This window comes from Trachemys scripta, chromosome 23 (assembly GCF_013100865.1).
Source record: "Trachemys scripta elegans isolate TJP31775 chromosome 23, CAS_Tse_1.0, whole genome shotgun sequence".
Taxonomy (NCBI): Eukaryota; Metazoa; Chordata; order Testudines; family Emydidae; genus Trachemys; species Trachemys scripta.
The window spans coordinates 12,666,987-12,810,301 of record NC_048320.1 but is presented as its reverse complement, the minus strand read 5'-3'; the positions used below and the strand labels follow the sequence as shown (position 1 = coordinate 12,810,301).

General features: G+C 49.0%; 2 protein-coding genes across 6 annotated transcripts; one reads left to right on the top strand and one right to left on the bottom strand.

Moving 5' to 3' along the window:
- Positions 1–43,864: 43,864 nt before the first annotated feature.
- Positions 43,865–114,904, bottom strand: CDK12 (cyclin dependent kinase 12). Of its 4 annotated transcripts, XR_004643784.1 has the most exons (15): positions 113,283–114,904; positions 106,056–106,943; positions 100,354–100,530; positions 97,819–97,958; positions 95,883–96,053; positions 94,210–94,399; positions 92,844–92,900; positions 92,177–92,278; positions 89,869–89,946; positions 89,264–89,380; positions 88,419–88,550; positions 85,698–85,912; positions 83,748–84,197; positions 63,688–63,823; positions 43,865–44,775 (listed from the first exon to the last, which is right to left on the bottom strand). XR_004643784.1 is itself a non-coding variant. In XM_034755741.1 (14 exons), the coding sequence occupies exons 1-14, from the start codon at positions 114,344–114,346 to the stop codon at positions 80,422–80,424; spliced, it is 4,458 nt and encodes a 1,485-aa protein (XP_034611632.1). In that variant the 5' UTR covers positions 114,347–114,904; the 3' UTR covers positions 79,619–80,421. The 4 variants fall into 4 exon arrangements, 3 of the variants coding, with proteins under 3 accessions (XP_034611632.1, XP_034611633.1, XP_034611634.1); XM_034755741.1 differs by lacking the exons at positions 43,865–44,775; positions 63,688–63,823 and adding an exon at positions 79,619–81,098; XM_034755742.1 differs by lacking the exons at positions 43,865–44,775; positions 63,688–63,823 and adding an exon at positions 79,619–81,071.
- Positions 114,905–119,970: 5,066 nt separating this feature from the next.
- On the top strand, positions 119,971–142,663 carry MED1 (mediator complex subunit 1). Of its 2 annotated transcripts, XM_034755758.1 has the most exons (18): positions 119,971–120,188; positions 123,324–123,430; positions 124,419–124,497; positions 125,042–125,096; positions 125,222–125,354; positions 126,141–126,169; positions 126,623–126,694; positions 128,415–128,489; positions 129,157–129,230; positions 129,660–129,749; positions 131,062–131,173; positions 131,649–131,773; positions 131,965–132,083; positions 133,667–133,868; positions 134,106–134,201; positions 134,339–134,444; positions 136,165–136,305; positions 139,879–142,663. In XM_034755758.1, the coding sequence occupies exons 1-18, from the start codon at positions 120,161–120,163 to the stop codon at positions 139,952–139,954; spliced, it is 1,719 nt and encodes a 572-aa protein (XP_034611649.1). In that variant the 5' UTR covers positions 119,971–120,160; the 3' UTR covers positions 139,955–142,663. The 2 variants fall into 2 exon arrangements, with proteins under 2 accessions (XP_034611649.1, XP_034611648.1); XM_034755757.1 differs by having other exon boundaries at positions 136,165–142,663.
- Positions 142,664–143,315: the final 652 nt, after the last annotated feature.

The following is a 143,315-nucleotide window of genomic DNA, read 5'->3' as shown; positions in this document are numbered from 1 at the left end:
GGTTCTTTTACAGCCAGAAAACTCCTTCCTCCAGGAAACCACCAATAACAATAACGTGTTTCAACGATCTGAGTTTCAAATGCCCACCTTGGCTGGAAACGACCGCTGAAGGAGGAAAGACTTTTCTAGTCCCCCCATGAGGGAAAGTGGGGAAACCTCCCCCGCCTCACTAAAGAGCTCCACTATTGCACTCTTCAGTTCATCTCACAGCCCCGGTCAGAAGCTCTGATGCCCACCCGCCCCAAGGACAGCAGGAAACTGAATCCATTTGCCGCCCCTCTGACTTTTGAATCCGTCAAAATAGCCCCGCTAGAAACAGACACACCGCGACCCTCCGCGACCAGCGCTGAAAATTGGATTCGCGGCCACCCGGGCTCAGGCTGCGCCGGTTGGGTTGGGTTGGAAATGCCCTTAGAGCAGACAGAAAAGCTGCAGGAGCCGGCGCGGAAGTTTGGAAGGTCACTAAAAATGGGGCTAATTTTAGGGACTTTGGAAGAGGGGGTCGGATGAAATCTGGGGGTGATCATTTCACCTGGAAGGCACCTCACCCCCCGCGTCCCTTTGCAAAATACAGTTTGCCTGTTTTGCGCAGTTCATTTCTTAACACCTCTTTCCAGACCCGCCTTCCGTACGGAATCTAAACACGACCCACACACCCCCGTTAGCGGTTTGAGCAAAGGCACCCCAGCGAGGGCATTCCGCTGGATTTCATTTCCCTCTCTGGGCTTCCAGCCTTGCCGTTTTCCAAAGGGACAATTCGGGGGTTGAATTCGGGACACTTTCCCCCCTAAAATTCATTCCTTTCCCCCGCCCAGTAAAGCGACTCGTGCAGACGGGTCACGGCTGAAATAAGTCATCCCAGCCTAAGGCGAAACTACATCAACTCCTTCTTTTTGGTTCTGGGAAGCAGATCAGAGCCAGGGTCCGCTGTGTGTCCCCCCCATACCATCGCCTCTCCCGAATAACTGGAATGTGTAGCTAGATTTGAATGTCAGCGGGTAGAATTATTTCCAGAGCGATTATTCAAACTTCCCCGTCTGTTCTACATTGTCAGTATCTACAGCGGCGGGGTGAAAGAACCTTCCCCCCAAAGCAATTATACATAGAAACAATGTCTCGGTTGGTTTTATACAGTAACCAGAATTACAGGCAGCAAAAATTCGCCCAAGCAACAGCTTCTGGAGACGAAGCAAAACAAAACAAAAAAAGTTTTGCTCACTTTCCAACCTTTCTGGGGAAAGGGCAGGCTGTATTTTCAAAATCACATTTTCAAACATGAAAAATGCGCCCGTTCCTAACCAGGGCTCTATAACTATCTAGCTCGGGATCTTCCCCCTTGGGCTGAATTTAAAAAAAAAACAAACGTGCTAACCTTTTCCGATTCCTACTGTCTGTAAAGCTAGCTTAGCGGTAACATTTCTAGTCCGCACGCAGCCTTTCCCTGGTTCCGCAGTGGTAAAACCGAGGATTTCTTTTGGGAGTCTAATGCCAGGCGGTACTTCGTGCCAACTGCCAGCCAAGGGGCACTGCGGGGAAGAGGTTAGCCAGCTATCCTGATTCTAGGACATCTGTTCATTATATAGCAGTTTTAAAGGGAAAGGCCCCTGGTATGCGAGGCACACCCCAGCATACGTCCATTGCACTTAAACTGCCGGCTACAGCTGAGCAAAATCAAAGCACATTCCGACCTGAGGAATGTACCGTGGAAGAGGGACCATGGCAAGAGGGGTATTTACAGAATTGGGGTGGGAAGGTGCGATGGGAAATGGGATTCATTTGCAAATGTTTGAAGGCTTCTATTTTGGTTAAGTCGCTTCCCTCCCACCCCTCATTTTTCTTTTTCTTCTGCCAAATTCCCAGACTTACAAATTCAACATTTTCTCCTTTTTCACCAGACTTTGACATTATAAAATAAAACTCCCCGGGTTGTCCCCCTTTCTCCTTCAGAGCAGCTCCTCTTTGCACCGATCCAGACTAGTTCCATATGGATCAGCTGAGAAAATATTTTTTAAAAAATACGAAAATACAAACAATATTAGGTGGCCGACGGAAAGATAGGGATTGTTGATGTCACCTTGGTCTTATTGAAAAGAGGGCAAAAATTTCGTGGTGATGGTGGCATCAAAATAACTCGAAAGGATAGGGGAGATTAAGCTAAAACTCATCAAAGCTTAGATACAAGGGCTTCACATAGGACTCTAAAATTAGATAGATAGATAGATAGATAGATAGATAGATAGATAGATAGATAGTGGGGTGTGTATGGGGATAGATAGATAGATAGATAGATAGATAGATAGATAGATAGATAGTGGGGTGTGTATGGGGGTAGATAGATAGATAGATAGATAGATAGATAGATAGATAGATAGATAGATAGATATTGGGGTGTGTATGGAGATAGATAGATAGATAGATAGATAGATAGATAGATAGATAGGATTATACCTTATTTTCTGTATGTAGGTCACTTTATTCTACCTATATACAATATGTACATCCACAAAGATATATGTATATATAGATGAAGAAGGAATTTATATATAAAAATTAGAAATGGGGGGGGAGCTGTGTTTATTATGTGTGTGAAGGAAGATTTCTTTCTAGTCAAGTGTATGTCCATATGATATCTAGATAAATAGAAGTATAGATACATAAATACAGTGAGGGGGTGTCACTTTATTTCTACTTATTTAGAGACAATATGTATGTACTCATAACATCTAGCTATATATATGAGTGACATCAATTATATAATACACCCTCGCATACGTTCTCTGTGGGTTATAATGTGCTGTGTATTCACACATCCAGAAATCACAGACCCTGCATTCTTTTTAACTGTGGGTAGATAGTCTTGGACTTCATCACTTCCCCAGATCTATACGCTGCATGTCTAGAAATGTTACAGTCCATGGGTTACAGACAATCCCAGAAATGCAGGGCTGGAAGGCACCTGAGAGGTCATGAAGTCCAGCCCCCTGCACTGACGTAGGATAAAATAAACCCAGACTCCCCCCCACACACCTCACGATCTTTATGTGTGTAGCACAAACACGCGGATTTCATCCTAGCTTTACTGCTCTCTAGCATGTATGACGCGGCTATACAACCCGCACCCGGTGTGTCCCAGGTAGTTGTATCGGCGTGTTCACACCCCTGTCTAGTGCCACTGATCACACAGGACACCTCCATCAGCCCCCCTTGATCGGCGCACCTGGGTGTGTAGCTCGAGACACACGGCACATCTAGAGATGTGCACACAGGGAAAATATACAAAGAAATCACACCCACGTCTGTACACAGGTGTATCCACCCCCCCACCAGTACTCACACCGGGGGGGGGGGGGGAGAGACGATGGATCTACACTATGGGACCAAAACCTCAGCATCGCTCCGCTCGGTTAGCGGAGTTACCCCGTCTACACCAGCTGGCGATCTCTCGGCGGAGGGAAACAGACACAATTTATTACACAACCACCACACAAGCCCAGTCCCTCTTTACCAGGGGCTCTCTCGAATTGCACACACACAACACGCCCAGTGCACACGCGGGGCGTCCAGAAGGGAGGCCACCTTCCCGTGTGTGGGTGCGTTTATTTTGAACACACTTCCATATAATCCACACCCAACCCGCCTCTCCCCAACCCTCCCGCCCTCCATCAGTTGTCCCCCCCCGTCTCCCCCGACTCTGCTTCTCTCTAAATCCACATTTGGATGTGAGACTGGCCTGGCTTGTATTTTCCCAGCCAAAAAAGCAGGCCGGGTTTCGCCGAAAAAAATGCTCTTTCCTGCAGGGGGGGTCTACCGCCACTCAGTACCCAGTGCCAGCTGGGGGGGGGGGGCTCTAAGGAGGAGTCTAGCTCGCATCTAAAATTCCAAGACATCTGTTCACTATATAAGTCACATCCCGCTCCGGTTCAAGGCACTACAATTCTTGCCTAAGCCTTCAGCCCTTGTCAATATCTCCGGGAGAGGTGTGTGCCAGCCCAAAGATCGGGGTGTCTTTGTGTATGGGGGGGGGAACCCCATTCCAGAAGGACTTCCCCCTTTCTATACTGGCCGAGAGCTGTTGACAGGGATTGATCTGAATCGTGGGCGGTGGGGCTGGGGGTGGAGGGCCTCCACTCACAATTGTGCTAGATGTGAAGTCGAGCGATCTCGTTAAGGATGCGAGTCTCTTTCCCAAGCTGGCAAGGGTTTTTTGGCAAGGTTGCCACGAAAGGTTAGAGGACGAAGCTTTCAGTAGCAGCCAGAATCAATTAGTCGGTGGCCCTGTTATTACCAGTTTAATTTGGATAAAGGCTTAAACACACAAGAAACTACTGACTGTTGCATCTACAAAGGGCCGATGCTAGAGAGGAGGAGGCAGGCAAACATTGTGGATCAGAACTGGCTGGGAGGGCAGGGGGGCAAAGGAACCGATTCCCCTCTCCCAGGGCGTGGGGAGGATGGATTTTGGGAAGGGGGTAGCTAAGGCAAACCGCGGAGATCAACTTCAGCGTTGGCGTTCAGTGCTCTGGGATTGACTGAAAAAACCCACTGAACCAGAAAGGAACAAAGCAATTAGACACTCGCTCGTCTAGTGGGTTCCCTTTTAATGTTATTATTTAACGCCGGGAGGTTTCAGACCTACCCCAGGATGGGAGGACAGGGGCAGACCAGAGCTCCGGGGGACATTTTAGGTCTCTATCCTGTTGCTTGTCAAAACTGCCCCGGATTAAGTAAATTCCGTGGCAGCTCGGGCAGCCTGTAATTGACCAGGGGGTGAATTTCAAAGCAGTTTGGCTATTCTGCAACTGACAAGCAGTTGAGGGGACGACTCCAGATGGCATTTCTGGGCCCGGCTAAGATTCGGGTGAAACAGGGCTGTTGTTTTTTCACAACCGCCCGTGGGAAATTCCTGATTTTCCTCGTTTTGAGATGACTTTTATCCCCTGATCGGATCCGTCCCACTCAACACAGCTCAGATCTCTCCAGCCAGGCGAGATATTTACCTTCAGATCCGACGGCTTTTAGGGCCGGGGCTGGGAATGGATTTGTTTTTTTTTAATGACCTCTAGTCATTTTTGAATCGCACAAATCTCGTCCCTGCTGCCTGGCAAATGCTCGGGCAGAGCTCGTGGAAGGATTTGGAGGTTAAGTTTCGTTTCAACCAGGCAGATTTCAGACAAAGTGCCGGCGAATATCAAACCCCCATTTCCCCCGCACCTCCACTCAGCCAAACAATTTAGAGCCAAGAAGTGATGAAGTTTTATGAGCCCCACAAGCCCCAGGCCCTGCGAGTATTTCAGGGTCAGCTAATGCAATGGCTGGCCCCGATCCCGCAGGTGCGTAATTTCCGCGCTGTGCGGTCCCGTCGGGGGAAATCCTGTCTAGATTTCAGAGTTGAGCCCCATGGCGCTCACGGGGCGCACAGCTAAGCAGGTGGCCAAGCGCTCTCCGCCCAGTTTTCAGGTAAGGGCCGGGGGACAAGGAAACGGAGCTGGTTCCAGAGCCTCCCCCTCAGCACGTCCACACTGAGCTCCGGGCGCTCTGCAATCGGGGTGACAAAGGAAGGTGCCGAATATTTAGCGCAGGCTCCAGTTCTTGGCACTTGGCTCGATCTGGGCTGCAGCGGCCAGGAGCAGGTGCTCCTCACCTGATCAGCTGTCCCAAGGCAGCAGCGCAAAGGCTGGTAAGTGGGTTCCTGGGGTTGCCGCCTGCCTGGTTTTTTTAAAGCCACAGGAGCAAATGGACCCCCCCCACACACCGGGCAGGGGAGCGGGGTCTTTTCCCCTGGGAGGGGGTGGATCATTGGGAGAGCAAATCAGCTCCCCCCTCTCTGAGAGGCTGCAGCCCAAACCTTTGCCTTCACAGGCCCATTCTGTCACTGCCCTAGCTGCATCATACCACCATGGCTGGCTGGCACTTCGGCCCCTGATCCAAACCAGGGACCTGGGTCCGAGTCACCCCATTCCTGGGCTGGTGGAAGGAGGGTCTCAGCTGCCTTTAAACCCTCTTCGCAATCCTCTACACTGTGTCATAAACCCAGGTCCGTGGGACCAGGCCCCTTGACCCGACGGTTCCAAGTCAGCGCTTCAGCCTCCACCCTGCCTTGCACACCTGGGTTCACCAAGGCTCGGCCCGGGTCTCACAGCCGCGTCCGTGCTGCACCTGACTCGGGTCTGTGGCTTGACCTGCATCCACACTGCAAAATGACAGGGCTTGGACTCGAGTCACCCCGGGACGTGGACTCTGAGCCACACCCCCAACAGAGCCCTAGGACCCGGGTCCTGAATGCTCCCTGACCCAAGTCAGATCGATTTGTGTGTGGACACCAGGGGCGCTTGGGCTCAAACCTGAGTCAGAACCCGGGTTTAGTGCAAGTGTAGACAGACCTGCAGGGCCTGACGGAAAGCCCATAGGCCTCAGGGCTGTTCTCACTTCTGCTCTACATCCCATGCTCCATCCCCATGGCCTGTGGGAAGCAGAGAACAGCTGCAGTGCTGGGAACTCTGCTCATGTCCCCTACACCCCTGCTCAGGGGGAGGTTTCCACAAGCACGCAGCATAAAGGGGCCTTAATACAACTGAATGAGGCCTTGGGGCAGATGGTTCACACGTGTTGACCCACAGCCAAAGATAAACCAAATCTACACTGGCATATTGGGGCATCTCCTCTCCCATCTACCCTCTGCTGAGCCCCGCTCTGGATTTTAGCCCCAGCCCAGGGCTGAGGAGATGGGCAAAGCGCTGTGATCCCCAGGGGCATTGTCAGCCCTGGGTTTTTGTGTGCGTGTGTAGTGTGTGTGACAGAGGGAGGCCTGGACAAATTGGAGAGAGTCCAGAGAAGAGCAACAAAAATAATTAAAGGTCTAGAAAACATGACCTAAGAGGGAAGATTGAAAAAAATTGGGTTTGTTTAGTCTGGAGAAGAGAAGACTGAGAGGGGACACGGTAACAGTTTTCAAGTACCTAAAAGATTGTTACAAGGAGGAGGGAGAAAAATTGTTGCTCTTAACCTCTGAGGACAGGACAAGAAGCAATGGACTTACATTGCAGCAAGGGAGGTCTAGGTTGGACATTAGGAAAAACTTCCGAACTGTCAGGGTGGTTAAGCACTGGAATAAATTGCCTAGGGAGGTTGTGGAATCTCCATCATTGGGGATTTTTAAGAGCAGGTTAGACAAACACCTGTCAGGGACGGTCTAGATAATACTTAGTCCTTCAATGAGTGCAGGGGACTGGACTAGATGATCTCTCGAGGTGCCTTCCAGTGCTATGATTCTATGATTCGACCAGTTCCTGGGGGGGGGGGGGGGTTGTTGCAAATTGCATATGGGAAATGTCCATTTTGTTGCTACTTAAAAGATGATTTACAGCCCCATGTCACCAGCCTTGGTTTGGCCTGAATCCCTCCCCTAACAGGCCCATTTCTCTTGGCAGCTTGGGGATGGCCAGGCTGGGGGGGAGGCCTGTATTCCATCAAAGTAGCTCTCCTCCCCCTCCCCCTTCTCTCTCTCTCTCTCTCACTTACTCTCCCTCCCAAGTGACTTTAAGCAGCCTGTTCTTCATGCTGGTGCTCACAGCTGTAACCCATCTGCTTTGATTGAACATTGACAGTGATGAGACAGGAGCGCTGCTGGATGCGTCCTGCATGCCTTGTGCTGACTGCGGCAGGAGGGAGGGGCCTTTATTATTATTATTAATTATTATTATTTGTACTGGGCTTGCATCTTTTGGGGGGTAGGTGGGGACCAGGCTAGTAAAATCAGGGTGCCCCCAGTGGGGGGAAAATTAAAGGGATCTTAACTTTCTCCCAGCCTCTTAGCTTCCTCTCTCTGGCAGGGACCTAACACACACACACACACACAAAAATGTCTAGCACCTTGAAAAAAAAGATAGGTGGGCTTGACCCAGGTGGGTGGGTTTGTAGGTGGGGGAGCCTTGATAGAGGAGAGGAACGCAGAAGGTTTAGAGTAGAGTGACCAGATAGCAAGTGTGAAAAATTGGGACAGAGGGTGGGGGGTAATAGGCGCCTATATCAGAAAAAGCCCCGAATATCGGGACTGTCCCTATAAAATCAGGACATCTGGTCACTCTAGTTTAGAGGGACTGGAACCAGCTGCTTCTCAGATGGACCCACGCTGCCCGCCCCTGTGGCGTTCCCCCCAATGGCTCTGATGAACAAGATCAAGGCTCTGAGCCTCGCGTGGGATGCGGGTGTCTGGATCGGGCCCCGCAGAGGCTGGTGACATTTGGAAAGTGAGGAGGCGAAACTGACGCACCAGAGATCAGGCAGTGCACAACTCCTCACCTATCCCAGCCTTGCGGTCCTGAACGGGGGACGGGGCCTTCTCCCTCCTGTGCTGGGGTATTCTAGATCTGGCAGAGATGACTGCAAATGTGTTCACACAAGGGGTGTCAATGGGGCTGCTCACAGGCATGTCTGCTGGATCAGGGCCTGGTTTCTTAAAGGGGCGGGGAATCAGGTTATGCGGAGATACCTCCCCTAAAGGAAGGGACGCTTTCCCTACAAAGAGAGTGCGTGGGTTCTGGGGACCTCAGGGAACCCATCAGAAAAGGATGAGGGGGATTTAATCTCTACTGTGGATTCCTGACTGGGGCCAGGCAGAGGGTCAGAGAGAGAATACAGTATCCGCACATGGAAAGTGTTTGGTTTTGATTCCACGAGGCTGCCTTTTTAACTCCTATGACATTCCAAAGGTGCGAGCTCTGCCAAGTCCTGGCACACGCCCTGAGAGATACAAACAGAAAGACTCCTGCTGGAAGGCTACAGCATTAGCACCGCTTGATTTCTTAGAATTCCGAGCAATAATGCACAAGAATGCCAAGTCAGAGAGAGACAAATCAGGCTGCTCCCTAAAACAGAGGCACAACTCAGCCCATCTTATTCTAGGCTGGCTGGCTGACCGCTGACTGATTGCTTCCCTACAGTGCCCTCTAGCCTGCAGATAGGACCAAGAAATCCCTGAGGGATGATAGCTCTACAATTGTAGAGCTAGTTTTCAACATACCACATCCCCTTTCCTCGTGGAGAGGACGGGAGGGTTGCTCCTCGTTTTTATCTGTACGGCAATAACACCAGGTGGACCCAGGCAGGAGCAGGGCCCCATGAAGAGATGTACCAGAGACAACAACCCCACAAACAGCTTACAATGTAACATGATGATCCCGCAGTTACACCCATGCAGGTGGCCCTGGTCTCATTGACCCCCCCCCGGGAGCCAGGCTACCCCCTGTGGATCTAATCCCAGGGTGGGTACCCCAATCAGTCTCTATTATCTGGGGGCTGGGAGAGGCTAACTGAGAACTGATGACATGGCAGAGAAGGGAGAAGAGGGAGGAAGAAGGTGAAAGGGAGGCGGTGTTGCCTAGTGGTTAGCACACTGGCATGGGTTTTATTCCTGGCACTGCCACTGGCCTGCTGGGGGACCTTGGGCAAGTCACGTCTCTGCTCCGTGCCTCAGTTTCCCCATCTGTAAAATGGGGGCTAAAGATACTGACGTCCTTCAGGACATGTTTTGAGATCTATGGATGAAAAGGGCTAGATAAGAGTTAGGCCTTTTATTCCCTTGGCCTCTCCCTCTCCTCATGGGCAGCGTCGAAAACGTAGATACAGCCTTAGGTTAGCAAGTTCTCTGCTGCCATTACAGGTGTGTGTATGAGGGGAGGGGGGGGGTGTTCTGGGTTCAGCCCAAGGGACTCTGGCGTCTCATCTGTGAAACAAGTTGGGGAGGTCTCAGTCCAGTTCCCAGTGGACAGAGCCAAACCCACCCTCATGACTGGCGCTCACTGGCCCCCTTGTTGGACAGTCTCAGTAGAGAGACCAAGGCCCACGTGGGCACTGAGAGTGAACTGTGCCTTTGGCCTCAAGGCCGGAGATGGTGCCTCTGACTTGGGGGTGTGTGTGGGGGGCAGTGTGGGGAGTTTATTTTGCCAGTGCCCCTGCAGTACCCACGCTGGGAATAAGCAGAGCCCTCCCGTCAAGCCAGAACTAGACCTCACCTGAAGGCTTGCACTGTTTAAGGAGAGTGGCGGACCTAGGTTTGGTGCCCAGCTGGAGTACAAGTGCCACAATGGGCCCATCCCTGTCTTCAGACCACTCCACTCTATGGCAGGCTTCAAGCAAGGCCCCCGAGAGCAGGGGAGGGGCTGTAAATGAGGATTAAGATGCCTCGGCAGAGGTTCGGGGTGGAGCTGCTACATGCAGGGCTTGCAGATTCCCAGGACTTGTGTCTCGTTCGGATCATCTGGTCTGACCTCCTGCTAAACAGGCCAGAGTCTCACCCCCCAGCCCCGCGACTTGGCGCTATGCCGGAGTGTGTCCTTTACAAACACACCCAGACTTGATTTGAAGACTCCAAGTGTGAACTTGCCCTACCCCAGGGGAAGCTGCTCTAATGTCCCTCACTCTTAAACATGCCTCGTTTCCAGGTTGAATTTTTTTTGGCTTCAAATTCAGGCTCTTCGATCTCAGTCCCTCTGTCTGCTCCTTTAAAGAGCATTTTCCTATCCAGTCTCTGCTCCTCATAGCCCACGCTAGAGTCACCTCGGAACCTTTTCTCCAAGAAGCTACATCGACTGATCTTCTTCCATGCGTCCGGGAGCTCTTCTCTGCAGCCCTCTCCAGTTTTCCAAGCTGATCCCTGACAGCTGTAATCAAAAGCAAACCCCCAGCCTAGGTGAGGCCCAAACTAGTCAAATGTAGCTGGCTCTTTGTCCCCATTGACTGGGTTGAGATTGGGAGAAACGGGGATTGTGCTGGTCACGTCATTTGGCTGGAGAGAAAGTCCCAGTCTCCTTTTTACGCTCTCGTTCCAATTTGAGCCCCGTTGTACTCAGCGGGTGATGGGAATTGGACCTAGGGCCAGACCCTCAGCTGGTGCAAATCGGTGACACCAATAGAGCTCAGCTGACTGACACCAACCAAAGCTCTGGCCCCCGTCAGACCTTTTCAGAGGCAAGTCGGGAGGAACTCAGCAGCTGGGGAGGAGCGGGGGAAATCAGACCCTTCAGTGCGGGTGCTGTGTTTTTGACCTGCAATGCCCGCACGGTTGTGCTCCTTCTAAAACAAACAACAATAAACGCCACTTGGTAAAATAAAGAGGCAGCCTCCCTCCTGGCTTGTTACGGCGAATGCAGCGATGTAATAAGTAACACGAAACAATCACAGTCCAAATGGTTTGTTCAACTATTATTAATGCTCAACCCACTCCACACACACCCGCACACTTCACCGGCTCCTTCCCCTGCACTCGACTTCGGCTGCCGCTTCGCCGTGGCCCAGTAATGTATTGCTCCCAGCAGCGGCTTGGGCCTTGCAGCTCTGGGAGTATAACGCCGGTGTCAGCAGCTGGAAGAACAGTCTGGAATTGCCGGTCGAACGCAGGAAGCCGGGCAGAATGGTGCCACTCAATCGGCCCTGCGTTAGTAACAAACCGCCGGGTGCCGCCGAGGGGGCATTTGCTGGACGCTCTCCTTACGATTTCAATTTTGCAGGGATCTCCGCTGGATACGGTGTTTCTTTCCTGCAACGGGATTTGTACAGGGCAACCTGGCCTCCGCACACAGCGTCTGAGGAGGCGCGAGGGCAGAAGAGGGAAGCTAGCAACACTTAGGTTCTAATCCTCCGAGATGGATCACACGTGCCATGAGTTAGCCGGCCTCAGCCTGTGCCATAACGGGCAACCCGTCTCTCCATAGGTAATCCACCTCCCCGAGGGGCTGTCTACCGGGGGGACTTAGGTCGGCTTAACCATGTTGCCCAGGGGTGTGGATTTTTCACACCTCTGAGCGATGTAGTTATCCCGACCCATTTCCTAGTGTAGACCAGGCTGTAGCCTGGTGTGACATCACTCACTCCGGGATGCCAGGGCCAGGTGATTGCACACACAAGCCTCTTAGCCTGTAATGCTGGCTCCTGTACAACTCTGCCGGCCTCCCTTACTGCTCACAAAATCATCTCTGCCTCAGTTTCCCCATCTACAAAATGGGAGTAACGACCATTACTCCACCACCTTGCAGGGGTGTGAACCAGCCAGTTGCTTGGGAGTTGGTAAATGACATATGGTTCGGTTGAAGGCAGCGAAGGGCTATGGCGACCCCATCCCCGGTCATAGCCCGTGACGGAGAACAGGCCCCCGGCCCCCTTAGAGCATCTCCTCGCCCAGGCAGGATTCTAACCATGCCGGCCAACCTGTCACTCCAGCTAGAGCGTTGACCGGGCATCTGTCACCATAGCAACTCAGGGGCTTAGGCCTAGATTTTCAAAAGGGACTAGAGATTTTGGGTGCCCAACTTGAGATAACTCAACAGGGGGCCTGATTTGGGGGGGTGGGGGGGGGCTCTGCCATTCCTGAAAATCAGGCCTCTTCAAGGTGCCTCATGGTTGGACGCCCTCCAAAAAAAAAAAAAGCCTCCCTCCCCTCCTTTCCTAGCCCCCTTTTCAAACCTCGGCCATAGACGCTAGTCCCCGCCCAGGGGAGTGGAGACAGAGGAAGGGGGTTACGCCGGGAGCTGCCCCATTGTACTGAGCTCGATAGGGTGGGCTCGAAGGTCAGATCCTGGCCAGGATGGAGACCTCAGGCGAAGAAGCAGGGCGGGGGAGCGGTGTACGTCTGGGGGGCGGGGGCACCGTCTGCCCCAAGGACAGCTCTCTGCACCTTGCGGCTTTAGGCCTTGGCCCTCCCCCGTCCCCAGCCTCGTGTCCCCCCCAGCGGGCCAGACGCAGCCCCCGTCTGCTCTGCTCTGGCGCCTGCAAGGCCAGGAGGGGGCGAAACCGCCTGCGTGCTCCGAGCAGCCTGCGCGACGCTGCATCACTGGGAGTAGCACGGCCGTGTGAACAGCTGTTCCTTCCGTTCTAACCCTGCTAATATGGCAGCAATATTGCCAGCCCGGAGAGCACAGGAGGCGCTTTTGTGGCTGCGGGAGAGACAGAGAACAGTAGGCTCCAGACCAGATTCCTGCTCCACAATCTTTATAGCAGGCAGAGATTTTTCTAAGACCCCCTCCCGCCCCCATCCATTGACAAACCTCCCTCCACCCGCCATCCTCTGCTTTTTTTCCCCAGGCGATCTTTGCAGTGAGACAGGGAAGAATGAAATCGGGCAGGGGGAACGCGACCCGCCCAGATCTCCAGCAGGACAAGGATGTGACTCCCATCCAGACAAGATCAAATAAGCCAGGACTGGCTGACAAATGTACAGGCATCCCCGTCTCGCTAATGAGCGGAGCTTGGGCACAGGGCCCTCGCCGTGTGAGAGGGGGAAGAAAAGAGAGCGAGGCGGGCTCAAAGAGGGGGTCTGCGGAGCTGGCTGAGGGGTGGCCCTTAGCGTCTGGCCACAGGAAAAGAGCCGACACCTGACACAGGGGTGGCCCGTTCCAAAGCCAGAAGGGGATCTGTCAGAGATGAGGATTGGCGGGATGATCTGTGGTGCCCAGCAGGGGGAGTGAACCCAAAGGAGGGAAGAGAAGCTTCCCACTTCAGTGCCAACCCTTGAGGTAGCTCCCACCACCCTCCCCACTATCAGGCAGGGGACACAAATGCACAGGACACATCAAAGCCAGATGCTGAGCCCTGCATGGACCGTGTGCGGGCGGGATCTGCACCTAGGCCGCACGCAGGTGCAGGGGTTAGCGGAGAGGGACTCAACGCCGACCCCGGTGGGAAAGCAGAGCTGAGCTGCCGAGGGAGATGTAACCGTTCATCATCACCACATTCCAGGGGCTCAGCTCTGCAACCCCACCTGAGCTTGGATTCAGTGGGACACGGGGCGGATGGTTCCTTATTTCCTAGGCCACAAGGGAACTCATTTCATGGAGACCTGGTGAGCGATTTCCCTGGGATTGCTGTCCATGAATACAGGACACTGGCGGGCTGGTTTAATTGATTTCCGACTTGATTTCATGGGGCACAGGCAGGTGATTTCAGAGCGGATTTTGGTGGGATACCAGAGGGACAGATTTCAGTGTTTTCAGGGAGCACAATGGTCTTGATTTCATCGCCCATGGGACTGATTTCCTGGGGCACCGGAGAGAGATTTCAAAGGGGAACGGCCTCCCGCAGGCTGCAGATTTCTTGCTCTTCTGTCAGTGTTGAAAACTTTAGCAGGCAAAGCAGCGGTGATAAAAGGCCGATGCCTGATCCCCATTAGACCCGCTGCAGGGGGGCTGGACCTGGGAAGGGTCAGGGCCAGGCTGCAGGGGGAAAGGATGGCTCTTGGGCAAGAACTAAAGGCAGTTACAGGTTTCAGAGTAGCAGCCGTGTTAGCCTGTATCCGTAAAAAGAACAGGAGGACTTGTGGCACCTTAGAGTAACAAATTTATTTGAGCATAAGTTCTCTTATATGTTCCATTCTATGCAGCCGATGAAGCGGGCTGTAGCCCACGAAAGCTTATGCTCAAATAAATTTGTTAGTCTCTGAGGTGCCACAAGTCCTCCTGTTCTTTTTAAAGGCAGTAAATGACTCCTAGACTTCAAAGGCAGCAGGGACCAGCACGATCACATCTGACCTACTGCAAATCTCAGGCCCCAGCCCCTCGCCCACCCCCTCATGTCTCATCTGCATGGAAAGCAGCCGGGCAGATACATAAGGTGGGTATTTAACGCAATGCAGTTAAACCAGTGCAAACGGCTTTGCGAATGCTCTTCATTTTCATAGCTACGTGGAGTTTAAAGGCAGGCGGGCCCTTTAGACCAGCAGGCCTGACCTCCTGTATATCACAGCCATTACATTCCCCCCCTGCCCTTACCTCTGTCTTGAGCCCAATGACTGGTTTGGCTCAAGCATATTGAGGTCTGGGGGGCAGATGAAGTCAATTCAGCGTCTGTACTGGCGTCACTCGGAGGATGAGTGCTCCAGTTAAACCTGAGCAATGCCTAGCGTGGGGGGCCGTTATCCTGGCATCAAGGGGTCTTCGAGCAGTGTCGCTGCTTCGCGAGCCCATCGAAAGGAGACAAGCACCTTCCCTCTCTCCAGCACTTTCTGCCCGGCCGAGTCATGGGGAGATGACAGACCCACAGTGGCTGGTGCTAAGAACCTCCAGCAAAGGCCTTGCCTCCCTCGGACTTCCCTGGGCCCTAAGGGCTGGAGAAGGAGGGGAGGTGATGGGGGGGAAAGAGGGCTGATCTCCGACTGAGCTCTGCAACCAGCAGGAGTGGGTTTCAAACTGGCTCCAGAGACAGACAAGGAATGAGCAGGGGTTGAAGGAGACGGATTCCTCCAGCCCGAAGCCAGGGTCAGTCCAGAGCAGGTCAAAGAATCTCTCCGGGCCATCCAGCCGCTGCATCTTCCTACCTGCCGTGGAGAGCACGGCCGAAGAGCGAGAAGCACCGGGACCGTCAGACAGCAGGCGCTGGCGAGTTCCCTCCATCCCAACACCAGCCCCCTGGCACTGGCACTAGTCCAGGCGAGAGGCCTGGGATGAGGCAATCTGGGGGAACCTGAGAGTCTGTGAGTGCAGAGAGGAGGGAATGTGGGATTTCATTCTTCCCTGGACTTCAAAAATCCTTCATGAAACGGAATGTGAATCCTCCACCCAGCTCTGCTCCCAGCCTATTAGATTATTCTCTATACTGCAGGAGCACCCAGGGACCCGAGTCATGGACCCACTGCGCCAGGCGCTGTCCAGGCAGAACAGAGACGGTCCCTGCCCCAAGGAACGTACAATCTAAGTACAAAGCACGAGCCACCAGCTGGGTGCAGGCAGACGGCATGGAACCGAGAAGGCCGCACGAGTCAGCAGGATCGGATGTGGTCTCAGCAGACCAGCGACCTCACCGCTGTCAAGTTCTCTGCAGGCACCAGGGCACAGGGATACGAAGGAGGGCTTTGTGGGGGGGTTATGGAAAGGTCAGCCTGGGTTTGAAAAGGTAACAAGTGGGTGATGGCTCGGCTCTCACTCTGTGTTTGTGCTCCACCGAGCGCAACGGGCCCCTGATCTTGGTGAAGGCCTCTGGGTGTGACTGCAATAATCACAATGGGCTTTTCTCTCCCAAATTCCTCGACTCAGAGAGCTCACAGGGACTGCTCAGGGGTCCTCTGCCATGCAGTGAAACAGAGCCAGGCACCCAAATCTGGGCCCGAGAATTCTCTACCACACCCCGCCAGCCTGTTGCCGGGTGCCGGGGATTCCCGCGGACCAGCCCTTTTGCACACGCCTAATTGAATTTCACTTGACTATAAATCTTTCCGTTAAATGTAATTGAAAAACACACCTTTGGAATCATCAAATTAACCCACCATCCTCTTTATTAGAGTAATTAAGCCTTCTAAAGTCAGAGCCGGTAGCATAGGCTGGAATGCTGCATAATCCCGGCAAAGCAAACAAACTCGGAGCAAAACTAATTACATTTGGAACAGCTGTGATAATAATCCTAATTCAACCCATTTGGTGCCTAAATTCCGGAGATTCAGGCTGCGAAGGGAGGGGTGGGGGAGACACGCAGGATGCGTGGTTCGCGTCAGCCTCTCCGGGGTCGAGAGTCAGCCGGCTTTGAATCTCTGTGCCCTGGAGTTCTCCCAAAGGGATGTGGGGTCACTCACTGCACACCAGTGGGGCAAAGGGGTCAGAAGACAGCGAATCCAGCCAGCTGACAATGCCCCTCCCCCCCCGAGCTGGGTTAGCGGTCTCTACAGCTGCTCATTTACCAGTCCCTGGGGGCGGGACGGGGGGACAGCTGGGAGAAAGCAGGCATGGTCAGAGTGCAACTGCACCCTGGCATTCCTCAGCAGGGGTATGGTCCCTGCCAACAGCATTTAGGGAAGGCCTGAGGCTGCTCTAAACTACACTGGGACAAGGCTGGCATAGAACTGGGCCCAGGGTCAGGAAGGTGCAAATGGCTCCTTTGCAACCCCACCCACGCACATACAGCAGCAGAGTCCGGAGGACAGCACGTGCGGCTGACAAGTTGGTCCGATACCAGATATTCCCTCACCCGCCTCGTCTCTCTAATATCCTGGAACCGGCCTGGCTGCTAGAGCCCTGCCTTCAGTGGGTCCCAGGAGTGCCGGGAGCATCGTACCAAGCAAGGGAAAACGATGCGCTTGGGAACAAGCGCCATGGAGACGGAAAGAGACGAAGGGCTGAACTTTGGGACCGTGGCCTGAAGGGCGAGCCGAGCTCGGGCAATCGTGGAGACAGCAGGCCCATCCACTCCATTCAACGGACTACAACACCCGCTCTCACCCCCTCACCGAGGGCAGCACGCGCCAGCGGGACGGGAGGAGATGCAAACCCCAGGGCGCGGCGCAGAGGCAGCCCAAGGCCTGGGCGTTACTTCAGCGCTCGGGGGTTGCGTGCAAAGGGCTCCCGGGGTATTACCGCCCCCTCTCCCCCGTGCCGAGCAGCCGCCTGCAAGGACGCTGGCTGGCTCTGGTCCCTTCTGACCCCCACAGGGTCCTGCTCAGAGGTCAGTGTGATCCAAAGGGTGGGTCTTGTTATGGGAGTGAGCTCAGAGTCCCATGAAATCCAATCAGATTCCTCTCTCTCCAAGGGGCGGGGAGCAGCTCCAATGCCAGGAGCTCCTATCTGCATAGTTACATATGCAAATAAGGCACCTGCCAGTCCTATATTCCTGAGGTGGCTTGCCAGGGAATGGATTGCTGAGCGGTGCTCGGAAGCCACCCAGAGGGCAACGGGGACCGCCCCAGGGCATAAAGCGTGACTCAAAGGGAGAACGGCCTCAGCCCTGGACTGGCTCAGCTGCGTGAACTTGGCCAAGCCCTGCCCACTCATCTGTGCCTCGGTTTCCCTACCTGCCAAATGAGGGCTCTCCCGGAGCCTGTGCAGTGGATCCCCACACCTGATGCTTCAGTTTGGCAGAATTCCGGTTTTATAACTTGGGCGGAGAACATCAATGGTTATTTTCAGCATTGCTTAGGATTTTGACCCAGTTAAATGTTCACAGTGGCACAAAATGATGGGTTTTAAGCATTTCCCCCCATTTTTATCAATTTAAATGTTCACAGTTGTGTGAAATCATGGGGGGCAGGGTCAGACAATTATATAATGAGAGTAGATGTGGAGATTCAAAAAGTTAAAGCTTGACAAACCTCTCAAGCACAACTTGTCAAATCCCACGTCAAAACACACATATCCTGAAATCAACAACTCAGACCTGTTTTCACTACCCCTTCCCCGGCCATGTTTCAAACGCCTAATTTAGAAGCAGCGTTGCTCTTGCTTTGCTAGCTGTAAATGTTGATCATCATTAAGGGAAATTTTTTTCATTGGTTCATGTGCGTACGGTGAAATCAACACACAAATCTAGTCCTTTCCCACCTACTGATCATTGTCTGAAGAGCACAGCTGAGATCAGGGGGCACCCACTGCACTGTGCAGACCCACAGGAAGAGACAGTCACTGCTCTGAAAAGCTTCCAATCGCAACAGAAACGACAGATGAGGGGGAACTGAGGCACAGAGAGAAGAAACATGCCTAAGGTCACCAGCCAGTCAGTGTCAGAACCAAGAATAGAACCCTGATTGCTGATTGCTCAACTGGGCGGCGTTCCAGGATTCCAAGGAAGGTATTAATGGCGCTGGACATGTCACCTTGGCACCCTGCGCCATGGCCTGGGAGAGCTCCCAGGGGGAAGGGGTGGCACCGACCTCACCCCCCTCCAAGAACACACAGGGAGCGGGAGAGACAACGGTTGCACTAGCCTGTTACAATGTGCCACAAATGAGTCCGCTCCCCTGGTGGGGTGCTTTGCCGTGACAACGGGGCATTCGGCTCCAGGTACAGACAGCTGGCTGGGTAGCCTAACGCCGGACCGGGGGGGCTCCTGGTGCCCCAGGGGAGGGGAAGCCAGTGATTTAATCTAGAGCATCCTGCCGTTCTGACCAGCTGTGAGGAGCGATGCCCAGTGGCACAGCCGCGGGCCGTAGGCACCTGGGAGATCAGCCTTGAACATTCTGGGGGGCTTTCCTTGCAAGGCCCCCCCACCCCCAGCTATTCACTCACAGGCTCCCTACACCCAGCTCTGCCGCTGCCCCTCCCCTTGCAATTCCAGTCCTGCACCTGCCCCTCAATCCTGACCCACAGCTCCCCCTTTGCTCAGTCCTGCCAGTGCACCCTAGCCCAGACCTTCCATTTCCCCGTTATCCCAGTCCTGGATGCACCCCCCCAGCCGCACCCCCCCGCCACCCCTCCACACTCCCGGCCACACACATTGCTTTGCTCAGGCCTGCCTTGCAGCCCCTTTATATTCCAGTTTTAGTCCTAGGCCTGCATGGCCGCTGCTGACTATGGCCCGTCATGCGGTGACGTGGCTGAGTGGAGACCACCCAACTCATCCCACGTGTGACTTCAAATCCCTCCTTAGGCCCGAAGCCCCCGGGGAGATAAATCTAGCCCAGGGGCCCGTTGTCCCCTCCGCTCTCCTCTCTGGGCTTCAGTCTCAGGCAGCAATCGCCCTTGCAAAACTATTGCAGACGACTCCCCGTTCGGTAGCCCAGGGTGCTGTGATTCGGCCCACAGACTCATCAGCAGCAAACCACTCGCAGGCCGGGGGGAATTGTCAGATGGGCCCGGGAGGTGCAAAGCTGGTGGTGCCGCTTGAGGTCTGAATTCTCATCTCGGGGAGCTCCGCTGATGGAGTGGCTGAGAATCCCCACCCTCCTTCGGGTTCATTTGCAGGGCCACGTCTTTATATCCAGGCCAGTTTAAACAAACCAACCCCCCCACCAGCCTCTCTTAGCACAGCCACTGTCACAGCTAAATAACCTTGCATGTAGGATTGGGTTTTATTGTTCTGTAGAATAGCGTGTGTGTGTTTGTGTGGGCACGTGCCAGCTACGGGGCAATTCATTTGCAAAAGCGGCTGCAAAGATTGTTAGAAAAAAAGGGGGGGGGGCGATGGGAGGCGGTGGGAAATAAAAAGGTTATTTGCATCTTTGGAAAATACCTTGGGGAGCGTTTGCTAGCAACGTAGAGTGGAGCTTTTTATTAAAGTTGCCAAAAATTTGTGTTAGCTAATGGCTTCTTAATTCTGTCTAAAATGAGAGAAGGAAAATTATGCTATTCATCTTGTATTGGTTCGAAATCACATCTGACAACTAATCGATCATACTGTGGAACATTAACTCTTTGGATCGGGGCCCAACCTGCTCTCTCTCTCTCTCTCAATCTCGCTCGCTCGCTCTTGGCGTTAATTTAACTACTTTACTGCTGGTATTTGGCAATAGTTGTCAGGGCTTTTGTGTGTGTGGGGGGGGGGGGGGGCTGTGTTGAGTTATTTGCCTTTCTCCCATTTATAGCTGGCTTGTTTCATTTCGTTGTGATTGGTTTTCCCCCCCCGCACCCCTGTCTTCTAAACCTCTGGCTATGCCGCCCCTCGCTTGGCTTGCCAATGATTTGATGGATGACCTTCACCTGACCTTGCTTCCTCTCACCCCTGCTAGAAAAGGCAGGTGGGGTTTGGTCCTCTGCTGCCCTACTCCTTCGGCCCAATGCTCTGCAACCCTGCGGTTGGGCCTTCACTCACCATTATCCTGCATCTTACGGTGTCATTTAGAGCAGTGCAAAGGTGGAATCCCAATGAAAACATTTCACGGCCCCCTGGGGGTGACCAGAGACGTCCCAATAGTAGGGACTGAGATGCACCAGAAAAGAAAGCATCTGCATGGGGTGGTGGAGTCAGTGCCTTGTTAATTCAAGTATTTGTCTCTTCGATTCCTGCTGCAATTTCTTAGAAGCTGGGGGTGGGGGGAATAAATTGGGGACATTTTTCTCCCCAATTTGAAATTTCAGCCTAAATTTCAATGAATCCCAATTTTGAAAATTAACTAGGAAAAAAGTCCCAAATCGATCAGTTTTCCCTGCTGGGGTGTGTGTGTGTGTGTGTGTGTGTGTGTGTGTGTGTGTGTGTGTGTGNTGTGTGTGTGTGTGTGTGTGTGTGTGTGTGTGTGTGTGTGTGTGTGTGTGTGTGTGTGTAATTTGGAAAAATACCTTGCGTGTGCGTTGCAGCTTTCCCAGTGAATGAACACTGCTCTTGTTAACACCTCTCTGCAAGGAGGCCGAGGAGTTTGGCCGGGAGACTTCTGGAAAAGTGTGTTTCTATTAAAGAAGGGTTTGGAGGGAAATTTTGGGGAGTGGGGTGGGGGGCAAGGGCTGGGGCAGGCCCAGGGCTGCAGGGCAGAACTCAAAGAGACAGAGAGGGAACAAAATCCTCAGCAGATGTAAATCAAGGCGTCTCCCCCACAGCAGAGACCTACAGTGATTTACACCGGCTGAGATCTGGCCTCACGGCAGCGAGGACAATTGCATTCAAGCAGCATAATTTCCTCCTTCTGTTTGGACTGGCAGATGGGACCCAAGAGGTGACAAGAGGCAGGGTCCTGTCAGGTCCTGCACAGATCGAAAGGGTCTGTGTGGATCCAGAGCTGCAGCTGGATAATGCGGCCTGGTGCAGGAGCCCCCCCGCAAGCCGGCCGAGGGGGCAGAGGCAGGCAGAACAAGCACCCGAGATCCTTCGCTTCCTCCCCCCAGCTCCCACATCCTTGCAAAACTGTTTGTCGCAAAAATCAGTGGCCGTATGTTGCCTTCAGAGCTGACCTCCTGGAAGCCCGGAGGCAAAAGTTAATGCAAGAGCAGTTTGAAAAGTAACTGACTGGAGAGGGCAGATGAAACCATATGTCGGATCAAAACAAAATATCTAGAGCACACGTTTGGGTAGCTCACAGGGAACCAGCCATGGTACGTCTCGTGGGCCCCCCCACCGGAGCGGCTGAACGCCCCGCTCTGTAGCGGATCCTTCCAACCCCTCGGATGTCAGTGAGAGCTAGGGCCCTGAATGTGGGGCTTTGGCAGAGCTGGGTACGGGCACAGGGCTTCAGCAGCAAGGGGGCTGAGGGCCTGGCAAGAGAAATGTGGGGCCCTGATGCATCACAGACGCTGGGGTCCCATCCCCTCCCATTTCACCCCGCTTATACAGATGTTAGGTGGGCCCCCATACTCGGGATCTGATACAATTGCCCCCTTTTCTCACCCCCTTGGCAGCCCTGGCTGTGGGTGATGCTGGAGGGGCATCAGCAGAGCAGAGAGGAGGGGGCCCAGGGCAGGACTAGCAGGGTTGCTGCCCAGCGGGGTTGATTGGCAGAGTGCCTCGCAGAAGCTCAGCACCTGTCTGCGGCTCGAATCTCTCTGCCGTTATTAATCTCTGGCTTTCACGGCAGCCAAGTTGACAGAAGAACTTACAGCTAAAGATCCCGGCGACGTTAGCCCTGGCTACCTCCGCCAGGACACAGAGACCCTGAGCCCCAGCTCCTAAGAACGTCTCAGCTGGTTGGCTACTGAGAGCCCCCTACTCCTCCTGCAAAACAGGTACAACGCCTCCCCCCACACTTCACCCCGACTCAGGTGTGTGTGTGTGTGGGGGGAATTTGCCAGTCACTGCTCGAGTAGGTGGCATCAAGGACATTTCTGTGATGTGTCTTCACAGCTCACGTGACCCTCCCAGCACCTGACAGATGAAAAGCAAAGTCCCTCCCGGCTCCCCCCCCACCCCGTGTTTCTGATCTCCCCCCATCCTGGTTCAGGAGGCAGAGATCAGACCTGCAGCGTCCCACTGCCACCTTCCACCTCCAAAGGGGGCCTCTATTGTTCAGCCAGCCCAGGGGGGAGCGCTTGCCCACAGTGGGGCACACTCACCACTAGGTGGCTTCGCAGAAACAAAAAGACTCAGGGGCCGGCGTCTGGCTGCGGATAGAGCCCGGGGAGGCCTGTTGGCTCCTTGGCACTGGTTCGTGGCCAGCTGCTGATGGTTTGCAAAATCCTTCCTGATCTAGGCCTGGCCTCTCACCCTGGGTCCCGCCCCGGACCCGGCTTCCATCCTCGGGCCTGTCCTTGGGATGGACGTAAAGGGCGATTAGTTACTGAGGCTGCTGGACCCAGGCAGACTCCGTCATCCCCCCTGCTCCCGGCCTGGAGCGGAGCGGGTCGGACCGGCTCTCCGTGCTAGGTGTGGCAGGGACACTAAACTGCTTCAGTGGAGAAGGCCGGGATCCCCCTTTCGGCTTGGGGCGGGGCGGGAATTCAGGTCTCCCTGCGCCCGCCGAGGCTTGTGCAGAGATCGGGGCGGAGTCCGGCCTGGACACAGCCTGTTATTGTTCCTGGATGGGATCTGGCCGCTGTCCTTCTGACCTTTTCCTTCCCCATCCTCCTCTCTCGTCTGGGTGGCTCCGTTCCCCTAGCTGCATTTCGTTCCTGGCAGCAATTCCCACCCCCCGGCGTCTCTCCCACACGCCCATCCGCACCGGCTGCTAAAATGAGCAGCAATGGATGGGAGCGTTTACTCACTGCGGGTGTGCACTGTTCTGCTGCCTGGGCATGGCACAGCGGCCTCTTCTCCTCTGCTGACAGCTGCTCCAGCCCTGCCGCCGGGTGCCGCTCCTGTGATCCAGTCTTCCAGCCAGGGGGAAACCGAGTCCACACGCCAATCGTGCCAGAATTTCGGCCCAACCTCAAGCTTTGTGGGCCCTCCACCGGGCTCTTCAGGCCACCGTCCTGCGTGGGCCGGTGCGGGGACCTAGGCCAGCCCTCTGCTCTGGGTTCCTTCCAGACCAGGGTCCCTGGACAAAGCAGACTTGGCCTGTTTGTTCAGACCCTCTGCCCTATCCTCTGCACTGTTTCCTGCCACGGTGCCCAGCTTGGCCTTTCTCAGTCTCTTCCCAGGCTGACTCTTCTGGAGAGCTCCCAAAAGAGGAACCAAACTACTTAAAGGGAACAAAAGGTCCCACTCCAGGCCCACCTGCTCCCAGGCGGGTCAAATATTGAAGAGTCTCTAATTTGGCTTGCCAGGCCTTCCTTCCAGGACCAGCTAAAAAGATCCACTCCCTCATCCAATCAGCTACTGCTGACCTGGTCCCTTCCTCTTTAGCTCTTCCCTCCAGGCTTGACACCTGGCCCAGGTGTAACAGGGTGGGGCTGATTGGGGCCCCAGGCTTTCATTAACCCCTTTCTGGTCAGGGTGGGGTGGGGCCTGTATATCCCATCACACAATGTCACAGTCAATGTCAAAGTTCAAGCAGCATTTCAACTGCAATGCCAGCGAGATAAATTGAGGGTCAAGGGGGTCACACCTGCCTGAGTCATTGGTCCGGGCTGTCTGCAGACTCAGGAAGGCAACGCTGCAGGGGGTTTGCCCTTGGAAGGTTTCCTTCACAAGCCCAAGGGCTAGAAACATGCAGGAAGCAGAGATTTTTCACAACCAGTTGCGTGGGCCACAGTAATCCATCCGGCAGCCCAAATGCAACGAACAGGAAGTACATATGGGCCTCCCCCTTTGATCAGAATCAGGCCCATTTAGTTATAGGACCAGAAAGGTACTTATATCCCCTCTCCACTGTATTGAGCCTCGTAGCACCCCGGGAGGCAGGACAGGGTCAGGATATTAATGTCATTGTACAGAGCAGGCCCAGAGACTGGGGTCACACAAGAAGCCTGTAGCAGTGCATTGAATCAGACTCCAGACTCCTTGGGACTAGGCTAGTGCTCTAACCGCTAGCCCATCCTTCCTCTGCGCCCCCCCCCCCCTTTGGAGGGGCTCAGCCCCCCAACTTTTTGGTTAACGACCAAACGCCTGCACCAATTGCAGCGCGGGAACGGCCGACTCTCCATAGATGCCTGCCAGGCCTCTGGTCCTTCTGGCCTCCCATTTTTCCCGGCTCTGCTTCCTTGGAGCCTGCGTCTCTGGTACAGTCTGGTTGGGTTCCCCTGCTGCAGGGCCCAGTTTGGCTTAGTCTCTGCTCAGCCTCTTGGATCCCACGCTGGAGATGGGCTCTGTGTACAGGAAATGAGAGTTAAGTAGCATGTGGCCAAAAGGCCCCTGTTTCTTTCTCGGCTATTACTTGCCAGCCAGCTAGTGGTGCTCAGGGGCGTTGGAGGAAGAATTGACGCTGTACAAACCACTCCAGCGTGGGCTGAAGGGGATCTGCGGTGAGCTGACAGCGGTGCAATCGTAACACCGACGGAGCCCGGTCGTCGGCGGGCGGGATCGAACCTGGGACCCCTGGAGCTTAGCGCATGAGCCTCTACCGCATGAGCTAAACGCCAACCGGCTCTTAGCTGAGGCTGTAAAGCAGCCTCATTAACGCTCTCGAAGTGGTCTCAGTGCCCCTAGCTAGGACAGAACCCCACCCCCAGGAGGCGTGTGGGTTACACAATCACACCCCTTTCAGCAGAGGGGAGCAGTCATACGTGTGCACAGCCTTTCCCGCTCTGCACCTCCGCTCCTTCCCTGACTCATTTTCCCGTGTCCCCCCCAACCATAGACCTCCATTCCCCGAGCCAGCAAGAGAACCCAGGAGTCCTGACTCCTTGTTCTCCCAGGCCAACTGCTTGACCACATTCTCATCCCAGAGCCAGGAATCCTGACAACTACTCCTCACCTGTGTTAACCTCTGGACCCCGGTTCCCCTCCCAGAGCCAGAAGTAGACCCCCGGCGTCCCGACGCCTTGGTCTCCCTGCTCTAACCACTAGTCAGAAGCCACCGCCTGACTCCAAAAGCCGCTGCCCGGCCATCCAGCTCCCCGCATAGCTGTAACCAGCACCCGAAAGCCTGCAGAGCCCTGGCTGTTCACACACATCTTTATAGACTCGGAGAGAAGCTTTAATTACTCCGCTTGGCAAGGAGCTAACCCTTGCGCTGGATAGTCACAGCTCCCTGAGCCGCGCGGGGACTGGAGCCCCAGCCGCCTGCTCCAGCTGCAGAGCCGGGCTGCGACATAATGTCGAAGCGTTTTCAAACGTCTGTGTCAGGAGGAAATTGACCTGCCTTCCCCTGCCAGCGCGCCGGGGCTGCTGCTGTCACAGGCGGGTTGGAGGGGTGAGCCAGGCCGGGGCTGACTCGTGCCCGGCCCAGGTGAAAGGCGCTGGCTGCACTGGGCTGGGCGACACGTGACTGGACCAAGCTTTGCTGAAGCCACTGGAGTGCTGCTGGTTGACCGAGCTGGGGATCTGGCCAGGTCGGTTTAATTCTTGTCGGGCTCAGATGGGATGGAGGTGATGCCTTGGGGTTCGTGCTGGCTTCTCTGCGTGGGCTGATGTCACTTGTACAGGGGAATGTTACGCCCGTGTACCAGGCCCATGGAGTTGGCCAGTGCTTTGGAGCTGATGTGGTCCAACAGTTCAGGTACTAACCACAGGCTTGTGGTTCAATTCCTGGCTCTGCCAGATGCTCTGTGGGATCTTGGCCAAGTCACTTCAGCCCATTGATTTCATCCCCATACACATCATCCATCCATTGCCATACACACTCCTCTCTCCATCCATCCCCATGCACATCATCCACCCATCCCCATACACACCCCTCTATCCATCGCCATACACACTCCTCTCTCCATCCATCCCCATACACACCCCTCTATCCATCGCCATACACACTCCTCTCTCCATCCATTGCCACACACACTCCTTTATCCATCTATCCATCCATCCTCATACACATCATCCATCCATTGCCATACACACTCCTCTATCCATCGCCATACACACTCCTCTCTCCATCCATTGCCACACACACTCCTTTATCCATCTATCCATCCATCCCCATACACATCATCCATCCCCATACACACTCCTCTATCCATCCATCCATCCCCATACACACCCCTCTATCCATCGCCATACACATCATCCATCCATCACCATACACACTCCTCTATCCATCCATCCACCCATCCGCATACACACTCCTGTCCATCCATCGCCACACACTCCTTTATCCATCCATCCATCCCCATACACACTCCTTTATCCATTTATCCATCTATCCATCCATCCATCCATCCCCATACACATCATCTAATCTATCTGTTGCACCTCTCACTATGGTATTCCGGTGCCACGGGCACTGATAAAAACCAATCTGGAGAAGCTCTCCACTGCCTCCCCATTGCAGATGCTGTCCAGAATGGGCCCACTGGACTGTCAGGTCCCGGCCATTCGCAGCTGTTACAGGCCTGTGCAAAGAGCTGGGCTCTCACTTTGTGCCCATAACCAGCAAAGCCTCAGCGCCATTCTGACCTGCTGCATTAGGAAGCCTCACTGGGGACCAGCCAAGACTGGGAGAGGCTCATGAGCCGAGCATCGGTAAATCCCACCGCAAGGGCCTTTCTCCAATGTCACTGCCTCCTGCTCTCCACTCACAACGCCTGCTTCACGGAGCAGAGAAAACACCTCCTTCTCCCTCACTTCTTCGGGGCGCAGCTCACTAGGCTCCCTCTGAAACTGGATCCCTGGTTCCCCCCGCCCCCAGGTTGAGAGGGCACCCCGACAACACCACGCCACGCTCTGGAGCCGAGCGCCGGCGCAGGGCTGTGCCGCTTTCCCAGATGCAGCCCACTCCCTGTTTTCCTCCGGAGCCGGGCCCCCACTGTGTGCTAGCAGCGAAAGGAATCAATCACCGTAATGAAGCTGCAGCCTGCCATGCATGCCGGCTCACCGCAGGGGCACTGAGGAGAGGGAAACGGTGCCAAGTCCTCCAGACGGTTCAGAGATTCGGGGCCCGGTGCTTGCGTGAGCTGGGCCGTGCCGGAGCAGGAGGGATCTGACGGGCTGGGTTTGTCCCAAAGCAACTGCACCTTGGCAACGGTCACGTTCATGTGGCATCAGAATTGGGGGGGGGGCAGGTACAGTCTCTCTCCTCCCTGGTCCCCCCACACTTCTTTTCATAAAGCTCCAAGATGGCAGACAGGGCCGGAGTTTGGCCGCCACACAGGAATGGGCCCATGAGGTGGCAGAGACCTTCCTGTTCCCTGGCTGACGGAGTGCCAGGCTGGGTGCTGACAGGGGACTCAGTGGATCTGCTGTTGGCAGCGCTCCCTCCCCTCCCCCAGAATTCACCCGGAACGTTACAGCCCAGCTGGTCAGTGGGGATGGCTCCCACGCCCATTGCACTGCAGGGCATTTACATGGAGAGTGGGCTGGGTCAGGGCGGGAGTCACCCTGTCACAGCTCAGCAACCCCGCCCAGCATTCAACACCACCACCACCGCCCTCCCCCAGAACAACCAACGGTACCTCCACCAGCACAGCATCATACCAACACCTCCACCATCACCACCACCCAATACCGCCACCATCTCCATCATCACCATCACATTAATACCATCACCTCCATTATCACAACACCACCACCGTCACCACCACCCAATACCTCCACCATCTCCATCATCACCCAATACCTCCACCATCTCCATCAACACCATCACCCGGCACCTCCATCCATCACCATCACAATGATACCATCACCTCCACTATCACAACACTTCCACCATCACCATCACTCAACACCTCCACCATCTCCATCACCACCCAATACTTCCACCATCTCCATCAACACCATCACCTCCATCCATCACCATCACATTGATACCATCACCTCCACTTTCACAACACCTCCAACACCTTTAACATCACCCCAATTACTCCACTATCACACCTGCACCATCGCCATCACACCAGTGCCTCCACCATCCTCACCCCCCAACACCTCCACCATCACACTGACACCACCACCATCACCACATCTCCACTATCAGAAACACACAGACACTTTTAACATCACCCCAACACCTCCAACATCACCCCAACACCACCACTGTCTCACTGACACCACCACCACCAGGCACCTCCAGCATCACACCGGCACTGACACCTCTACCCTCACACTGAATCTAACAGCTCCACCATTATGTCATCACCCATCCACACCTCCGCTTTCACTTTGCCACTATCAGCTCCCCCTGTGCTGTCACCCTCAGCTTCACCCCCATCGACACCCACATTCCCTTCCAGTGTCACACAAGGTAGTGGGACTGGTTTGGAAATGAGCTAGGGCTCCTCTCTCCACGGTGCCATGTGTGCCGGCTCTGTGGCAGGGCGAGCCACCGATCTTCTGGAACCAGCTTCCCTGCGGCCTGGGCTCAGACCCTGTTTATTGGAGTTATGTGCTGCCTGCTCCTTCAGACCCGAACCAGCTCTCCCTGCATCAGCACCGAAGCAAGGGACCGGAGCTGTTCCATCGGGACTCTGTATCCCAAACAGCAGCAGAAGAAAGATCGGCAACCCACGGAGTCCAGCCCACTTCCAGGACATTTCAGATGAAGTGATCTTCTCCCCGGAGATCTCTCCTCCCCGTGGTGTTTGCCTATTGATGGCCAAGCACCATAGCCTCTGCTCAGCTCCTCCCCACAACGCCCATCTGTGGATCATCTCACCTCCTACTGCCATTGAGAATGACAATGCCCCACTGGTCTAGAACCACCAGCTCTCTTAGGGGAGCAAAAAAAGGACATAGTCCCTGGTTGAACTAGCAGGAGCCGTCCTGAGCTGGTCCCAGCTGGGACTCACCTCCCCGGGCTGGGCTGGTAGGAGGGGGTCTGAGCGAACAGTCACTCTCCAGAGATCTTACAGATGCCTCATCACATGGACGGATGCCCTCATTTCCTTTGGCGTGACTTGATCCAGAGTCCAGAGTGTAGGACTGACAGCCAGTAGCTGTGGCGTTCCAGCCCCTGACACCCACTCTCTCTGAAGCTGTGAGCAAGGTACTTAACTCCTCGGCCTCAGTTTCCCCATCTGTGCAGTGGGGATGGGATATTTCCTCCCCCCTGGGGAGCTAAGGGGATTAGGTAACCTCCATGCAAGGGGTTTGTATTCCCACGGGTGATGGAGTGCGCCCTGATGTGGGGTGTGCAGGCTCTGAACTAGCCAGAAAATACAAAGCCCGTTTTGTGAAAAGTGTCAAGGTTCCAACCATTTTTTCCCCACCCCGACGTGGAATGAGACTGAGACTGGTCAATATTTTTCATGAAAAACTAAAAGGAAAGAGAGATGCCCACGCCCAGTTGGCCAACAGCCCAGTTGGGATACAGCAACCACAGGGTCAGACTCTCAGTCCAAAACATAGAACGGAGGGATTTGAACCCAGAACTCCAACAACCCTGGAAAGTGTCCTAACCAATGGGCTCTTAGCAAGGTTACTATTGGCTGCGTGCTGGCTCTCGCGCTCCCTAGTTCTGACCACAAATTCCACCCGGGCCCTCAGAACCTTCCCGACGAAACTTTAATTTAAATCGATACGTTTCCGTGAAAAGTTTTCGTTTTGATGCAAAAACGCAGGTCGAAAAGCTCCGGCCCAGCTCTCCCCTGACCTCGTGCGCAAGGCGACGTCTTTAACCCATGCAGGCAATATTCTGAACTTCAGGTATATTACTTACATTTAGATGTCCCACCCGACACCAGGCAGCCCGTCACGCTAGGTGCTGCATAAACACATAAGCGCCCGTTGCCCTGAAGAGCTTACAAATCTAAACAGGGAACGCAGGCGGGTCTAGAAGCAAAATCTGCCGAGTCTCCAGGCCTGTGCTGCACTCACAAGCGCTCTCCGTTGAGATCACCCCGGGCTGTGATTGGAACAAAGCCTCTTGCCCTGCGATGATGAAAGCAGTGTGTTGGCGGTTTCAATGTCATGGGCTGGAGAAATGGCACCCACAAAGCAGAGGGATCGTTTGTAAAAGGCCTGAATGCAATTGAAAATCCCAGGCTTGGCTTGCCCAGGGCTCTGAGCCTGCCAGCACTGTGCGCAGGGGAGTTCCCTGGCTCCTGTGAGTCAAGCTACGGGCTTCTGTGTTTGCAGGATCAGCCCCCCCCTCGGGTTCTGGGCGTGATCTGTTCCCATGGAGGTCAATGAGTTGGTCAGGTTTGGGCTCTATTGGGTATGTCTACACAGCAATTAACCAGCTGCCGCTGGCCCGGGTCAGCTGATTCAGACAGTGGGGCTGAAAAATTGCCGGGTAGACGTTCAGGCTCGGGCTGCAGCCAGGTTCTGGGACCCTATGAGGAAGGAGGGAGGGACCAGCCCGAGTCCCCACGTCTACACCACCATTGGTAGCCCCACAGGCCACACCTGAGTCAGCTGACCTGGGCCAGCTGCGGCCATGTCGTGGGTCTTTTATTCCAGCGTAGACTCCAGCTGCAAGCCCATCCCTCACGCATGTGCGCTGACTGCCCCCCTCCCGGCTGTGCCCCCCTCCCATGCAGGCCTGAGCCGGCGCTGTTCACATAGGGGGAGTTTGGTCACCAATTGCAGTGCATGCAGGATTGGAGCTTCTATAAACAGCTCCTAGCCTTTCCATTGCCCCACCTCCCTCTGGTAAACAGTGGTCCTCTAGCACCAAAATCCCGGGATGGGAAGGCCAGGCCAGGCCCATTACAGTCATCGAGCACGTCCTGCTGCATACCCAGACTAGAGCATCTCCACCCCAAAATAAGGCAGCTATTCAAGGGCCAGCCAGATTTGAACCAGGGACTATTTGATCAGCATTCAAACGTTCTACCACTGAGTATAACCCACCGCTAAAAAAGCATCTGTAACCCTGCTACATATTACGTCTATGAGACCTGCTCCGCCGGAAGCACTTAAAAACTCACCTGCAAAATCTTATCGAAAAGGGTAAAAGTGTCTTCTCTCTCCTATTTCTTTGGAACCTATGAAATTATCATCTCAACCCTCATGCTCCAGGGCACAAACCAACTTCTAACCTAGTGGGTCAGGAAGAAACTTCTTTTATTGACTAGTTATTCAATTTAACTGTCCACTTCCGAGACCCAGCTCTCCAATCAGGGAAGGCTGGCCAGAGAACAGAATGATCTAGGGTCGACCCTCCGTTCCCCTTAACTCTGACCTCACTGACATTGACCAACTTCAAGAGCCTCCCACGTATGTGTGTGTGTGTGTGGGCACTCTCTGGCATCAGATCCCTTCCCTGGCATGGAGCATTCACCAATGCCAGGCAACTTCTGCCTGCCCCCACCCCCCGCACACGCACACACACATCATCCAAAAGAAAACAAGAAGCCCAGCAGCGTATTCCTTCCACATCCATCCATGCCCATCAAATTGCCGAAGAGGGGAGGGTGCGTTTGCGGTGGTGATGGGGGGTGCGATATTGTTAGCTTTTGACTGGGTCCCTTCTGTGCATTCGCTCTCATTTAAAATTCCGATTTAAACCAAAGAGCCTCTTTAAATTTCCGCATTAGCATGCCGTTTGTATGTTAGGCCAAGATGCTGGGGACGCGTTTGGCAGGAGCCATCCTCCGACAGCTTTTGCCAGCAATAAAACAACACATGAATAAAAGAAAGTCAGTCGCTTTGGCACATGATCGCAAGGTAGCTTTGTACTCGGGGAGGATCGACGAGCAGGGCCGGGGGGGTGGGGCGCATTGGGAGCTCAGTTCTGGGGGGTTCGGGCCCCCTTTGGCACTGTGCAGTGGAATGCAGGGGTTCTGCTGAGGACCGAGAGCAGAGCACGATGCATTTGCAAGGGGCAGTTTGAGCACTTTTATTATCAAAGGGAAGGTCTCTCGCTCGCTCGCTCCCCCTTAGCCCAGCCCCCACTCCCCTCCCTTTTCCCCCTTGGGTGATATCTTCCTTCTTGGAGGGGACAGATGTCTCCTTTGATGAGGACATGAGGATTTGGCTGGGATCCTGTTCAGCCCAACTTCATTAATGGGCTTCCACTGAGCTGGGGAACAGGTGGGGTCAGAGCGTGATCAATTCTCCAAAGAGCGTCTTCGCGCATAAAATACGACGTGTGGGATGGTTCTGACAGACCGAAGGACGGGGAGAAAAGCCGGCTAGTTACTCACAGGCGAGGGGCAGCTCTCTCTCTCTCTCGCGTGCGCACAAACACACAGACACGGCTGGGTTTGTACAAGATGGATCGATTTAGGCCTCTGTTCATTACAGGGCTGGGGCAATAGGGCAGGATCTTTGAATCATAGAATATTAGGGTTGGAAGGGACCTCAGGAGGTCATCTAGTCCAACCCCCCTGCTCAAAGCAGGACCAATCCCCAGGCAGATTTTTACCCCGGTTCCATAAATGGCTCCCTCAAGGATTGAACTCACAACCCTGGGCTTAGCAGGCCAATGCTCAAACCACTGCGCTATCCCTTAGTTCTGCCCAGGCCAGCCAGGGCACAGTCCCCCTGCCAGAAGGGGAGCCTGGTACATCTTCCACCGTAACAAGTGAATGGGGCTCAGGGGTTGGAACAGCATCATATGTTCTTGCATGAGCCCCACTGATACTGACAAGGATCTTTGTTTATCTGTTCAGTAGCGTCCCGCCACGATACCTTGGCATGACACCCTCTTGCCTACTGTCCAGCCAGTCCAGCTGGCCCTGATCCCTAGGTCTCCTCCCAGCAAATGGGCACTAAGCTATTTGTCCCCAAAACGATTCCAAATCTTCCACGCTCCCAGGTTATTAACACCTGCTTTTCCTTCCTAAAGCATCTTACCTGGCAGAAGCCTAGAGCCCTTTAGATCCATTCAGTCACCGTGCCTCCCGGCGCTGTTATCAAATAGCTGGCTTTATTCCAGATGAGTAAACTGAGGCACGGAAGTTAAGTGACATGCCCAAGGTTATCAGTAAGGGGTAGATGTGAGACTAGAACCCAGGAGGCCGGAGTCCCGCCCCTCTCCTCTAACTAGGAGGCCTGCTGAACCGATCCTGTTGAGGATGAGCTGCCAGGGGTGGGTTGGTCAGAGGCAGCAGCTCTATCTGAGATGCTGTTAAGTTCAGTGCTGCGGTTTCCTTGTGGAAGGCTGCAGATGCCCCCTGCCCCCGAGCCGGCTGGGATCAGACAGGGGCCGGGGCAGGTTTGGAAGCACCGGTGGAGGGGCCGGGGAAGCGCCACGATCTCAAAACAAGGAGTTTGCTCTAGACTGTCAGCAGCTGCTCGTGGTTGGATCTGAAGAGGCCTGGTCCAGCTCCTTCTGCTGAGAGATCCCAGGCCAAGAGGGGGATGGGCGCGGGGGCAGCCCCTTCCCTCAAGCAGGGAGGGGACATGAGCAGCCTCCAACATGCAAGATTCACACCCTCCCGCTGCCAAACCCATAAAGCTGGCGTCATGGGCTCTCCCATAGCGCCCTCCACCCCACTCCCCGGGCAGATCCTTTCGGCAGTAAATTCCCCCATCGGGAGCCTCCCGGGTTGAAATACCATTCCAAGACCCCTGAGCCAAGGCCTGCCCCAGATGCAGGGCCTCTGTGTGCAGCCAACAGGCACCTGATTCGGGTTTTAACGGCCAGGATACAGAGGGGCTGGGGAAGCAGGCCCAGAGCAGGGCCCACTTACTGTGCCAGTCTTGGGCTCCCGCCTACACACACAGCTCCACTGATATCCTGGGGCCCCGGGCTTGAGCCCTGCAGGAGACATCAGGGCTCAGGACTTCAGGCCCGACTGGCCAGCTCCAGCTTATTTTAAGCTCTGCTGATACCCCTCAGTCCCACCCCACTATCCCAGCCCTGGGCTCTGCATCCAACCACACCTCCACTAACACCCCTCGATCCTGACGCTCGTCCAGTCCTCCTCCCTCTCTGCCAAAGCTCCGTTGCCCTGGCAGGCTTCCCCGGCCCTGCTCTTGCAGCCCCCGCTTCTGGCCATGGGTTCACTTGGCTCCTATCACCACAGGATCCGAGCTGTCACAATCTCTTCCAGTCTTTCTCCTCCCATTGCACAGCAGGGGACCTGGGGCCCAGGGAGGCGAAGGGAGGCACCCACAGTCACGCCGAAAGTCCAGCAGAGCAAGGAATTAAACGCACGTCTTCCAAGTCGCAGGCTAGTTCTCTAACCCCTGCACCCTCCTTCCTCTGCTGCTCCAGCTCCCTGCTTCTCCTGCACAAAGACGGACCACGGGATTGGACGGGATCATTGGCCTTTGAGCCAAGCCAGCATTGGACACCGAGGCTCCTGCGAGGAAAGTCCTGAGCTCCCCGTCGCCAGGCCAGGCTTCCCGGCCCGCTGCCCCCAGGCCCCGCTCAGTGCACTCACGCAGCCTTTCCGTTCTCAGTCTGGTGGGGTTTTCGGTTTCCAGCTTCGTTTCCCGGAGTTGAGTGAAGGTTTCTTCAAAAACAAATGAAAAAGCCCCCAAAATAACAGTCATCGACCCCCAGGCCCAAAGGCCCCAGTGCCAGGGACTGATTCAGAAAAACGAAGCGGGTGTTGCTAAGCAACAGGTCTCTGCAGAGGACTATCGGAAATGGCAGCAGGACGCCCTCCTGCTGGGAGGCACTTTTGGACCAGTTGCCCAGGATCAAGGCGGGCGCTGGGTTCACTGATCTGAATCCGGGGTGAAAGGGACAATGGGCTTGAAGCAGCAGCGGGGCTGGGCTGACGTTTCTCATGGTTTTTTCCCCCAACAGGGTTCAACATAACGACAAGAATTTGCTCTTCTCTATCCCCGTACAGCTGTGTCACCATGCACTTTGCAACCAGGGGTGCAGCCCCATAAACCCACATCATGGCAGGGAGGTTTGACTCAACCTCCATTTTACACATGGGGAAACTGAGGCAAAGTGACTGGCTCCAAAGTTACACCGTCAACCTGGGTTACAAACTCCAGACTCCTGACTCCCAGTCCTCCTTCCTGGCTAACCTGTCTCAGAAAAGATCTAGCAGAAATAGAGGGGGGTTGGTGATAGGTGACGAAAATGGCTAGAAGTCTGGAGAGATTTTTGCACGAAGAGGGGCTGGAATGATTGGAGCGGTTTAGACAGGAGACTTACTAGAGATCTACAAAACAACGACTGCCATTGAGAGGTAAAAAACAACATCTTTCAGTTTTCAAAACCACACAATGAAAATCCTGCTTTCTCCATATTTTCATTTCATCCCACTCTGTCAGTGGCAAAGGGGGGGGGGGGGGAACGAAGTAAAAAAACAACAACAACAAAAAAGAGAAAATCCAGAAAATGACAAACTTTTTCACAGGAAAGTTTGAGAAAATGAAATTTTTAAAGGAAACGCATGAAAGCGGCTCACTAATTACATGACACATTTGCCACACCTTTGATAATTAGCCTGTATAACTCATTGTCACTAGACATCTTTGAGTTTAGGATGACTCTGGACACTTCTATGGAGAATGAGATCACCCACACTTGCATTAGAGAGGATGAAAAGCATTTTTTTTTTTTTTTAGAAGATATAAACTCTTGTATCAGCTCAACTGGTAACCGACAAGAGTTGAGGGAAAACTTTCCCTACAGGTAGGTTATTCCATAATTGACCACTGGGGGGTGTTTCTTGCACCTTCACCTGAAGCAACTGGTGCCGGACACAGCTGGGGATGAAATACTAGATGGAGCAGAGTTCCTCGTGAGAACAGTGGCTGCACACTGGCCCCGCTGGCCTTCTCAGGGAGGCAGATAATTGGCCCACAAGGAATGATAACAAATGGGAGACGATGGCTCTTCCAGATGGAAATTCTGCTTCTCAGATCAGATGTAATATTGTGATGGGCACATTATAGGTAGCTGTTGCCCCTTCTTCTGACTCCAGTATCCCACTTCTGCCACCATCCTCACCCCTTTGCCCAGGCATAGCAGGTGTCCCACGCCTTGCAAGTCAGCTTCCTCACAGAGGAGAAATGCGTGTCACGGAGTTGGGGTTTGCTCTGTTTTCACACCCCCACCAGTCCTGCAGTGATGACACAGCACACAGGCAATCCCTGCTCCCAGGGATCTCAGCCCAGGGTCAATGCTCCGTTCCCGAGAAGCAGTTGAATTTGCTCCAGTCAGAGCTCGAGGCACAGTGCAAACTCCTGCTGCTTGTACGGCTCCCAAAACCGCCTCTGCACAAAACCTTGCACAGCCCCAAACTTACAATACCCCCCAGCATGGTCTTCCCAAGAGTCAAGAACTGTGTGCAGCAGCACCACGAACACCGGGCAGTGTGGGGACTATGACACAGTTGATTCGTGCTGATCTCACCCCATGGGGGAGCAGCGGCGTGCACACCAGCCCTTCCTCTTTTCTCTCCCGGGTGGCGTCAAAGGAATGGAACACGAAGGCCCTTTGGAAGCGGCTCGTGGGGGGCTCCCAGGGGCTCAGAGCCTGCATCTATGGCCTCCGCCACTGGAAGATTGGCTGGTGTCATCCGTGGTGCGAGACTGGTTTACACCAGCCGAGGATTTGGCTCAGATCTCTAAGAGCCCCGGTGTTGAGACACAGCTAAAGAAGTGGGGGGGGGGGAGGCTGCTTGGCAAGCAGGCTAGCCCCCTGGCATGGCGCTGGGCGCCCGTGTCCAGCTCTACTGATCGTGCGGGGTGGGGAATACCAACCCACTTGGGGTGCAGGGAAGGAGGGAGACTGGCGCCTCCTGCTGGCTCTTTAAAGACAGCTTCGGTCTCAGTCACCTAGGACCCCCCCCCTTGCCCTTCCCCCATCCCTTCCAGCCAGATTGGTGAATGCTGCCGGGCAGGGGGAGGGGGAGGGGGCGCTCACTGGAGGGGAAGGAGAGGAGATAGGCTGTAAAGGAGATTGGCGAACATCTGGCCCGATCTGGAGTGACTCTTGGTTCAGAGCCAGGAGGAGGAACCATTCTCAGACGCTTTGGCGGGGCCTGGGGGTGAAGAGGAACCACACGGCCTGTACAAACCAGACTGCGTAGGAGAGTCCGTGGGGAGATGCCCGGCGGGGTGGGAAAGGGAGGTGGGGGGGGTTAATGGGGGAGGGGAACAGAGGCAGCTTCCTAGCATGAGACAAGTCACCTGAATTTTTGAAGGGACGAAAGTGGGGCTCTTTGACCTCAGCGGGAAGCTGCCTCCCCCCCCCCCCGCCCCCCGAGTGCCAACCCCCCAGGAGCTTCTGTGGCATGTGAACGTGGCAGGAACTGGCCATCCTAGGTCAGGGCAGCGGGAAGAGATTAATGAGGCGGGGGGGCAGAGGATGGGAAGGGAACTCCCCCTCCCGCCGCCCCAGCTGTCAGCACCGCCAAGCTGGAAGAGGGCAAAGGGTCAGGGCAGGACGAGCTGGAGCCGCTCACGGTGCTGTCTCTTACGGCGCGGCAGGGGATACCCGGACGCCTGGGTTCCAATCCGGCCCCTCGTCGACTCAGTGGAATGACACCAGGGCTTTGTGTGGAGAGCTGGGCTGACAACGGCTGCCCCCTTTCTGAGCCGTGGGGGGGGGCTGGGCACAAAGACTGGCTTCAAATGTCCAGAGCCTCCCCACGGGTCCAACACAGAGCTCCTCCCCGCAGCCACCAAGTGCCCATCACCTGGGTATCCAGGCCCGGCCGCTCTCTCCGCGCAGCCAGTCGAGAGGAATAACTCGAGACAGCAGGTTCTCATTTGGCTGCCGAGGAGTTTTGCCCCCGTGCGCCGCGCCAGACGCTGTCCAAACCTGGCCAATTAACTGGCCTAAGGGAGAGGAGGTTCAAAGTTCCTCCAAACCAACCCCCATCCCCCGCCAGCTGCCCCCCCCTTTTCATTTAACCCTTTAACTTTCCGAACCAACACGCCGGCCCGGGGGTTAAACTGGGGGCGAGGCAGGATAGAGGCATAGATGCCACTGCCAGAAGGAACCATTGTGATCATCTAGTCTGACCTCTCCTATGCCACAGGGCAGAGGCCTTCCCGACATCTGCGTGCAGTAGGCTGCAGAATCCAAGCCAGACGCACAGGGCTGGGTTTTCTCTCACGCCTTGGAGGCTGGGGGTTCAGAAGGAGGGCGCGAATCACCCCCTTATTGCCCCCCTCCCCGCTGCCCAGCACGCAAAGGCCAAAACCCCAAAAGCCTGCCCGCCTCAAGACGGGCGAATTAAGATATAGAATATTAACGTATGTCAGGAATAAATGACTGCCACAGAGGCGCCTAATCTGTTTTTCTAATATGACCACAAGCAGAGAGTTAGTGGAATTAGGACGACAGCTGCTGTGGGTTTTTTTTTTTTCCCTCCCCTCCCTCTGTCTCTCTCTCTCCTCCTCCTCCTCCTCAGCGCTCCACACACCGATAGAAACGGTGCCCTTCACTCTATTTCTCTTCATCTTCCTCCATTCTGCGCCTTTTCCGCAGGCTGTTCTGCCAGAACTGGCTGTCGCTGGCGTCACACCTTACTGCTTTTAAAGATTGCTCCGCAGAGAGCTGGGGAAAATGGCAATTTTGTGTTGATGCAGGCTGGCAGCAGTTGGGAGCAGGGGAAAGTGAAGAAAAGTTGGAACCTGTGCCAAGTTTTCCCTCGGGAGAGATGCGGGGGGGGGGGGGGGGGGGGGGGAGGAGGGGGGGGGGGGGGGGGGGGTGGGGGGAGGGCCANGGATGGGGGTTAGCAGTGGGGTGGGGGGCCAGGGCGGGGGGGGGGCAGGAGGGGGGGGGGGGGAAGCAGGGGGCGCGGACGGCGGGGGGGGGGGGGGGGGGGGGGGGGGGGGGGGGGGGAGGAGGAGAAGAAGAGAGAGACACACACACACTGAGAGGACACACACACACATACGCACAAGACACAGATGATGGCTTATGTATGTTAGAAGCCCATGAATTTAGAAGCCCTTTTGAAATCTACCACCACGACTCTAAGCATGTGCCAACGCAAGACATGGAGCTGTATGTTGCAGTGTGTGTGTGTGTGTGTGTGTGTGTGTGTATGTTCCTTTTTTTTTTTTGGATAGCAGTAGAATGCAGTATGCAAATGAGATGGTTATTACCGCAATGTTCGTCAAGCTGAGCTGAGAAGACATTAATAGCCTGATGAATATGCATGTGAATTTGTTAATTAAGTTAATTATTCTGCTGAAAATGCATTCGTCTTCCAAGGACATTTTCCCAATGATTTTTACATGCTTCAGTCATTAGTCATGCTATATTTTATCAGGGAAATGAGTTTGCTTAAGTTGTAAAGAAAAAGAAAAGAAGGTAAAAAAAAAAGGGGAGGGGAAATGAAAAGACAAAAAGAAAGAATAAAAGTTGAGAAATGCAGAATTTATTACCAGAAAAAAAAAGTTTGGAGAAGTCTTTGCGATTTGGAAACAAACCCAGAATTTCTTGCGGGGGGTGGCTTAGGGTAAATTCTACTTTGCCATTTTCCTCTCTCTCTTTTCTTTTTTCTTTTTTTTTTTTTTTTTTGATGACAAACTTTTTTTTTTCCGGTGCCAAATTTCCAACACATTAATTAATTGTTGTAGCCAATTAACTGTAGTTGTGCAAATGAGTTTAGCACTAATTACCATGCAGCGCTTGTAATCACATAAAAAACTTGCTGAGAGAGAGCGAGAGAGAAGGGGAAAGACAGAAAGAAAAAGAAAGAAAGGAAGAAGAGAAGTGATGCATTTAAAGGCCCAGTGCCTCGATTCCACCCCACGCCCCTCCACAGGGGCAGAGCTGAGGGGAGTGGAGTCGTAGGGGGAGAGTCCTGGATGGATGAGTAACAGCGGAGAACGCGCACGAGCTGCCTTTTGTCTCCTAAACGCTGGTGGGATTTTAAGACTACGACTCCAACTCCAGCCGCGATGATTAAATCAAGTCATCTCCGCTTTACATAATATTTCTGCCGTTCCTTTAATTCCACCGCTCGGCAAGGAATTAAAGCAAGTAGCCCCCGATGGAAACGGCGATAAGCAGCCTGGTTGCAGACCTCTTTTTCATAGAATTGAGGAGATTTGTATCCTTCCCTTTGCTCCCCCACTCCCGCCCCGGCCAACAGAGGCTGGGCGAGGTAGTTTTGCTAGTTTCGAAGTGAATTTAGCACCTGGGAAAGTTGACAACGCCAGGGGATTATGGGATGACCTGGGCGGTGGCTGTGCAGGCTTCCAGCTCATACGCACACTCCGAGCCTCGGCTCAAATTCAGAGCCACCATTGCCATGGGAATTTGGTCTCCAAGGCCTGTTAAAACCCTTCAGCTGAAACTCACCTGCCTTGCTCTTACGTGTATTACAGTAGCACCTAGAGGTCCCCAGCTAAGATCAGGTCTCATTGTGCTGGATGTGGCACGGAGGAGACGGCCGTCCCTGCCCCAGAGAGCTTCCCATCGAAATAGGCAAAGGAAAGAGGATTCTACCCAATTGGCAGATGGGGAAACTGAGGCTTGAAGAGATGGAGTTTGTGCCGGAGACAGGAATTCTGCCCCAGAAACCCAGTTTCCTACAGGCCAGGCCAGCACCTTACCCACAAGCCCATACAGCCGGGTCACCAAACAGGCATGGGACCATAGCCACGTTGGGTTGCTGTTGACCTGAGTCATAACCAAGAGATGAGAGACTCCGTACCCCACTCCTCCTAGCCTGCCCATCTTTTCTTTCTTTGCCCTATAAACAATAGCAATGCTGAAGCTCCATCTCCTCCCATCTATTGGCAGAGCATGACATAGTCCGAGCTCCTAAGAGCTTACAGGGTAAAGGCCCAACCCAACTCCCAGCCAGACAGCGGGCCCCAAGGTGGGCAAGACACAAATGCCAGAGCGGTTATCACAGACAACCCTTTGAGTCAGCGAGGGTGTGGGGCCCGGTGGGTCAGAGCAGGAAGACAGAGCTGTAGGGGGCTCGTGGTCGAAGGCTGGGAGAGGGAGGCCAAAGGAGCAGCAAGGCAAAGAACAGAAGAGCGAAGGGAGTGAGAGCCAGTGATTTTGATATTCCGGTTACAGTTGTGCCCCCGCCTCAGGCTGGTGGTAACATGATGGCACCACGTGCTGTTTGCAGCGGGTACAACCTATCGGCATCAGCTGCACCCAGGAGAGGGTTTCTCAGGCAGAGTGACTCAGGGAGGGATCAAGCTTGACCAGCCATAGGCTCATTGTCTAAGAACTGCACCACAACTGGCAATAAGCATTTTGCCAAGATCTAACTCCTTTACATTCAGATAAACACAACACCGGACTCATGGCCAAGCAAAGCATCCGGCCATTTGGAGCCCACAACTCACAGAGAGGCCACACCTTCCTCTTCAGCGATGGAATCGGCTCACCATCACCACAACTTCCATTCTAGGAGCAGAGGAGGAAACTCAAGGCCTAATCCTCCCACTCGATAAATCTAGGGGCTCCTTGTCACTTGGGGGACCCTTGAAAAAAAAAAAATCACAAGCCAGCAGAGGCAACCAGGAAGTGCAGAAGGGCACGGACATTTAAGAGACCACTTACGAAACACCTCCCCACCACACACCTGAATGCACACCCAAAACATTCGCCAAAACTTTTTTGAACCTCCCACATGGTCCAGGCTGGGACTGAGGTCCCAGGCTGGTTATTGGCTCTAAATCAGTTGTACTGCTGTCCACAATTCCTATTTCCTATCAGGAAAACCCAATGGTCTTTGATTTCTGCTGGCACAGGGTGGCATGAGGGGCAGTTACAACCGTCACGAGCTTGGTCTCAGCCTCTGTGCCAGGGAGCTATTTCTGTCTCAAGCACTTGCTAGTCTCCAAACGCTGATGCTTCCTCTAGCAGTAGATTCTAGAAGCCTCGTTGACCCAAGCACAAACTCACCTCTCCACCCGGTGGAGCTGTTTCATGTCCTGCTTTGTTGGGATTGTCTGGGGGTAAACTCAACCGCGATCCACTTTGCAGAAGTCCCCACAACTGGAGTGAGCGCCAAACCCATGGGGGGAGCAGAACCAAACAGTCACGTGACCTGCATCAATAGGGGTGTGAGGGCAGATTTGCTCAAGATGTGCATTAAGGGATACAAAGCCAAACAGCTCAGATACACACTGTGTGTGTGTGTGTGTCTGTGTGTGAAAAATGCTGCAGCTGCACCCATCCCATCAGAAAGAGCTTTGGTTTTAGCTCCTCTCCTTATTACCCTAATGCTTTTCATGCACCCAAGCAACTGAGTTGCCTCTGGCAGGTGGGGGACTGGGAGAGGAGAGACAATGCGTGGACTGTGAGACTTCCTGGGCAAGTCACTTAATTGCCCCGTGCCTCAGTTTCCCCAGCTGTAAAATGGGGGTGAGGATCCGTTCATGCTAGCAAAGGAGAGCTTAGCATTCACATCCGGGCTGCTTTCCACAGGTGCTGAGCGCAGGCAGCTCCTCTCACAGGAATGCTCTAGACACGCGGAACGTCTGAACACACATGAGTAGCTGGCTATCAGACGAGGTGCCAGGGGTTGGCGCTCAACAGTACTTAGCATCATTCCTGGGGTTTGTCTAGCTAAGAACCGATTGTGAGACGCAAACGGCTTTCCACGGAGCTCTTCCCAGCGCCCGTTGACATGAGCCATGCCCACTGACCCCAGCCAGCCACGGGCAGGGCCGTCTGGATTCCAGCTCCCTCATCCCCCCAAAGATCTGGCCCCATCAGACCAACCAGGGCAGGAGCACAAGTGTGTAGGTCACAGGCCAGTAGAGTGCAGCGCTGCACACAAGCCATTGCACAGAGCAGCGATGGAATCGGCCTCACAAGTGAAATCAGTTGGTTGGTCTGCGCTTAGTCCAAAGTCTGCACCACGGAAGAACCACCAGAGGACTGGAAGTGGCCTCAAGAGACGGTCCAGAAAAAGGGGACGCTACAGGCCTAGAGGCAATGGCAAATCTGTACGGGGGGGGGGGAGCCCCAGATTGTATCCGAAGGGGGGGGCTGTAGGTCAGGAATGAAGAGTCCTGGCAGAGCTGTGAGGCCCCAGAACTGGAAGAGCAATGGGGCTGCATGCTAGGACATTTCAACCCGCTCTTCAGCCAACGTTTTCCTGAGTGCAATTTTGCCCTGTCCTGGGGGAGAATCTCCAGCCCCACACGCCTGCCTGCTCTGGGCTGGATTTCTCAGATCGATATAAACAGCAGGTCGCCTGTTATTACCGGTATCCTGGCATTACAGAGAGGAGCCGGCCGAGGTCAGGGCCCCATGGTGCCAGGCACGGCACAGACAACTGACAATCTGCATAGAGAAGGAAAGGACCATTGGCTCCCTTTTACAGATGAGGAACCAGGGATAGAAAGATTAAGAGAGTTGCTCAGGGTCACGCAAGGAGCCTGTGGCAGAACAGGGATGAGAACCAGGATCTGCCAAGTCGCCACCCGGTGCCTTTAACCACACAGCAGCTCCTTCTGAGTGTATCATTTTATTTCAACAAGCCATCTTTAAACCTTTCCCAGCCTCCCCCACCCTCCTCAGACACAGGCTCCAATCTGACCCAGTTGGCAGGCAACGTCATAGCCGGTGTGAATGAGTTCGTTGGGACTCAGCCCAGTTTCTCACAGATGGGAGTTGATGTCACAAGAAACCAGGATCGCAACTGGCACCTCTTGGTTTCAGCAGAGGACTCAAGGACCGAACAGACCATGGAGATGGAGCTCGCCTTCCACAGCTTGCCCCACGTGGCAGTGCCACCAGGCTGGCGCCCCTAGGCATCACGGGACAGGGGCACTCGACTGATATTGCCATGCAGAATTCACAGCAGGCCCCATCCCCCTTTCCAATCTGCGCCCAGCTGGGAAAACCAGGGGGAAAACACCCTCCTGGCCCAAACGCAGGGGTAGCAGCCAGTTCTCTGCACACAGTTGTTGCTGGGATACCCATATGTCTAGAGAAGATACCCTGGTGGGGGGCAGGGTGTCCAGCCTGGCCTATTTCATGTAGTCTCTTTCCAGAAAGATGCACTTCAAAGGTGACCTGCAAAGAGGAAATGAATTGGCTTCCGCTCTTTTTCTATGTGGTTCGGAGAGGTGAAGAAAAAAAGCCTGACAAGTGTTTTTTCCTCCGCTCCTTCCTCCCTAGAAATCTCAGGGATGTCACCGCTGATCTTCCCTGGTTTTGCAGGAGAGCTGCTTGGAGGACACCAGGATCGGGGCCTGGAGCTTTTTCAACCCTTCGTCGAAGGGGTGCGGAATCCTTCCTGAAGAGCTCTTTCTCCCAAGGGTTCCCCCCAAAAGTCTGAATAAACATCACTTCCCTTCTCACACTGGCTTTGCTTCCTTGGTATTCACAACACCGTCTCTCTACAGGTTCTCCTGTCGTCCACGGAGTCTCCCAGGGGAACGAGATCAGAGGCGCTGCTGTGAAAAGCAAACAGAATAAAAACACTTAATTATATTATATATTACGCACACACAGGGTGCTGCCCAACACCCCCGCTCCCACACACACACACACACACACACACGAGCTAGATTTTTATGATGTCATCAATGACTGTGGTCTCTGAGCCGTTGTAGTCACATACAGACACACTTGACTATGTAAGCTTTTATAAGGTCACCCATCACCGTGGTATCTGCTGCATTAGCGAATCAGTATAAAGAACCTGTATAGGAGCTTGGGGGTAAACTTTCTCTTAGCCAATCAGAAGTCACTAGCTTCTCATTCCAAGTGTGCATTATCCATTTGTGAGTTGCTCCTTCAGACCAATCAGATCAAGGGAAAAGCACATTGCCTCCTGCAGCCATGCCCCAAACTTTCTAGCCAACTGATTTGAGCCTGCTACTGACATACTTTGGTCCCCGGCTACTGGAGTGGCGGGCGGCGGGCGTGCAACCGGAAGTGCGCCCATTGGCGGCCAATCAATCCAGCTTTTGCAAATTGCAAGCAATGGAAAGCAGTGGCCTGATGGACTCAAGAGAGGATGTACCATTTTGAAGATTTAAAAAAACCCCAACGAAACGGAACCATCTGGCATTAAATATACAGTGACGTCTTGTAAGGTTTGCCGAAATCTGAACGGTCACAATGTTTTCCAGCACATTCCCAGTAGGGCTGGAATAATAAATGATCATAATACTCTGAATGCTTTGGCCTCTTTGACTGGAGAATCTTAAGGGACACACATTAATTATTCAAGGTAGAACAGTGTTATCCCCCCATTGTATAGATGGGGAAACTGAGTCACGGGGGGCGAGAACCAGGAATCAGTCCCAACAACCTCAGTTAGAACAGGAAACGGAGAGCCGAGACTCTTGCATTCTATTCCCAGTTCTGGGAGGGGAGTGTCACCTACTGGACAGAGTACGGTGGGGCTGGGAGCTGTTAAACTACACTTTCCTACCAGGCGCGGAAACAGAACCCAGAAGTTTTGGCTCCTAGATAACTCCTCTAACCACTAGACCACCTGTCTCATTACATAGCTATACATTAGCAAGCCACCCACATACATGCACGTGTAGGGCCCGATCCTGCAGTCATTACTTCAAAGGGAGGTTTATTTTGCACCAAGACTCTGAGCACCTCGTGCTGGATAAACACAGAGAGAGTCCGGAGGAATTCAGAATCCATCCTACCTATTGAGTAAAGACGAGCAGGTCTGGTGGGCGATAGAGCGATATGTACATCAACCATGAACGAGTGGGCTTCATGCAGGAACTGGGGGAGAGTCTCTGGCCTGTGGTAGGCAGGAGGTCAGACTAGATGTTCAGAATGGCCTAGGAATCCACACACACACACACACACACACACACACACACCAGTGCAGTCGCCTCTCAGCCTGGCTCTGCTAGCAGTATCTGCAATCCCTCTATAGAGCCCAATCAATTGCATTCAGATGAGGGGCTCCCAACCACTGTTAACCAGACAGCCTCAGAGCTGGGTTCTCTCTCCTGCCAAGGTTCATTCACGCCATCAAGTTTTCACCTTGTGGGCCGGTTGCCTCAGTTTCTCTTAACTCCACCGGGATTCCTCGCTTTCCCGCCAGCCGTCCGGATGGGAGAGGGTTAAAGGGACAGGATGGGTAAGCTATAAATTTCGCATCAGAGAGTGGGGAGAGCGGCGCTGTGGGGGGAAGCTGGGAAAAAGCCAGTGGGCTGTCTCTAGGTAACAATAAACACGGCGAGCAAGGAGCAGCTGTTACAGTGACTCTCTCTGCATCACAATGCTGAAATAACGCTAATAAACCACACGCGCGCACATGCACACACGCGCCAGTTCATGGGGGGCGGGGAAAGAGGGTCGCACCCGGGGCCCGGGTGGCCTAGACCACAGGCCTGGGGACAGTGAGTTGAGTTTTGCTATCCAGAGAGGGGGCTGGTGATTAGCATGAGCTGTGCCCCAGCTCTGGAGGGGGGGAAGGGGAATGGAGAACAAGTCATAGCGAAAAATACTGCCAAGAGAGGATGGAGGCCCCGATCCGGTATGCTACAGAGCCGGAAGTCAGCGATGTCTCGGGGAGTTGGGGGGGGGGGTCTGTTTATCTGGTACCTGCCCACTTGGTTCTACTCACAAGACCAAGACGCTAAGTTTAGACGTAACAGCCCCCAGTTAGTCCCATGCTTGGATGTATAGGTGCTTATAGGTACACGCTTAGATGTATAGGTAGCTATTGGTCCATGCTTAGATGTATGGATGCCTATAGATACACGCTTAGATGCCTAGGGGCTTATAGGTACATCATGAGATTTAAATCTAGGAGCAGCCGTTGGCATTGCCGAGTTCACTGCAACTGCTCCTGTGTGTGCCGCGTTACCAACTCACCATTTTTTCAAGTCTTACAACATTTGGTGTTTCTCGAGGTCCCTTCCAGCCCAAATCCCGTTGCTAAATGGGACAGGAGCTAAAAGAAACAAAGGCCACGTCTTTTGCAAATGTAACTAGCGCTTTGTGGGCTGCATCCTGAGACACCTTTAAATGGGGCTAGTTTCCAAAGGGCGGGTACTCAGCACTTTCTGAACGCCAGGCCCTATGGAGGTGCTTCTGGTACCCCCAAATCACCAGCCTAAGATCCACGGGGTGGGTTTCATGGGGGTGCGAGGGGACGAGTTGATGTTTTAAAGGAAGAAAATGGGGTGGGGGGAGGGAAATGTGGTGAACCTAAAAGGACAATATTGGGGTCATGGACCTGGGGCAGATCCCACCATCCTCCAGCACTAAAGCTTTGGGGAGACTGCGCACTACCCCATAGAACCCAGCCCAGGTTTTCCAGCCTGGGAGTTTATCTAGGGCTGGATGGATTCTTAGACAATGCAGACAGGATCAGAAAGCTCCTGGTCTGTGCTCCTCACTGTGGAGACTTGGGGCTCTGATTGAAGGATCACCGTGGTAACGTAAGAGTTGGCACCCACAATTCTGTGATTGCAAAGCACCCACACTATGGCTTAATCGTGGACTCAGAAATGGCCGATGGAGCCCACTTCCATGCTTGACTCAAGGGTGGTGACGACCCTGTGACCACACTTTGGTGGCCTCTGGGTGTGGCTGACACTAGCCCTGTGGGCACAGAACAAAACAACAGCTGCACTTGACCGTAAGAACGGCCATACTGCATCAGACCAAAGGTCCAGCTAGCCCAGTGTCCTGTCTTCTGACAGTGGCCAATGCCAGGTGCCCCAGAGGGGATGAACAGAACAGGGAATCCCCAAGTGATCCATCCCCTGTCGCCCATTCCTAGCTTCTGGCCACCAGAGGCTAAGGACGCTTCAGAGCATTGTTTTGCATGCCTGCCCATCCTGGCTAATAGCCATTGATGGACCTATCCTCCAGGAACATATCTAGTTCTTTGTTATAATCTTGGCCTTCACAACATCCTCTGGCAAGGAGTTCCACAATTGACTGTGCATTGTGTGAAGAAATACTTCCTTTTGTTTTAAACCTGATGCCTATTAATTTCATTTGGTGACCCCTAGTTCCTGTGTTATGAGAAGGAGTAAATAACACTTCCTTATCTACTTTCTCCACACCAGTCATGATTTTATAGACCTCAATCTTATCCCTCCTCAGTCGTCTCTTTTCCAAGCTGAAAAGTCCCAGTCTTATTAATCTCTCCTCAGACGGAAGCTGTTCCATACGCCTAATCATTTTGTTGCCCTTTTCTGAACCTTTTCCAATTCCAATCTATATTTTTTGAGATGGGGCGACCAGATCTGCACGCAGTATTCGAGGTGTGGGCGTACCACGGATTTATATAGAGGCAACATGATATTTTCTGTCTTATTATCTCTCTTTCTTAATGATTCCCAACATTCTGTTCGCTTTTTTGACAGCCGCTGCACATTGAGCGGATGTTTTCAGAGAACTCTCCACAATGACTCCAAGATCTCTTTCTTGAGTGGTAACATAACATGATGGGGTCTAAATTCGCTATGTATAGTTGGGATTATGTTTTCCAGCGTGCGTTACCTTGCATTTACCAGCATTGAATTTCATCTGCCATTTTGTTGCCCAGTTTTAAAGCCACCTTTAGAGGCCAGGCAAAGACAATGACTGACCTTCTCAGGCCTAGGTGGTGGCAGCTCAGGGTTAAGGTTAGGTACGTTCTAAGAGGCCGTGCCCACACGTGGCTTACAGCATTGCTTTCTCTGCTCGGTGGCTTTGCTTTGTAGGGCTGACAATCTTGCACCCTGGCTACCAATGGCGAAAGGGAAATGCAAGCGGCTTTGCTTTGCTGTCAGAAGCCAGGCAGGCACATTCTTGGGAGTAAGAGCGTGGGGAGGCTCTTTGAGCCCCAAATATAACAATGCAGCTGCTCTACCTAATTAACAGGCCCTGGAGTGTCTAATTCCAGTAGCTTGTGGGACACGGATCTGGCAAGAAAAATATTCCCTGAAGATCTGGGATACAGGAGGAAAAATCCAAGCCACATTGGAATTTCAGAGGCAATACTGCCCGTATCCACTGGGCCCGATATCTTCACTGGTCTGATGTGACTCTGTCCCTGTCGTAAAAAAAACAAAAAACAACCACCAACAACCTGCCTGGCAAACTGGACGCCTGGAAGGCAAATAACAAACCCAGACCTGCACCCCCTGGCCCCAGGGCCCAGTTCCTTGGCTCCCGGGAATCTGGAACGCAGCCAAGAGGCCTCCGCGTGCACCCTGTGTTACAGCAAATGGGGAGGGGAGTCTGTGAGCTCGATCCTGCCTTTGCAGGCTGGGCCGGTCTCGGAAGCTGGCTTGGGCATGCCCGCTGCTTTCTTGGCACTGTCTGCTGGCGAGGGAGGTATTTAGCTAGAGACGGCAGTGGTGCTTTTTGATGCCGGCATGCCCAGCCCGGAAGGGGAGCCGCGGATGCTGCCCCCAGGATCTTAGCCACAGAGATAGTGGCTCTATCGGTCTAGTCCAACGTCGCCCCCTTTCCATTCAGATCAGGAAGCAACTGATGCCAGTCAAGTCTATTGCAATGCGATTCCATCTCCCCGCCTGTCCCTTTATTTCCTCTGTCCCTGTTCTCTTCTGTCATTCTCACAAGAGCAATGCTGCCAAGACGCAAGGGGGGTATACAGAGACTGTATCCAGGCATGATGCAAAGACACATCCACACCCCAACCCTTCAGGGAGCTAGGAAGCCATGTAAACAAGCACGTGGGAGAGCACACGGGCCCCGTGTACATGGAGAGGCACTGTCTGGCACGAGGTCTGGGTTTTCAATTCCCATCATGCCACCGAACGAGGGGGAATTCTGAGTAACATCCGGCCTAGGGAGCTTCTGAGCTGAGAGCAGCATCGAACATGCAAGCAGCAAGGGAACGTCCCGGGTGGAAGATTCCTGTTGTTCCAGCAAAGGATGGAAAGTAAAGATTCCGGAGATGATCAGGGCCGTTTGCTCTCATAGATGGACTTTCGTCCATAGACTGGCAAGGGTTTTGTCCCGCCCTGCCAGCTGAATGCATTTGATTGGTGGGTCAACTCATGGCGCCCACAGGAAAGGAGACGTGGCCATGGATGCCCAGTTAGTCCCAGGAACCGAGAGTGACCAGGGAAATTAGACTAAACATAGAACTTTACCAATTTGGAGGAGATGCGCCAAGCAATGGAGGCCAGGTAAGAAGGGATGGATGGATGGGTGTGCATAGGGCTGGGTAGATAGATCGACAGCTTCACGCCACACTTCCTCTAGCAACTCAGGCGTTGCCAGAGTGGACCAGAGCCGAGGGCCATCCAGTCCAAGGTCCCGTCTCTGACAGCGCCAGCACCAGTTGCTTCAGAAGGTGCAAGGAACCCATGAGTGGCCAGCTATGGGATAGCCTGCCTGGGGGGTGGGTCTCTGTCTTAGTCCCCACGCGTTAGAGCTTGGCTTAGCCCGCACTCCCAGGCTCTTGCTAGGAAGAGCTGTGTGTGTCCAGCTGGCGGGGAGAAGATCAGCAGGGCCTGGCCTGGGAAGCAGGGGCCCTGGGTTCTAGCACTGACGTGCCGGTGCCCTCGGGCAAGTCATTTTGTGCCACTGTTGCCCTTCCCTCCCGTCTTCTGGGGCAGGACGCATCTCTCACTCCGAGCCTGTGCGGCACCCGGCCCAGCAGCGCCTCTCCATGCTCCCGCCAGGCAATCCTGGGCGTGGGGGGCGCTTTGCCTCCCGCTCTGGGCTTGGCAGCACGTGCCAGCCCACCTGGCGCTGCCATGCCACCGACAACTGCGCGGGGCGCCGGCCCGGGAGAGAAGAGCGAGATCCTACCGGTAGTGAAGCCGGGCCTGGCGCGGGGCCTCCCAGGCGCCTGGGAGGCAGACGCTAACCCCCCTTCGGCAGGCAGCGCGCTCATGCCGGCGGCTGCACTTTGCATTCCAGCGCAGACGGCGGCCGTGCAGCAAACCCGGAAAAAAAAAATCCCCCAAATGACACTAAATATTAATGGCTGCCCTACATTAGGCAGCCTGCACCTGACTCGAGCGAGCCGGGAGAGCCGAATGCCTTCCCCACCCCTTCCACTCTGCAGGGCAGCTGCCCTCACGCATGGCCCAGGAGACAGCCTTCCCTTCCCTGCCAGCAGGACGCCCCCCACCCCACCCCCGACTGGGACACGCCAGAAGGTTGGGGGGGGGGGGAGCTGGTGCAGCCGACCAGGAAGCTTGTGCACCAGCTGTGCTCCCCTTTCCAGAGGTTTCCAGCCCCCCCCACACACACACACTCCTCCCAGGCATCGGTGTGCATGGGAACCAGGGAGGGGACGAAATAAACAAAGCAAAGGAGGGGGGCTGGGTGTAAATGGGGGCAGGGAGGGAGTATTTCTGGGTGCCGGGGGAGCGGTGGGCTTTGGGGTAGCAGCACTGACCTGGGGGTCTCAGCAGAAGGTTGGGGAGCAGAGCTGATGAGAATCCAGCTGAGTGAAGGGAGGCATTGGATGGGATCCAGGCCACAGAGGGAACCCGCCCAATGGAGGAGCCATCGGCCTCCCAGCCGGGAAAGGCAACAGCTCCTGGGCCGGGGAGTCGCATGGGAAAAGACCTACCAGCCGCTGAGTCCAGCCCAGCCAGTCCCAGGCCCAGCCAACCTGGGCAACCGACGCTCGCAGAGTGCCAGGGCCAGCTCGGGGGCGCAAGGCTCCCGGCCACGGGCATTGTTGCAATGCTTAGTGTAGACTCTTAGCACAGGAAGGGCCCGTGGTTCCTCATCCTCCAGGTCTCGCTGCGAGGAGGAAGCGGTCACGGGAAATTCCCGTTTGTCGCCCTGGCTTGAAAAGCGTCTCGTTCCCTGTCACCCGCTGGGCAGTGCCTTCCTGCCCCGCAGTGGGATCATCCATCCCCACCTCGTTCTGGGAACTTACCCCCCGCTCGGGGCCCTGAGTGCAGGCTCAGCTGGGGGGGGTCGAGCACCACAACAGCGCTCTTGGGTTTGCCACGCCGGACCCAGGCCAGCTCCGCCCTGCACCCACTGGTGCCCACAGATCATCCAGGGACAGCCCGTGGAAATGGGGGCAGTTCACGATCAGCTGCTAAAAGTGATCCAAAAGCCCCTGCTCCCAGCAGCAGGGCTGGGCTTTTTGGGACACCCAGAATGCACTGGGGCAGCACAAGGCCCTGCTGTATGTGCCCACGAGCTGATGGCTTCCAATCCCACCAGTGCTGCTGGATGGATGCTCCAAGCTGCCCTAAGCCAGTGGGTTTCACGGGCCACGTGAGATGGAGTCCAGACACGCTGAGCTCCTGCCCCCGTGACCCAAGGCTGGGTCCTCGCTTCTGTGCTGCTCTTTCCTCAGGCTGTCCCCGTAGCTCCCCGACAGATCCTGGCCCCAGAAAGCCACGGCTGCTCTGGACCTCTGGGGGCAGAGGGAGCTTCTGTGACAGCCTCTGGGCAATGAGGGGTTACCTCCCTGCTGCAGCTTGCTTCCCTGTCGCGTTGGATTTTCTTGCCCTCGCTCCCCAGCAGGGCTACACCCCCAGGAGAAACCCCTTTAAACCTCTTCTGAGCATCCTCCCTCTTGGGTCAAGTTGTTGGCACCACGTGGCGTCTTGCTGCTTGCTCCAGAGCGGCTGTAGGACACCCCTGTCCTGGAGGCACCGAGCCGTGGGTCGCCCACCCCAGCTCTAGAGGAGGCGCTGAGGATCTCCAAAGGCCTGTTGGTTGGTACCGCCAGCGGGCTCCACTTAGGGGTGGGGAAAGTGGACTGGAGGTGGCGTCGCAGCCCAGGCCCGCCCGTCTGTCTGTCCATGCGGAGAGAGAACCATCATGGCTTAAGGGGAAGCAGAAGGCGCTTGGTCTCAGGAAGGCCGGCTCCCGCCTCCGGAATGCCCCAGCGCTGTCCTTGCATTGCGCAGTCAGAGCATCGGCTGCGGGGTGAAGGGAGGAGACGCAGCAGTGAATCCTGAGGTGGTTAGGGGAGACCGGCTCTGGGTCATCCCGCACCTGGCACAGCCATGTCCGCCTGACTGTCCCACAACGCCATACGCAGCCGCTCAAGTGACCCAGAAGTCCCTTCTTTCGGCAACAGGCCTGGCTCTCCACGACTCCCAGAATGCACCGGGGCAGCAAGGGACCCTGGCGTGAACAAGCAGAATGGTTCTAGTCAACACCAGAGGCTCCAACCCCCCATGCAGTGGGAGGGAGGGCAGCGGGCGTCCCACGTGGGCCGTGTGGGTGGGGGGAAGGACAACAGCAAGAGGGCGACAATTAGTAGAAGTTTGCTTAAAAAGAGGCAAACCCGAGAAGAGCCCCAGCTGCCATTGCTGTCTGCACGAGGTACCGTCTCCCACCCGTTCTGTGCCCGCGCTGCGCGAGGGAACAGCGTCTGCCCAAGCCGCTCTCCCCAGCCAAACCACGCAGCCGCCCTTGGAAGGAAACCTGAGGGGTTGGAAGGGACCTGAGGAGGTCATCTAGTCCAAACCCCTGCTCAAAGCAGGACCAACCCCAACTAAATCATCCCAGCCAGGGCTTTGTAAAGCCTGACCTTAAAAACCTCTAAGGAAGGAGATTTCACCACCTCCCTAGGTAACACTAGCAGAACCAAGTACTGATTTTGCCCCAGATCTCTAAGTGGCCCCCTCAAGGATTGAACTCACAACCCTGGGTCAGTTATTCTGACACACAATCTCCGTGGACATCAGGCTGTGGAGCAACCAGGCAGGGCTGCAATGATTTCACCCAGGGGGGTTCAAATCACATCTTCTGGTCAATCCACGTGACTGGGTGTGTAGACCGGGCCGCAGGCAGCGGGCTCTCAACTCGCCGGCAGCTGGCAAATGGGAGCGCAAGGGGCACTGGGGTGGTTTAAATGTCTAGACCTGGAGGAGAGGGACAAGGAGCAGCCCCCTTTGGCTTTCTCAGCCCCAGGGCCAAAGCTGAGGGACTGACCCGTCATCCCAGCCTGCGGAACCAAGCCCCACCCCAGCTGCCTTGGGGGAAGGCACAGCGGAAAGACCACTGAACTAGCGGAGCAAGCACCAGATGGGGACTCAGGGGATCTGGGCTCTTATCCCAGCTCGGCCACTGGGTGGCTAGGTGACCGTGCCTCAGTTTCCTCACCTGGAAAATGGGGATAACGATCCTGCTCTCCTCTGGAAAGCACTCGGAGATCGACTGACAGAAATAAGGTGAACCAGGGAGGATGATTATTGGGTTATTATCTCTTGGGAGTGGCTCCGATACCTCAGTGAGGGGACCCCTTCTCAACAGGGCCAGCCACTGAGACTTTGCAGCACGTGGTTCTCATCTGTGCTGAAGGGTTCTCCTCTTCATAACCCTCTTAGGGCGAACCTGCCCCCTCCCCCAAGCTGGCTAAATGGCAGAGGCTGGAATATTCACTTTCATTTCCCTCTCCCCCCCCCCCCCCCCCCCCCCCGCTACCCCCTTTCCCTCCGCGCTGATCCCCAGCCAAGAGTCCAGAGCTGAAAGTAGCGCGTGATTGATGGCGGTGTTTTCGCGGTAAGCGCACCCTGTAGTCCAATCCTTGTACCTTTCCCAATTCCTCCCTTGTCCCTATTCAGAGATCATGTTGTCTCATGTTGGTCCCAGAGGCATCATTAATTAAAAATACATCCAATTAAATGGCAGGTGAAAATGTGCAATTCCTGGCCCATTCCACCCCTGGTCCCCCTTCCGCCTTGGCGCAGCTGCGCTTTGATTTGAGCGAGAGGAATAGGGGAGGGTTCTCTGAACCTCAGCCAGCAGCGCCCATGCCTGTCTGTTCGGGCGGGTGCGTGTGTGTGTGCGCACACTGATCTCCATGGCTGGTGGATCATCAGCTGTGCTCTGCTGCTCTTCAAGTCGCACGGCTCCTCTTGGCCACTTGGGGTCCCAGGGCCGAAGCTGGGAAGGCTGGGGTGGGCCTCGGGGAGCAGAGCTGGCGGGAGCTACAAGCCAGCGCAAAGTCCTCTGCGGTGCAGAACACCCCAGCCCAAATACTCACTGCGCCCTCCCCCCGAACGGATGGGACAGACAGACAGCGGATAACAGGCCTGGGGAGGAGAGCGTGGTAATGATGTGACAGCTGGGATACGAATGGCTGAATCCGGCAAGACGCTCATTACTGATTGTGCCCACGGACGTGGGGTGGACTCCGTGCCAACTCCCCCCTGCCCTTACCGCTGGGAGAAATGAATCCTAATGGGCGAGCGGAGCCAGGGTGCCCGGCGGGCATTCCCTCTCCAGGCTGGGGAGGGCGGGGGAGACGGGAAACGCCAGAAGGCCAGGCAGGGTGGAGGGGAAGCCAAACAGCAGGGGCAGAGAGGAGGGACACATGGGCTGATAGCAGAGGCCTGACTAGAAGCTGGAAGACAGAGACGGAGGGGGCACAGACACCTACCCAGAGAAGCGGCATGGCCGGTGGAGACACAGGAGACCTGCGCTCTAGCTCCAGCTCTGGCACTGATTTGCTGTGGGACCTTGGGCCAGTCATTCCCTGCTTCCGTGCCTCAGTTTCCCTTCCTCTTTGTCTGCCTTGCTATTTAGACCGTCGGCTCGTTGCGGGCAGGGACACTCTCTTACTCTGTTTGTACAGCGCCTAGCGCCCACGGGCCTAGTCCCAGTTTCAGTTGCTGGGCACTCCGCGGTTACAGAAAACAGCAGCTGGCAAAAGTGGCCAGGTGGCTAAATGACCAGGTGCTTCCTGGCTCGCAGGCTGCTTGTCACTGTGACATCCAAGTGCCCTGCAACCCCTCTGCAGACACGTTAGCCAAGGAAATGACAGGCAGGTAAACGGCCAGCACCAGAAGCCACAGACATGGAGACAGTTGCCAGTGGCCGGGACGCTCTGGTGGCTCGAGCCCTGCGTTAGCCACCAAGCAGGTAGGGGTGGGGGGCAAAGAAGGGACCTGGCCGCTGGACACACCCCACCAGCAGCCAGGACCCATGTACAGCGCCTGGCACCACGCTCGAGGCACAGTAACTGTGAAAGCAGACAGGAGGGGGCCAGTCGATTGGGGCGGGGGGAGGGAAGAAGGCCCCTGCTCCATTTAGCTCCGGGCCAGGAGCAGGCAGAGTAAATGCAAGAGACAGGCCTGGGTGGGAAGGGACGGGAGACAAAGGAGTGATCCGAAAGGGGGCTGAGGTCCTGGGCCAGGAGGCGGTTCAAGGGGGCCGGAGCATTTGGGGCTCGGGAACCCGCTGAGCTTCGCCGGCTTCACTTTAACGCTAATTGGAGATTTTAATCTTCAGTGACTTTCTGCTCGGGGTGCCGGCAGGCGCGCCAGCTGTGCTGCAATTCCACCCGCGCCGGCTTTTTAATCAAGCCGCCTTCGCCGCGAAGGGCTGGGGGAAGGGAGGACGCGGAGCAGGGTCGCTGAGGCCAAGCGGCCCGCTGGCCCCAGCAAGGGAAGCCAGCGCGCCTGCTGCCCCCACCGCACTGGGGGGGCAAACGCCCAAGATCTGAGCTCGGAGATGCCAGGCCAGGGCCAAGCCTGGGAGCTCAAAGGGGGCTGGGCTGGGCAGGTCTCATTCCAGCATCCGGCCTGCACTACGCTCCACCCCACTGCAGCAAACCGCACAAGGACTGAAGGGACCATGGAGCCAGGCTGCCGCCTAACTCCGAGAGGCTGGGTCCCTACAGCTCCGGCCTGGGCTCCAGCAGCAGGGAGATGGGGGAATCTGACATTGCAAATTCAATAAGCAAAGCTCCCTTGGCAGATTCCTAGAGTCTGATCTCCCGCGTAGCATGGGCCAGCGACCCTCCCCCAGGGGTCCCTGCCTCCAGCCCAGATCTCACAGCTGAGCCAGAGCGGAGCTTCTAGAGAGACATCCAGTCCTGCGTGGAAGACTTCAAGTGATGGACAATCCACCACGGTCCTATTGGTTAATTCCCCTCCCTTCAAATTCTGCACCTTATTTCTAGCCTGAATCTCTCTCCGCTCCCGCTGCCAGCCATTGGCTCCTGCTCTGCCAGATTGGAGCCTCCTGCTAGCGGGAATCTTCTCCCTGTCTAGCTAGTTACAGATCAAATCGCCTCTTAATCTCCCGCTAAGCTAAACCGATCAAGCTTCGTAAGTGCAAATCACGCAAAAGGCGGCGAGGGAATAGGACAATCCGGTGGAGGTGGCAATTCGGCCTGGCTCGTACGTGGGTTTTCTACAGCACCTGCTGGCAGAGTCTCGCAAGATGGTGAGATTTAGGCTGAAATTGACGCCGCCGCCGATGGGATTTGCCACCCAGTTCTCCTCTCCGTCTCCCTCGCTCTACCCCACGTCCCTCCCATTCTGGCTCAGGGACGTGACACTTTTCAGCTTGTGGAAGGGTGATGGTCAACCGCAGGGATCGGTACTGGACAGAGGTTTGCAGGCAGCTGTCCCCAAGGCCACCTGGATCTTTCAGGAAGGATGGCCCCGTGGCTAGGTGCTAACCTGGGACTTAGGAAACCCAGGTTCAATTCTCTGCTCTGCCACAAACATACTGTATCATCTTAGGCAAGTCACTTAGTTGCTCAGTGCCTCAGTTTCCCCACCTGTATAGTGGGGATAATAGCAATGCCCTGCCTCCAAGGGGTGCTGCGAGGATAGATACCTTAAGAGAGTGTGTGATGCCCAGCCATTACGGTGATGGGGCCACATAAGGAGCCCAGAGAGACGAGCGGTTTCTTTTTCTCTGAGTGGAAACGGAGGATCAAGCACCACATCTGAGCTGTTCAAATCGTTCTTTGCGATTAACCCTGGATTGGCCCTGCCGGACGGGCACTCAATTGCCAAGCTCCGCTTGGTCCTGCTGAAGCTCCTCACGCAGGCTCCTCCAGCACCGACTCCCCTCTGGGCGGCATCCACATTTAGCTCCCTCGCCGACTTCGATGACCAAAGCAGGAATCAGGAGAGCTCTCCGGGGCCTTTCACACCACAGCCCAGGGCAGCAGGCTCCCAACCCTGCGTGGTGTTGAACCAAGCCCCGGCCATGGGAACCTGCATCGGGTTCCTGTTTTAACGTCCGGGTTGAACAGACAGAACCAGAGCGGGTCAGAAAATAAGGGCAGAAAATTGAATTAATTTTTTTTCAAAAACTTGGCTCTTAGAAATTCCAAAATGTTGAGGCATTTCTAGGAGCCCCTGAGCAACCACTGAAACAGAAGCACGTTTCATTGACATTTTCCGCACGTGGTGGAGGGAAATTTGGGCTCTGTGACCTCTCACCCAGTAGTTCTCAACCTTTCCAGACTACCGTACCCCGTCGAGAGGTGCATTTGTCTTGCGTACCCCAAGTTTCATCTCACTTGCTTACAGAATCAGACATAAAAACACAAAAGGGTCTCAGCCCACTAGTACTGAAAATTGCTGACCTTCTCCTTTCGATCACGGAATTACAAAATAAACTGCAACTCCCCAGGTTGAGAAACACGGATCTAGTATATAGAGCAGTATAAACAAGTCACGGTGTGGATGAAGTTTTAGTTGGCACTGGCTTCGCTAGTGCTTTTCATGTAGCCGGTTGTAAAACTAGGCAAATACCTAGATGAGCCAATGGACCCCCAGAGAACCTCTGCGTACCCCTGGTTGAGAACCACTGCTCTGGCCCGAACACCCTGAACTGGTCATTAAATGAGCAGGCCTGGTGGCTTTTTATCTGTCATTCTTAAGCACTTTTAGGACCCCCCCCCCTGCAGTACCCAGTATCTGAGCATCTCCACAATCTTGTATTTATCCTCACAACACCCCTGGGAGGCAGAGCAGGGCTGTCATCCCCATTGCACAGATGGAGAAACTGAGGCACAGGAAAGCTAAGTGACTTTCCCACAGTCACGGGAGGGCTGTGGCAGAGCCGGAAATTAAACCCAGTTCTCGAGCCCTAGGCTAGTGTCCTAACCACTGCGCCAGCTGTCTCTGAGGATGGCTGTTTTCTCAGCAAGCTAGTTGAGTGAAGTAGGATGAGGTTGCTCTGGACCTAACGCGTGTTCTATGGATCAACGACTGCCAGGAGCAACACGGGAAGAGGGTCTTGACAGTTGAGTGGGAATCCTGCAGGATTTGCACACACAAGGTCTGGGAGTGTGTGTTGGCAGGTGGCAGGTACAATTCAAGATGCCCGAAGCGTTCAGCGCTGATGCGTTTCCGTTTGTCACTCGAAATCACCCAGCCAAGGTTTCACGCAAACAAGTTCCCATTGTTGCTGTCTCCACCTCGTTTCCGGTGCGATGGGTCGGCCACTCTGTACCCCGAGTGGAGGGGTAAGGAAGGGGGGGAAGCTGTGATCAAGTCAGAGAGACGCTGTGGGGAAGCAGGCCAGTTCGCAGGCCCTGGGAGAAGCAGGGATCCTGGGTCCCTCTTGTGAGCAAAAGGGAGGCAGGAGGAGGCAGATGAGTTCAGCCCTGTTGAGGAAGATGTCCGTGCGACACATTGTCCTGTGCATGCTCCACATCTCCCTCTAGTGGCTGGGCCGCTCACGCGTCTGCTACAGCTCCCACCTAGGAGATTTCGGTAACGGTCCATGCTGAAGGTTGCGAGTTCAAATCCTGCCACTCGGCTGCACGAGCACAAAGCCAGTTAACTCCTGCAAAGAGGAGCACGGATAACACATATCTTCTCCGCGCGGAATGGTCCCATGAGCAGAGAGAGCCCAGAAGACCACCAGACTACAGCCATTCACTGCCTATCTTCGGGGCTCATCTGGGCCCCAGCACTGTAGTATCCCAGAGGTGCTAAGTGACACGCTCATGGTTACACAGGGAGTCTGTGGCAGAGCATGAAATTAAACTCAGCTCTCCGGAGTCCTGATCCAGGGCCTTAAGCACAAGGCCAGCTCTCGTTCCTCCTGGCTCGTCCCTACGCTAAGGCCAAGTGCCTTCCCGATCGCCACTGGCAGCCTGGCTCATGCAGGCAACAAGAGCTTTTCTGCCATGCGCTAGATCCTGCACAGAAGCCTCTTTGAGCACTCCCTTCTCCTCCCCGTTCACCAGCCACATTCCCCAGGCGGCCACCACCTTAGCGGCCTCCCTAGTCCCACATGGCTCACGAGAGCCATGGGGCCAAAATTCATCGTGCGCAAGCCAAGCCCATCTCGCCCGGAGGCTGAGCGTGGAACGCCAGGACAAGCGGGGAACGGAAACCCAGGTCCCAAACGGATGGAAGCTTTGACAGCAGGTCGCTCTACCCAAGGCACAGCACGTGGGAGAGGGCTGGGAAAGGGGGTCTCTTGTTAGGATGCACAGCTGCCTAAGAGATTCCAACCCAACCGGCATGTGTGTGGGAAGGGGGTTGGGGGGTTTACTGGTTTGCAGTGCCCTCGTGTGGCCAGAAAAGAGACTGGATCCTCCACAGAGGAACACAGCAGGACAGACATATGCACCAGAGTCCTGAACGTCGTTGGAGGAACAGTATCTTCCATTCTTGAGTTCTGGTCCAAGTAGAAAATAACTTGCAAACTGCTGGAAGCTAGCAGGGCTGGAGAGGGTGACGGGTGACCCATAGAGAGCTAGAGGGGTTGCAAACTAGCGTCTGGGCAAAGGTATTTGAAATCACAAGCCCTGCGCCGTTAAAGCAGCATTCAAAAAGCATGAGTCAGGCCCCAAACTAGCACCAGACCGACTTAAAAAATCGGGAGGTTTTTTTTTTTTTTTTAAAATCACACATTTGGGATTTTTTCTTGGCCTTCTGGTGTCTGAGCCAAGAATTCACGTTTTTGAGATTTCTCTGAACCACGAAGACTAGAAACTTGCTTTGTATTTGAAAGCCGAGATTCGCACCTAAACCAGGGACTCTGGGGCGTTGAGAAAAATTGCAAAGATCACAAGAAGAGCACGAGCATTGGCAACAGTGTTTAAGACCAATTTTCTCCCCCCCCCCAACCCCGTTTGATTCACACACACACACACACACACACACACACACACACACACACTTCTAGCTGATGGGCTCTGTCTCAGAGATAGGTCATGTAGTATACACAGAACACACCCCACAGGATACGGAGGGCGCGTATTGTACATTAAATAGGTTGATATAGATCCTGCGCTCTTGGATTATTCCCTTTCCTGCTCCATTTTTCAACCTGCTCTCCTGAGCCAAACAACTCAACCTACTCACGTCAGCATCTGAGCAGCACTTTGAAACCAGCTGCATCCCGGTGGCTTTGAAATCCTCTGGGTGTTCACCCAGGCCCTGCCGCTGCAGGATCTCACCAGCCGGCACACAGGAAAGCTTTATTTTTGCAAATCCCCCTCCCCTCCCGCCCCCATCGTGAGGCAGGGAACTGTCATTCTCCCCATTTTGCAGGTGGGGGAAACTGAGGCACAAAGGGATGGCGTGACTTGCCCAGTGTCCCACAAGGGAGCATGACAGAGCTGGGGTTTGAATGTTGAGGTCTAGAATCCCAGTCCAGTGACTTATTCACAAGATCAGCTCTAGTCCAGTGTCACCCAAACGATTCTTTATTTTTCCCTGTTTGTTTTTTTTAAGACTCTGCCTGCCACATGATATCAGTTTTAATAAACAGGTTCCAGGCCTAGAACATGCCACCAAGCATTGCAGCCCACTGGATAGAGCACTGGACTGGGAGTCAGGACGCCTGGGTTTTATTTATAGCTCTGCCGCTGACTTCCCGTGCGACCTTGGGCAAGTCACTACCCTACCCGTGCCTCAGTTTCCCCCTCTGTAAAATGGAGGGATAACAACACTGATCTTCTGTGGCAAAAAATTTGAAGAGCTGGGGATGAAAAACACTAGCCAGGAGTTATGTCTTATTATTAATGGAGAATTCCATGGCTTTTTGCATCGAATGCAGCAGCAATCATCCATTTGAGAGGACAATTCTTTTTCAAACACTTAAGCAAAGGCAGTAGCGGATTTGGAAGGAAACAGGTCATTCCAGTGGAAACCTGTACCGCAGATATAAATAGTATCTGGATGGAGAAACGTAGCTGCGAAAATTTAAAGTGACAGACTAACTTTCATTAACTTTAAACGCGCTCGTTAGGAAATCCTGACCACAGTGCTACACTGTCACTGTGCTGAGAGCGACATCTTGTGGCTATTTCATGCTTCCACATATGGCAGGCATTACTGGGTAATTCCAAGCCCTTCCAACACCTCCATTCCCACTGCATTGTAGGGGCCCGGGGACATGGTGTTTCCATGCCCATGGCTCGAGCATCTACCCTGCATTGTAAAGCCTGGGTTTATAATTGCAGGACCCAGATCTCGCAGCTGTCCCACGTCCGACTGACGTGTGTGTGGACAGAAGGGGGCTTGGGCTTGGGCTCAAACCCGAGTCAAAGCCCGGGCTTAGCGTGAGTGTAGACGTACCTTCAGTGTCTGGAAATGGATCAATAAATTAAGCGAGGATGGATCCACAAAGGACAGGTGCAGCCTTCATGGCTGACCACCTGCAGCCATGAACTTGGATCCTGGATGTTTTGTCCATGTTTGGTTTGCAGCCAATACCCCAGCCCACTCTTCAGAATTAAGCAACACCTGCTGTCGGGAGCGGATTAGGGAGTAGCTGCAAACAGCTTCCTATGGCCACAGACTGCCCAACGGCTTTCTGTTATGGTGAGCCCTGAGCCACCGCGTCCTGATCTGGATCCAGACTCTGTAGCCAGTCCCCATCTAGTACAAGAGTCTGACCTGCGAGTAGCAGCCCTGCAGCCTACCGTGTGCAAGAGGAACAGGACATGGTGTCAGAAGTAAAGGCACCCAGAGGAGAGCAGAAACAGAAGGAAAGCAGCAACAAAGGCTGCAGGATCACTCTCATGAACATGCCACTTTCGGTGCCCCAGAGACCTTCAGCTTTGCCACGCCTCCAGATAGGGACTGGCTACAGAGCTTCTATCCCAGAGAAAGAGACTAGAAATGTGTCTTCAGTTCTCCACTAGCTCTTGCTATTAGCAGCTCAGGTATGTTGCACATGGTACCTTCTCCTGGCTGAAAAGGACAATACCATTTAGCGTGCCATTCCATCTCCCGCTCTAAGTTTTACATTCCGACCGTTTACAAAACATGCTCTCTCATGCTGTCTTTAGAGCTTAGTACGTATCGGTCTCTGGATGGCGCTGGTTTTCTAATTACACTACTAGCAGCCCCACAACCTACAATGGGAGCCACAACTAGTGCTCCCCGGTGCTGCCACAAAACAAACAACAACATTAGCTGGTAGCAGTAGAAGGCTGTTATCCACTGGGAGCCAGCTACCAGCGGGAGGACACTTTATAAGCATGCTAGACTTTATCCAGTGCAGGTTGGCTTAGTGGCATATCATTTCCTTTCTGCCTTTATAGACCGTTCTAAACCATTCCTCGCCTGCCTTGAGCTTTCCCTCTTCCTAGCACAACCCCCGCCCCCAGTTAGCAGATACACAAAACCCCATCACAACAGGACAGTTTGCAGCCAGCCCTTGCAGCTGGGGTTGGTGCAGCTCCTCGACCATTGGTTACTTACGAAGGAAGAAGGCTTAAAGATGCCAAGGTGCCATGGGCCATCACCCTCCACAATGAGCAGGGACTCTCAGACGGGCGTTGGCTAAACGCAGACTCCAGTCAGGCATCAGCTGCTAAGAGACGTGCCAGCACTCGACCTAAAACAAAGAAGAAGACTATACATGAGGGTGTATTGAAGGAAGGGGCTGCAGAGTGAGCCTAGCCATCCCCAAAGGGAGGTTATTCAAGCCTCTGTTAAAAGACAGAGGGCGTTGAATCTGTTCCTAGCACAAGAGTCCTGGCGCAGCAGTGAGGCTCCCTGGAGCTACTACAGTAAAACGTAGTAAACAACAGTCATTTAGCACAGACTACCTTTCTCCAGCGCGTTTGCCGGTTATGATATTTGTTCGCATGTACTGAACATCAAACAAAAAGGGGAGTGCTTTAGACAGTCTGTGGAAAAACCCCTTTCCTTCTGCTCTGAGAGGCACTGCACAAGTTAGTGCAACACAGCAGGGTGCAGAGAAAGTCCCAAGGAACAGCCCCTGGGGGCTACCATTGCTTCTACTGTAGCCCAAGCCAAGAAAAACCCTAGCAGAGATTTAAACAGCCCAGCTGCCTTGTCGACATTTTATAACAAGAAGTGTGGTCTCTCCAAGTTAAGGCAGCAGAGAAGAGGGAGAGGCGTAATGAGCATTAGCCCTTCTCTAGCAGCTTTCACAGAGGATCTCAAAGAACTTTACAAAAGGCGGGTCAGTCTCATGAAACATTTCACAGGTAGGGAAACTGAGGCACAGGGACTCACTCAAAGTCACGGAGTGAGTCACTAGCAGAGCCGGGAACAGAACCTAGGAATCCTGCTGCCCATGTTCCTGCTCTAGCCACTAACCCCTACTCCTCCTTCTTTCCCATCAGTACATAAAGCAGCATCACTCAGAGTCATGGCACTTAGTGAAAGAACAACAGGTGTTTAAAAATAACCTGGCTGGAAACCGCAAGACCAATGAGGCAGCTCGCCCTGATTTCCAGCCACCACTTGGGTATTATTATTTGTATTACAGCAGCATCCAACAGCCACTTTTCAGAAGCAAGGCCCTGTTGGGCTGCGCGCCGTACACAACAGGCAAGAGACGCAGGCCCTGTCCGCTTTGATATCAATGTTATGCTCCGTTTCCTTTTCCCCCACTTGCTTTTTCTTCTCAAGCAACGATTCACGTGCATGGGTGAGGGGATTTATTTTCGTATAGACCACGTCTGACATTTAATAATAACAACCCCTCACTCTTATATAGCATTTGTCATCAGTAGATCTCAAAGCACTCTACAAAGGGGAGCCGTTTCATTATCCCCATTTTACAGATGAAGAAACTGAGGCAAGGATTGGGGAAGTGACTTGCCCAAGAGGTCACCCAGCAGGCCAACAGCTGAGCCAGGAATAGAACCCACGTCTCCTGAGTCCCAGCCCAGCACTCGATCCACTGTACCACACCGCTACATCCACTGAGGCTTTCAAAAGCTGACTTTTTAGAACCACACATTAGCACATCTCTAGCTCCTCATTCAGGAAATGTTCAACTCCGCCATAGCTACAACAGCCCAAAGGCACCCACTTGCTTAACTGCAACGTCCACGGAGCTGCCCAAGGGTCCAAGTTGAGCACATGCATATGCGGTTTGCAGAATCGGGGCCTGTGTGCCAGAAATACTGCAAAGAGCTGCAAAGGATGTGCCATTGACTCCTTCAAAGCCTCACAACTAGAAATCTGAGATGAGACCCCCATTAACCAGCTCTTCCTCCCCTGCTAAACAGACCCCATGACTATCAGCAAGCTAGGGACCCGGTTTCATCACTGTTAACATGAGAACAGCCAGACCGGGTCAGACCAATGGTCCATCTAGCCCAGTGCCTCTGTCTTCCAACAGTGGCCAATGCCAGGTGCCCCAGAGGGAATGAACAGAACAGGTAAACATCAAGTGATCCATCCCGTTGCCCATTCCCAGCTTCCAGCAGTCAGAGGTTTAGGGACACCCAGACCATGGGATCGTGTCCCTGAGCATCTTGGCCAATGGCTACTGATGAATCTATCCTCCATGAACTTAGCCAATTCATTTTTGTACCCAGTTATACTTTTGGCCTTTGCAACATCCCCTGGCAGGGAGTTCCACCGGTTGACTGTGCGTTGTGTGAAGTAGTACTTCCCTTTGACGGTTGTAACCCTGCTTCCTATTAATTTCATTGGGTGACCCTGGCTCTTGTGTTATGCGAAGAGATAAACAACACTTCCCTATTCACTTTCTCCACCCCATTCCTGATTTTATAAACCCCCATTACATCCCTCCCCACACCCCTTGGTCGGCTCTCTTCTAAGCTGACCAGTCCCATCTTTTTCCCTTGTATGAAAACTATTCCATACCCCTCCCCATTCTTGTTCCACATGTGCAACGTGGATGGGACCTAGCTGTGTCCACTTAGGCTCCACCCACCTCCAACCGCCACGTGAAAATCGGCAAGATTTTCAAAAGTGGCTAGTGATTTCAGGGGCCCCACTCGAGACTTCTTTAAAGGGGCCTGATTCTCACCAGGTGCTCAGCACCCCACCCCCCCTGGAAAATCAGACAGTTTCGAAGAGGTCTCAAGTCAGGCCTCCCCGACACCTTTGAAAAGCGTGGCCACCACAGCTATATGTGGATATAATCATGTTAGAAATGCATGTTCTAACCCAGGGATCTTACAACATGGGGTTACCATGTGGCCCACACATTTTCCCCCACCCAGACACGGTAAAAGAAACATGCCACAACCACATGGTGGTTTTTGGAGTAGAATTCCTCCTCTGTCCAAGGCTTCTCAGCCTGGTGTCGAGACAGTGGTGACGTGATGTCCACGCTACAGCTTTTAACTTTATTGTACCTGGGGTAGAATCACAATGTAGACAATGGGTCAGACTTAGAAGCCTAAATCCCATTGGCGCTTAAGTCTCATTGAAAGCCTCAGTCACTTCGCAATTGATACTTAAGTGCTTTTGAAAATGTTACCAAGTACTGTAGAGGTGACCTGAAGAGGAGGTGGGATGAAAAGTAAGCCAGTGCCTTCTTTTTTTCCCCCTCTTTAGGCTAGGAAGAGAAGCATTGAAGGGTTCTTTATCTATCTTTTTACTGTTAAGGGTTTTCTCCCTGCTTTCCCCCCCGCCCCCAGTAGAAATTCAAGGCTTGTCTGAACTGGGTGTCTCTCTCCAGACTCAAGTATCAGAGGGGTAGCCGTGTTAGTCTGAATCTGTAAAAAGCAACAGAGGACCCTCTGTTGCTCTCTCCGGACTGAAGACTTAGCGCCATGATGACATCATGAGAACCAAGCCAGTGAAAGCTGAGCCATTGGCCGGGGAAGACATTTGCAGTCTGACTATTGGGTGGGGGGGGGGGTTGGTTGGTTTGTATTTGTCAATAGCGATTGATTCATATGGCCTGTTAACATTTTGGAGAAAAGAAGCCTTCACTAAAGAACATCCATTATTCTATTAAAGTCAACAAAACCTCCTCAGGGACCCTCTCGTGAGTTCGCCAATGAAGTCAGGAGACCAGAGGTGACATTTCTAATAGTTTTAAGGTTAAAAAAAAATTATGTATTTTAAACAGTTTCAGGCTGTCAAGTTTACACCTTTAAGCAGCAAAATAAAGGGCACAAACCCAGTTAAAACCGAATCCTTTGCAGGGCTCTAATTTGGCTACTAAAATGCCCAGCTAACCGGCTGCAATGGCACCTCAAAGTACATTGGGCAAAAGAACACTTGAGGTGCAAACCCATCAAACATGCTAGCAGTGAACAAGTACCCACTTTCTGCAGAAACATCTGTTTTTCATCAAAAACCATTTCCCCCCAAACGGAAGTATTTCTATTTGGATATGCCGCTGCTGGGCCTCATGGGAGTTATAGAGCAGTTGCCCAAAGGTCCCCCATTCTCCTATCTGGGGTAGGGTTCCCAAGTGGACATCTCCCATAATGCACCATGGCCAGGGATTTCCATGACGCACTGCTTCTGCCTCGCCAAGGAGAGAGCTCATGGGAGATGTAGTCCAACCAGGCAGCCTGGCCTCTAGAGGAAAATGGGAGCATGGGGCATTTGAACTACAACTCCCATGAGGCACCCGAGAACCAGATCCAAATCAAAATATTTAGTGTCAACTGAAATTTTTTGGTTTCCAAATTTTTGCTGAACAAAAAAGACCATTTTCCAGGAGGGGAAAAAAAAAATTCAACCAGCTCTATTGAAGACTAGGCCATGGACTGCAAGATTGGGATCACAGAGCGTGCATAAGAAAGCAGTGATCAGACAGCTGTAATTACGGAGAATGGCAGGGACTAGTGAGGACAGAGGCAGGAATAGACTTCCTCAGCCAACAGGCTATAAATGTATTGAACCTTAAGTTGTCTCCTAACCAGAGAGCCATCCTGGGCCAGTGGTCACCATGGCTTGGCCCAGGGGCTCAGTTCCACTACCAATGTCCCACCCTGTAACATGAGCTAATCAAAATGGGCCAGACCTTTTTGCTATAAATAATTGGATCATCAACCAGTCTCTGAGAAGCAGGGCACCTGCAGTAGATGCACCCTGAAAGGTGCCATTGGTTACTAATCTATGGCCTGCATGATGCTGCAAAGCCGGATGGAGGATCATAACAGTGCCTTCTTGATTTCATGTCCGGGAATCTAAAGTTTCACTGCACCGCACTGAACCTGATCTGTAGCCAAGTCTTAAAAATACATAAAAGATGGGATTTCTGAATTTGATTCATGAAAATATTAGGACCGCAAATTGTACATGTACACACACACCATTAGTCTGCAACAATCACCTATGGCTGAACCACTTGAATTCTGGACCTTCAACTTACGTATCAGATCTGATTCAGAGTAGAAGCGACCATTCGCTCCTTCTATGTACACACAGTGCCAAGAACACAGAGTGCAATCATCAGATAGAAGAGGAATGATCTAGCCAGAAGCAGGACAGCACTGTTACCAAAACGTAGGCAAGAGGCTCTTCTTGGAGCAGAGCTAAAGCATTTAATGCCATTACCTTCTGCTTTGGATCTTACACCAGCAGCATTGCACAGTACGGTTTTAACCAAACGGAAACGTGATCTTAACTAGACAAGGAGGAAAAATAGGAGCCTGCCGACACGTACAATAACCAGATTCCAGCTGTGTGTTTGCACCATACTAGTCAGACCAAGAGAGCGGGATCTGTCCGCTCACTCTGCCTCATCTTGGGAGCAGCGAGGGCATAGCTAGCCTGTGGAACTCATTGCCCCATGATGTCATTGCAGCCAAGAGTTTAGCAGAATTCCAGAAGGGATCAGCCATCTTTCTGGAGAACAAGAGTAGCCAGAGCAAAGATTTTAAAAGTAACCAAGAGTTTTGGAATGTCCCTGTATTAGGGCAGAGCCAATCTCTAAGGGCCTGAAATTAGGAAGAAATCTCTCCAACCAGCAGATTAATCCATAACCGCCTACTGCAAGATTTCTTGCACCTTCTGGGATGGCGCACAAGACACTGGGCTGGAGGGGCCATTGAGTTGAGCTGGTATGGGAATTCTAAGATGTCCATGAGTAACATTCAACCCAGCTTTGGCATCTCTACTGCCAATGGGTTTGGGAAGAACGAGCAGGAGGCTATGGGGATCTCAGCTGGGAGGGGAAAGGTACCAATAGGCCCACCGGTGAAAGGGGAGCAGTGGACATAGGTGGTGGGGAATGGGGGAATTAAGGTCAGCGTTGGGGTTTTCACTCTGGCATTAAAAGCACAGTCCCACAGATACTACGCAAGCAGCCGGCTTTAAAAGCCACTTTGACGCCGCACTGGGGAGATACACGAAGCAGCGCTGTGCACTATTGATACTGGCAGTGTGACGAGACTGATGGGAAATGAAGCCCGGGGTTGCCAAGGACAGAGAGAAGAGCCTTTTGGCTTGCAGCAAATCACAACGTCCTCACAGCTGTAATGGGCCGCTAAAGGCTCCCGCAGGCCTTGCTCAGATCTGCTTAAGGCGAGGAAGGAGAAGTTTTAAAGGGGAAGAACGGAGCATGAAGACAATTACCATTGTTATAGGAATCTGCTAATGGGATCCTCCAGGAAGGTGACCCAAAGCATTGAAGATTTAACCTCCTGCCCCCTCCTTAAACCCAATCTAATTAATAAGAAGTTGGAGATGCTTTATTGCTTGGGGAACGGGAGGAGAATAAATCAAACTAGGGCATCTACGACACAGCAGAAGGGTTTGCCGTTGGATCGGCCCTTAGGAAAAAGCAGAAAGGGTAGGAAACACGGGACCTTTAAATTTTTGGGGCCAATAAAATACATAGGACTCTAATCAATTTGACTGTAAGCTCTGTGGGGCAGAGAATGTCTCTCTCTGCTGTCTGTACAGCACCCAGTGCAACTGGGATCTCTAGGTGCTACCATAATATAAATAAATGAGATGTTCAAGGCATCCAGAACTTTTGCATTATAACATATTGCACCAGCAAGAGGCAGAAAACACCCTTGACTGCAAACTAGAGAGGTAATGGGATATTTAAAATAAGCCTTCAGTGATGGGTCTTACTTTCCAGGGGGGTTTACTTCTTTTTGTTACAAAGACCCCAGATTTTACCTTCCACACTCTTTTAGAACCATTATGTCAAATTTGGGCCCCGCAGTTCATTGGTCCCATACAAAAACTGCAAAAGCAGCCCCAGTTATGAACCTACAGTCTCAAGATAAAGGGACAGTCAGCCATACGTCTGTCTGGATTTTTTTTTTTTTTAAACCTATTGTTACTTGTAACCCTCCTCCTCCCTTCCATTCCTGTAACAAAGGGCCATGAAAAATGACATTTACTTTTCCAGTTTATTTACTTTGCACACTTGACAGTGCTTTGAGTCTAGTCAGTTTCCCGGGCTCCCATGTAGTCAGTTTCCCAAGGTGTTTGCATGGGTCTTTCATAGAAGTGATGAAAAAACCAGCTAGGAAAATGTGATTGTAAAGCCATAATTGTCAGGGAGACTTGGGGCAAATACAGCAACTGCCACTTCCCCTGGCCCCTTTTAGATGGACTACCTCGCTAGTTAATTGCATCTCTTGAAGTCCTGGTGAAACCTGTCTGAATGAGAGCAGGAGTATTTGACAAGGGACAAACCATGGCTCTCAGCCTGTGACCTACATTTAGGCTAAGTGCTGAGGAAGGCATCTGTATAGGGGTGAATGAACAGAGTATTGTCTACACTAGGGAGAAAATCAGACTCCAGGTCTCCCCAGTGCAATCTACAGCGGGAAGAGTCAGCCAAGAGAGCAGTCGGGGGATTTAGCAGGCTTACATGAGATGGTAGGCAATCCATCTGAGCCTTGGCTATACTACAAGTTCTATCATTGCTATTTCCAGGGGAGAGTTACGGATCTGATGTTTCCCCAACATGAGACAACCTGCGGGAAGTGGGACCGCTGCTGTGTGGGATGGGAGGGGAGGACAGGGAAGGGCAACAGAAGTGGCCAAATAAAGTACCTTAAAAAGCATTTCAAATGTATTCCATTAGGCCAGGACTGGCAGAGCAGTGGGCAGATCTTTGGTTGGCTAACGGCTCCGTTTTGGTGAACACTGGCTTAGTCCAAACCCGTGGGAGGAAATCTCTTTGGTAAGCACGCCTCACCCCCACCGGTAAGGGTTAAGATGACTCCTGAAACATGAGTCATCCTAAAAGTCCTCCAGCAAAAGGGATGATGATACGATTTGACAGTCCTAAGGTAGTGGATAAGGTACTAGGTTGGGACTAAGGGGGACCAGGGTTGTATTTCAGAAGCAATACAAGTGCTAGGTAGTAGATTGACTTCTGACGGGTTAACAAACAAGCCAAGGCCTGCAGTCTTCCTCACACATCATAAAGCAGCAAATAAGTGTACAGGCCCTTTAAACATAATCATTCCCAAGTCACCTTTAATTGTTCAAATCTACTGAGAGTTCTTAAGCAGGGGAGCAGTCTTGAGGTGAACGAAGCTTAGACCCCAAATACAGAGTACTTTCTCCTGGGGGTATTGGTAAATGGTTCCAGAGCCTTCCCCCCAGGGCACTAGCGCAGAATTGGCCTAGGTAAATGAGGATTAAGTCCCAATTTGCTGCGGTTTAGGGCCCACCCCTTTGTGAAACCGGGTTCTCCAACCATATGCATGGGCAGCAGTGTCCACAACATGCCAGGCACTTCCCAAAGAAGAGGCCATTCCTGCTCCATCAAGCCCATGATTTAAAGAAGGTCCACACGCCCCAACCGGGACGAACCAGCAGCTCTGGGCCTTTCCATTGGCCAAGTAGGCTAGGATTGACGGAGCCCAGGAAACAACTCCCCTAACCTTAGAGGAGAGCCAGGTCAGTAGTAGGCACAACGGTGGGATAGCTTGCACTGTGGCTGCCTGTTCTGCAACCAGGAGCTCTCAATCCAGCAGTTTACACTAGTACAAAACACACAATGAAGAAAGCTTCTTTTGTTGGTAAATGCAAAACATTGCGGTGGAGGGGAGGACAACTAAAACAGGACAAAGTAGCTCAGTGCTCAAATTTCATCTACCTTAGAGCTTCCCTTCTGATGGAACCATCAACCCGTCCTTTCCCATAAACGCTCCCTAGAAATTATGATCTAGGATGTGTCTCAATCTTACCCTCCCAAGAAGTACCACAATCTTTGATGTCCCACCATGCGGAACAGATGAAGCCTCTCCATGAATTATCTGAAAGACCCAGACCAAACACACCGCACAGAACTCTTTCTGGCCGGAGTGGACCTTGTCTGGATTGGAACCTGCAATCAGGGTGTTAACAGGCATTTCAAACCTTCCGGTTCCCTGCCCCATTCCAGTGACTAAGCCATCTTCCTCTGTAGTACAAACATCAGATTCTCAAAGCAATGTGGCACTGGGAAAAATCAGCCTCGGATCTCTCTACTTCACCCATCAGGACCATCGTCAACTACGAAGAACCCAATTCTCAGCCACGGATCCCGCCATTTTTCCCTCACACAAGTTTTGTACTGAACATTGGTGGGAATTCTGCTTGAGTGAGGAGTACAGCCTCAGGCCGTGTGTTGGTCATTTTACTCTTGATGTGCAAGGCAGAATAGCTGGGCCACAGGTAGGATTAGGGTTTCGGTTACATACAAAAACCTTTTCAACTTCCAACCGCAAACAAAGCAAGGCTGAACTGAAGATGCCCAAGTGCATCTTCCCGATCCCAACCTTTAAAACATGGTATCAAAACGCCTTTTAACTCTTCGCAATTTAGCACCTCTCTGCCAGACTCATTCAGCAGGGACATAAATCAAGCCTGAGGCAGTCACATCGGGGATGATGGATGGCCATGCAGATCCTTTCCGTGATGTCCCATGGCCAGGTAACAAGCAATTTGTGCTAAGTGAAGGCACGCTGCTGGGAACCTGCCAAGGCTGTCCAACAATATACGTCTTGCAGCTAGAACTTCCCTCGCACAGGCTTATAATTCAGCTGGCTTTTACAGCTACCAAGAGTTTCGCAGACACAGGGAAGCAAAGGAGTCCTCAATCAGGCAATGAGAGACACCAGTCTCTAAGGGTCTAGGCTGACCGATCTGCTGGCTAACCTTCACACTGCATCCCAGTAAACTAGATTTTTAAGGCTCCCTGGTGGAAGCACTTAAATCCCGATTATCCTTAATGAGGGCTCCTGCTTTATTACTCCCTCCGTTTATATCTGAGCAGGTGTAGGGGAATGGGAAACAGCTAGAGAGTTAACTCTTAGCCCACTGCTCTCTGCGCCCAGGCTGGCAAGGGCATCCAGCCAAAGATAACATGGCAATTGGCATAGGGTTCTGGGCAAAACCATTCAATGTATTCATGTCTGCAGACTGTCGCTTCGATTTGAAGATAAAAATGTGCTAAATCCAGTTTGATCTAGTTCATCACCTTTTCCCTTCCCCTGGGCCCATTCACGGTCATGGCAGCTGCTGTAACAATTAGATTCACAACACATGCAGAGTAATCCTCGTACAGGGCTCTACCAACTCCCCCTTTCTCTAGAAGAAGGAAGCTAGCATCACAATGGGTAGATGAGACCCATTGAGATCATCTCATGTGACCCAGGCCCAAGGGAGGGGAGCCAGGGTATCAAACTGGTATCACATCATCTCAGCCTACAGGCCAGGCAAGAGAGAATCAAAGCTAAGTTTGTCCTGGAGACCTTAACTCACCCTGCTGGACCCATCTCTGCCTACACACTTTCCAACAGCGGAGACACACCAAGCCGTGCTGTGAGACCCACGCTTCTCTTGGGGGCAGGGATGTTAAATAAGATTATTTTGTTTCTTACCCTCCCCGCTCAAATCTTTATATTTAATCTGGTTTCCGTGGAGAACCTGCTCTGCCTGCCCTGAAGGTGCAGTGATTAAACTCAGGAGCTCAGGCAGAACTAATCCTTCCATTCCCTATGCTCGTCTGCAAACCAAGCTGGCAGTGCTTGCGCTCAAATCCAACGGCGCCACCTAAACCCGAGGGAGGGATCTTCTAAGGGGCACAGTGGTGGAAGACCAGCCTACTTGGTGAGGAGGGGCCCCCTCTCCATGATGGGCAAAGGGCCCCTTTTTAATCTGTAAAGTCTCCCAACTGCCACGATTTGGCAACACCCTGCAGACACGGCCTCCGCATGGCCCTGGGGATGGCTCAGAAGGGCAGAGGAGTCAACGCCGCAGGCCAGCTGCCCTGCTAGTAAGTCACCACAACGGGCAGATCCCTACGCTTTGCCACTGCTTCCAAGTGGATAGCAAAGCATGAATCCCTACTGCTGCCTCTTTCCCCTGCATCCACCCGCTGCAGACTGATCTCGCAGGGGCATCTGCCAGGAGAAAACAGGCCGGATCTAGGATTAGGGACTTGAGTCCAGCGAGAACTAGATTATCTGCACGCTCCCGACGGAAATGCCCTGATGATCTGTCACCCTGCCAGCAGGACAGAGAACGCCTGAGAGATGCCAGTCTAGCAAGATGGGTGAGCAGACCTCTAGCTCAGGAAGGCGCTCAGACGTCAGTGGGATGGGGACCATCTAAGCCCCTGGATAGACAGGAACTGGACACAGGCAGATCTTAGCACACAGCAACCCAGCTTCCCCTCTCGGATTCTACCCCACCTCTGCCAGGGCAGGATTTAACCCTACAGTACATGCTAATAGGGCAATCACCTGGCCCAGTTGAGAGAATCTCAGGCTAGACACACCTATCAAGGACAAAGGTCGCTCAGGAAGGATGGGTTTAATTCACCCTGGAGGAATGAGCCAAGTGTTCAAATTTTGACACGGTTCTGGTGGCTTTCCTCAGCTTTAGAGTATGGGGTTGACTACCCAGCCAGCTTTAGAGGCCAGGCTTGTACAGCTGTGCCTTGGTTTTCCATAGGGGTGGAGCATGCAAATCGCAGAGGGCTAAGGGAATCCTCTGGTTTTAGCAGCTGCTTGGAGCAGGGCGGGAGATGGATATGCTATGGCTTGATTTGCATGAGTCAATACCCAGAATGCTTTGGTTCACAGTTCTGGTGTTGGGTGCAGAGCAAAAGCTGCCTTCCGAAGCATGCCCTGTGGAAAGGACAATTTTGAACATAAGAAGGGATGGGACAGGTGGAGAGCAGTAAGGATGGCACCCCCACGCACACACTAGCAACAAATGGTACAAGTCTTCTACTAGGCGAGGGCCACGCTCACCCCTAGGAGCTTGGCACTATGCTGTTGCCAGGAAAATCAGCCCTTTAGTCAAGGGCTGAGATGGCAGCTGAGATCTTTGGGAAATCTGACTAAGGCTGCATCTTCAATGCAAAAAGTGTGTTCTTAACTCAGGTTACAATAGCAGTGAGGACATAATTTGGCTCGTCACTCAGGTTAGCAGCTCAAGTTAAAGCCGATAGCTGCTCACCCGCGTTAAAAGCTGAGTTGCCATGTCCTCCCTGTTATTTTAACCCGAGTTAGCTAACCTGTGTTAAGAACACATGCAGTGTAGACACACACTGAGAGTCTGGCACTCCCAGGGAGGTGAGAGGGTTGCCCAGGCCACGCCCACAGAAGGGGAGGGTTAGGAGCTAGGTTTGTCTCCTCTCCCTCCATCCCCTTTCCATGTCCTTTCTCCCCTTGTTGCGGTAACTCCCACCCCTTCCACGTGTTGCTGATTCTCAGCAACTCTTTGCCAGGCTCTAAGTTTCAGACCTCTGCGTTTCCTTCCACCCTCTGCTCCCTGTTCTTCCTCTTTCAGCCCTCCCACCAGCCAGCTAGCCCACCTTCATCTCTCCTTCCTCGTTCTCCCTTTTTAGGCCCTTGTCAATTCTTGTTGCTACTTTCTCATTTAGGTCTCCAGACCATGATCCCTGCACCGAAATATTAGCCCATGCTCTTGTTCTCTCCTCCCTCCAGCTTGCTGATGCCACCATCCTTTCTTCATGGCCCAACCATGTCTCCACACCTTCTGAAATTCTTGCACTGGCTTCAGCTCCTCTTTACGTATCACCTCCTGCCTAGTCACACCCAACCTGGCTTCTGGCAGCTTCCTGGGTTGTCTCCTTCACTGTGTCTTCATGCCCACCCACCCACCCCTTTTTTTTTTTTTAAAACCTTGGAAAAGGTTTTTCCCAGCCACATGCCACAAATCCCATCCCCTCCCCCTCAGATGCTTCAGGAGGCAGACCTGTTCTGGAAGAACTCAGACCGCACACCTGTCTGCTCTCCTGCAGCTCTTTCAGAAGGGACTTTTCCCTTTGTTCCTAAACCCCTTGGCCCAGGAAGTCCGCCCTGATTTGGCATGTTCACTAGCTGGGTGTGCACAATACACACCCAGTGGTATTAAAATAATTTTCTCTCAATACACCCAATGGTCTTTCCTCCTCCATCTCAGACCTAGCTTGGCCTCTATTTCACCACTGCTTCCCCCCTCCTTCCAGTCACTCTGTTTTCCTGATTTGTCCTCCCCTTATTTTTCCCTTCACCTGCACAAACCTACGATTTAAGGGTTGCCCAAATAAGCGAAAAACCCCAGGGTCCAGAGCCTGTCCTCCACAGACCTAACCAGAGTGAGCATTAGAAGAGCACAGGTAACTTAAACACTTCAAAGCCACAGTTCTGAGTGATAGACAAGGAGATTCAGGGAAGGACGGAGACTGACAGACTCCTGGGGCTCTGGTCTTGACTCAATTGAAAAGGATTCTCTACACAACCTGGGACTTCTGAATGGACTATGGTATTTCAACAATGCGTATAAGAGACTGGGACTATGTGTTGGTGCATTATGGCAAATCCCATTCACCCACACCAACCAGCATTAAGATAAGACCCACTTACCGGTATATCTGGCCATTCGGCATCAAGCTACAGTTGGGAATGGGGGAAGTAGGAAAAGAGAATCCTTTAAAGGCAAAAGTTACCATATGTGCTTTAAAGACTACAATGAGGAGCGTAATAACTCAATGCACTGGAGCAAAAGATAATACAGTAACAGGAAATATTTAATTTTCCAATCTCCACTTTCCATTTTTATAAACTGAAAAGAAAAAAAATTAATATATTACAAAATATCTGTACAGAGACAAAGGTACAACCAAAAAAAGGCGCGCTCAGTCTCAAAACGAAACTCAGGAGAGGTACAATAAGGTGTTGGTATCAGACACTTCTCTGCTGGGGAACACGGTGGCTACAGCTTTTAGACATTGGTGTTAAACCCAAAGATGATCTAACATTAAGAAAGAAAAAAAAGGAGGGGTGAATAATCTAATGAGTTGCCTGTAACCTGTACCACCAGCTTATAAATCACATACAATTTGTTTTTTCTTTGTAAATCCTTTAGTCTTCTACGTACAGAGCCCCTCAGGATAAATTCAGCTATGGCTAACGAAAGGGAGAAAATAAACAGCTTCCACCACCTTCCTTCCCCAGGATCATAAATACAAAGTAGAGGCTTGTGCCCCTTCCACCTACATGCTCCCTTCTTCGGAAACGGAGCCACTTTCTCTCATCTGTTCTAGTCACCTGTGCAATGGAATTAATGTCTTTGTGGTGCAATTAAGTAAATACATTTTGGATGGAGCTCAGTGACTTTCCCCCACACTCATTCTAACTATGAGAGATTTAATTCTGCTCAACTTTGCTCAATGTGTTTAAAAGGATAACAGATGAACAGTAAATACCATTTCCCCTACCACCAAGATCCCCTGGTATTCAAAGGCATGACCCAAAGCTCACTGAAATAGATGGGTGCTGGACCAGGTTGAATATCAGGTGCATATGGGGGGCGGGAGGGTGTTTAAACTTAAAAACAAAAAAAATGCTGATTTTTGTCTAGTTTTTAGATTCAGACTTGAAAGGGGAATGAAAATCCACTTTCACATTACCACTGCCTTTGGGATCCCCAGCATGTTTTTAGGACATCCAGTATAATTTATTATTGACTGATGCAATCAAAGAAACAAAATTGATGTAATAGCATTTGATAGTATGTAACACAAATACGTGTATAGAAACAGCGTGAATGGCTGTTCTCTTTATTCGCACTTATGGGGAAGCTGGCAGGACAAGTTGGGGTTCACAGCATTGCTTCTTTTCAGAGCCTCTGGAGCCAAGTTTCATTACAAAAGCCAAGACAGATAATGTCCTCGTATCTTGAGAGTTGCCCCCCCCCAGACAGACCGGGGAGCTCAAATAAAGTTAATACAGGTCTGGTCACACACAGCAGCTCACAAGACCGAGGTTCTGGACTAGAACTCCTGGAATTCAGTTCTGTTAGAAAGCGAATAGCACATAGATGGGGCCACGTTAGAGGAATTCAAGTCGATTCCTCCCCCCCCAAAGAACACTAGTTTCTGGTGAGGCGGACAAATCCGTAGATGAAAATTGGTAACAAAAGTGGAAAGGAAATAAAAAAGAAAAGGCTGCATCTGCTTCCTGCACAGACTCGGGACTGTAACACAATTCTCCTTCCAAAATTCAAACAGGCTTGGGAGGAAGAGCCAGGACAACTAAAAATGTGCCAGAATGTCTGGCAGCTGCATGTGGAAAAGAAAAAAATATATAGATAGATTTAAATAAAATGTCTGGAGAGGCTGTTCTGTTTTATTTAGTGCACTCTGCATTTTTACAGTACTATTTTTGCACATTAGGCATGAACTGGCAATTTAAAAAAAAAAATCCACAAATTTACACTTGGAATTTTGCAAACTGTGTTACTAGTCTTTGCTGAATCGACAATATAAGGATTTGCTTTTTTAGTCATATGAATGGACTCGTATATATTACAGGATAATATATATTCTCTCTCCTCCTTCCACCTGCCTCTTGAAAGCTTTTCCCTACAGTCATTTGTCTGTGTTTATACGGCAGATTTTCGCCCTGCAGGTCACGATGCACCACCTGCTGGGGGGAGGGTGTGGTTTTTATTTTTAAAAACAAGAAAAGAAATCCTTTTGCAATGATCAGAAGGTCTCACGGCCATACAGATTCTGATCCATTTTACACATCAACACTGTCATTTTAAAAATTAAAAGACTAGATGTATGTTTTCCTTTGGAAAAGTCCACTTGGAAGAAAAAGCCCCAAAATGTGTATTCTTGTTTTATTCATTTGTTTTGTTGTTGTTTTGTTTTGAAGCCTTACTGAAATGGACAACATTGCAATGTTCTGCAGGAGAAGAAAATCCATTGTAAATACTTTCTTGACCACACCAAAAATATATATGTATATAGAAATGATACATTAACCCTCGAAGTACTCAAACGCTGCCAGCCCGGTTTAAAAACAGCAGACATGCACACCACCAGCCCTGAGAGCATGACTGACATTTACAAAAGACACTCCCAGCTGGCAAAGTTTCCCCACCAGAAAATTTCTGCTTTAAATCTTAAAATGTTTTAGAATTTAAGTATTACAAAGGTTTTTTCTTGCTGTTGTTTTAAAGTTAGGAGTTCTCTTAGGCTCTTGAGCTTCTAAAAAGACCATTTCCACTGCAAATTTATGGAGGAATAATAATAATAATTAAAAAAAAACCCCAAAGAGCCCTTTCAAAAGCCAGTGCACTAAGGCTGCCATCAAAACACACAATCTAGGATCTGGGAGGGAGGGAGACTGAGCTTGTGATCCCCAAGTGTAAAACTTTGAGAGACGATCTGACCTGAAAAGAAAGAGGGGAGTGACGGGGTGTCCAGCAACTTAGTGGAAAGAAGGGATGCTAAATAAAAATTTGTAATACAAACCAGTGCCATATCCTGGTTCTCCAAGTTCAGTCTAGGTGATCTAGGCACCATTCCATGAATACTTTAACTAAAAAGACTGAAAAAAAAAGATTTGCCTTGGGAAACGGACCCTCTCTGAGTCCTACCTGAACACCGAGGTGGTTCTCTTTCTGAGAAGCCCGAGTGCCAGGCAAGTAAAACATTTTTATTTCCTTTTTCCATTTTTTCCTCCTTTTTTAAACGATTCCCCACCATCTGCAACCTAAGGCAGAAAACTCACCGTTATTGTCACTAACCAAGTGAGAAGTTTGGCTAGCAAAATGCCCAGTCAGGACTCTTACAGTATTTTGGAGGGCACCAGCTAGCGGCCTAGCGAGCAAGGAATACAACATTGAGCTTTGCAGTAGCCGAAACGCAGACAATACCTCGCTCTGGCAAAAAAATAAAATTAAAAAAAAAATCATTTCACTAAAGGTTGAGAGGCAAGGGAGGGAAGGAGATCATCACAAAACTCAAGTCTCTTAATAAGGAACCCCTCTCCCCCTTCCCCCTCTTGGAGGCACTCTAGTAGGCCCACGATAGGCCTTTCCATAAACGCCCCAGTTGTGACCCGTTCCTGTCCCACTGGAGCCAGCAGTCCCTGGCCCCAGCTCGCTGTAGTTTTGAATTTTGGCCTCTGGGTGTACCAGTGTGTTGTTGCTCCCCTCAGCTTTTACAAAGGACTGCCCAATAACCGAATGTAACGCTAAGGGGACTCTGGTGAAACGGAGGTCCTGGTCCCCTGGAAACTGAACAGATCCTGTGCCCTGGTAATTGCTCGCCTCCCCATGGTGGCTCACGGAGCCCAAAAAGGTCCTGCTTTTCCCCAGAGTCTGGGCAGAGGGTTCTGTTAAAGTTTGGCCAGCACTCCGCTCGTCAGCAGTGAATCCCCCCTCCGACCCCTCCGTGCCGTAAGTCCTGGACGGCTGCGATCTGACGTAATCCGCAGATCTCAAGGCTTGGTGATCGGACGTCGAGTGGCTTAGCGGCTCCGCCTCTTGCTGAGAAAAAAGCTGCAGCAGGGCGGCCGTCACGGCTGGGTTCAAGTCCTGTGCTGCACTGGAGAGATCTCCTTCAGACAGAGGAGGTGGCGGTGGTGGTGGTGGTCCAGGGGGCTCAGGGGGTCTCTTCTCTGGTGGGAGAATGCGAGGAGGACATGCTGTGGAAGGGTTACTTCTTTTAAACAACATCTTAAATCACATGTTAACAGATATCAACACATTTACAGAAAACAAACAGCCCACCACGGGAGACAGCCTGCTCTCTGGGATGGACAGAGAAAGAGGCGGAGTTTTTATAGCTGGTAATCCTTGAAAGGTAAGTGTACACGTTCATTAACATTTTCCCCCGCTCTTACTCCCCCACCTGCCCACATTCTTGGCTCATCAAGAACAGCTGCCCTAACACATGGGTACCTGTGAACACAATTCCTACTTTTAGATCAAAGGCTAACGCAGAGAGGGAGAGAAAGACAGATGCGAAATCACATGACAGAGCGTGTGCCTTGAAAGCAGTACCTCCTGCTGCTGCAAAAGGACATAAGACCTCAATGCTCTATTAATACACTTACTGGCAGCTGTATCTCGGGGCTAACTGTATGCAATTTTACTGATGAAGCGTGGACCCACTGTAAAAAACAGGAACAAGTTTTGACCAAGATCCGAGCCTTAGAGTAAAACGGAATTTCCCTTCTTCACTACTTAGGAAGCTTGTGACAAGAATTATATTTTTTTACTTGGTTTGTTTTATAGCAGCTTAAGAAATAAATTTGCACAAGGACAGTCTTTTAAAAAATATATATATAAAACACTCAGAACTATAAAAGTGTTTTCACATGATTCACAAATTGCCCGTTACAAAAGGACAATCAGTTTATTTCGTGCTCTGTTTTGCCCAGATTTGAACTAATGAGGATGTTTGTTTCAAAAGGATCTCCCCTTATGAGAACAAAATATTTTTTGCACATTGTCATGGTCACAACTCTATCACTGGTGCCTATTTACTGCTGCTACTGAGTCAGTGGTAAGAACAAAGCGTTCTGCTTTCTTACATCACAACAGTGAAGGGTTCCATCCCATTCCCAGTTAAACTGCAGTCACAGTCAGAAAAGTGACTGCATTTGAAAAAAAAAACCCCAAAAAAACACAGAGAGAGAAGGCCATTTCCTATTGGACAGATCTGCTTCCCTGGGTGTCTGGGTGTCAGTGTGATGGCTTTACTGAAAAAAACAGGTCTCACTCTTGTTAGGCTGGCAGAGCCAACGCAGCCCAGCCGTGAGAGTGTGATTCAACGTGAACTCATTGTCAACAACACGATCAGCTGAATAGTGATTCTTGTCATTACCGGTGACGCTGTAAGAGGCACCACGGACATAGCCTGAGAGTCAGAGCCTTGGTGGAGTTTGCAACAATGGTAATTAAGAAAATCATCTTTAGACTTAAAGCAGATCAGATTTGGTCAGAACACAAAGCACACACTTCCCTGTAATATTTTTAAGTTAACTTTTCTGACTATTAATTGCACTTTAAAACTAGGCTGTGTTAGAATCCAGAGGACAAGTAAAAGTATTTTGGGCCAGTGCCCATTTTTCAAACAGTTAATAATAATAATGCAAGATGTTGCACTGGACTTGACCCTGTTTTACAATAACCTAATGATAGTTCAGTACTGGGGCAAAAGTATGATCATGACTAAATTCTGATGGGTGTGTGCATTTGGATGGAGTGATTGCTATTACTGAAAAGCAAGATCTTCAACTGTATTGCAGAGAGGAGCTGTGAATAAGGTTGAAAGAGGTTCTCCGGAGAAATAAGTTGTAATTCATTTGCAGCAGGAGCGTCTATAATCTGCTGCTCCTATCATCCTGTGGTGCTCTGTTGGCAGTAATGGAAAATACGGACACACATTTAAACTCACGTCTGGGAAGGAAATCCAAAATTCCACTGGCACACGCCAAATCTTTTATGAACAAACCTCTCTCTCACTATCTTAGGAATGGGCACTCAGCTCAATTTGTTCAAGTCTGTCAAATTTTAGGACTCATAAAATTGAGAGAGACCATTAGATCTAAAACCAGGCCGAGTGAAGCCAGGCGTGCCGGCTTTTTCCTTCCAGAACTGCGGCTGCATTCCCTGCCAATCCCGTGCAACACACTCCAGGCTTTTCTAGACATATTTTTGCATGTGTGAGAAAGACCACTAGGACTCTAAGAGGGATTAGTCACTGTGCGGCTCTGATGTCCCATGCAAAACCTGCATGTGTGTAAATACAACATGAATTTATTAGCACAGTATCACTGGCCAATGTTAATCAGTCACTGGGCATCGGATCATACCAAAAAAGAACTCATCGGGTTTGTCTTTTACAAGAGGAATCTTTTCCAATTTCACTGCCCATTCACCACCCTGTTGAAAGATTTTAAGTGCTCTGGAGAAGTGAGGTTGCCTGACCGATTTTTGAAATATCTGCAGTGTGCTTGGCTACTCAGGAAGTTTTAACTAGCTGCCCTAGCTGCTCAAGCCTATTTATGAGATTCTGCTGCACCCAGTCTCTCAGATAAAGCGACTTGAGTGAGTGGCCAGTCACCTCCCTCAGAAAATCCTGAAGTTTGACACCCCCCCAAAGCTGCTGTGAGCTTGGCACCAGGCTTCTTTCCACCCCTTTGTAAAGCACCCTCTTTACAATGCGCACGAGGCCTGGCTCCCCACGGTCACAGTTATGAACTAGATGCACTTTTATGGAATGCTTAAGATTCCTCAGAAGGGTGAATGGCACCCAAGGTCCACAAGCAACAGTCACGATTATTTACCTGTGCTTTCCTCCTGCTGCGTGGTAGGGGTTTTCCTTGGCCCACGTTGCTCACTGCTCTTCTCCCCGTTGCTTTCCTCCAGGTTTACAGCAGGTTCCTGGGTCTTCATCAGCTGACTCAGCAGAACAGCCAGCATGTTCTGCATATCTCCCTGAGTGCTAGCTGCTTCTGGGGTTGTCTGCTCCTCTGGCGGCTGGACCTCTGTGGGTGGCTCTTCTTCGATGGCTTCCTCCAGGGCCACTTTCTGAGAGTCCTGCTGCTGAGTTGTGACTTCTGTCAGAGCGCTGATGGACTGGTTGAGCGCTTCCAGCTGCTGCTGCATCTCTGGGTTAGAGTGTACGTTCAACAGCTGGGCCATCTGTGGGACACTGAGATCCGTCTGGCTCTGCAGCAAGTTCAGTAAAACAGCCAGTTCGCTTTGATTCAGCTGCTGCGTGATGTCTCCGAGGCCTGCAGAGAATACAAGAAGCGTCACAGAAAGCGGCTCGGGAGAGGCATAGCACATAAGTTCATAACCGTTACTTTGGAAAAGCAGAGCAGGAAAACCACCTCCCAACCTTTCAAAAAGCAAGGAGGGAGTTTTAGGAAAGAAATTCCATGTCAAAGTTTGCTCAAATACCTCCTGATGATCTCGGTTTGGGCACTCAGCGTTTGGCTGTTTTGGCTTATTTTCATTCCCCTTTGTGTTGTTAATATTTTACATTCACCTAGCACTTTCTAACCAGAAGAATTCCCCAGAGTGCTCTGCAGATCAGAAGTGCTTCTTCCAGCACTGAAAAGCAGGTCCTTCTGGGTTGGAATGCAGCAGCTGTTTAACAGCACACATGACAATTTTGGGCAGAAAGTGCACCAGAGTAGGGATCCAATCAAAACGGGAGGGGAAATCGTGTTGGGCAAAATGTAATTTCTCATGCTGGAATCTGGTCAGCGAGCATGTGGGACTGGGTCCTGATAAGCATGTGTCAAAGTCTCATCTGCAATATGACACCGCCAGTGGCACAACCTCCCTTTGCATCAAGCTGGAGCACAGCACCCGTTGCTGACTCAGAAAAGAGCGCCATTTGTTGCTGAATCACCAGTATCAAACTACAGGTAAGAAATTCGTGTGGGTATTTTATTTTATACTCCGTTCTTTTTTGCAAAACTGTCAGAAGCTTGAAAACAAGCTTCCGGTACTTGTTAGCAAGCTGTGGCTTCTGATTTTCCACTCCACTCTGCATGTTTTATTGTTCCCTCATTCACCCAACCCCATGCCCCTTCTTTTAGCCACATGTTGCATCCCAACTCACAATCTCACTGGGGCACGACGGGGTCCTGACCCAACTGGGGTTCCTCAGTGCTTCCATAATACACAGACAACAGATTTGTTTAGAAAATGTTGGATGCGTCTATTTCGAGGGGTCAATATGGCTCCCTGGCATTTACTTAATATTTAGGCACCAGCATGAATAGACAGTGCAAGGTCCTGATCCTGCACACATTGACTACCAGGCATAATCCTTACTACAATCATTAATGGGCAAAAATCCATTGATCCCAGCAGAGAATTTGGACTTTGCCTACAAGATATTCCCACCTCCTCCTATTCTGAGGGTTAGTCATTATAATGCAACACACAATTAGGTCAAAAACAATTACAGAGCAGAATTCCTAGGTCATCCAGTCCATCTGCCTGCACGACTGTTTCCCTCAGTATATTCTCAGATACTTTGCTGGTCTTAATTGTCTCAAGATTCTATTTAGTCTTTGTTGTCATACAGGAATTCATGCAAAGGAGCAGAGGGTGTATAATGGTATGTACTAGGAGCTCATTTCCTCTCCATGTAATGTATACTCCAGCTGACTATAAATTTGACCAGGAGCCTTCAGAGACCAGCTGGAAACATTTGCAATTGACAAAGTTCCCACTGGAATGGAGGCAGGAAACCGCTGTGACAACATCAAACTGACCTATTGCATCTCCAGCACCAGGCTCTATCTTGAGCTGGGCAGGTGGTGGGTGTGCCGGGCTGCTGCTGTTCTTCACAGCGTCGGTGCTCGTTACGGAGGTAGTTTCTTTCCGAGAAACTTTAGATGATGGAGGTTCCTCCACGGTGATCCCACTTTGCCGTTGTCGTCGGCGTTTCTTGCTCCATAGCTCGTGGCAATCCTGCCAGTGAGGGAGGCTGGAAGAGGACAAGATTTGGTGAGAGGAGAAACATAGGGAAAGCGACAAGAACTCCTTCTGGGAAGTCCTGAGTTACACTCGCGTGGCTGGGGAAGTTCTCAGTAACCCAAAAGGATCACTGAAACATTGCTCTGATGGCAGCAACATTGCTAAACAAGGAGGGGGTTGCGCCCTACCGTGAGGAAGACATTCGGGCACTCTAACCGCTTAAACTGTACAGGGATCTTAATTAAGTCAGGACTAGATTAGCTTTGATGCATGTAGCTCCTAGTCAGGGCTCAATAAAAGGGTAACTGGTGAAATTCTATAGCCTGGGACAGACAGAAGACACAGATTAGATGATCTAGTGCAGGGGTTCTCAAACTTTATTGCACCAGGACCCCTTTCTGACAACAAAAATTACTACATGACCCCAGGAAGGGGGACCGAAGCCTGCGCCCACCCAAGCCCCACTGCCCCAAGTGTGTGTGTGTCTGTGTGGCGAGGGGAGGGGGAGGGGGACAAGCCAAAGCCTGGGCGGTGGAGCTTCAGCTTCAGCCCTGGGCAATAGGGGTCAGACTTTGGCCCTGGGCCCAAGCAAGTCTAACGCCAGCCCTGGCAACCCCATTAAAAAGGGGTTCGCGACCCAGAGTTTGAGAACCGCTGATCTAATGGTCCTGGAAGGATAAGGCCTTTTCCTGTAGCCATATTGTAAGGCCTGAGGTCTTTGTCTGCAGCCATATTAAGAGCAGCAGCCATGAACTAAGAAGCAGGAAGTCACATCCTCACATTCCATCTAAATGACATTAAAACAATGTCATATCAGGCTGTTCGGAAGGAGACCCCGTCCTAACGGCCCCCACTATCACCAGATACAGAAACAGATCTTAAGTTGTTAAAGAAAACTTAGTTTGACAGCATCCTGTCGGTCAAGAAAACACTTATCAATAGTTGTGGTTGTGAAATCCTCATTTCTTTATTGTTTTGTCATTATGGTCCCCACTTCCCTATTGTTTGTCTGTATGGTCTGTCTGGTTCTTTGATTGTTTCTGTCTGTTACATAATTAATTTTACTAGGTGTAAATTAATTAAGGTGGTGGGATGATTAGGTTAGAGAATTTTGTTACAATGTTAGATTTGGTTAGTAATATTTTAGTAAAATGATTGGCTGAGGCACAGCTAAGCAGAACTCAAATTTCACTATATAAACTGGGGTCAAAAAGGAAGTTCTTTGGGAACCAACTCCAGGACACAGCCCCAAAGATCAGAGCTGCTAGACCTCAACACTCTGCCAACCACACTGTGCAGAAACTGGAGTCCCCAGATGACCTGATCCTGACTGGCCATCAAGAAAAGTTCATGTGTCTTATTGGGAGTGTGAGCACTGTATGTGTGGCGTGTGCAGTCTGTTTTGGTGATTGTTAATAATCAGAGGTTAAGTAGGATATTACTGTGTAAGGCTCTTTCACTGGTAAAAGACCCTGTAAACCCACAAAAGATTAAGCCCTGAGCCCATAGGGAATGGGTGTTTGCTCTGAGCCCATAGGGAATGGGTGTTTGCTCTGAGCCCGGAGGAGTAGAGCCCGGAGCCCACGGAGGGGTTAAGTTAGGTGCCTTTTGTCTGGAGCCCTAGGAACTGGGAAAGGGTGGAGGTGCCTAAGTTAACCGGGTTATGCCTTGAGCCCTAGGAACGAGGTAGGAGGTGGGTTCCCTAGAGTGTGCAAGTGACAGATAATTTTGTGTGGGTAACAGTCCCTTTTGGCCTTAAAAAAAAGAACCTCTGAATCTAGTTCACAGGCCCAGGGAAAACCCAGACACCCATTTCACTGCCTTGCATATGTCTGGATTCCTCATTTGGAGTGCTACGAGAGTTCAATGGCAATACTCAGTGCCTCGCTGAGACCTCTCGAACAATCCAAGCGTGTTTACAGTTCTGGGTTTTGCTTGGGAACAGCCAGCTGCTCCAGCAGTTTTCAAAACTCAAACCCATCAGGGCCTGTGACGTGCTAAACTGCGAGACAAAATGACGGTCTCATGACAGGGGCTGCCCTTGGCAGCTCTAAAGAGGTCACAGGTATTTCCACACCAGTCATCCCTGCGTGCAGCGACACAAAGGAAGCAGAGCAGGGTTTCACAATCAGTGTGCTCTTTGGGATGGAGCTGTGACACGCCGCTCAACAGCAATCCTTCTAGCCAATTAATAAGCAGTATTAATGAACTCAAAAGGCCCAGCCAATCCTCTTTGGCAAAGAGGATGAGTTTTTTAATTATACTTTACGCTTCTATATCATCCTCCATCAGAGGATCTCAGAGCACTTCACAAGCATTAATAAACTGAGCTTCAGCCGCTGTGAGAGATAAGTGGAATCCCCATTTTACAGAGGGGAGAGGCAAAAGAGACACCAAGGTAAAGTGACTTGCCCACAGCCACACGGCTGTGGCAGAGCAGAGCAAAGAGCCTAGGAATCCTCGCTCAGGCCACTACTTTTGGCAAACAGCAGTGGGTGACGCCGATTGACACTTACTCTGGAGGAGCCATCTTGCCGAGGTCCACATCCTTAAGGAAATCACTCTGCAAGGCCTGTTCTGCTGTGCAACGTTTGCCAGGGTCCAGCGTCAGCATGTGGTCCAGCAGATCGAGAGCAGCTGAAGGAATGCTGGGTAAAGATTATGGGGACAAGGCTAGAATTAAGAGGCTGTTCTAAAAGGAGAGGGCGGGTGGAAACTGTGCCACAGGCTCAGAAAATGGCTTGACCACTCCCCTTGAGACATGGGGAAGACCCACCCAGGCCACATTAATATTGGAGTCCTACCAGCTCAAGCAAGGGACACGCTCCAAAGTATCTGTGGCACGAAAAACAGACACTGGATTCATAATATTTTCAGTATCACGTTAGCCATTAGTGACTTTGAAGCCACAAGGCAAATCACAGGATGAAGGTCTTCCAGAGACCGTGCACACCACTGTCCTTGGAGGCAGACAATTGCAGCTTTCCCTTGGGCCTGGTTCTCATGAAGGGAGTCTTGACAGGCTAAGGCTGTGCTGGAAGTTTCCTAGCCAGTGGATGTAAAGTGAGTGCTGCAAAGAGCTGTGGGCGGGGTTAGAAGGCAGCTCATTCTTGAGCAACAATCACGGGGTAGAAATTCAAAGAGGTGTCGATGGGCCACCTCCAGCTTTCCTGGGATGGGAAAGAGTCCCCCAGGAGGACACAGGGAAATGGGAAAACTGTCCCTTCATCCCACCACCACCTGCCCGGCCACCTAAAGGAAGGTGAAGGCAGCCAGCCAACGTTCTAGTGACATCACTAGCAAGTGGTTATAGAAGGTCACGAAGCCACAAACACAGTCACTCCTCTCCTCTCAAACTCACAAAGAGAACTCCTCCCGCAGGCGCCTTCGGTATTGCTTCTTCGGTTTCATAGTGTTGAAGTAGGGCAGCTTGATGACGTCCGGCCACACAGCTGGGCAGGGGCTCCCGCAGAGCCGGCTACAAGAGAACCGGAGAGCAAGAACGCAATCAACACGCGCAGCACAGCCAGCAGGAGAAGCAGAAGAGCTGCCCAAGTGAAACAATTTCCTCTCTGAATCAGCTTAGCAAACCGACAGCCCAGGCCTGAGGACACACTGAGGAGGGTTAGACAGAAGCTCAGGTAAAAGCAGGATCAGGAAGAGAGAGGCTTACCTTGGTTTTAAAACCATTTGACAGAGTTTTCAGTGCTGATCTCTATTTTGGCAGGAGTGGTTTTTACACTCAAATACCTACACCCTCACTTCGCTACTGGTGTGAATATTAATCGTCAGGCATCGCAAGCACAAACACCTAGAGGCCTAACCGCTTGTATTTGTAGTTACTGTCATGGCTGGTCTCACTTTGCCAACTGATTAGGGTTCGAGAACTGCTGTGATACTGAGACTAAGTGCCCGAGCAGTTTCCCCCGCACTACTTCTCACAGACACGCGTGCACAATGCTTTACCTGATTAATTCAAGCTGAGCCAGTTCCAGATTGGCTTGAAAAATAGGCTTCTTTGTAAACAGTTCCCCGAGGATACAACTGGAAGAGGAAAACCGACAGGTCACGACAGCAGACACGGGGGACGATCATTGGACTAGTGTTGCATTTCTGGCTATAAGCAGCTTTGCCTGAGGGTTCATTTGCATCAGAGCTCAAAACTGGGAACTGAGCAACTAACCTGCGTGCGAAGAGTCAGCCATCACATGCATTTAGGGGGGGACACTTGCCAATGGCCCTGTTAAGATGGCAAGCCTGCGACATACTAACTCTTCTCGGGCAAAGGGAAATGAAGGCTTAGCTGGGCCAGTCTATAAGAAATGGCCAGCAGTATATCACTTGCCTTGAAAAAGATAAATTGAGTCTATTATACCTCCAGCTAGGGGGAAAAAATAGGGGAGGGAAGAGTTCAGTCTCCATTATCCATTCAATCCCTGGCGTCTATGGTGAGCTTCCGCCAGGAGTACAAATTAGTGCCAAATACAGCCGTGGTCTGAGGTGGGCACTTAGGCTAACATCAACTTTCTACATTGGACACTGAACAACTTGACGTCAGAGTTTTCAGAAGGGATTGGCACTCTCAAACTGGGGCCAAATTGACAAGAGAGCTGAGTTTCCATTAAAAGGCCAATATAAGTAAAATTTACAAAAAAGAGCTCGGCCTGCCATGCGCTGAGCTCAGCTGAAAATTCGGCCGAAAGCGTCACAATGAAAGCTGCTGGGTGCTGAGCCCTTTGGAAAATCCAGCCCCAATTGTGGATCCTGCATTCTTGAAATTCTTTAAAAACCTGGCTCTACGTTGCTAAATTCACAGGCATCAAATTGCTCCGGTGGCTATATAAGGCCACTGGAAGGCCCTGAGTTCTCCAATTTATGATCTTTTATGGATATTGCTCTCTTCTGAGAAATCTAAGCTTCCTTTAGCTTCTCTGTCTAAATAAAGTTTCCAGCCCCGTGATTGTGAAGAACCTCCATCATGTCATCAATTCATTGATGCACTGAGTCACCAAGCTGCACAAAATGAACAAAGAGCACCTGAGAAATGAACTTCCCCTGTGCACCTTAACGGGGCATTAACTTCAAGGCTTACTTGTTAACATTTAAATGGTAATGACAGCTAAGCAAGTGGTTTAGAACTAAACACGGCCTCAGTCACTATAAAAAGCTAACTAGGTAAATTTTATGCTATTGTTCTTCAATATTAATGCACACTGGCCTTCCTACAGGTGTTCAAATACTCCACACTGGTTCTTAAGAGTAAACGTTTCAGTTGCTTGGGTGGTAAGGCACCCTTACTTTGGATCCAGAGTTTTAAAATATTTTAAACTCTGCCTCAACTTTTTTCATCAAAATATTTACAAAGCGAATACAAAAATAATACCCATGCTTTCACCGGTTAACTTCAACTGTTCTAGCTAGACAGAAAACTCTGCTAACGAGGCCTTTTCTCTATTCTTGTCTCCACTACCACTAAGTCAGCGGATTCACAGACACAACATGGTCACAGTTTGTAGCACAGATAGGACTTAACTATGTTCTGTAACCACGCTAAAGCCTTGGACAGGATCATCACCAAACCTGTCATCTAGGTTTTGATTGCAGCATCTTTATTACCGGGTGTAATGTAAGAATGAAATCCCACCTAGATCTCTTTGACCCCATGGAGATTTTGCCAGTTTACAAGTCAGAAGATTTTTTTTTTTTTTTTAAACTGAGCTAGTTTGATGTATATTCTCTCTCATTGACTTTTACAAGTTCTACGAAGTCCTTTTTTGCAGAATATTAACTGCATTGGATTTGGAATTTAGCCAAAGTTTGCTAACTAAGCATGGCTGAAACTATACCAGGAATGAAGGAAGTGAAAAGAAAGCGGTATTACTTTAGTAGGTGGGCTACGTATAGTAATGGTGGTGGTCTTCTATATGTTAAAAATAGAACGTCATTATAACCAGGAATTAAGCCCTTCACAGGGAAAGATACAGTTATTAATTTTTAGCAGACCATCCCCAAGTTTCCATTGAGATGAACCCTTGTGTTAAAGTTTATTTAAGGATAGTTCTGGTAAAGACACAAGGGTTACATCATCAAAACAGTTTTGGAACTTCTCAAATGTTGCAGAGATGAGATCAAGTGGAATCTACTTGTATGGTTGCTACTACATTACCAACAGATACAGCACATTACACGAGACTATTCTGTCAGAACCATATTTGGACTCTTTCGGATTCTCACAGCTCAAACAAAACGCTACCAAATAAAACGAGGCGCTTACCCACAGCTCCACACGTCTATGGCTGGTGTGTAACGCTCCTCGCCTAGCAGCAATTCTGGAGGTCGATACCATAATGTAATGACTTTATTTGTGTATGGACGGCTGGAAGGTAAGATGACAGACTTACATTGGTACAGTTCTTATGTCAGTGGATCCCAAAATGCTTTAAGAACCATGGCCTTCGATTTCAAACACAGGGGCCTAGAATCGGGCATCTAAACAAAAGCAGCCTGGTTTTCAGAAGTGCGGGGGGGCACACAGTTCCTCTGTAAGTCAACGAGAGCTGTAGGTGTAGCTCAGGCCACTTCTTTGTGTGGACAGCTTCAGAAATCCTCGCCGATACACCCACATACACAAATCACCTAACCCAGCACTGAAGTGCAGCTAACTCTAAACTGGAGGGCAGCTGAGGTTTAACAGCAACCCTGCTGAACAGTTAAGGTAGGAAGTGAAAAATAATGCTACAATAATTTGAAGAGCAGACTCATGGTAGTCAAGGAAGGGAAACTTCTGCACAGTCAGCTGGGTTTGTCTAAGGAAAGGCTATCAGACAGCTGGCGTAGTATTACACACGTACTCTACAAGGGGCTGCCGGCTAGCTTCCCAGGCTGCCGGAGTATTGGGGCATCAGGACTCAGTGGGCCAATTCCCCCTCGGAGTGACTTACCTCTCTTCAGAGCTGTACAGTCGGGCAAGTCCAAAATCTGCAAGTTTGATCTGCCCACTGAAAAACAAAAGCACAACCACTGGCGTGAGTTACAGATGGGATCACTTACTGAAACAGTAAGGAAGGACCAAGGACAACCAGTGTTTGGCAACTGATCATGTTGGATATGCCAGTCTGTTTTTTAACAGATCCTTTGCTCTATGGAAGGATAAAGACGTACAAGCATTCAGTTTCACGACCATCACAAGTGGGCATGTGGCTGCAGTGACTTGCAGTGTTACTATCAGATTCTATCAGTTTTAATTTTCCCTCACTGGCGTTCAGATGGCGACCTGAAGACTCCTAGCAAACTGTCTCCAATTTGTAACCTAGCCCACAACGAACTATGCTGCATCCAGCAACTCTAGCAGAAGACTACATGGGAAGTCATTCTGAGACTTCTATACCACTCCTAAAACTGGTTTCCAGGTGGTCAATAGTGAGGGTCATCGGAGCCCACACCCAATACATGCCACCACCACAATCCCAGCCTCTAAACAACTAAGAAATTAAACTGTGACAGTTCAGAGCATGGGTGGTGTCTGCATGTGATGGCAAGTGGGGGAGGGAACAGTCAGAAAAACCCAGAGACATTGAGAGAGAGGATGATTCTTTTCCCACATTAATTTATGCCAACAAAGGACTCAGTGGAGATGGTGCTGGAATAAACCCATTACATTCCCCCCCAGGGACTTTGAGACATGAACCTAGCAGCAATAGCTGCAGGAATACGCCTTTGGGCTCAATCACTGAACAAACCCCTTATTTAGTATAACTCAGCCTCCCCACAATGTTTTGTTGCAGATGGTTTTCAGTAGCAAGGTTTAACCTTGTGACACACCTGAATGAGCCATTCCAGGATGCCATTTCCTATTCAAAAGGCATATATGTTTGCTTTAACATAACCAACCCAGTCCCCTAAATACTACTGTTAAATAAGCAACCTTTTTATTGCAATGCTGTAGAATCAGAAACTGCACCAGACACGGTTTGCCATCCTTAAGAGACCGGGATAAGCAGCAGTACATTTTGCCAGCAAAAGGTCTCTTCTGGAGAGGTTGCCACCAACAGGAAGTTAAGCAGAAGGTTATTGGGCTCATTCACCTTTGGTTGAAGACAACTCCTATTACAGATGCAGCACCCAGGGGACCTGTTGCTTAATTAGACTTTCACTTCGGATGGAAACACGCAGAAGATAGGGTCACTACAGCAGATAAGATCCTTGTATTCTTTCCCATAATCTAAATGAATCAGCGGCTTAACATCTCACAGCTCAAATTAGCCGGTTTGATGAAACCATCTTCGACCCAACCCAGTGCCAAGTTACCTGTTGTTTAATAAGATGTTGGAACACTTAATGTCTCGATGAAGGAAGTTCTTTTTGTGACAATAATCCAGCCCCTCCATCAACTGTTTCATGAAAGACTTGATATGGTCCTCTGAGAAATGCACCAAGCCGGATTCTAGCAGCCCCATGAGGTCATGGTCCATGTATTCAAACACAAGGTAAAAGGCACCTGCCACAGAAACAGACAAAGTTTAAGACAGGTGGTGCAAAGCAGAGTCAAAAGGTTCAACATTTTTGGTTATGTAGTGGAATTGCTTCAAGATAAAGGCCAAGATTTAGAAAAAAGTGACTTGTGATTTTATGGGCTCAACTGGCTACTTCTGAGGCGGGGAGCGAGGAGGGGAGGGGGATCTGATCTCCAGAGGGCGGGTGCACAGCACTTTTCATAGCAAACGACAAAAGGACAGAGTGGAAGCATTAGCATAAGCTACTATGGCATCATGGACTTGAATCTGCTGGAAGAAGGGACTCTCCAAGTGCAACCTAAAAGAGCTGTATTTTTAAAAGCACCGTCAAACTTAGAAGTCAGAGAGGATGGAAACCTTCCATACCATTCACTGGTTCTTGAGACAGCCAACATTATCCAGCATAATAAAGGGACTGCCCAGTGCTGGGGAAAAAACGCCACAGCTAAACCAGCAAAGGCTTACTCAGTTGTAAAGACTGATCACTCACATACCTCCAGGGATAGAAACAAGTATACGTTACCCTTGGGACGCACTAAGTGTGCATCTGCTCTGTAAAGTGACAAGACTCTAAGATTGGTACTGTGGCATTCCACATTCATTGCCTCTCAATCACATTCATATCAAGCATACTTAGTTTACAAGAACAAATATATTTCTTCTAACAGCCAGTTCTGCAAAGTTGACCTGGACCCTTGTGCATCACCACCATTATTAAAGGATCTGCCGCCCATTTTTACACCTATGAAAATCCACAGTCTTCAGTAGGAACAGGGTTGCTCAAATGTAACTGATTAAGATTTAAGCAACAATTCAGTTGTTGATGCATAAGGGACAGACTTCAGCTCACCCTCTCTTGGCGGTGTGATAACAATAAGAAGCGGGAACCAACTTCCCAGGCCCAACATTTTAGACTGTCTGATACCCTGCAGAGCCAATGCAGCCAAGGGAGAAGAAGCTGGAGTCTTCTCTTTAGTGCATCCAAGGAGTTGATTAAGTTGATACCGTTTTCCAAATGGTGTAATTATTGATCTCAGCCTCTAGCAGCTCATGAGATGCTGCTGCTATAAGACTGCTGCAAAGCTGGGTACTTGGACAAGATTGAATGCTTGGCGTCTCACGAACACTTCCAAGCAATGATTCTATACCAGTGACCAGAAAGACCGTGTCTGTTGCAGGCAACCCACAAAAAGGATAATATCTGGTGCCGATTAACACTGAAAGCAAAATCAGCAGCAGGCTGTGCAGATTTTGTTGCTGTGATCTGCAGTCATAAAATACATGTAGATTATTTTTTCATCCAGATGCAGACATGTAGCAACAGACAATTCTAGAGTTTTCTCTAGCACAAAACCCTATAATAAATAGAACTGTATCAGATTGCTAGACCCACCCTTACACCAGGATAGTAAACGAGGTGCTGGAGACATTTCTGTTAGTTAAACCACACTATGCAGCTGGCAATACCTTTGTCCTTCTTGAAGTCCAGTGCATCTTGTTTGTCTGTAACAATTTCCTTCATGTTAACAACGCTGCGATGGATCAACTGCCGAAGGATTTTAATCTCGCGAATGGCCGTTATGGGGAAGCCTTCCTTCTCATTGTCCAATCGCACTTTCTTTAAAGCCACCAGTTCACCTGCCAAAACAAGTCAGTGTCAAAGTGATACTCCAAATAATCCAAATGATACACTCTTGATGCTGTCCTGCCTCTGCCCTGCCCAGGCCTTTGAGTTTGGTCTTTTTATGATTAGTTTTCATTAAGAAAACTGCTCATTTAGTCTTTAATTATGTTCTTGGCAAAGACTTTTCTAGGCTAAAGTTACATTGGTAACAGAAGAACATTGCCATTTAAAGACAGACAGGGATGGGCAACTTTAAGGTAGACGACGGCCACAAAAGCCACTAAAACCCTTTGGGCTGGGGCGTGTGTATGTTTGGTCCTGCCCCCACAGGGTGTGACGTGGCTTGTTTGTGTCGGATCCTGGCCTCCAGGGTGGGAGTTGGAGAGTGAGCCCACCTGACCGTGACGGCTATTGTCCCAGAAGGCTACGCCCAGTTCCCTGATCCGTCCCACTGGTTCTCACCACGTGATGTGTATATGTTCTTGCCTGCCCTCTGCGATGCCTTGCCCCACCCTGTTCCTGGCCCACATGCTGCTAGATGCCTGCCCTGAGCTGGGCTGTGGCGGGCCAAATAAGATGATCTGATGGACCGGATGCAGCGCTGGGCGGCTGCTGCCCATCCCTGCACTAAGACATTTTCCAAAAAGGTTACATTGCTCAATCTGAACTCCAAGTTTGTTTTGCTTGGGAATACTATTTCACTAGTTCAACATAAGAGCTACTCAGTGAATTAGTGGCTAGAACCAGACAGAGGGTATCAGGACTCCTTTTTCCTATTCCCAGCTCTGCAAATGACTAACTATGTTACTTTCCCAAAGTCAGTTCAAACCATGTGGCTTGGTTTCTCAATCTGAAAAATGAGGACGCCACCTTCTTCAGACAGGCATAGGGCTTGTGAGATTCAGTGTCTGTAAAGCATTTTGAGAACCTTAGATGAAAGAGGTCCTAGAAATGCAAGATACATGACAATAGAGCCTCACTAATTTGCACTGACTGGGAGACGCAACACAAATTAGCAAGTGGACAGCACACTAAAGAGCAAGGATCCCACTATTGCAGAAAGTGGTTTGTTCATTTAATCTGACGTTGGTTTTTAATTATTTCTTATACTTTGTAATTCACTGGAAAATGCACTGTAGGACATTGGGTGAAACACTTCGTATTAAGCAACCTCACTATCTACAATGCTGTCTCGTCTACTAAAACTTTGCTAAGTGGGGAGAGAACATCATCTATGTGCAAATTATAAAGTGCAGGATTAGCAAACTCTCCCACAGTATACCCACAAAACCAGAGACACGGAGAGCAATAGATGCTGCGATACTAGGCAGAGAAAGGTGAGTTAAGAACAGGATCGCAGTTTTGTTGAACTTCTTTGCTTTGGTCACTTTACGTTAGAGTCTTTGTGGTGCAAATGATCTCATCTGTGGCTTGTGGGACAGCAGGAATGAAACAAATCTGTGGGTTTACAGGGCGGAGTAACACTGTGGGTGCACATGGGGAGGAACAAAAGAACAGTGAGGTGCCAACTTCCAATGAAGGTCAATGGGGTTTGGGAAGCCTCGCTCCCAGAGAGTCCTCTGAAAGTCCATGTCCCAAAGTCCATTACTGGTCATGGTGGTATTCCCCATTGAGTGGTAACAGCACTAAAACTGGAATGAGCTTTTAAGCAGGCTCACTGTGATAGCACCAAACATAATTAAAAAGACACCCAAGAATCACTTAGGGAAATTCTTTCAATATTGCCTTGTTCAGACTAAGGCTCTATCTAACCTTTACCTGTATCCTTGTCCTTGGCTTTGTACACTTGCCCATATGTTCCCTCTCCAATAATCCCAATGATATCAAATTTATCCACGCAGCGCTTCCCCCAGTCGCTTTCTGTCTGTCTCCTCTCGCCGTAACGAGGACAACAGATTCTGAAAAAGGGAAGATTAGTTTAAAAATCCCAAACAATAGGACTTGATCGTAACTGCTTTAAATGAAAATTAATTTTTTAAATTTAAATCCTAAAAATTAATAGACTGGAGAGCAATTTTGTCATCTTACCTATCCAACTTGTAACACAGGATTGTTCCTCACACTCCAGTGTACCTTAAATCTAGATAGTAATTATCAACAAGCAAAGGGATTCCATCACTTCCTTGGGGGAGACTGGCATTTAATCTGATTGCAGAGTTAGGAATTTTATACAGTGCACTAGATCAGTGTTTCTCAACCTTTTTGATACCAGGGACTGGCTTACTGTGTCAGGGAGATTTCAGGGACCAGTGCCGGTCCACGGACTGGTCGTTGAGAAACATTGCGCTAGATGGAGATCAATTTTCTTTACTTGATACAGCAGGCGTCACTAGACAAACATTTATACCATCCCACACAACAATATTTACACATCATACTAAGAACAGGAAAACACACAATAAATGTAACTATCCAAGCAACAAATGTCTTCCTTAATTTAAAATGGCAACCACTGTACTCATTGTTTCAACCTGCCCTAAAATGAGGCCAGTAACAGGCTAGTTTCCATGGTCGCTTTCATGACTAACTCTCATTAAATGCTATTTTGTAAATTTTTACTCCAATAGCCTTTAGTGAATCACACTACATAGTCCTATACCTCTCACAGGCAGAGCAGCCAAATGGGACTTTTTTCTATGCCCATCATCCTGCAGCGTTATCCTATATCAGGTCCCTACGCTTAAAGCACAGACCTAACAATTGTACAAGGCCAAAGAGCATAATCTGAACTCCATTCAATGTTATCCCTTATTTCCCCACATATAATGATCTAAAATAGGGATCAAGGGTTATGATGTATCAAAACACACTACTAAAAAGTTCTCAGGATGTCTCGCCATTCTCCAGTTAGCCTGTACCTCAAACAAATGGATCTGTCCTGTCTTATGAACGGAGAATGATACACAGGAGTCTGCTATACATTGCTCTTAACATGAGCAGGGTTTGGACAGAAGCCAATCGGTATTACTGTTACATAATTCTTTGATAATTTTAGATTTAGTAAGTATTTGGAAAACTTTTGCACGAACATAGGACATTTGATCATTACTTAAGACATAATGTAGCAAATATGCCTTGGGAAAGGACAGGAAACATAGAAGACACTCCTAATTGTACACAAGAGTTTATTCTCTTGATGAACGCATAGTTCTCATTAGCATTAAAGAAAGTCAAGTATGCCCACTGAGTGGAGAATAAATCATCAATACTTCACCAATGTCATGGGTGAAGGGATGTGTCCCCTTTCCTGAACAACTGCTTCCTAGAAACACTAAAGATTCTACATCAGGTTGTTTGCCAGCCAGGTTTCTTTGGCTTCAGAAGGAGAGGTCCTTTCCCAATTCAGCCACAATACTGTTTTCAAGGCAACTGTTAAATGAAAGTTGATAGGAATTTTCAAGGTGTACATGAAACACTCCAGTAATTCAGACCATAGGAAGGATCATGTAATAGATTATAGAACAATGGGACCTGTCAGAACCTTGACGAAATAAAGCCTGAATTACAGGCTCCATTTGGTGGGTGATGCAAACATGCTACATTTCACCTGCTCTTCCCCCCCCCATCTGTAGCCCTTCCAGTTTGTTAATATTCAAATGGATGGAGAAAGGAGCCTATTCTCCTGCATGGACAAACACCCGCGTTTAACTGACAGACAGAGCCTTAAACCTGTCAAATGTGACCCGGAAACCCAAAGGAGTTGGGTGCAATGAATAAAAGGAAGCCAGCACAACAGGGGCTTCATTTCTTTCAAACAATGTTGTTGGTTTTTTATAAGCACAGTAGCATGATTCAAGCCTGTCTGAAATCAAATGCTTTCCAGAAAAAATGATGGGTTGTCCAGGACGGAGGTAAGTTGGGCTGTAAAACAGGACACGCCCCTTGAAGAAACATAAAACTGAGATCCTGAATATGTGTAATCATTAAAAATGCACTAGGACTTTTAGCAGGGCGGGTAGCATTAACAGCAGTGTCCTGACTAGACTCCAATTGGGCAATTGCACTGTGCCTACTTACATTTCTCTCTTCAGATTCATCAAATTCATTTGGAATTTTCTTTTCACCATGAAGTGACTTGCTAGGTTGCTGAGAACTGCTAAAACAGTTGCAGATTTAACCTCAGAGGTAGGTGCATTTTCATGATAGGGAAAGCAGTTTCCATGGCCAATTTATAGCTACATTCTAAAACACATTGGGATCCTTTTGGATGAAAGGTGCTATATAAACACAAGATCACCACCATAAGACGACACAGTTCAGAGATGCTAGCACGCAGGCTGTGCAAACACTTACTTTGGTCTCTTTTTGAATGGTTGCTGAGGTGGTGTGGCTGCCTTTGGTTCTGGAGACTCCGGGGGAGATGGATCCCCTCCAGGAAGCTCTGGAGGAAGCGGGAGGTCCATGAGCAAGTGTCGTGGTCTCTGCTCTCTCTCTTTCTTCACAAGTTTTGGAGGAAGAATCTCCTTTGGACTAAATCCCAGAAAGTTACAGCAAGTTAATACAATGTGGTCAGACTTAAGATGCCATTTCAAATAAAGAGGATCATAGGCCAAAAGTTTCAGACTTGAGTGCCTGACATTAGGGGGCCAAGTATGGATTTAGGAGCCTAGCTCTAGACACTCAGGGTTAAAATTAAGCATCTTTCTTGTTTCAAAGCCAAAGTCAACGTAGAAAAATACTAAATTAAAGACACAGTCCAGCCTCAAAAGACCACGTAACTCTTTGCAACTATAAGTCTCTCATGACAGTGGAATAAAAATTCTTAACATTATATAAACACAAAACAAATTGGGGATATAACCTGTTATCCATTTACTGATCCCTACTTCCTATCTCCTGTCCACTCATTAAAACAAATTTAAAGGCATGTTCTGACCCTTATGCCGATTAATAGCCATTGCAAATCTACAACATGCAAGCAAAATTAACCATGTCTCCACTACATTGCTTTTAACTCATTAGCAAGGACAGAAATGGGGCAGCAGTCATTTCTGCATATTGCAAGTAGATCACCAGTTGATTTCTTCTTTTATTATGGTACCAATGGCAATGCGGTGTTGTCTTTAACTAGCTGGAGACCGATATGCGGAATCTAGCTTATCAGGGGCGAGGGAACATGGTAGGAATATCAAGGAGAATTCCTGGATTTGAATAAATTGGGAATTAAAATCCAAGTTGAATGGCAGTAGGCAAGTCAAATTATTCATAATACTTACCCTGTACAAGACTCCACCCTCCCCAGGAAAGGGAAAAGCTGTCTATTGAGAAATAGACAAGCACCTTTCTTGGATCATTCTCAGGGCAACCTGCTAGGGGAGGTTGATGCTTCTCAGCATCAGCAAGTCTAAAATTCTGCTCGTCAGCACGAAGCAGCCAATGCAACTGAACTGACGGGAATAGAAAATTAGGGAAGTTACCTTACTCGCGAGCCACTTCCCAACCTAGCTGAAACCTGTGGTGAAACACAGTGTATTCCACAAATGAACACAGAACAGGACATGGAAGGAGGTTTTGATTGAAGTGCAGTACTTTCCCCTTTGGAATGACGGAGTTCAGATACTCTTTAAAGGAACAGACTCCCAAAATTTGTCTTTTTACTTCTACTGAGGTCATCACATAGGTTTCGTGAACTAATCAGAAAAGCCCTGATACTCAGAGTACTGGAGGAAAACTGTCACTGACATGTATCGCTATGGCCGTTATAAGCCATGAAAATAACAATAGACACGAGAGAAAGATCCATGGGCCTGCTCTTGCCCCCATTTAAAAATCACCCAAAGTACTGCAGTTGACTTAGAAGAGCAGGACTGCCCCGGTATTGGTCACTCTTAACAAAGCAAAGAACATCAGCGTTAAGGCTGACAAGAGGAGCCCCCAGATGGACTCGAGCTGGCAGGCTAAAACTAGCAGTCTAAACGGGGTGGCCCAGGTGGCAGCTCGGAAACGCTCCTGGGGGGGTGAGCAGGTTTGTACTTGGGCAGCCAGCACAAGCTGCTGCCTGTGCTACCACGGGCTCCCCTGCTATTTTTGGCGCACTAGTTCAAGCACGTTGCCAGCTGCAGTGTAGACGTACCCTAAAGGCAGGACGAAGGTACCTCCCTCAAGTGCCACGGCTGAAAGTCAGTTCTTGTGTTAGAGCCTGACAGACTCGGTCAAATTATTTCACCGGCTTCGTATGTTCTAAATAAGCTAGTAGAGGAATATTTAAACGTTATTCATTTGGATTCAGGGCCTAGTTATTTCAGCCTGTGTATGCCATTCACCACCAGGATAAGCAGGGCCTGTTCCACTGACTTACCCACTTTTGCTAGCAGTGAATCTGTTCTAGATCGTAACATTATGCAGTGTTTTAACATGCTCCACACACCTTCATCCAAAAAAGCCTGAATTTGAGACTCTTCTCAGCAAGCTGCAAAAGTATTTGTTTGACAGGGTTTTTGGGGAAGGATGAAGATGTGTGGCTAGGTAGCATCTGGAGAGGAGAGGCTTTTCTGGAGTGTTTTCATTGTTATCTGCTGATTGATGTAAATTGTAACCTTCATTTGATTATTTAAGGCTACTGACTAGCTGGAGTTAGTTTATTTGTACCTCAGAATTAATGCTGCTAGGTGACTATTTTAAATTTGGTTATGGTCACGGCACATAGACTATTTGCATAGGCATTCTTTTTTTAACACTAAATCTAAACAAACATCACCTCTGCATTACCTAAACCCGAGAGTGCTGCATACAGATGGAGTGGAAAACCTTAAAGATGAGCTGCAAAGCTTCAAAAAACCAGAAGTCCATCAATACAAAAAACAAGGGAAATAAAATCCAATAACAGTAAAACAATTGTAGTTGCTTTGAAAAACTGTAATTAGCACATCTCTTAGCTATTTTGCGGATCATCATTATCTCCCAGAGATCCAGAGGAATTCAGGTTATGAGAGTTAGAGTGATGTCAGCCATCACATACCTAAAATGATGGAACTATTCCTTTCTAAACCTTCATTTTCACTCCCTCCTCCTGCCCTCCCTGTAAGATGAAACATCTCATGCTGCATCTGACCCCAAAGGTGAATCCTTTGGAATGATACATCACAAGTCTTTTTAGCATTACACAAGCATGAAGAGAAAGGTACAAGAATCTTTATTTACTCAACTGAGCTGCATTTTGTACTTAGGCAACTCAAATGGGATTCTAAACTTCATGCTTGCCACAGTCTTAGAAATCAAGAAGGGCGTGTGTTTTTTCCACATGTTGGAAACAGAATAAAGAAATCTACTTAAAGAAATTTGGTTCACAAGCAACAAATAAGTGATTGAAAACAATGTACTGTGCATGGTCAATGTGTCATTTGCAACTAACACCTGCTAACCCTAATGAAGTGGCTTTGTTTGTTTGCCTCCTCTTTTTCCAATGAACTGGCTGAGAACTTGTTTGCCAATCTTTGGGTGGAAATATATTCTGAAACTATGTTATAAATCTCTCAAAATGCACAATGGCAGTGGAGGTAAAATTAAGAAACTGACAAAGCTGCAAGTCAACCTTGAAAGAGTCTACTCAGCCACTCATCTGGGGACATGTACAATATTAGTATTTTCATCACTGCCACACTAAGAGGTGTGAGAGTTTGTGGGAAAGTTTATGATGCTTTACAAGGCAGTCTTAACTACACCAGAGCTGATTCAATAGGTTATTATACCACGTTAGCAACCACAGCATTATGTTTCGTGTGTACTTTTCCAATACAAGTACTGGTCTAGGTACCACATTAAGGCTACTCTTTCCACTCTCACTGCTACTTAAAAAGCTGAACAGACACACTGAACAACACTAAACCAAGTGCTGTTTGTGAAAGACAACATAAGGATGTACAGGTCCAAACTTTTATAACATATTGTAATGATCACAATTACAGCAGTACCTCGCTAATACTAATGCCGGAAAGATCCATTGAGAACAGTAAGTGAACAAAGAATATATAATGAACTTTGTTCATGTAAGAAGTGATAATAATACTTCAAAGGATACTAGTAGATGTTTTGTTTTACATTATGCAAGAGTAATTAAGTCTTATATTAAGATATCCCAGGACCTCTTTACTGAGAAGTGGAGAGTGAGTAAGGGTTTTGGTGAGCAATTTAGTAAAGTAAAAAATAGTGGGAGGACCTAATGTGGAATCATTCACAAATTACAAAACTTCAATAAAGTATTGTGCCACGACAAAAAAGTTTTTAATCTTTTTTCAATTGATTCTATTTCTTTTGCCCTGGTTTATATAGATAATTTCCATCATCTTAAAAAGTGTGCGTCTGGAGTCATCTAGGGGATTAGTTAAGTAATCTATCAGATCTAGAAATTATTCGTGTAGCAGTTAACACAACAACTCACTTGGGAAAGGACTCAGGCCAGGTCTACACTAACCCCCTAATTCGAACTAAGGTACGCAACTTCAGCTACGTGAATAACGTAGCTGAAGTTTGAAGTACCTTAATTCGAACTTACCTCAGTCCACACGCGGCAGGCAGGCTCCCCCGTCGACTCCGCGGTACTCCTCTCGTCTAGGAGTACCGCAGTCGACGGCGAGCACTTCTGGGTTCAACTTATCGCATCCAGACAAGACGCGATAAGTCAAACCCAGAAGTTCGATCGCTCGCCGCCGAACTACCGGGTAAGTGTAGACCTACCCTCAGTCTTGATGTTCTGCTTAGGGCTCCTCTATAAGTGAACTCTCAGGAGAATTAATTAGAAATAATTTAAGGTGTGAAATTAAAGTGGATTGGTTAAAGTGCATTAAACCCCTCTGTGACACAATCAAAAAATTAAGGTCACTTTTACTCTGAATAAGAGTATCCACACCTGGGTTTAATTTGGTTTAAGTAATCGGCTTTAAAAGTTAACTTGGATTAACTTCCTGAGCATCCCCATGTAAACAAAAGCCCTTAGAGATAGACAGGTAAAGGGTTACCCTCTTCCACATTAAAATTATATAACAATGTAATTAGATATGCAGCATGGGGCACAGATAAAGAACATGTTGCATGTAAAACCACAAGGCGAATTACATATGGATGTAACCATTAAAACTACTGAACTATGCATGGTTTCCTTATCCCCAACAACCCTCCTCCCAGATCTGCTACTTCACTTCTGAGATTCTTTTCTTTTCTGTCTATGGCCTTGTTTACAGGACAAAGTTGCACCAGGTGCGATTTTAAAGCAGTTTAGTCAGTCTGATGCAAACCCCTGCGTCGACACTCTTATTTCAGTTTATTATGAATAAATAAAATACTACCTAGCTCTTCTATAGTATTTTTAGTTTAGCTTAAGTCAATTAGTAATTGATTTAAAAATCCAATGCAAATTAAAGCAATACAATTTGTTTCAGGTAGACAAGGCCTCCCAACAACATGCTGTTAGTGTGACACTGCTTTGTGTTGTCCTCTCCTATAGGTCACAATCTTTTCTGTTACTTTGAACCAGCTTTTTGGATCATTCCATTTTTTGATAGTAAGTCAGGACCTTATCTTGCAAGCTGCTGCATGCAACAGGATCCCTTCTCCCATGTGAAGCCCCATTAAAATTAACAGCGGTACTTCCATACAGAGCAGCTTTCAGAATAGGGATCTAATGGATTTGTAATAAAGACTGACTTGATTATGTTTTTTTTTTTTAAACTGGTTTTAAAAAAGCCTCTAAACTTCTCTTCCTCGCTGAGATTTTGCGTTAGTTTCAGCACTGAATCATAAGCCCCTCAAAATAGGTATTCTGGATGGAGAGACTGACAAGATGATAACATCGTGAATGACGACGTGACAGGGCATTTGGTTATGAGTGGTGTTTTCAGTAGAATGGCACAGGCTTCAATAGAATCAAGTACAAAACTAGGTATCTTCTAGGAAACATATGCAGGGTAAAGAAGGAGTCGGCAAGCTAAAAATAAAATCTCTTCTCTGTTAGTACAGTGTATTCCAACCCAAGCAGAACTGAGTTTTCCACATGACCTTACCTATCCAAGTCATCTTCCCCAAGCAGAATAGGTGGGAGCGGGAGAGGAGGCAGCGTTGAAGTCTTCAGGTGTGGGATAGCAGCCGTCACAGACACTTGTGGTTTTGTAGAGACCTGGACAGAGGGCTGAGAATTTGCCTGAGTGGACAAAGCAGATGTTCTTGAGTGGGAAGAAGATGGCAAAGAGGCTGGGACTGAAGTAGGGACTTGAACAGAAGTCAGCTGGGAAAGCGGTAGAGGTGGAACAGCTGGTGATGGAGGCAAAGGAGGCAATGGGGGAGTCTGAGGCGGCGGTGTCGTTGTTGGTAGAGGTGGAGGAGGTGATTTTATTGAGGGCAGTGGGGGTGGGTTCTCCTTCTCTGTTGTCTCTGTCTCTTTTGGAGTTGCAATCTCCTCTTTCACTACTACAGACTTCAAGTCTTTTGTTCCCATCATTTTTGAGTCTTTAACTGGAGCTGCAGGCTTCTTCTCAGAGTTCTCGTCTATCTTGGTTTTTATTGGCTCCAGAGAGGTTTTAGTCTCTGCATTCATGTGTATTAAATTAACCAGTTCCGTATCGGAAGCTGATTTTTCAGATTTAATGATTTTGGGTACTTTTTTAGACTCTGTCCCAGTCTCCTTAACCTCAGATGAGCTGTTCTCTTTTATAGACAGAAAAACAGGTGAGTTCTTTGCCTCCTTCCCATCCACCTTTGCTGCTGCTGCCGCTGCTGCCGCTCGCTCTTTCTTTTTCCTGCTAAGCTCTGCTCCCAGGCTGGAGTTCAACGGTAGCCTAGCAGGCGATATACTGGAATGGCGACTACGTGAACCGGACCTCTGCTTTTTACTGTGAGATGATGATGAGTGTCTTGAATATACAGGACTTCGACTTCGGGACTTCACAGACTTCCTATGGAAAGAGCAGGAAGCAGAAAACTGAGATGCAGTCTGACACATACTATGTTAGTTACTGAAATTAATAAATAGGGGAAGCTCTCTCTAAAGACAAGAGCATTCATAAATTGTCAACTACATTTCTGACTATACCCAAGGCTTGTCTGAGGAGACTTAAATTAATGGCACCAGTCTGATGACACTTGAAAATAATCCAACATCTAGGGAGTTTCCAAGGTCAACGAAGCTGCTGCTTACAAATCAACAATTGAAATAACAGAACCGCAAGATGAGGGTTAGACAAACCCCAAGTTAAAGAAAAGATAACAGATGCACAGTGCTTGACTGGAGGATTTTAGTTGAGAGGATGAGCTGACAGTTTAGGAATCTTTCAGGGCAGTAGAGCAGGAGGGAAAACCACAATGATAAGACATGAGTATTGCTTGTGGGAATGTTTTGCACAACCTTGTGGCGTTGATCAGTGGTGTTACAGTAAGGCAGTGATAACTCAGACCTCAGTGGCTAAGGAGTCAAATTAGCAATCAACATTACCCAAAATAGACACAATAGTGTGAATTCATTGTTTCATTTACTGGAGTACTATATATTCACTCACACAGTGTTTTAATATCATGTGCTGCAAAGAGCCACGAGAGAGACATTCAAGTGCTACTTCCCGCTCGAGAGCCTCAGTCTGAGTATCACTGCAATAAGACATTCTCCGAGTGAATGCCACTTTTTCCCACAGATCATCTTCACTCCAAGTAGAGGTTTTACTACTACCATAAATGCATTTGCACACTGCAAGTCAGAAAGACAATTTGAGGCTTTCATCCTGATTTAGACATGTTCAGAGATACTCTAAGTCTGAATTTACAATAAGGGGACTACAATTTATTACATAAGCAGAGATATGAAATGCATTTGGAAATCTGCACTCTAGTGTGAGCCACAAATAAGGAGAAAAATGCCTTCCTTTAAAAGGATACAAGGTGAACAGAGGATGGACTTGGGTTAGGCACAAATCTGCAATATCTGTCAATCTAGTGGAGATTAGGGATGAAGCTTCATTGGAAAGACTGAAAAATAACCCCACCCCCGCCCAGAAAACTGGTATTTTTAATTCACAGGTCAGTGAATATTTTCTCCTCTTCAAGGGAGACTGGGATTTTGCAAGGCATGGGACAGTGCATTTTATAAGTAATGTGTAAACGATGGACTTTAATGATTTGGAAGCCACATGTTACTAAAAAATAAAAAAGAATCTTGAAGTAAGACTCTACCCATGCTTAGTTGAAATCATGCTCACAACTGATTTTTACTCTATGACCTACTCAGACCTAGAGTTCTCTGACCACAGTAGAAAATATAGCATGATTTTAGATCATGGTTAAAAGAAATTCCCTTTTCCACACAGTTCAGAAAACATGTAAACTATAATTGAAATGCAGTGTAAGAGATTAATATAATTTGCATAGGAAAAGAGAATCGCAATTTTACACAAATATTCTGACAACATAAATGCTTTAAAAATAAGCTGAGGGATAGAAATGGCTTATTATAAAGCATTTCACTAGCCATTTGTGATTGTAGAGGCCAAATATCAATATGACTAAATGGATCTTACTTTTAGTCTTAAAGAACAAAAATAGCAATAAGAATATAAAGAAAAAGTCAAGACTTATTTCAGATTCTGTCTTCAATGTTCATGGAAGTTGTGTGAACCAGAATCTGGCAATATGCCTCGAGCTGGTATGTCGTCTTCAGGGGACTCTGGATAATCAGTTTAACGGTCACACACACACAGGCAGAATTTGCCATTTGGCTAGTAGTTCACTTTCCACATCCCGCTGCAAAACTGTCAGGAGCTGAAATAGCTAACAGCATGCTTTCACTGCACTCAGAGGTCACACTTGCAGACTTTGCTGAGGACAACATTCCTAACTGAACTTGTATGACATGGGTAGCTGCAAACAGAGCTAACTTCGTTCTGAAACCTCGACAGCACTGAATCCTGCACTAAATCCCAGCTACAAGGGATTCATAACATGGATCTGGAAACCTCCCCCTCAACAGGCAATATTAGCTTTTGTTACCGCTGACTGCATTGAAATATGTTTTAAGAGAAGCAAATATATACAGGAAGTTTTGTAAGGTGTTTCCCCTGTCTAGAGTAATCACTGAGTAACTTTATCTCTGACCAAGAGGTTAGTGATTTGCCCTCAAACATCACCTTTGAAACCAACACTGCAGTGCAGATTACCTAGTTTATAGTACTTAAAAAGGGAGGAAAACCTCCCAGCTTTAGAGATGTTCAAGCTTTTCTTTCCAGCTACAGTGGAAGGGTAAAAAAATTCCTGTATTTCTAATGCAGGAAACTGGACATGTAAAATGCTAGCCATCAGGCCCGTGAATTAAGATAAAGGTATCAACGGGAGAGAATGGGAATGGCTCACTACAGAAAACCAAAGCACACTGGCAACAGGGAGACTTCTCTGCTACAATCAGAGCTGTACCAAAGAAAGATATCTCGGAGGAAGAACTAATAGAAATCTCTAGCCCTATCTATACTATGAAACGACGTTGCTAAGAGTTGTTAGCAACAGTTTGCCCTCAACCAGTGATGAATGCAGAACAAGACATGATAGAGAGAGCACAATCGGACACTTCCAGAATGCCTGTCACCTGAGGCTCTAAGAGCGATCTAAAAATATTACGCATACCTCACAGGTGAGATTATTCGGCATTATGCCCCCATTATACAGTGGAGAAATCACAAGCATAGTGGTGAAGTGAAAGTTAGTGGCAAAGGTGGGACTAGGACCTAGGCATCTTGACTCCTGGTTTCTTGTTTTAACTACTAGAGCAGGGGTGGGCAAACTTTTTGGCCCGAGGGCCACATATGGGTATGGAAATTGTATGGTGGGCCATGAATGCTCACGAAATTGGGGTTGGGGTGTGGGAGGGGGTGAGGGCTCTGGCTGGGAGTGCAGGATCAGAGGTGGGGATGAGGGGTTTGGGGTGCAGGAGGGTGCTCCGGGCTGGGACCAAGAGGTTTGGAGGCTGGGAGGGGGATGAGGGCTGGGACAGGGGCGCAGGGGGCTCAGGGGCTCAGGCTCCAGGCGACACTTACCTCAAGTGGCTCCCGGAAGCAGCATCATGTCCCCCATCCGGCTCCCTACACAGAAACACATCCGGGCGGCTCTGCTGCCCTGTCTGCAGGCGCCACCACTGCAGCTCCCATTGGCCACAATTCCTGGCCAATGGGAGCTGTGGGGGCGGCGCTTGGGGTGGGGGCAGCATGCAGAGCGGAGCTCCCTGGCCACCCCTACGCGTAGAAGCCGTAGCGGGGACATGCTGCTGCTTCCAGGAGCCGCGCAAAGCAGCCCCCAACCCTGCTCTCCAGCTGGAGCGTAGCAAGCTCCCGACCCCGCTCCCCAGTGGGAGCTCGAGGGCCAGATTAAAACAACTGGTGGGCCAGATGCGGCCTGTGGGCCGTAGTTTGCCCACCCTTGCACTAGAGAAACTACCTCAAATTAAATCCTCTAAATCCAGTTCACGGACATTTGACAATATGTGATTTTGTGCTGCACACCAGTGACTATGGTGCACATACAAACCCAGAAACTAAAACCTCATAATAGTGTGCAAGCGGACATCCATCAAGTGGGGTGTTACCTGAATTCTTTCTCTTGGCTATAGCTGCAATGGTATAGTTACGACAACTGCTATAGAAGACAAGTGATTACATCTGTTACCTTCCCTCCCAACCAAAGACTCTACATTTCCTCCTTAACCAAAAGCAGTTTGTTTGGAAGGGCCACTTGGAATGTGACCTGCAGTGTGCTTTCTGCATCAGGGACATACCTGTATTTAGTTCACCATCTTCCTTCTCAGACTACATTTTGGGAATGGGGACATAAAAGAATCACTAGAAAGGATTTCACTCTCAGCCAATGAAAAAACATCAGTGCCACAGGAAAGACTCTTTCATCCCCCTCTGAGGAATTTACACTAAACTTTCCTCACTGCATGGAATGCATGTTCAGTGAAGCAACAACCAACATACACACAGGAGTTCTGATTTTTAGTTTGCTTAACAGTTAGAAAGAAAATAAGGTCTGAAAATTTCCCTTTGCTCATTTAAGTCTAATAGTGTTCTTTGGGGTAGCCATTTTCTGAAGGCTTCTTCCACACTCAGTTGACTCCTTATTTCCTGCTTTGTGTTGCTCAGTGAAACTGAGCTTTGATTAAAAAAAGTGTGCTATACAAAAACTGCAGACCAGCTTCAGGAGAAAGGGGTGGGACCGTGGTGGGTTATCAATTTAACCCTAGATTCAAAGAATTCAAAATAAACAGTGTCTAAACAAGCAGTAACCTTTGGAATTTTTTTTTGGTTTGGCTAACTAGCTAAGTGCCATACCAGAAAGGTGTGCTCAAAAACTTTCCCACATGGCTATGCAAGTTCACGGAAGCACATTCAAAGCGGCTTCCATAAAACCAGGCTCGGAAAAAGTGATGTTCACTTCACAGGAGTAACTAGCATTATACAAGAAGTGAGATTTTTACCCACAAAGCTTATGCCCAAATAAATCTGTTAGTCTTTAAGGTGCCACCTTGTAGCATTATACAGAACAAATCAGCTATTGCTATTTGGGGTGTGTTGGGGGAAGAGGGGGAATGGAGGGAAAACACAGCGCTTTAGGATCCCACTGATTCCTCTACTACCCTCCAATCCAATAGCAACCCTCTTGCTGGTGAAGGAAGAGTAGATACACACCCTTAACAGAGCCTACGAGCACAGCCAGAAAGGATACACGAGGCATCTGCCACCCAGTCAACTTTTCCAGGGGTGTCAAAGCGCACAGTCTATGAAAGCAATGTCTTCATTCCCCAAAAAGTATTTGGTTTTGGTTTGTTTTTTTATATGGAGATAGCCATCTCAATATAAAATCCTAGTGGAGATAAGGGACAGGTACCTTTTGCTTCCATGCAGCTAGTCAAATAAATTCCAGATGGGGGAGAATAGGATTGACCTCAATGAGCTAAATCAAGGCAAAAATTACCAATACCTTATCGCCAGTAGGATTTTACCCTGGAGATAGCGATTTGCTGTGAAGAGAAAGGTAATGTTCTTAGCCCATACCAGCCCTGATTTTCATCGGAAAGCCGACTCCTTAAATGTTGAGAGCCGTGGATGTGGTTTTAGGGCTCAATTCCACAAGCTACGAGTTCAATGGACTACCCACATGAGACATATCAATCACATAGCTAAAGATGCACAGGACCAATCTCCTTGCTCACAGCCCCCAATGGAATCCAGGGAAGCAACACAACTAACATTGTACATGTTGTTTTGACCATACGGACTTACTTCATACAAGTTCAGCTCGGAATTATGATAAAGCTATAACCATAGCTCCATAACACACATGCTGTGAACTGGAAGTTCACTGAGGCACAAGCTTTAGACTGAAAAATAATCTGTGTTAGGCTACCTATCAATCTGTACTCAAAATACTCTTGATTACTACACATCCGAAATAAAATGCAGCACTATTACTAATTTCAAACAAAAATGGGTTGTGTGCGTGTGTCAAAGTTACTGGTGCAAAAAGAGAAAAAAAAATACATCTGTTCCAAAATAAAGAAGTTACCTAATTGCCCTTCTAGAATGCCCAGGAGCTATTTAAAACAAATGGAAGCAAATGATCCATAACTGAGCAGAACACAGACTGAGAAAAGCAAGTCTAAACTAGAAAGAAGCAACTTAAATACAGTCAACTAATTATGATGAAAGGAAAGAAAACAATTAATCAGTTCAGAGTGAGATATGCCCAGAATTAAACAATCTTTCTGAAAACTGTGATAAAACTTTTTCTTAGAATTTTGACCAAGGTTTCCAGAACGTGAGAGCTTTTTTAAGTACATTTAGTGCTAGTGAAAGGTGCTGGATTTTCAGCACTAGAAATTTAAATACTTTCCACAGAACACTCACTACTGCAAACTTCCCCACAATGCTTCACTCATGTTCTGCAGGAGCCACTTCTAGAGGCAAGTGTAACTCAATCCTAATGGCTCATTCAGTCTTGGCCTCTTTGCTGAGGCTGCCAACATTGAGGCTGATTAGTGCCAACAATGGTGGTGCTTTTTAAGATGCGGACATCTATCCAAAGCGAACTGTAACGAGCCCCAGCAAACTCACACAGACCAGTGAGGAGCCCTTGGCAGTAATAAGTGAACACTAATTACCTGGGCTAGATCTGAATAGATGATCTAGAGGGTCAATCGCTCACATCCCCAGAGCCATTCAATCGCCCCCCGACACATAAAAGACAACATAGAGATCACACACCTGGCTACTGGACTTCGGCTCACTGACCGCTTGGCAACAAAAGGACTGCTCGAGCGCCTTCGGCTGTATGGGCTGGGTGATCTCCCACTGTACGACCCACTTCCCCTCTCATAACTGGAGGAGCGCCTCCTGTTGTATGGGCTGGCGGACCTCTGTCTCCTACTGTAAGGACTAGGAGACCGAGTGTTGGACTGGTATGCTACAGGTTCCTTGTAGGGTGGGCTGACCGACTGCCTGCGCGATGAGCCACCGGGGCTCTTCTTGTAGGAGTCATAGTTGCTGGATGTATGCGACCGTGGAGGGCTGAGATCATATTCTTGCGTGTAGGATGCTCCTGAGGGGCTGTCATCCTGTTTGGGGCTGTCAGCCCATTTCCTATGGGGACTTCTTGATTTCCGTTTTGGACTGTCAGTTGCTTTGTAGCTTTTCAGGGTGTCCCTTTTCCGATGGCTTTTACTGCGGTCTTTGTGCCCAGACTTCAGCTCCCGCTCTTTTCTGGACTTCTCCTTGTGTGCTTTGGATGACCTGGACTCTTTGTTGCTGCTTCTTGAGGGCTGTGACTTAAAGTGTTCCTCATTCTCCTCGTTGAGTCTCTTGGAAGTCCCTGACACTCGGTCCTTGGTGGACCCTGACTTGCTGGACACCTCCTGATTCTTTTCCAGCTTCTTCTCCTTTTCCACCTGCTTACTCCTGATCAGCTCCCGAACACGTTTGTGCTGGTGGTGCCGGTGCTTGTGCAACCTGTCGCTCCTGTCTGAACTCCCTTTCCTCTCGTCATTCTCCCTTCTTTCCAGCTTGAGGGCCACATCATCCGAGAAGGTGTCCGAGTCGGAGCTGATGTCATCGTACTCCACCAGTGGCTTGATCATTGCGCCCAGTGGTGCCGCCGTCTCTTGAGCCACCAGCGGCGAATCTTTGGAGTGCTTGGACCTGTGCCTCTTGTGTCTGGAGACCAGCCGGTGCCTCTCCTTGCTGTTTGAACTGCCACTGCTGGATGTCTGCAGCTGCAAGGACCCCCCTCCTCCTCCATCCTTCTTGCCCCCATGTCTCTCTGGATTTGGCATTCCTTCTCCACTGTGCTTGCAAGAGGGGAGGGGGGAATCCTCCAAAACCCCCAAACTTTAAACCCCAGTCACCCCCCCTCTATAGGCCTCTCTCCTCTTTCCGTGGCTCGCCTTTCTCCTCCCACCATTCACAGCCACTTCCCCCACTTTGCCTTTCCTCCCTCGTTCTAGCTCTCTCCCTCCTTCATGGGGTGCAGCTCTTTGGATCAGGCCCCGGGGTGGGTGGTGGGGGGAGGGGACTTGACCTCACAGGGCCCCTGGGCAGGAAGCTACAGGGCCTGGAAAGCCCCAAGGAGGGGGGCCTTGGGAGGGGGGGGCTGGGCCCACGAGCGGGCCCCCTGGCCTGGGCAGAGGGTCCTCTAGGCAGGGGCCCCCTGGGCCTCTGAGCAGGTCCCTAGGCCCGGCTCCCTGAGTGGCTCCCTACGCGGAGGGTCCCCGGCTCCCACCCCCTCGGCCGCGGTGCGGCGGGTGCCCGGCTCGCGGCCCCCTTTGTCCGCCCCGCTCTCGGGGCCGCCTCCCCTCTCACTTCCCAAAGCGAAACGGCACCGCTTCCAAGGGGGGCAGCCGCCAACTCTCGCGAGACTCCTGCTCTCGCGTGATGAGCGCAGCCTCCCCGGCCCCCCCCCGCTCGGCCAAACCCCGCGAGAAACGCCGGCCGGGCCCGCTCAAGCCTCGCGAGAGCGCCTCAAGAAAACTTTATTGAGCCACCTGGTAACGCGGTCAGAGAAACAAGCGAGCACAAGGCGACCTCTCTTTTCAACAAAACTTTATCGAGGCGCACTGTGCGGACAGCCCCCCCCCCTTCATTTCCCCAACAAAACTTTATTGAGATGCAGAGTGTCCACAAATCGCTAAGGCCCTGCCCCACACACACACTTGTGTTCAGAAGCATCATGGAATGCCCTCCCCCTCTCCAGCTCCAGAGGGAGCCTGAGTGCCTTGCAATGGGTGGCATGAAACGCATGCCAAGCATGATCCTAGCAGTGCCCCAAGGCAGAGTGGGGGTGGGGGTGTCGGTGCCTCTCTAGGCCCAGATTCATGGAAAGAGAACCCAGGCATCCTGACTCTCAGTCCCTTGCTCTAACCACTAGACCCCACTCCTGTTCCAGAGCCAAAAACAGAACTGAGGAGTCCTGACTCGCAGTGACTCTAAACCCCTGATCACACTCTCCTTCAAGCTGGAAACAACCCAGGAGTCCTGACTCCCAGTCCTATGGTTCTAGCCCCCTAGACAACCATTTTTTTACGTAGACAGTATATTCCTGCAGTTCTTACAACGTGGGCTGCAGGTCCTAGGCACCCTTTGAGGAACAGGCCCTACGTGTCCCTACCAAGAAACTGAAGCTCTCAAAATCAATGGGGAGACATCTGAACATTTGTCTTGCCTATCGCTCAAACTGACAAATTGTCACTCCAGAGTATGTGGTGTAGTTGTAGCCATGTCAGAATATTAGAGAGACAAGGTGTGTGAGAGAATATGTTTTATTGGATCAACTTCTGTTGGTGAGACAGACAAGCTTTCAAGCCAAGAAGAGCTCTGTTTGACTGGAAGCTTGTCTCTCTCACCAACAGAAGTTGGTCCTAAAAGATATTATCTCACCCACTTTGACTCACTTCAGTGGACATTTTACCTGAGTAAGGACTGAACAAAACCTGGGTGAAGGCCTCCAGATTTGGTTGATAGTGAGTAGTAGAGTATGGGCCTTTAAATGCCAGTTTTAACACTTTAAATCAAATAGAAAAAGCAAGTAAACACTCCCTCCCTTCCCTCTGATTAAAAATACCCCCTTGCAGTTTCCATCCCTATCTTATTCTAAAGAGAAACAATAATGAAAACGACTATTTTGAGACTTGAGAGTTACACATGACGGATTGGGGAACAGTGCTACTGAATGATACAGCAGTGGCCCCAGCAATGCACCATTAAATCTACTGAAAACTGTAAGATTTGGACTGTTACTGTTGAAGGCAGATGTAGTTTTGTATCATGGTCACTTCACTTAAAGGCAATTTTTCAAAAGCTCTGAAATTCCAGGTTTTGATTAGCATTTATTCAATTTGCATTTATGTATGTATGGCTTCCATGTAGCCATGTCAGCATTTTGAACACTGAGCCCTCTGGCTATAATTATAATTGTTTGTATTTCATTATAGACCTCCTTGACTATACTCTCTAGGCAATAAAATTGCCTTTAGGTTGACACTCACCACTCAGAAGCTTATCCAGTATCATTCATTTCCTTTTTGCTCATATTTTACAGACTTTAAAAACAAATCTATGCTTTGTTTTTAAGTTAAAGGATGGCAAAAGAAATACAAATAGTTTGTGGTTTATAGCTGCTTTTGCTCCTCCAGGCCCCAATTTTGCAATGAGCTCAGTATAGAAAGCCCCTTATGCCCACATAGAGCGCCACTAACTTCATAGTTTTTAAGGCCAGAAAGGACTAGTGTGATCATCTTGTCTGCTTTCCTTGTCTGCTTTTTAACACAGGCCACAGAATTACACCCAGTAATTCCTGTATCAAGCCCAATAATTTCTGATTGAAGTAGACTATATCTTTTAGAAAGACATCCAATCTTGTTGTAAAGACTTCAAGAGATAGAGAATCCACCACTCCTCTCAGCAAGCTGTTCCAATGATTAATACTCCCCACCTCCCCGCCCCACATACTGTTAGCAAATCTGCACCTAATTTCCAGTTTGAATTTGTCTAGCTTACATTTCTAGCCATTGGATCTTGTTATGCTTTTGTCTGGTAGTAAAGTTTTTTTTTAATCTATCAGAAATCTTCACCTATAGGTACTTCAAAACCAAAATCAAGTCACCTTCTAACTTCCTTTTTGGGACGCCTACTACATGGAGCTCATTACAGGATCAGGGCTTCAGTAAAATCCCGGTAGACAGACCTCCTTGCACCCTGATTTTATTCTTCAATCTGATCTGCTATAACGGGTGTTGGGTTCCACAGGGAGCTCTGTGATTTATTAAAATATTGTAATGAGCTGACATATATAAGTGTTTAACACAGTTCTCTACTGGATGGAATCAGACCTGTGCATCAGAGGCCCTATACTGCTAACAGCTGAAGGAGATTCTCCTTTAGTTCACATGGTAGAATGCAGTGCTTTCTAGAGCAGAAGGATATGAGTTTTACCTCCACACGTCATGAATTTCAGAGGAATTATTCTGTAAAAAAAAAAAGTGACAACCATTATAGTCCTAGGTAGCATTTTCCCCCCATTTATATTGCATTAGCAAATCTACTAGTTTTATCGGGGCAATTTTCCATTACTTTTTTGTTAAATATTAATTTATTTGTATTCACTACCTCACATGGGTATGTGATAAGTCATATGTACCCTGCACGATAGGCTATTGAACAGGGATAAATGTCTTCCTTGGGGAAAGAGAATCCTACCCCATTCATAAAGATTGCCTGAGCTGCCACTCTTGGAGAAGAGGGTCTTCAGCTGTGGCTTATTAACAGGAAGTCAGGGCCATAAAGAGGAAGGTATGAAAGTAGGCTGGATTCCCTCAGTGTAGAGGGGATGTGCTTCTGCCTATGTAGAGCTGATAAAAATCAACTGCTTAGGCAAACTCTCATAAGAAGAGATCTTTGTTTGTCATACTGTAGGAGTGAAGCAGGTATACTCCTTGGATTCTACAAAAGGGCATCTTTCTGTTTACTCTACAATGAGCCAGAACTATGCATTTGGGCCTGATGGGGAGTGTGACTACCTACTAAAAACTAGACACTAGAAGGACTGCATCCTGCTCCAAGAAGAATGACATGTGCTTTGGATTTTTTCTTCCACATACTCTTGTATTGTTTCCCCTTTAGGGGGCTAGTGACCCCTCATTCTTGGGTGTTGTGAGCTTTCAAGCCTGTAAAGGACTTTGAGGCCTTCTGATGAAAGCCATCTGTTGCAAAAGCCAAGCAATGTTCAGCTGCAGAAGACTTGACTCAATGAAAGGGAGCAAAAATAGCCACTCGATAAAAAGAATGTAAAAATACTTAATATATTTTGAAGATTTGTGTTATTTTACATGCATTTTTTTTTTTAATTTTAAAGGTGCTTAAAATAGCCTCCTAAAAGCCTTCTTTGGGGAGAAAGGTGTAAAACCTATAATATGTTTAAAAGCTCACTTTAGATGTGTTTAGAACTGTAACCATTAATGTCAGGCCTAAACTTTTGTCTACCAGTTCCTATAGTTGGAAGTTATGGATCAGATAAATTGCACATTACATACATAGCAGGTGAGGTAATCTCTTTTACTGGACCAGCTTCTGTTGATGAGAGAGGAGTTTTTGAATGTACACAACTCTTCTTTAGGTCTGGGGCACATACTCAAGAGTGTCATGGTAAAATACAAGGTAGAACAAATAGATATAAGGAGTTAACACATGTTGCAAGAAACCATTCAAGGTGAAGTGACCCACTACCCCGGCTTGCATTTTGGAGGTGTTGTGCGGGTTTCCTTTGAGGATGAGGACTAAGAGGTCAGAGAGGGAATGATCATTTTGTGAAAAGTATTTACGTACAGCTGATCTAGTGTTCTTCTCTCATCCTTTTTCTGAGTGAACTCATTTGAGAGCATTTCTCATTTCACCCACATAGTTGTTATTGGAGCATTTAGTGCACTGGATGAAATACATTGAATGATGTGATAGGCATGTATAGGACCCATGGATCTTGAAAAGTGTTGGGGGGGGGGGGGGGGGAGTATTGTCTCTTTTACCAGCAAAAGTTGGTCCAATAAAAGATATTACCTCATCCATCTTGGGACTTACATGGCTACAACAATACTGTGAATTAGGTACATAGGTATGTACATAATTACCATACTCAATCAAACCACTAATCCCTCAAGTCTTTTCTTGCCCCATTTTATAACCCAATACTAGGTTCAAGTTGGATTATTGTAAGTTTTATGGGGTCTGACTTTGGTCAGTGGGGGTTGCTTTTGCAGCTTCCTTCATAACCCCTGCACATCACTGGTGCTGTTAAACTTACTTGATAAATGAATAAAATAAGTCCTGTTAACTGTCCCATTTTAGACAAGAAATTTTATGCCTCATATTGATTTGTTTTCGTAATGGTAAAGTGACATCTGAAACTGAATTTTGAAACTGAAGTTACAGCAACATTATTTCTGTTCAAGAAAAGAATCCTGCCTTGTCTAATATAACTTGCCCTGCTTGTGCATTCCTTACGTTAGGTCTCTTAGCTGTTGGGGTGGTAGGTTGTGAGATGGGTGCTACCCTTCCCCCAGCAGTAACCAGGATTTGCTGCTCCAGCTATTTTGCAAAGGGGGGGGGATGTAACTTTGCAGTTTAAAACTTTTTAGTTTTTTTCCCCTGCAATTAAATATTTTTGTAACATGTGGGCTTCAGTTGCAATCTTTTCCACCCGCACACGCAAAATCCCCACCGCTTTTCCCTCCTCTGGCAGAAGCAGCCGCCTACCCTGCAACTCTCCTGGGCATCGCAGGGGCACCCACGTGCCTCTTGCCCGGGAACTCCCAAGAGCTCGGCCAGCGTGACCGCTTCAAGTCTCGCGAGATGACCACCCGCCGGGGGTCGAGCCGTTCTGCTCTCGCGAGACGTCTCGGCGGCTGCGGGAAGGCGGAAGTGTCGCGCGGTTTGGAGCGTAGCCATGGCCGTTGGGCTGGCGGCGGCCGCCGCGGACTGAGGCCCGAGCGGGAGGGGCCTGGCCGCGGGTACCTGCTCGACGCCAGGCCGGCGCCTGCGGCCTGCCCCGGGGCCCTCCCCTTCTCCCTCCCCCCCCTCACAGGCCCGCACCGGCCCACGGGATGAAGGCGGCACAGGGGGGCGCCGAGGGTGAGTCTGGGGTGGGGACCCCCGGGGGGGGCGTGGCCCTTGGAGGGGCGGGGCTCGTGGGGGGGGGAGCCCCAGACCCTGTGGGGGGGGCGTGGCCCTTGGAGGGGCGGGGCTCGTGAGGGGGGGAGCCCCAGACCCTGTGAGGGAAGCCCTGGGAGATCTGCTCCCCAACTTCCCTCTGAGATTGTGCTGCCCCCACCCCCGGTAGCCCCCAGTCCGGTCCAGCGGATCCCTGCTCTTTGCTGAGCTAACGGGGAGTTATTTCCGCCCTACACACACGTTGCCCCCCGTTGCTAGCCTGCTGTTCCGCTACCCTGCCTGGGAGGGGACCGAAACCTGGGGTCCCACGGCCACCCACATCCGTACCAGCAAGGCAGCCCGTGCCCACACGAGTTCTTCGCGGCCTGTTGGGATGTGAATGGTTCGTGGAGATGAAGGGGTCCTAGCACGGGCTGCTGCAGCTTCAGGGGAGCAGCCTGAGGACAACACCTCTAGCGTGGGATGTTTCATCTTGGGCTGCAGGGGCTCCTGGTGTACAGAGCGGACGGGCACCGAAGCCAGGTTGATCCAGCATGATCCAGTATGGCCCATGAGAGGTTACAGGTCCTACTGTGCAAAGCTTCACGTTGATCAAAATAGCTTGCCCTTTGATCCAGATACAGCATTCTAGAGAGGAGTTTGTAATCTTTGGCGGATGGGTCTAGCATAAAATAGAGCAGATTGCAGACACCTTTATCTTCATCAGACATGCCCCTTCAGTTGCTATTGTATTGTCAGTGAATGATACAATGTAGTGCGGACGTTCCCAAACTTTTGTTTTGGCTGAGCCCTCCTTTGGCGATTCATGTCTTATGCACACACTCCCTTGTGTGGATGCCTGGTACCCACAGGGTGGGTGTCCAGTACCCACGTTGGGCGAGGGATGCCTGCTTCCTATGGGGAGCAGAGTGGGTGTGTCCTATGTGGCAGTTTCTGCTCTGTACAGGGGTTGGGGTGGTCTTGGCTGATGGGACCGGGCTCCCTGCCGATCACACTCCTCTCTGTGCAGGGAAGCAAATGGAGCCCTGCTTGGATCAGGAGAGCAGCAGAATGCTGCACCCTATGAGTAGTGGCCCCCTCTTGACTTTGGCCCTTTAGCGTGGCCCTGGGGCACTGAGCTCTGTCTCCTTCCTCTACTCAGGCTCTGTCCAGCAGGGGAAGCAGCTGGGGCTTGGTTCCCTGGGGCTTCACTGAAGGGCTGGGGGAAGGAAGAGGCTCTGTGCTGCAGGGGTATCAAAAGTAAGGGGGACAGCCTGCAGCTTCCTGCTTGCAGAGTCCCTTCTGGCTTCCCCAGCAGAACATGGTAACGGCCAGGTGGCAGTGGGGGAGTGAGATGATCAGGGAATCTGCTCCTAACAGCTGAGACTGTCCAAACAGCCCCCTATCCGCTTCCCTTACTGGATTGGGCCCCTCTTGGCTTGGACTCTTCAGCACAGCATAGTCAGGTCCTTACATTCCCCTAATAGCATTGTTGTGCTTCCCCTGCCCAGGAGGTGTTCTCCACAGTTTAGGAACCTCTGATCTGTTCCATCACCAACCTGAATTTTGAAAAGTCCCTAGATATGTGTGTTTACATGAGCAGTAACTTACTTCATCAAAGTGTTATAATCCTGTGTTTTCCTTGGATCTGGCAACTCAGGTGAGGTTGCCAAAATAAACTGTGATTGCTGTACATTTCAAAGAGTCTATAGAGGAACCGGTTTCTTTATTAATGAAAGCCGGTGTGGCTTTAGCATGGGTTCAGTTGCACCCACAGAAATAATGAAACCACGGGTGCAAAAACAGGCAAACATTCATTTCTTCTGGCCTGGTGCAGAGGGGAGGGTGGGGGAGTTGGTAAGTGAGCCTGCCCTGCACTCACCCCATGGCAGCGGCTCCTGTCACAATTGAGGTGTGGCTGGGTCAAACCTGAGTGCCACTGCAATCCTGTGCAGTGCCCCTCCATGCCCTCCCCTTCGTACCAGGGTGGAATATGAGTTAGGGTCGCGGGGCTAGGGAGGCGACTGAGACATGATACTCATTTTTTTAAAATGACTAGATTTCAAGTGATGGTGTCCCTTGAAACCCCATTTACTGTGAAATCCCGAACTGTCACTCCCTTGCAGTGTGCAAACTACAATCCCAGTTCTAGGACATCTCTGCAACCTAATGATACCGTGCCCACAGGATACCAACCTTAGGTATTGACTCCATCCCACTAGGCAGGTCAGAATACCTCTAAATCATAGAATTTTGAGCCCTCTGAGACGCTGGCAGTTGGGCAGGGGCATGAGTCCCTCCCTGTATCGCATTCCAACTGTCGCTGCCTCAGGTCCTTCCCTGTAAATGGGCTCCAGTTGGAGCCTTTATAGGATGTTATGTTGACTTCCATTCAGTGCTGTGAAGGTGTTTTTAAAAAAGAAAAGAATTTCATACATGAATGTGACTACAGTGGATCTCACTGTGGTCTGTGGGTTCCTCCCTGGTGATTCACTGAATATAAATAGTTGATTGTAGTGGGTAGTTGGGAGGTTGGGAAAGAAGGTGGTCTCTGGGGAGGATCTTTGCCATACAATGAGGTTAGTAGAACAAAAGAGTTGGAAAGGAACTATAAGTGTATACCGTGCAATAAGAGACAGGAGATTGAAAGTAGAACCTCCCCTCTTTAAAGATCTGCTATGCTTCTTATCTTCTGTTTTCCTTGAGCTTTCAGCAGGTCTTTAAACCATCCTCTTGTGCTGCAAAGGGTATGCAGTCAATTATAATGCAATACCAAGACTAAACTAGATGGACCAAATCCCACTCTCTCATCTTACTCACATATGTAGTCCTACTGATTGCCCCAAGAGGTCTTTGAAGTCTTATTGTCCCCTGGGTATGATGACCTTTGGTACAGTCTTTGCATTATTTAACTGTGTGTGTGAGAGAGAAGAGTAAAGTGGCAATAAGTAAAATTTCTCAGAATTGTTTTATGTTGCTGTTAAAGGCAAAGAACACGTCTTTTATTTAGAACTTGCAGGAGTTTTTATTTGTAAAAGTTTGAATGTTGTTGTCAGCACTGAGATTAAACAGCGGCAGGCCCCCTGACTGAGTTGTCCCATATCATTTGTCCTGTAGAAACGGAGAAGCTGAATAAGATGAGTTCTCTCTTGGAACGACTTCATGCAAAGTTTAACCAAAACAGACCTTGGACTGAAACGGTGAAGCTTGTCCGTCAAGTCATGGTGAGAATTGGAGGAGGCTGGATGAGATTGTTTCCTGGGAGAATGGTGTAGTTATGTGTCTGGATTAGTAGTAATAGTTCTTTAGCACTCCTCAGCCAGCTGTCTCAAGGTGTTTTGCAAAATCTTAATCCTTACAGCCGCTCATAGAAGAAGGGTTTTACCAGTTGCACCTAGAGGGCATAGCCAAGATCAGGGTTCCCATTGTGCTAACCCAAACAGGGAGAAATAGTTCCTGCCTGGAAAAGTTTATAATTTAAATAGACAAGACAGACTAAGGGGAAACAGGCACAAAGAGATGAAGTAGCTTACCCAAGGGCACATAATGGAACATTGGCAGAGTCCGGAATAGAACCCATGATCCTGCTGCCCTTAACCACTGGACTGCAGTCTTTATTCAGCACTAAGGTACCAGTCCCCTTTGGCAACTAGCTGTTAGTGCAGTTGTGCAGCACGATCTCATTCATACTCCTTTTCTGGTAGAAGTACAGTTAATTTGTGAAGAGCTGCACCAAGTTATTGTAGAAGCGTTCCTAGTGTTAGGCATGCTGCTTTCAGTTTTAGCACCACTGCCCGGCTGGTGCGTTTGTTGGAATGGCAGCAATGGGGAAGAGAAAGATAACCCAAAGTTTTCGGCAAATATTGTTCTGTGGTGTGTGAAATTTGCATGCCTGGCTATTTCGCCCCATTTCTTCCTTTATTATTCTCGGTTTGTTTAGGATTATGCATATATAAAAAGCTATTAAAGTCAATTCTTCCAATTCAATCAGCTGCTTACGAAAAAAAAAGTGTGTGCGCGCAGTGGATATCTTTAAGTTATCTTGCTCCTGTTCTCATTTTAAGAAGCTAAATGGAAGAGTAATTCTGGGATAGGATTTAATTAACTTTAAATTGTCTGAATAAACAACATTTGGCCCTGAATAACAGTTATGGACTCAGTCTTGATGAACACTGCATACAAATGGTGGTTGTTTTCTCCCTTTTCACTCAGGAAAAACGGGTTGCGATGAACTCTGGGGGCCATCAACATCTGGTGAGCTGTTTGGAGACTTTGCAGAAAGCATTAAAAGGTTGGTAAACTCCTCGGAAATGTAACAACAAAAAATGTACTTACGCTTTCCATAGTGTTCAGAATGAAACATGATTGAAATATTAAATTGTAAAAATAAACAGAAATAGCAAATGTTTCATTTTGTGTTTCTGGTAAGTGCATTTACATATGTGCGCGCACACTCTCACACGCACATATTTACCACTTATGCCACAGTAGAACGTCCTAGTTTAGGTTGCCAGCTAAACCATTTGCCTAGCCTCAACCCAAAAGTGGTTTTGTATGGGAACGTGGAAGAATATCAGTTCATTTCTTTGCAGTTGTGACTGCGATGGTGGGCAGTCTTTATTTTTCTTTTTAAAAATTGCTCCTGCTATATTTTGCATGTCAGTAATTCGTGTGTGCATGCAGCCAGATGTGAAACCGTACAAGTGAATAATGTTGGCGCGTGTGTGTGTGTGAGGAAGGGTAGTTGAGACTGCACTTAGTGCCACATGAATACACTCCTATGGGGAAATTAAGAGTCATTCAGTCTAAACTTGCCTTGTGTCTTTCCTGTTTAGTATCGTCTCTGCCTGCCATGACAGATCGCTTGGAGTCTATAGCTAGACAAAATGGGTAAGTCTTCTTTTGTGGCAGAGGCATTTCCTGTGTATCTGTACAGAATCATCATAATCTCACTGCTGGTTTGATTGTTTTTTGTGTGCATCTCATAGCAATTTTTGTTTTGTTTTGTATGTAAGCCTTGGATCTCACCTTAGTGCAAATGGCACTGAATGTTACATCACTTCAGACATGTTCTATGTGGAAGTCCAGTTAGATCCTACAGGGCTGCTGTGTGATGTGAAGGTGGCGCACCATGGAGAAAATCCTGTGGTACGTATAACCTAGAAAGAGGAGATGGGTAACACCAAAGGCAAGCAGTGTTGGTTTGCCTCCCCTCTGCACAAACACAGGGAATCAATTGTGTAAAATATGTCCATCTAGTTCTCAAAGAAAATCTCTACTCGTGGCTCAAGTGGAAGGTGAAAACCTCCATGGGGAGATTCCTTCTCACTCCTAAATTTGGTGATTAGTTCAGTTCTGTGCATGTGAACAAGAACCACTTAGATAACGGTCCATATTTGACTTTGAGTCAGAGTATAATCAACCGACAAAGCAGAATTACAGTTATCTGTAGCTTTTTATCTGTTTCCTTCAGTATATTTCTTTATTATTGATAAAACTTACAGTTCTGTAGATGGAAACTTGGGTCAAAGTGTTTCAACTTGGAGGCCTAAAGTTAGGCATCTTAAAAAAGTGGCCTGATTTTTCAGAGGTGGTGGCATCTGCAATTCCCATTGATTTAATTGCACCTCTGAAAACCATGGCACTTTTAGTAGATGCCTACATATAGATTTAGGTGTTCAACTTAAAGCCCCCAAGTTTGAAAACTGGTATAGTTGTTTAACAGGAGATAATATTAATTTAATTTGTGCTGCAAGTGATTGACAAACAGGGCATCTGAACCATACTGGTGTAGAGCAGTCAGTGTAAAACTGTTTCTCACCAGAACATAATGGTCAGAAACCTCATTCTGTCCCTGTATTTTATAGTCATAGAAATGTTCAAAAGTCACAGATTAATTTGAAATGAATGTAGTGTATGTTCTTTCCATTTCAGAGCTGTCCAGAACTGGTGCAACAGCTGAGGTGAGCAAAAACAGTTGTTCAATATCAGGGAAAAGACGCTTTTTCAGGATGCAATGATCAACAGTACTATTTTATGGTTGGAATTGTACAGCAGTTGGTAACTGTTCCTTCTTCACAAAGTCTCTGCACTTTCACAAGAGGTTTTCTGGCTTCGTTTGGCCAGGACTTCCTCACTCTTTTCATCATGCATGGTACCTTTGAAGCCTCTGTACGAGGCCACACAATTGTCTCTTGACCAGGGTATTTTGCAGAGAAATTTAAAAACCAAAAAGCTAAAAGTAAATTGCTGCCAATATTACAGACAGTGATGAAAGAAACACATTTTCACAGTTTTCATCTTGTAAAAGTAAATTCCTGAGTGACGTAAGAATTTTATTATAAAGATAATAATTCTTAAAAATAAAACAATTTATCCAAATGGCTTAACAATGACCATTTTTTCCCCCCTCCTAGAGAGAAAAACTTTGATGAATTCTCTAAGCATCTAAAGGGGCTTGTGAACCTTTATAAACTTCCTGGAGACAAGTAAGTGTATATAGCATGTAGTGTATCCCCGCCCCCCTTTTCTAGGCCCCAATTCTGCAAGCACTTAACCCATGTTAATTTTACACAGGTGACTAGTCCTGTTGGCTTCCGTCGGCCTGCTTGTGTGCTAATAAGTAAAATAATAACAATAATAATAATATATATGGAGATATCCTATCTCCTAGAACTGGAAGGGACCCCGAAAGGTCATCGAGTCCAGACCCCTGCCTTCACTAGCAGGATCAAGTACTGATTTTGCCCCAGATCCCTAAGTGGCCCCCTCAAGGATTGAACTCTCAACCCTGGGTTTAGCAGGCCAAGGCTCAAACCACTGAGCTATCCCTCTTAAAGTTAAGACTGTGTATAAGTGTTTATAATATTGGAGCCCAAGTTACAAATTTCTAACAAGTTACATCATTTGTTTGGGAATCCATTTGTCAATTTTCTTACACTAAGAGGCTTGAAAAACTATTTTTTTATCTTGATAACCATCTGTCTTTATACATAAAAAAGCACTGCATTTAAAGGTCACTGTCAAGATAAACTATATTAACAAATTTCCTTACCAATGCCCTGATCCTCCATATATTTATTTGACTTAACATCGTGCCTAGGAGTCCCAGTTGTGGACCAGGATCCCATCGTGCTTGTAGTTGTAAAAGCACAGAACAAAAAGACTGTCCCTACCCCAAAGGGCTTACATTGGGTTATTCAGGTGCATACGTGTTTGCAGGATCAGGGCCTAAGTTTATACTAAAATACTAAAAGAAATTTTAAAATGTCACTTCTATATTTATGCAGTGCGTTTACATTTCACTTCATATCAGGTGAGATAATGAACTGGTCAGTTTCAGGTTCATTTTGTTTCTCTCTGATTTCACTGCTAACTAACACAGTGGTGTTATTTTAGGGACTCTCAACAATGCAGGGGAATATTTCAATCCAATACCCATTTTCACTGACATTAAAAAAAAATCTATTCATAGTGGGCAAGATTAAAAAAAAAAAGGGGGGGGGGGGAGGAGCCTAAATATAGACTCCTAAATCCATGTACAAGTGGCCTGATTTCAAAACTGCTAAGCACCCCACATCTCCCATTGACTTCAATGAAAGTAGAAACTGCTGAACATCTCCCGGAAGATACTTAGTACCGTGCAGTGTTGAGTCTTTAGCGAGTACTGTGTCAGCTGCACACGCACACACACTTGATTGCATGATCTTAGAAACCTGCTGCCATCTAGGCAGCCAGGATTGATTTCTAGACAGAGATTGAAATTAATTTAATAGTAAAATACTATGAAGCATAAAAAATCGTATTCTTTTCATTTTCTCCTCTGTGGTTCTGTGCATTTTTGATTTAAAAAACATAGATGTACATATAAAGCCCTTAATTTTATCTTTTATTATAATCCTGAAGTACACAGATACCAAATTAGGAATACATATGTACATGATTTGCTCTATACAAATTGAGAAAAGAAAACAAAATATAATATACAATCTAAGATGTGAGACATTGTATCATTCACTGTGTATACGTCTTTTATCAGTTTACATTGAAACCAGAATAGGAAAAAATGACTGTCTTTAGTGATTTAATACCATGATTAGGGTCATACTATTAGTAAAGAATTTAATCTGAAGTTCTGAGTTAACGTCAGGTTCTGTACAGTTTCTTGAATTCTTTTTTTTTTTTTTTCCATGCTGCTTTTTTTTCAAGCAAACTTAAAACTAAAATGTACTTGGCTCTTCAGTCTTTGGAGCTGGATCTCTCAAAGATGGCAGTGATGTACTGGTAAGAACATTTATACACCTTTGAGTTTCTCAATACCTGGGCATGAATTGGTGCCATGATGAGGCCCATACTTCCTGACTTTTTTTTTAAAACCGATGCTGACATTAAAACAACCTATGCAACTGGAGGTTGATTCAAAGCGTTATAGAAACTGTTAATCATTTTTAAGGCTTTTCTAAAGTCTGTGTTTAACTGCAGAATGAGCAATTGAAATAGAAAGTGAGGGAAAAACAGGCTGAGGATGAAAAAGAGAGAGTAGAGTTTGAAAAAGAGCAGAGACAGCATAAACGAGGGACTGACTGGGGAAAAAAAATAGATACAGCAACTTTTCTAGCATATAGCAGGAGGAGATACTGGGATGGGGTTGATCAGCCACCTGCCAATCTATCGCGGGTTGTTCCAGCAAAACAGGTTGGGAACCACTTACGTTAGCTTTTACTGTTGTAGATTGAATGGACTAAAAGCCACTTAGCTAGTGGGGAAACGGATGACTCCTTTCGCCAATACTTTGAGACATTTTCCAATTACAGTGGAAGCTTAGGATACTTACTTTTATCTGACTGTGAACTGTGTATTGTAAGATCTCAAAGGAGCCACCAGTGCTTAGACGTTTGGGATTTGAACTATGCTCCAGCACATTATAAATCTACGATTCTCTCTGTTGTAGGCAAGCCACCAACGCAAGTCTCCTCGACAAGATTCTTCATGGCAGTGTTGGGTATCTCACCCCAAGAAGTGGAGGTATCTGGGTCTTTTGTGTAACCAAAAGGGAGAATGGGGGATTGAACAGACCCTTCTTAGTTGTCTGATTTTATTCAGGTGACTAAAACTTTTATGAATGATAGCTGAGCTTCACATTAGCAGATGGTAATAGTAGATAAGAGTTGCCAATGTAAGAGTGGTGGTCATCTACATATTTCTAAGAACCTCACGATCCAGTAGGGTAGTTTTACTTTTACAAAATCACTCCCTATACTGGATTTACAATGCACAGTTTCTCTCTGTCAGACATCTTGGCCTCTGTTAAAAAGAGTGACTGTTTGAACAGCTTTGCACTTCATGTGCTGTGCAGTATGGCAAAGTGAGTGTGGTCTGGTTGCTAGTGACTTTTATGAAGGATCGGTGTAACTCATCCATCAAGGCCCTCATTAACAAGCCTGTTTCCCACAGGTCACCTGATGAATCTCAAGTATTACGTTTCGCCCTATGATTTATTTGAAGAAGGCACTGGAGCCCCCATTATTTTGCATGAGAACAATGGTACGTCACCTAAAAGGCTGCTTCTGGCCACTGGTTGTACTTTAGGCACGTAAGATTTTCAGTCTGTCTAAAACTTGTTCCCGGTTTGTTTAAACGTTTCTATGAGTTAGAGGCAAGAATATTGTAGAAGAAGGCAGCTTCCTTATAGCGTGAGTGACTGACTTACTGGTGGTAGAGTTTAGATTTTTGAGGAAAGTGTAGAATTCCGAAGATTGATGGCTGGGTTCTCCTTCATAAGCAGCACAAAATGGCCTTCATGTCTGGAGCTGGCTGATGGAGAATTCCCATTGCATAGGGGAAGTCTCCCCCAGCAGAAAGCTGGCAGAGGTGGCTCTTCTGTTTTCTACGCCAGCCAGCCCCCTTGCCCCTGCCATAAAAGAAAGGACAGGTCATGTCAGATGTGTTCCAAGGGTGAGAGGAGCATAGTAAAGCAGAGCTCCAGTGCGCTTGGTCATCCGCTAACATAAAGTCAGTGGTCCTTTCAGGACCTTACGCCAGTGGCAGAAGTTAAATTAGGTCCCCTGCTACTCCAGCTTCCACTGGGGCTGGACAGCCAGGATCAGGGAGTCATGACCATTTGGCTGTCTGCAACCATTGCTCTCCAATGTGAGAAGAAGCAAGGGCAGAGTGACTGACGTAGGTTTGAGACACACATGCAAACCCTAGGACACTTCTCCCATTTTCTGGATACAGTTGCCCTCTGGAGGTGAAATCCACTTCTGTGCAGGCCTGCACAAAGCCAGTGCATCACTTAAATCCTACTTAAGCCCTCAAAATATGCAGTGAGGTGAATTTAATCCAGGATGGCTAACTCTAGGTTTATTTTGTATTGATTAATTACAAAAAAATTCCCCTGGTTTCAGCCATGATTATGGGTGTGGCTTTTTGTAGGACTATAATAATAAACTTTCACATCTGAACATAAAGGTTTCCTTTTTGTTAGCATTTTATACAATAACACCAAGCTCCGTATCTAGAAAGAGCGAGACAACTTGGAAAAATAAGACACTGGGACTGAACGCATCCAAAATCATAAATAATTTTGCACATAGAAATGTACTGCAAGATTGTAAATTCACTTGAAATCTATTGCTGACAGATAATAGGCCCACCCCAGAAAAGAGAAATAGAATTTCAAATAGCATAAATAAAGGGCTGCACATTCAAACTAGACGATATCAAACTTTGAAAGAGATGCTACATAGACAAATAATGCATCTACACGTGAGCAATATTTTTAACTCCTAAAGCACATTAATGGTTTTTCCAGTGGTTTTTGATACGGTCTCCTTTCTCTTGCCTGCTCTTCCAGTCCCTCGATCTTTGGGCATGAACGCATCGATAACAATCGAAGGAACCTTGGCTATGTACAAACTCCCAATTGCACCATTAATTATGGGATCTCATCCTGTTGACAACAAAGGGTAAGGAAAGGGCACTTCTGCTGGGGCCTCTGACAGTGGCCTCATTCAGTTGCTACCGGTGTGTCCCTGTTTTGAGTCCTCTTTCCAAGCCACGTCAATAACAAAATGTCATATCATCAGTCATAGGATTTGACGTGGCCCCGATCTGTAAAATACCCTGCACTTGAGACACGAGTGAAGCCTATTTTTCAGGTGTTAATCAAGTGTCGTAATTTTTCAGAAGTAACAGACAAGATACAGACATAAGTTTGGGCAGAGGATAAAATGTGTATCTTAAAATATAGACACACTTTAAAAATTGTTTCTGTGCATACACCATAATACTTTTCTACCTTACATGTGTATTGTGAGGATACATTCATTAATGTTTGTATGGTGCTCAGGCACTATTTGTGGGCGGGGGGAGAACATAATGTACCTACATAAATATAAATATTCATGTAATAAAAAAAAACAAGTAACTTCAATGCTTTAGGACTCCATCCTTCTCATCAGTCACCAGTGCCAACAGTGTTGACTTGCCAGCTTGCTTCTTCTTGAAGTTCCCACGACCTATTCCAGTATCCCGGGCTTTCATTCAGAAACTGCAGAGCTGCACAGGTGGGTTGTAACTCTATCAGACAAGTATTCACTAGCTTTTACTAGTTGATTGTTTTAAGCACACTAAGTGAGTTTAACCCAAGTTCTTATACTCTTTTATATGTACTTTTGAGGATTGAATAGGTCCATATTATTGCACAGCTCCTTTTAGCTCCATGGTGTGGTCATTGTGCTCTGCTGTGTTTCCTCAGGAATCCCATTGTTTGACACCCCGCCAACGTTTGTCCCCCTGTATGAGCTGATCACGCAGTTTGAGTTATCCAAGGAGACCGATTCTGTACCTTTAAACCACAACATGCGCTTCTATGCAGTAAGTATGTCACTAGAACTGGGGAACTAAGCACACAGAGGAGGCAGGTTGAGGACTTTTGAAAAGAGTTAGAAACCCTGGACTGGAAAGTATTAAATTCTCTTGTACCAGTATAACTGTCAATTAGGGGCATGTTTTTACCAATAGTTATTCCAGTGCAGCCCCTAGACTGGATGCAGTTATACTTAAAGAGGTATCGCTTTTGTGTGTAGACACAACCTAAGTTATCCAAGCCAGAATGCTGGAAAAGACACAATCACAGTAGGTTAATTGTCCTGTCTTAACTTTGAATTGGTCATCCTCTGGACTGCAAGAGTTTCTTTTTGCAACTGATCTTCCTCCATTACAAAAGGTAACCCAAAACTGCTATGTACTATTTTGTCAGACTGTTGGTAAATAAACCGATGCATGTGCAACCAATGAGTTTGTGTGCATGGGTTGTCTTGTTTAATGTTCCTATTTAACTGAGAATCACAGATCAAAACAAAAGTCTTGGGAGTGGAGAATGTAAGATGACCAGAGAAGATCAGCAATTTGGTCTAACAACATTTGATAAATGACCTCTTTTTTTTTTAAACGTTTGCCTGTGCTAATGAGCTGGTCCTCCTACGGACAGACTCGTTATTTTGATTGGGTTAGTTGCACAGATGAGAACTATAATGGTAGCCAAAATTATGGTATGGCAGAGACTGGATTTACGGGAAGTTATTGAAATCATTTGTACTGTTAAACCACTGCTTCTCTGAGTGACTGCCATGAGGTGGAAAACTTGTAGCTGATGTGTGGAGGGAAGAGGAAGGTACTTTCTGGGTTGGCTACTGTGTTGAAAGATGCAGTTTCCATTGAACATACCAATATCTGTACACAGCAAGCGACTGAATGCTCACATTATCATGGAATTATCGGCTTCTATAGGTAGCTTAGATTCTTAATGTAATTTGAATGGGCTTTTTTGGGGTTTATAGATGTTTTTGCATTTGCATGTATAATGAGTGGGAATTGACTTTGACTGTGTAATTATAAAACCCAAGCATCATGAGAGGTGGAATGTCACCGGGGTGGTTAGGGCAGAGATCTGGGAGTTAACATTCTTGGGTTCTGTGTGTGGCTGTTCCGCTGACTACATTGTGTGACCTTTGGGTAAGTCACTTAAACAGTTTGTGTGAAATCCTGGACTCGCCGAAGTCCATATAAAACTCGCATTGAATTCAGTGAGGCCAAGATTTCACCTTCTGTGCCTCCGTTTCCCCAACTGTAAAATGGATCAATACTTAATCACCTCACAAAAGGACAGCGAAGTTTACTGTGTATAAAAGTGCTTTGAGAACCTCTGATGGGGCGGTATAGAGGTTCAAGGTAATATTATCATTCTTGGCAGTGGTATTTCTAGACTGGTATTTTGTTCAGGTTGTAAATCAGTTTATAAAAGGGTTTGATTCTTAGAAAGTGTCTCTCCAATGTGTCAATTCCAACTACAAAGGTCACTTAGCATGACACAGATGTTGGCGCTGCACTTGCTTTGGTAGATGTCTTTACTTCCTTGTATCCAGTACCATTGGAGTAAAGCACAGATTGTTTCCTAGGCTCTTCCAGGACAGCAGCACTGCTATTTCCTGAACAAGGATGCTCCTCTTCCAGATGGAAGAAGCCTGCAAGGAACTCTCATTAGTAAAATCACCTTCCAGCACCCTGGCCGGGTTCCTCTCATCCTCAACTTGATCAGGCATCAAGTGGCCTACAACACACTGATTGGCAGTTGTGTCAAGCGAACTGTTTTAAAAGAAGGTGGGTGACACATTGACCAACATAAATAAAATTCTGGGACTAGAGATGATCCTGGATTGTTCTCTGTAGTGGGTTAAAATCAGACGGCGGGTTTGGGGAATAGGAAATTAGAAGCCCGGGCTGCTTTGCTTCACCATTTTATTTTTCTTTCTTTTGGATGGCTATATTTGAGCTCATGTCTGTCTTCGTCTCTTGTGCTGTGAAGATGCTGCATTTACCAGCTCCTGTGTCTTTCAGATTCTCCTGGGATCTTGCAATTTGAAGTTTGCCCCCTCTCCGATTCCTGTTTCAGTGTATCCTTTCAGCATCCTGTGAATGACTCCCTGGTGTGTGGTGAGTAGGGGTCAGTGAAAAGCATGTGTCTATAAATGGATTTCAGGTGAAAATAGGGTTGGGTTTTTTTGTTTGTTTGTTTTGCCACTACAGTTGGAAGTTTAATGTCTCCCAAACACCTTCTCTCTGTCTTTCAGTGGTCATGGATGTGCAGGACTCCACACATGTGAACTGTAAACTATATAAAGGGCTCTCTGATGCTCTCATCTGTACAGATGACTTCATTGCCAAAGTTGTTCAAAGGTAAACCAGGCCTTCTCTGTGTTGCTATTAGATGCTACTCAGAGCATCTTTTATAAATCCCCAGAACTAGCATCCAGATACTGGTGGGCACTTCACAAATATCTAGGTGACAGTGGTTCTACAGGTCATTTTTCTGCAGAAAGATCCCCTTGTAGATCACCTGCTATCTCGTTCAGACTATCCGCCATAGTTATTTATAAAGCACTACAGTTCGTTTAGCCAAAGGGAGTGCTTGAATAGCTGAATATTTGTAGTGTTGAAACTGAATTAATCAGTAACTCTTGCTTAACAATCATTGTTATAAGCATGCAACATAGATTTCTAGCCTCCTCAAATCTATGTATAATAGTAATAGCGCTACAATAATACAAATAAATAATAATGCCTAGAGCTTTTGTAGCAATTTTCATCCATAGATCTCAAAGCACTTTACAAATGATTTAAGTAGCATTATTCCCATTATACAGATGGGGAAACTGAGGCACAGAAGTTTAAAGTCATATGCCCAAGGTCACCGAGCAGGCAAGTGGCAGAGACGGGACTATAAGCCAAGTCACCTGAGCCTCTGTCTAATGCCCTGTCTACTGGTACATACTGCTTCCATTATCCTTTCTATTTCTTAGCTACAAAAGAGACAAAATATCATTAAAAGACTTTTTCTGAATTCTGGTGAACACCTCTGGGTGACATCATTCCAGAACTCCATTTCTAATGCACTTCAACTTTTGTTGAGAGTTTTCTATGCCAGCCTTGGACAAAATCTACTAGATTTGAAACCATTCATCCTTTGTCTGTGGATTTCAGGCAAATGATGGTCAGGAGAAAGGGAGGCAAAACCAGGGTTGTATTGGAATCTCAGTTCCAACTTTAACTGCGGAGCAGCAACTGCCGACCTTATTAAATATCTGTTTTCTGGGTGCCTGTCTTAGTTGTATGTGTTTTCATGCTTCGTGATGAGCTCGCAGTTGCCTTCAAAGTCTCTGCCTCTCTTTGAATTAGAGGGTGACTCACTCACGGTTCCAACATTTGATAGCCCCGCCCCCAGGCTTTACATTTACACAGGCTCTTTATCAAAATGGCTCAGCCCCAGGGAACATTGGAAGCCTTTAGAAAACGACTAGGTGTTAATAATGCTCTGCACATGCAGAGACCCTACAGACGTCCTTATCAATATTGATGAATTACCTACCTTACAGGTCAGTCTGATCATTCCTATTTATCGATGGGGAAACTGAGGCACAGATTAAGTTGACGTGCCCAAGGTCACACATGGAGCCTGTGGCAGAGCTGGGAACAGAACCTATCCCTCCTAACACCCAGTCTCTTTAGCGACAGGATCATCCTTCTCTTAAGTATTACTTAGTTACTAATTATTAAAGTTTGATTGTCATTAAAAATGTAGCAGATAATATTAATGAAGGCAATGTAGAGAGGCACCGTTGTTCAGTGGCTAGAGGAGTATGACAGAGTAGCTATGAATAGATACAGCAGGGAACAAAAGATGCTAAATTCTGGCAATTCCTGGCTCAGTTGCTGTCTTGCCATGTGACCTGGGGCAAGTCTCTTGCGATTTGCATTAGTTTACCGTCCTGCAAAAGGGGGATAATTCCTAACTCTCAGAGCGTCTGTGAATCCTGTAATGTTTTTAGAACTCTTTAGTTGACAGTTTCTAGAAATGAGCAAATTGCATACTAAATCCTTCACACTTTCTGTCTTGCAGATGTATGTCCATTCCTGTGACGATGAGAGCCATTCGTAGAAAGGCAGAAACCATTCAGGCAGATACACCAGCCCTGTCCCTTATTGCAGAGACAGTAGAAGACATGGTGAAGAAAAACCTTCCCCCCGCCAGCAGCCCAGGGTACGGCATGACCACAGGCAACAACCCAATGAGTGGTACTACTACACCAACAAACACTTTTCCGGGGGGGCCCATCACTACCCTGTTTAACATGAGCATGAGCATGAAAGAGAGGCATGACTCGGTGGGCCATGGGGAGGACTTCAGCAAAGTGTCTCAGAACCCTATTCTCACTAGTTTGTTGCAGATCACAGGGAATGTGGGGTCTACCATAGGCTCAAGTCCAACCCCTCCCCATCACACGCCACCACCAGTATCCTCACCAGCAAGCAACACCAAGAACCACCCGATGCTCATGAACCTCCTTAAAGACAATCCTCCTCAGGACTTCTCCACTCTGTATGGGAGCAGCCCTCTTGAAAGGCAGAACTCTTCTTCTGGCTCCCCCAGAATGGAAATGGGCCCTGGGGGGAACAAGCAAAAGAAAAAAAAATCTCGCACACCAGCAGACAAGCCCAAGCATCAAACTGAGGATGATTTTCAGAGAGAGCTGTTTTCGATGGACGTTGATTCCCAGAACCCGATTTTTGATGTCAACATGACCGCTGACACTCTGGATACCCCTCATATTACTCCAGCGCCCAGTCAGTGCAGCACTCCGCCTACTACGTACCCCCAGCCTATACCTCACTCTCAGCCCAGTATTCAGAGGATGGTTCGACTTTCCAGTTCAGACAGCATTGGAGCTGATGTTACTGATATCCTTTCTGATATAGCAGAGGAAGCTGCCAAGCTCCCCAGCACTAATGAGGACTGTCCACCCATCGGAACGCCTGTAAGAGACTCTTCTAGTTCAGGACATTCACAAAGTGCCCTATTTGACCCCGATGTCTTTCAGACAAATAGTGAGAACCCGTACACTGATCCAGCCGACCTTATAGCAGATGCTACTGTGAGCCCAAACAGTGACTCTTCAAACCATTTTTTCCCAGACGGAGTCGATTTCAATCCTGACTTACTGAACAGTCAGAGTCAAAGTGGCTTTGGGGAGGAGTACTTCGATGAGAGCAGTCAGAGTGGAGATGCTGACGATTTCAAGGGCTTTGCATCCCAGGCGCTAAGTAGTTTGGGAGTGCAAGTGTTGGGGGGTGATGGGGGAGAAAATAAATTTAAAGGGAGCAATCAGGCAGACCTGGTTGACTTTAGTATTATTGCAGCTGCGAGCAAAACCCTGGGGTCCTCTGACATTATGGAGCATCATAGTGGAAGCCAGAGCCCTTTACTAAGTACAGGGGATTTGGGAAAGGAAAAGTCTCAGAAACGGGTAAAAGAAGGCAATGGCTCTGGGAGTAGTTTATCGGGTCCTGGGCTAGATGGTAAACCAGGAAAACGCAGCCGGACCCCGTCCAGTGATGGTAAAAGTAAAGAAAAGCTTCCAAAGCGGAAGAAAGCGGACATAGAAGGGAAATCTCCCTCTCATAGTTCATCCAACAGACCTTTCACCCCACCAGCAAGCTCTGGTGGGTCAAAATCTCCTGGAAGTTCAGGCAGATCTCAGACTCCTCCTGGTGTAGCCACTCCTCCTATTCCAAAAATCACAATTCAGATCCCCAAAGGGACAGTGACTGTTGGCAAACCTTCACACGGCCAGTATACAAGCAGTGGCTCTGTCTCCTCAAGCAGCAAAAGCCATCACAGCCATTCCTCCTCCTCTTCCTCCTCCTCTTCTGCCTCAGGCAAAGTAAAAAGCAGCAAATCAGAAGGGTCTTCTGGCTCAAAGATGAGCAGCAGCCTCTACCTGAACCAAGGTGGATCAGGTTCAGGGCAGTCAAAAAGCTCCGCTCAGTCTGTGGGAAAGCCTGGGTCCTCCCCTATCACCAAACATGGCCTCAGCAGCAGTTCCGGAGGTACCAAGATGAAGCCTCAAGGGAAGCCTTCATCACTTATGAACCCTTCCATGAGTAAACCAAACATTTCTCCTTCACATTCTAGACCATCAGGGGGTTCTGACAAGCTTGCCTCTCCAATGAAACCTGTTCCAGGTACTCCCCCGTCATCAAAAGCAAAATCGCCTATCAGTTCGGGTTCTGGGGGCTCACATATGTCTGGGACTGGATCAGGGTCAAATATGAAGTCCTCTTCAGGAATGGGATCCTCTGGGTCCATGTCGCAGAAACCACCTCCTTCATCAAACTCTTCTGCAGCATCTTCATCTTCCTTTTCATCTGGTGGTTCTTCCATGTCTTCATCTCAGAACCAGCATGGAAGCTCCAAGGGCAAATCTCCAAGCAGAAACAAGAAGCCATCCTTGATTGCAGTCATAGACAAACTTAAACATGGGGTTGTTACTAGTGGGCCTGGAGGTGAAGACCCAATGGATGGACAGATGGGGCCAAGTTCCAATTCCTCAAGCCATTCTTTGTCCTCCAAACACAACATGTCTGGAGGCGAATTTCAGGGGAAGCGGGAGAAAAGCGACAAAGACAAATCTAAAGTCTCTGTTTCTGGAGGATCTGTTGACTCTTCCAAGAAGACTTCGGATTCCAAAAACATTGGTAGTACTGGAGTGGCCAAGATTATCATCAGCAAACACGATGGTGGTTCCCCTAGTATAAAAGCCAAAGTAACCTTGCAGAAACCTGGGGAAGGAGGTGGGGATAGTTTAAGGCCTCAGATGGCTTCTTCCAAAAGCTATGGATCCCCTCTGATCAGTGGGTCTACTCCAAAGCATGAACGCTGCTCACCCAGCCACAGTAAGTCACCAGCATACACTCCTCAAAACATAGACAGTGAGAGCGAGTCTGGCTCCTCTATAGCAGAGAAATCCTATCAGAACAGTCCCAGCTCTGATGATGGCATTAGGCCACTACCGGAATATAGTTCAGAAAAACATAAGAAGCACAAAAAAGAGAAGAAGAAAGTGAAAGACAAAGACCGTGACAGAGATAGGGATCGTGACAAAGACAGAGACAAGAAGAAGTCTCATAGCATTAAACCAGAAAGTTGGTCTAAATCACCTATTTCTTCTGACCAGACTCTGTCCATGACAAGCAGTGCTATCCTATCAGCTGACAGGCCATCCCGGCCAAGCCCTGATTTTTTGATTGGGGAGGAAGACGATGACCTCATGGATGTTGCTCTGATTGGCAATTAATTTTTTTAAAATAATTTTAAAAGATCTCGAGAACCTCCCAGTGGGTTCTAGAGATAGCAAGCAAAGAATCGTTCATTTCAGAATACCACACTTACCTTGAGGGACGTGGTTTAAAAGGAAAACAGTATTCCTGAGGATCTCAAAAACCTGCCCAGAATACCTGCGAGTGCCGATCTTTCTGACTGGGAATGGCAAACCAGTCTTCTGACTGTGGCCCCAAGTTTGCAGCCCATTTACACACATGCTGAATTTTACATGTATTAATAGTCCTATAAAGTCAATGGGCGTAGAGTTAAGCATGTGGGTAAGTGTTTGGAGGAACAGACCCTAAATTGGTGCAGAAACATAAGTTATTGTTGAAGAATTAGATTTTTCCCCCCTCCCTCTCCTTTTCATGATAAGTTTTTAGTAAGTTTTGAGCTAATAACTTTAGGGCATATTTTAATGTTTGGGGCTTGTGGTTTTCTCTTTTTTTGAAGGGTGTCTGGAGAAAAGAGAAATGCTTTGCAGGTTTCTTTTATGGAGTTTCTTCATCATTTAGTGTCTGATTCTTAGAGGTGCTGAGGACCTTCATCTTCCATTGACATCAGCAGCTCTGCAAAATCAGGCACTGTGTTTTGATGGACATCAGCGTTTTATTCCAGGTCAAAGTGATGAAGGATATTTATGTCGATGTTTGATTGACCTTGCGTTTTAGCTATTTATTTATGTCCCTATTTGAATGCCTCATGCTGTTTGTTTTTCATGCCGTCTTTATATTTTAATTGTGCGATGCAGGGTCTGAAGGACTCTGGGAGAGTGGGAGCTTGGTTAGCTGTGGGTTAGGAAAGCCTGGGAAATGTGCAGCCACTGTAGCTTTGGTGAAGTTGGTAAAATCACAGCATGCTTTGCCCTGATCTGAGCGCTGTTTGCTAGGTTTAAAGGAAACGAAATTCCCCAGAATCCCAGTGCTGTGTATATATGAAAATTCACAACCTTTATAGAGATACATTTAGGGCCCAATCCTGCAAATACTTAAGAATATGCTTAACTTTATTCATTGTAAAAAAAATCCCATTTGAAGTCAATGCAGCTATTGCTACTCGTGTGCGCAAATGTTTTGTGGAATCAGGCCTTATGTTTTTAATCTTTCTGATGCAAAAGTGCCTAGGGCATTTTTAATTTTTGTGTGTGTGCAGCACGTTTTCCCACAGCAGCACTGCTGGTAACCCACACAAGCATTCCCTATGCCCCCCCCCACTTGAGAGGTTGTTAGCTTACCAGTAGGTGTGAATCATTCCTGTGCCGGTGTTAGTACTTGTGTTGATGAAAAACATGCTGAAATGTCTTGGCTTTGTAAAACCTGATTGGCTGCAATAGAAGCAATAATTTCCCCGAACGGTGGATTTCCTTCTTTCACCAGGACTTTAAAGGCAGATGCAGGCAAGACCTGCTAGTCTCCGTCCTTGAGAGGATAGGAGTGAGAAGTCTATTTTGTAAATGAAAGCAGTTAGGATTGTTTTGATAGAGGAGGAGACATGGAAGAGCCTTCAGACAAGGGAACACAGTGTATCTAAAGAGCACCGTGAACCCATCTCCTTTTCGGTCCTACAGGGAAATGCATTGAGTGAAATCCTTGCCCCACTGAGTTTCGCACTGACTTCAGAGGGGCCAGGATTTCACCTGTGGGCTTGAGAATATGCTTTATTTTGGGTTTGCAGTTTGAAAAGACATCAAGGTTTAGGTTTCCTTTAAACTGTGGACATTTCCTGTCTTGCATACAGTCCAGCCCCCTGATCATTTTCAGGCCACACAGCTTCTCTTTTCTGGCTCATGTAAAGCTCCTAAAAAACTGGAATGCTTGTATCTTTTCAGTGGGTTGGCTTCTAGGCAGCTAGCTGTAGACTTTCCATTCTTCCTGTCTTCAGCTCTATTTGGGGCTGTAGACTGAAATTGCTATTGTCACATAGAAAGCAGGTGTGAATTTCTCTCTCTCACACAATAGCTCTCCCTTATATTTTCCAACCTTCATCCCTTGCTCCTAGTGGTCTGCATTCCATGGCTTCCCTCTCACCAATACTCCCAGCTTCATGTGCTGAGATGATAGACAATAGTAATTAAAGTCTAAATCTGCAGCAAATGACATTATTTGATGCAGCATCAGAATCGTATGACTGTGTGGTGTCTATGAAGAGGATGTAAGAAATACACCACCAGATGACTTTATCTTGAGACCCTGCTAGAGTGGCTACATCTTGGAAATAATACTTGTTTAGATGGCAACAGGTTGTTATCTGTTTTAGTTCTGTCCGTCTCATTTAAGTTGCTTTATTTAAAATAACCCTTTAAACTTCTTTGGATTGTGTAAAGGCTTAGCTGAAGCTAACAGCACTGTTACAAAAGCAAAGCAAGGTTTGGGTGTTCAAGGAATAATTTCCTCAATTAATAAAATGGACTGGTGTTTTAACAATATAAAAGATGCAGTGAAAGGCTTTTTAAAAAATTGTTCAGCTTTGCAAATTATTAAGATTTAAATTATAAATATATTTTAAATGAAACAGCTGAATGTGTTTCCTTCACTACTTACCTAAGACTCAAGTTCAGGGTTCTAAATTTCTCCTGCAAGAGGTGGGCATCATCGCTAACACCTAAAGAAATACAGGGAACAAAGTTGCATCCTCTTTAAGCATCTGTGACTTTGAGTGCTGCAAGAGAAACTTAATCCTGAACTGTAGTCATAGCAAGTAAATAGCTTTTCAATCCACTTATAATGCACTGTAACCCTTTCCCCTTTATACACTTATTTGTTTTACACTAAGTAAGGGAGAAAGACAGCCATTAAAAGTCAGGCGATAGTTGCATGATGCTTCTGTTGCACTGATCAGAGATGAGGTACACTTGTCAATATTACACAAACATTTTACATGTAAATGTTTGATCTCTTACAAATGTTTTATTTTTAAAATATTTTTGTTATTCTCTATGATATTTTACATCTTTCAGTATTGGAAAGATAAAAGTGTAAACAAACTTAAAAATTTTTAAAAAGGCAAATCTTTTAATCTCAGGTTAAGAAATGGATGTTGAGATTAAAAGAAAATGGTTCTTTCCTAAATGGTCATTATGTAAATAAGTGTCTTCAAATCTGCTTTTTGTGGGCAACCGTGTAAATACTTCCTGCTAATTTTTCATTCTTTTTCAATGTAGAGTGTACTTTCAACTTTTTTGGAAATACTGCAAAAAAAAAGAAAAAACATGTTTATTTACATGCAAATACATTTCTTTGGTAAGAATATTGTCTCGTCTTTATTTAAAAGCATTCTGCTTCCCAAGAACTGTCTTACATACCTTGAAATTAAAGTCAACACTCTTACAAAAGATCATTTTAGAAATCAAAGATTGCTATCACCTGTCAGTGAAACATTGGTTCTGACAGTACGGGACACATTCTGTCCACTGCTCTGGTGGCATACAGGAGGCAGAACTTGTGCTTCAAGAGGCTGGGGGAGAATTTCTCTGGCACAGGTACACCATAAAGCCGCTACCTTTGTATGCCTTGGTGCAGGGTCCATGCTAAGACCATGTCCATAGTGCATGGCCCAATGTAGATTTTGAGCTGTGAGACAGCCCCATGGCAGCCTAATTTATCCTGTGGGCTGCAGCAGGCTAGAATCCCAAGGGTGCAACCATCTTTGCCCCCACTTGTCCACAGGCTGTGCCTTCTGTGCTGCGTATCTTGGGGGTCAGAGCACTGAATCTCAACCTGTCAGTTTTTTTAGTGCTTTGTTTTAGAATTACAGCTTTAATCTGATTTAATGGTAAAGAGGAACAAATAAAATGGGGAGGAAAATTTGTATTCCCTAATGATTTATGCCTTTCATGGCTAACCCTCTTAAGTGAGAACTGGTGACCTAATAATATATTCAGTTTACAAGGT

Coding starts and splice junctions, on each gene's coding strand:
- CDK12 (XM_034755741.1), bottom strand. CDS start 114,346: ATGCCAAATCCAGAGAGACATGGGGGCAAGAAGGATGGAGGAGGAGGG. Junction 100,531..106,055: donor GGGGAAGATGACTTGGATAG/GTAAGGTCATGT, acceptor TCTGGGATTTAG/TCCAAAGGAGATTCTTCCTC. Junction 97,959..100,353: donor CCATTCAAAAAGAGACCAAA/GTAAGTGTTTGC, acceptor TCCCTTTTTCAG/AATCTGTTGTCCTCGTTACG.
- MED1 (XM_034755757.1), top strand. CDS start 120,161: ATGAAGGCGGCACAGGGGGGCGCCGAGG. Junction 124,498..125,041: donor TTTGCAGAAAGCATTAAAAG/GTTGGTAAACTC, acceptor TTTCCTGTTTAG/TATCGTCTCTGCCTGCCATG. Junction 131,174..131,648: donor CATCCTGTTGACAACAAAGG/GTAAGGAAAGGG, acceptor TCAATGCTTTAG/GACTCCATCCTTCTCATCAG.